Here is a 130502-nt window from a genome sequence, read left to right as displayed (position 1 = left end):
GGATATATGTACTTACACTGACTGTCACAATCACTCAGTTTCTTTTACAGGTTCTGTTCCCATGCTCTGCGCTGGATGATCGCTGCCCTATGACTGGCCTACGCTAATCCCATCTGGAGACGGGAATTCTCAGACTGGGGGGTGGGTGGGTGGGTGGGTGGGGGGTGGTGTAGCCTCTCCTGAAGCCAATCCGTAACCCACCCCCTCCCCCGTTGTAAAGGCGCACTTGTGCATCCAGGGTGAGACCAGGCTGCGATGCCCTCCCTAGTCGAATTGCCTGCTGGCACTCACACATGGAGAATGGCCCCTTGGGGTGAATGCTAGAAGGGAGGTATGAAGTCTATGGGAGAGGATACCAATGCGATTTCAAGCCTTCAGGAACGGAGGAGGAAGAAGAAAAAATTAAGGAAAAATATTTTTTTAAATGACTAGGAGTATAGTCTTTTTTTAATATTTCAAGATTTATAAGTCACAAGGAGGGAGGCAGCAACAAGTCTCCTGTCTCAAATTCCTGCCCTGAGATGCTGTCCCTACGCAGCAATAACCATGGCAGCTGGAGCAGGTCCAACTCCCAAGGGCATTGTGTAGGGCAGGGATTTGTGATACCAATTCACTTCCAAACCCCACCTGCCGAGTTCTTGGTCAAACCAGTGGGGGGTGGGGTAGGAAAGAGTGGTGCAGGAAAGGCGAGAAGGCCACTCAAAGTTGGTGGGGGAATCAAAGGATGGATTGCAAACATAGCAATAGGAACATAAGAAATAGGAGCAGGAGTAGGCCATTCGGCCCCTCGAGCCTGCTCCGCCATTCAATCAGATCATGACTGATCTTCGATCTCAACTCCACTTTCCCGCCCGATCCCTTGATTGCCCTAGAGTCCAAAAATCTATTGATCTCAGTCTTGAATATACTCAACGACTGAGCATCCACAGCCCTCTGGGGTAGAGAATTCCAAAGATTCACAGCCCTCTGAGTGAAGAAATTCCTCCTCATCTCAGTCTTAAATGGCCGACCCCTTATCTTGAGACTATGCCCCCCAGTTCTAGATTCTCCAGCCAGAGGAAACATCCTCTCTGCATCTATCCTGTCAAGCCCCCAGAGAATTTTATACTTCTCAATGAGATCATCTCTCATTCTTCTAGACTCCAGAGAATATAGGCCCATTCTACTCAATCCCCTTGAGCCTGTTCAATCAGATTATGGTTGCTGTCTATCTCAACTCCATTCCCCCGAGGCTTCAGTCTCCAGGCTCTGTGTCCATTGCCTAGGAGAGATTGCCTGTCACTCCAATTGGGCAGTGGTTCAAGGAGAACTTGAATGGGTTGGGGGGGGTGGGGGGGGGAGTGCTGCCCCTCTTTTTGAGGGCACCAATATGCTGAGAGATAGTTCTAGGGGGTCCGGCCCCTTGCCCGTGTGTAAGTCTGCTGTCAGTCAATGGCAGCAGGCTATTCTGATGTGGGGGGCATCACAGCCCAACCCCACTTATCCTCACCCGACCTCTGCACATGCACATTTTCTAGCAGGGGTCGTGATTGGCAGTGGGAGCCTTGGCTGATTTTCCAAGGGTCCTCCTAACTAGCAGGAGCGGGAGCCCTGGCTGATTTTTCCCCTTCTCTACCCAAGGGAACTGAGGGTTAATTGTAATCCCCGACCAGTGACTAGTACAAACTGTGGGCCCTCCTGGTCGGCATGGCTCAGTTCCACACACAGTGCATTTGCCAGCTGAGCTATTTGAAGTGGTTTTGAAGCAAGGTATGCTCGGGGCATGGTATGTTGACCAGTATGGGTTTGAAGTGTAAACGTACAGTTGTTTCCTTCTGCAGAGCAAGCATGGGTCCAGAGGTCTGGAGGGGAAGCAAGCCTGAGAACCGAATTAAGCCTGGAGAAGATACCGAGTCCACGGCTTCAATCACAGGGGGCTCAGGGCAAACGTACCCCCCCACCCCCCATTCATCATCAGCACAAACCCTGCAGTACAAGGACGGCACGTGCATCTGATAAACAGGATTTACTTCCATAAATCACAGTCCCTTTGCTCTGCAATCAGGGAGTGTGTTAGAGATTAGAATCTAATCGAGAGGGTTTGGATCATTTAGAAAGAAAAAAGAACTTGCATTTATATCGTGCCTTTCATGACCTCAGGACGTCCCAAAATGCTTGACAGCCAATGAAGTACTTTTGAAGTGCAGTCACTGTTGTAATGTAGGAAACGCAGCAGCCAATGTGCGCACAGCAAGATCCCACAAACAGCAACATGTTAATGACCAGATAATCTGTCGGTTGAGGGATGAATATTGGCCCAGGACCAATGGGGAGAACTCCCCTGCTCTTCTTCCACGTAGTGCCCTGGGATATTTTACATCCGCCTTTGAGAGCAGACTGGGCCTCGGATTCACGACTCATCGGAAAGACGGCACCTCCGACAGTGCAGCACTCCCTCAGTACTGGCAATGGGAGTGTCGGCCTGGATTTTTTTTTGCTCAAGTCTCTGGAGTGGGTCTTGAGCCCACGACCTTCTGACTCTGAGTCAAGAGAGTGCGACCCATTGTGCCGCTTTACAGATAGAATAACGGATACCTGGACTCAGTTACAGCCTGGAATCTAATCCAGATGGGACGTTTATATATAGAATATAATGGATATCTGGGAGCGAGTTACAGACTAGAATCTAATTAGGGGCTTGGGTGGTTTATATATAGAATGATGGATATCTGCAAAAGAGTTACAGTGGGGAATCAAATCAAGGAGTTCATATATATATATATGGGCCGATTCAGCCAATCCCGGCCAAATTGCCACTGGGATCACTGGAAGCCCACGGAGAGGGCAGTTCAAGTTTCCTGATTGGGCAAGGTGACCTGATTAATAGATTTTGAGCAGGCTCCCTGCACCAATTAGGACTTGTACAGGAAGCACCATTACTAATGTAGGTGGCCAATTTGCACACAGCAATGAGATAATGACCAGATCTGCTTTAGTGATGTTGGTTGAGGGATAACTATTGGCTAGGACCCCGGGGAGAACTCCCCTGCTCTTCAATAATAACTTGCATTTATATAGCGCCTTTAACGTCGTAAAACGCCCCAAGGCGCTTCACAGGAGCGATTATCAAACAAAATTTGACACCGAGTCACATAAGGAGATATTAGGACAGGTGACCAAAAGCTTGGTCAAAGAGGTAGGTTTTAAGGAGGAGAGAGAGGCGGAGAGGTTTAGGGAAAGGCTGCTGCATCAGATTAGTACTACTATTTACCTTTTAAGTTGCTGCATCCCTTTAAATGGTTGCAGTTCACATTTAAAGGGATGCAGCAACTTAAAAGGTAAATAGCAGCATCTGGGGGCAAATATGGTCTGAGGCTTTATAATATATAATTGATTATAATTATTTACCAGCTTTTTCAAAGGCTGTATGGGTGGGGGGGAGAGAGAGAGAATAACCAAGGGGCAAAAAACCAAGGAAGGGAAACCAGGCGTGGGCGACTGGCAAATCACTTCTGCCCCTAACTCCGGTTTAATGGCTGGTGAATTGGATTACTCTGGGCTGAATCAGATGAGCGGAGCACTACCCAGTTTGACACTCCACCCAGTTTGGATGTCTCCGTTCCACAGGGATACCAGTAAACATGCTTCCCTCTGCAAACAAGGCCCCGATCACTTGATTTGACTGAAACAGTGCTGACAAATGCTGACCGATTCAGCAAACATCAACTGAGGTTGCTTGGAAGGATCTGGTAGCATAGAAATTTAATGCTGTGATCACTTTCACCGCCACATGGCTGTGGTGGGAGTTGTCATTCCCGAGGACAGTGCAGAACTTGCTGATGACGTGTGGACAATGAAGACAGGTCTCTTCTGATCTACCTGTGTAGGTGTGCCTAGCTAGGTCGGAACTTGGGATGAGGGCAAGTGGGTGCCAAATGCCTTGGGTGCCTGTCTTATCTTCAGAGGAATCTCTCAGGTGGATGTAAAAGATCCCTCAGCACCATTTCAAAGAGAAGCAAGGGAGTTCTCGCCGTTCTTGCCAATATTCCTCCCTCAACCAACATCACTAAAAAAACAGATGATTCGTTCATTGTTACGTTGCTGTTTGTGGGAGCTTGCTGTGTGCAAATTGGCTACTGTGTTTCCTACATCACAGCAGTGACTGCACGTCAAAAAAAAAAGTACTTCATTGGCTGTAAAGCACTTTGGGACATCCTGAGGTCGTTAAAAAGTGTTTGGAATTCCTAAATTCCCATCCCGAGGAATTCGCTTGGTGCAAGTGAAATAGCAGCTGTCAGCGAGACTGTTGTGGGAAAAGGACTGGGGAAAAACAATCTTGCAATCCAAACAAAAAAAGTCGAACATCTGCAGCAACGACAATGCAGATAAAGACATCGAAGAAAAAACAAACTGCACCTCCAACAGTAAGCAGTCACGCACACCTTAGATAAACTCACGTGGAATGGTTGAAGCAGAGAGCATTGACGCATTTCAGGGGAGGCTTGATGCATACATGAGGGAGAAAGGGAATAGAGGGATATGCTAGCGGTATGGGACGAGGTAATCAGAATGGGAGGAGGCTCGTGTGGAGCATAAACACCGACATAGACCAGTTGGACCGAACGGCCTTTCTCTGTGCTGTCAATCCTACGAAGGAACATAGGAATGGGAGTAGGCCATTCAGCCCCTCGAGCCTGTTCCATCATTCAATTAGATCATGGCTGATCTGTACCTCAACTCCATTTACCCGCCATATCCCTCAATACCCTCGCTTGAAAATTTCAGTCGACCCCCAGTCTTTTGGGGGAAGAGTTCCAGATTTCCACTCCTCTTTCCATCTTTATGCAATTCAATTCCCAAAGGCCAGAGCACCAAATGCCTCAAGTGCCTGCTTTATATACATGAGCAATGCTAATGGCAAACATCTGAACAACTGAAAAACAAGGCTGACTTCATCATGGGACCAATTTGCATGAGACTGACTTCAATTAGTTACAGGCTGGAATGAGGTTATTGGACACTGATACAGAGGCCTCAAAAAAAACGTAGGAAATATTTAAACAGCTGAATTCACCACCCTCGCAAATCAGGCAATGCAGCCTGTTCACTTGATCGAGTAAAGTTGTACAGAGAATGCATGGATGAGCACTTACAAAACAAAACATAACCATTGAACCAGCCTTATAGAATAACGGATGCCCGGGAGTGAGTTACAGGCTGGAATCCAATCGAGGGGTTCGGGGGGTTTATATATAGAATAATGGATACCCGGGAGTGAGTTACAGGCCGGAGTCTAATTGAGGGGTACAGGTGGTTTATCTATAGAATAATAGATTCCTGGGAGTGAGTTGGAGGCTGGAGTCTAATCAGGGATTCGGGTGGTTTGTATATAGAATAACGGATACCCGGGAGTGAGTTACAGGCTGGAATCTAATTGAGGGGTTCGGGTGGTTTATATATAGAAATACAGATACCCGGGAGTGAGTTACAGGCTGGAATCTAATTGAGGGGTTCGGGTGGTTTATATATAGAAATACAGATACTGGGGCGTGAGTTACAGTCTGGAATCTAATTGAGGGGTTCAGGGGGTTTATATATAGAATAATGGATACCCGGGAGTGAATTACAGTCTGGAATCTAATTGAGGGGTTTATATGTAGGATAACAGATACCCGGGAGTGAATTACAGTCTGGAATCTAATCGAGGAGATCGGGTGGTTTATATATAGAACAATATCTGGATGTCCCAACCTCTTTTTGTGGGCAGCTTCTTTGAATATGATGGAACCCCATTGACTAGAAAGAAACAACTGCAGAGCAAAACACCAAACTGAAGGGATGTGTAATTGAAAGCAATGCTATGCTTGTCCTCAACTTAAAGATGTACCATTAAAGTAAAATTATAGTCTGTTCTTTTTCCTGTCCTGTCTGTCAACACGTTGAGCTGCACCACCATCACGGTGATGAGCAACACGCAATCTCCCACCAACGTGTCTACATTGGCTGCCATGTTGGAAATGGCAGCTCTTAAGGAAGCGCTGAGTTTCGTTCTCAGCTGTAGTTCGTGGTACTTCGATTTACCCCTTATATCGGTGAGAAATGCCTGTTCACATGTGCGTGCGCACCCAAAGTAACGAGCGTCAATTGGTGAGCATCAAATTTCTGGCCTCCAGAATAATGGGGATTTGTTGCAGTCTGGCCGACGATGCACGTGATCTCGAGAATGGAGTGGTTCTGAAGTGCAAACAGTGCTGGTGACAAGGCAGCGTTGAACCTGTCAGGATCAGCTGTCAAGAGGTGTAGGGAACGGGACGAGATGGAAAACCTGCATTCCGACATTGTCAAATCTTGCGGTGAACTTGTCAGCTATTGACTTTGCTTCCCCCTTTTGCAGGATGGCAAAACTCCGCATCCTCATTTAAGCCATCGAAATGGCACCAGCTTTGAGCAGCAAACTCGCACGTCAGCTGTGGCTCAGTGGGCAGCACTCTCACCTCTGCGTCAGACAGTCGTGGGTTCAAGTCCCACTTCAGAGACATGAGCACACAACCTAGGCTGACACTCCCAGTGCCAGTACTGAGGGAGTGCTGCACTGTCAGAGGTGCTGTTTTTTTTTAGATGAGACGTCTGCCATCTCAGGTGGACGTAAAAGATCCCAGGGCCACTATTTTCTAAGAAGAGCAGGGGAGTTCTCCCAGGTGTCCTGGCCAATATTTATCCCTCAACCAACATCTTTAAGAACAGATTATCTGGTGATTTATCGCATCACTGTTTGTGGGATCTTGCTGTGCGCAAATTGGCTGCCGCGTTTCCTACATCACAACAGTGACTAAACTTCAAAAAAGTATTTCATTGGCTGTGAAGCACTTTGGGACATCCTGGAGTCGTGAAAGGTGCTGGGGAAATGCAAGTCCTTTATTTAATAAATGTGGTCATGCCAGCACTGTTTACTGCTCCTGCCTTTCTTTCAGCTCCTGCTCAGGGCTGTATCACTGGTTAGGCCCAGTTAGCCTTTTCCAGCCCAGTCTCTTGTCATTTGCTGCATCTCTCATTTTATCGGCAATGGCAGCTCCTCGGGTGGTGAAATGACGAAAGCTTCTCTCCGGTAGCTCGTCAGGGATTATTTCCTCTAGCTGGGGAATCAGCGACGAGGGTTTCAGTAACGTGTCTGGCCGTGGCTCAGTGGGTCGCCCTCTCGGCTCAGTCAGAAGGTCGTGGGTTCGAGTCCCACTCCGGACACTTGAGCATGAAATCCAAGCTGACGCTCCCAGTGCAGTACTGAGGGAGTGCAGCACTGTCGGAGGTGCCGTTTTTCAGATGAGACATTAAACCAAGGCCCCATCTGCCCTCTCAGGTGGATGTAAAAGATCCCATGGCCACTATTTTCAAGAAGTACCTTCAGCTGCCGATGCCCGAAGCTCTGAAATTCCCTCTCTAAACCTCTCCGCCTCTCTCCTCCTTTAAGATGCTCCTTAAAATCTCTCTCTTTGACTAAGTTTTGGTCACCTGTCCTAATACCTCCTTACATGGCTCGGTGACAAATTTTGTTTGATAACGCTCCTATGAAGCACCTTGTGACATTTTACTACGTTAAAGGGGCTATATAAATGCAAGTTGTTGTTGAAGAGCGGGGGAGTTCTCCCCGGTGTCCTGGCTAATATTTATCTCTCAACCAACATCATTAAAACAGATTAGCTGGTCATTATCACATTGCTGTTTGTGGGATCTTGCTGTGCGCAAATTGGCTGCCACGTTTCCTACATTACAAGAGTGACTATACTTCAAAAGTACTTCATTGGCCGTAAAGCGCTTTGGGACGTCCTGAAGTCATGAAAGGCGCGATAGAAATGCAAGTTCAAACTTTTCGGTGACAAGGAGCCAATGTCCAAATCCATATTTTGTCTCTGTAATTCTCCAACTCTCAACCGGAACTAGGTGCCTAGAGGAGGAAAGGCATCATCACCTTGCATCCAGCTTCAGAGCAACATTGACTGAAGCCTGGAAGCAAGTCACCAGGTGAATTCCCTCAGCTAAACCACCACCAGCACCACAGACCTCGAGAACTATCGGGACTCAAGAGGGCGGGAGCCAAATCTCGTCAAGGGGACTCTGCTCATTTTTGAAATCATTTGTCTTGAAATTACGCTTTGCGATGGCAGGGCACCAACACGTGAAGGATTCGTATGAAATTCCTTTCTCCACAATCATAACGGAGACATTAACCTGTTAAAGTAAACAGGTTAGTTGGATCCTTAAATCAGACGTGTTAAGTTAATCCGGCACTGTTGTCATTTCTAGGTCACTGGTCTCCTTTAACAGAATTCCCCTCTGAACGAAAGTGATTGGGATATTTTTCCTTTCCAAGTATTTATCCAATTCCCTTCTGAAAGCCACAATTGAATCTGCTTCCACCGCCCTTTCAGGCAGCGCATTCCAGATCATCACAACTCGCTGCGTTAAAAAAAAATTCTCCTTGTCTCCCTCTGGTTCTTTTGCCAATTATCTTAAAACCAGTATGTATCCCTCAAAAAAAATCACTAAAAACAAATGATATGGTCACTTTCATTTGTGGGATCTTGCTGTGCGCAAATTGGCTACCAGGTTTCCTACATTACAACAGTGACTACACTTCAAAAGTACTTAATTGGCCGTAAAGCGCTTTGGGACGTCCAGAGGTCATGTAAGGCGCTGTATCTCTTTCGAGTGGACCCATTCCGTGATTACTGAGTGTTCAATTAAAAAAAAATACCACGAGCTCCCTCCCAGACCCCGCCACCCAGTTTTGGACTGGGAGAATTCCACCCCACTCCCACCAGAAACCGTGCCAGTATTGCGAATGGAAGTCCCATCTGACGTGGGATATCCCTCACTAAATACCTGCGATTATGAATGAAGCAGCACATAGCAGGTTATATTTAACAGACATTTCTGAGTGAGCTGTGTGTTTTGCTAAAATATTTCGTCGAGTTTCACAGTTTTGATTTTTTTTTAAAAAATTAAAACTCCCTGAATTAATGCAGTATTATTGCACCGGGAGATACAACTCTATTTTCTACCCTCCCCTCTAATATCATCATCGTTCTTGGTCGACTGTCGTCAGAAGTCCCTGCGACTATCTTCCACCCATTGGGTTTCGGACTGTCCACAGTCGCTCTGCCATTGAATCGTTCTGTAGTGCGGCTACTTCACTTGCAACAGCAAGTTGCATTTATATAGCGCCTTTAATGTAGCAAAACGTCCCAAGGCGCTTCACAGGAGCGTAATCAACCAAAATTTGTCACCGTGCCACACAAGGAGATATTAGGACAAGTGACCAAAAGCTTGGTCAAAGAGGTAGGTTTTAAGGAGCGATGTAAAAGGAGGAGAGGTTTAGGGAAGAAATTCCAGAGGTTAGGGTCTAGGCAGCCGAAGGCACGGCCGCCAATGACGGGGCGAAGAAAACGGGGAATGCGCAAGAGGCCAGAATTGAAGGAACACTGAGATCTCGGAGGGTTGTAGGGCTGGAGGAGGTCACAGAGATAGGGAGGGGCGAGGGCCATGGAGGGATTTGAAAACAAGGATGAGAATTTTAAAGTCGATGCGTTGCCGTAAGGTGCCAACTCTTGCTGCGATATGGTGCCAGAATACGAGCCAATCTTCAGTACCTCACCCTAGTGCCCATTCTTTACGCTTTAATAAGGCATCGCAGCCCAGGCCGATCTTGTTCTTACCCACGATCCACCGACATGCACTTTCGGGCAAGAGTGACTGGATGGTGATCAGAAGCCGGGGTCTTCAAAGCACAGGGGTGCTGAGGTCAACGGTCGGACCCCAATCAGTGTCCCAGCTGAGATCAGCACAAGCCAGAGTTGAACCTAGGGCCTTCTGACCCATGTGGTTTTAGTGCTCCACCTGGTGTCACCTTACCCACGTGGCTGGCAGGAAGCGATGTCATTTTTGATTGATCAAAAATCAGGTGACTGTCACGCCTCAGCAACTGAACCAGTATCTCGCCAGCACACTCAGTAATGTATCGGCTCTAACATCTGCCATCAGTTCTCCAACGCACGAAAAAGGTCAATATAGAACGGAATTTCAATCGGAGGTGTCAAACCTCAAGGACAGTCACAATCACAGGCAGTAGGAGTCACTGGGTAGCAAACAGGATCTGGCTTGAATGTGATGACTCACACAGTCAACTAGCCCGCTAACACCCAAGAATGGCCACTTGGAAAGGTTGGGCAGCACTCATGGATGTTACCCTCTTCATGATATACCACCTTCACGAGGGGAGGGGAGAACGTTAAGGGGGAAAAGAAACCCCCCCCCCCAAAGATTGGGAGAATCTATTGACCATTATTTGTAACTTTGGAGATTTGAAATGGTGCCACATTCTCAACTCATCACAAGAGGTTCACCAGATTAGTGACCTTCCAGGGACGTGAGATCTTTAACCTCTTTCCCTGGCCTAGATTCGAACCTTGCTTGGGTCTCACAGACTGAACTAATCTAGCCCACCTTGACCAGGTAGGCTCAGAGAGGTTTGGCATTTTTTTTTTTTAATATCACTCTTGGGATTTGGACTTTGCTGGCAAGGCCAGCATTTATTGCCCATTCCTAGTTGCCCTGAGAAGGTGGCGGTAACTGAGTGACTTGCTAGGCCACGTCAGAGGGGCAATTAAGAGTCAACCACACATTGGAGTGGGGCTGGAGTCACATATAGGCCCCGACCGGGTAAGGACGGCAGGTTTCCTTCCTTAAAAAAGGACATTAGTGAACCAATTGGGTTTTTACAACAATCAGACAGCTTCATGGTCACTTTTACTGATACCAAACTGAACTCAAATTCTCAAGTTGCCATGGTGGGATTTGAAAGTATGTTCTCTGGGTTATCAGTACAGTAACAAAGCCACATCACCACCATACCCCATATTCAATACAACCTAGGGCCTATTTACAGCCCATCTCCTTTCCACCCACACGCTGCATCACTCAAGGCCAGAACGGCTATGGGATATTGTCCACACCGAGAATCAACGCTGTTCCTTCTCCTTGATCTCCAACAGAACATAAGGGCCGGCCCAGCTCCCATTCTGCGACCCATATTAAAATAGGACTATTTAACAAAACTATTGGTCCAATTGTTATTTCCTTCTCTTCAAGCCCCCCCTCCACCCCACTTTGTAGTTTCCACTTGGGAACTGCCCATAGTTGCAGAATTGAACCAATGAAATTGACAGGCAGGAAAAGACTAGCTGGTCCATCAAGCTTGCCCCACACCATGATGGTCGGAGCATCGTGACTGGACCTACCCCTCCCCCACATGAATTATTAAGTGGGTAAAACGGCCAAGGTCCATCTAGTTCGCCTTCTACCATCCGCATGATAATGGGGTTGTTGACTAATCACAGGCATCAATGAGTCTACAACAGACCCAGACATGAGGCGAGGAAAACCCCCCAGTGGTGGAGAACTTTAGGAACCATAGGTCCAAAGTCACCTGTTCCTCCCGAGCATTGTTACACTCACCACAGGTCAGGTCTCAAGTTACTCATCTACTGAATCCCAAAATGTTGTTATTTTCTGAAAGAAATCTATCTAATTTGCATTTGAATAAATCACTACTAACTCCTTCCACCGTCTCCCCAGGGAGCCCGGTCCATAGATTAACCACTCACTCACTGAGAGATTGTTTCCACAGATTAGTTTTGAATTTACCCCCTTCAAGCGCAGGCCGTATCCTCGGGATCTACTGTTTCGGACAAGGTGAAACAGCTGATCAGGTCAATATTATCCAGTCCCTTTAGAATCCTAAAAACAGCAATCACATCACCTCTCGACCTTCTCCTTTCTAGTGAGAAAAGGCCCAATGCCCCAAAATCGGGAGCCCCGTGCGAAGAATTAAAAGTGTAGGCCCCGAGTCCTGTGTGTGTCACAGCGTTCCCGGGAGTGGCCCTCGGGCAAGACATTGGTTAGAATTGTTGCTCTTGACAAAACGTTAATGCGAACATACAAAAATGACAAGCAGCAAAAGACCAGCTGGTCCATCAAGCCTGTCCCACACGCATGGTGGTTGGAGCATCAAGTCTAGACACTTCCCCCGACCACCCACGCACCCCACCCGTAAACCCCACCTCAACCATGTAAACTCCTGGGTGAGGTTAAAAAACGTAGGACAAATAAGGGAATAAATACCCTGGAAAATTCCTCGCCGACCCCCTCAGGCAAACGGAACCAGCCCAGGAGATCGCATGGACCAAGTGTTATTTATAAAGCCTCTTGCCTTCTATATGATGCGATCTCTACCCCAGTCAGGAACCGGGTCCAGCTCCCTCGTGAAGGTAATACAGAGAGAGTCAGCACTCACCACACCAAGCGGCAATGCATTCCAGAGGCTCACTGGGAAAAGAACACTGGCCTAAACCACCTGTCCTTTCACAACTTCGACCTACTGGCTAATTCACATCTACAACACGTGCCGAGTACAGAAATAAATCTCCAAGCGTTCAGCATTCCAGAGGTTCAGAGTCCAAGGACCAACTTCATTTTATTTGTTTTTAAATACAGGCCAACAACAGAAACTATTTGGATTAATTCAGAACCCCTGTGCTAAAGAGACTTCCTTGTCTGTGGGTGTTCACCACTCGTGTACCTAATAGAGGTCTTTAAGATTATGGAGGCGTTTGATAGGATATAGTTAGAGAAGATGTTCCCATTTGTGGGGGAGACTAGGAGCCATAAATATAAAATAGTCACCAATAAATCCAATAGAGAATTCAGGAGAAACTGTTTTACCCAGAGAGTGGTGAGAATATGGAACTCGTTACCACAAGGAGTAGTTGAGGTCAATGGCGTAGTTGCATTTAAGGGGAAGTTAGATAAGCATGAGGAAGAAACAAATAGAAGGATATGTTGATGGGGTTAAATGAAGAGGGGTAGGAGGAGGCTCGTGTGGAGCATAAATGCCGGTATAGACCTGTTGGGCCGAATGGCCTGTTTCTGTGCTGTAAATTCTATGCAGCAAGTTTCTCAAAACTGGTCTATGACGTTACTTTTTAAACTGACCTCTAGTGGCATTAATGGAATAGTGCTACATTCCAGTTTGCTCCACACGTCCAACAGACTTAATTCTGCTATTTTTTTTCCCTTGGGCTTCCGACCACAAGACACTTCGTTAAGTCGTAATTCAGAGGCAGTTCTGTTATAAACCGCCGACTCTCTCTCTCTCTCTCTCTCTCTCTCTCAATTTGGTTCAATTTGCTCGAGAAAAAGAGCCAGCAACCAGAGAGAAACCAACATAAATCAGCCACTGGCTAGGATGGGGATGTGCCCTAAATGCTCCGTGAAGGGAAATGCAGTGCAGCAAAGTTCTACGCTCTGGATTTTTAAATAATTCAATTAAGATAGAATTGATCCCACTTCCATCCTTAACCAGTTGCCCACTGGTGGAGCAGAGGGATGGGGAGGGGGATTGGGGCAAAGCATTTAGACCCCGGGGGTGCACCTAGTTGAGGTTGGGGTAACTGGGTTGCGCAGTCGTCCCCAGTGACCACCATTCTGCCAGGCACAATTCACAGGTCAATACTTGGTTGCCCCCCCCACCATGGGTGAGGAGGCCTATTTGACTATCGCATGTGTCTACTCATCCTTCGTCGCCTGTGGTGGGGAGCTAAGGAAACGCGGCCAGCTAATGAGTTCCACCAGGCCAGCGACTTTTGCGAGAGAGAGAGAAGGTGGTCCTATGATTAGAACTTCTGACCGTCTGGCTAACAAGGGAGGGAGAGGGACGAGCGAGAGCAGGGAAGCAATCATTTAGTCATTTACCCGAGTCACTATGCTGTGGAAGCTACAAGATTGAGCAGATCACAAGAAGGTCCATCATGGTATATCGGAGCGGTGTACACTGCAGTGGCTGGTGGGGGAAATTAATGAACTACAAGTCTAAACTATTGCCCATTTAATTAAGCAATTTACTTAGTGTTCTTGATAGCTCCAGAATTAAACAGACAGTATCCCTTTCCTTTTTCAAACTCTGAAAGACACCTGATCTACATAGTGTCTCTTTAATACTACAGGGCCTAGTCTTGTGCCTCAGGTCTGGCCCCAAGACAACGGGAACAGACAAGGGCACGAACAAAATGATCACCCCCTGCTATGCACCATCGCCGGGGTATCGTGGCATGGAGCAGGGCAGGGGGGGGCGAGCATGCCTAGAGCAAAGTGTTTGCGACGACGTGGCCTTTCCATGAGTGTCGGCGGTGAACACGCCGCTTAAAACAAACCGGGGAAAAGATGGGAAATGACCAAGTGTGAGAACACAGGCTTCATTGGGGAACGGCCACCCTGAAGTGCAACAAACAAAATGTTAGAACATACTAACGGTGCAAAAATAAACGACGGCAGGTTTATTCATCAATGGACCGGGGTGGGGGTCCGATACACTTTGTAGCTCATCGGGTCCCTAAAAACACCTACAGTTCATGGAGTAGTTTGCACCTCCGTAATACACAGGATCAGAATCAGACCGGGAGAGAGGGGGGGGGGGGGGTTTTTTTTTTTTAAAAAGCCCTCGAGCAGCCGTAGAACGGGCGAGCTGCAAATTTATCCAAATTCAGCACACAGCACAAAAACCAAGAGTTACTGCTTGAAATGCTCAGGACTTTAGCATTGTCCCCCCCCTAATATCCAGGGTTAGATTCCTGTTTTACTCAAGAGGGGTAACGACTGATACACCATCTCAGCATACCACACAGTCCTGTTAATTCAGCAGGGCAAGGGTTATGGAACAGTGCGAAGGTCACGTTTAGTCAGCAAGGGTAGGTGTCAGTAGGAACAGAGCTGCCTTTTTTTCCCCCCCCCCTTCTCTACAGCCTTCTAAAAATCAGACTCAGGCAAATTTAAAAGAAAAACGGGGGTGGGGGGGTGGGGGGAGGGACACTGAAATCAGACTGGCGGGGGAAGGAGTCCATTTTTGGAAAACACGCTACACAGCATCAGCAAAGCCCACCCGGTCGTTTGCCCGGTCGAAGACGGTGTAATAACGGCCAATAAAGACGTCGCCCAAGATCCAGAGCGGTCCAGCGGGGGGAGGGATGTCCATGCCCAGGAATCCACTCAGGCACAAAGTATGACCAAACTTGCTGACCTGAAAAAGGGGGGGGGGGGGGGGGAAAAGGTTAGGGGGAAAAAAAAAAAGCAGGGATTAAAAATGACCTTGGAGAACACACACAAATATCGTCTGCAGCAAATCCAACCTCTGCCCAGGTAATGCCAGTGGGCAGAATTCAGATACCCGCCCCCCTCCCTCCCTCCCTCCCTCCCTCCCTCCCACACAGATCCGTTTCGAAGCCCTGCAGTGTACGCCAGATATAAATTTCCCTCCCAACGACTAACCTTCGATCTCTCCGTTACTGAGGCAGTAGGAGCCAGAAGAGAAAGGTGGACCAGTGAGTTCGATTCTGGGCACCGCACCTCAGGAAGGCTATATTGGCCTTGGAGGGGGCGCAGCACAGGTTCACCCGAATGGTACCGGGACTTAAAGGGTTAAATTATGAGGACCAGGTTGCATAGACCAGGCTTGTATTCCCTGGAGTATGGAAGATTAAGGGGTGATCTAATTGGCGTGTTTACGTTGATTGAAGGAGTTGATAGGATAGATAGAGAGAAACTATTTCCTCTTGGGGTCCAGAGCAAGGGGGCATAACCTTAAAATTAGAGCTAGGCCATTCAGGGGTGATGTCAGGAAGCGATTCTTCACACAAAAGGTAGTGGAAATCGGGAACTCTCTTCCCCCAAAAAAGCCGTTGAGGCTGGGGGGTCAATTGAAAATTTCAAAAGTGAGATTGATAGATTTTTGTTGGGTGAGGGTATTAAGGGTTACAGAACCAAGACAGGTAAATGGAGTTAAGCTACAGATCAGCCATGATCTAACTGAATGGCGGAACAGGCTCGAGGGGCTGAATGGCTTACTCCTGTTCCTGTGATCCAATCAGATGGCAGAACTTCGAGTTGCCATGGCAAGGGCATCGTGCCGTGAAACAAACGTACCACAGATTCACCACCTCCCATTTTACGCACCGTGACTCATCGCACGGTGTCGGCCATGCTGCCTTGGGAGGACATGGAGAGGGGACACGAGGAGCTTCTTCACCTGGAAAGAAGAATCGCGAACCGCCCCAGTCCAATCCCCTACCGCCTCAAAGCGCTTTAGTGGCGGGATAAAAAAAATGGTCGCCGAGCCAAAGGAAGTGAGATTAGGAGGGGGGAGCAAAAAGCTTGGCCAAAAGAGGAGGAGGAGGAGAGGAGGTGGGGTTTTGGGGAGGAATTCCAGAGCGTGAGGCCTAGGCATGCATTGAGAGCAGCCTTGGCTGGAGGCTCGAGACAGCGATCAGGAGCACGCACCCTGGCTAGGGAAAGGGGGGGGAAGATAAGGGTAGTTAGCCAGGGGAACAGTGTAATAGTCCTACTCTCACCCAGCGGAGATGAGATTAATCCGCACCGACCAGTACCACACCACGCAGACCAATTACCCAGAGACCTGGGGAGTGGCAGAAGCAAATCGATGTCAAGAAGTTAACTTCTTAGTTCCACGGATTTCAGCCTCGAATAACCTGGCCTGACAGTGACGTATGATATCTGCTGCCGAGGTAGATATCACACGATGTATTAAAGGGACTTAATAAATTCATTAGAAATATTAATGGCGACTAACACACAAGATATTATCAGTGGTACAGTGCGTTGGACACTGGCCATTCAACCTTTGCCTCCTGGGTTTGACTCCAGCCCAGCTCAATGGGATGGAAGTCTCTCTCTGTCCCTCTGCTGGCTGTCAGGGTCCTGGGTGAGATGAGTTGGGCAGTCCCAGCCCAGCTGCGAATGGGCACGATCCACGGGATAGCTTGTGCGGGAAACGGGAAAAGTTAGGACAAAGCAGAGGGACACGAGCTCTGCATCCAACTGTGTTTCTTCAATTTCTTTCACTGTGCGGTCTGCCGTGGCTCGGTAGGTAGCACTCTCGCCTCGGAGTCAGAAGGTCGTGGGTTCAAGCCCCACTCCAGAGGCTTGGGCACAAAATCCAGGCGGACACTTCACTGCAGTACCGAGGGAGTGCTGCACAGTCGGAGGTCCCGTCTCTCGGTTGAGACCTTAAACCAAAACCTCATCTGCCTGTTCAAGTTAAAAGACTCCCTGACACTACTGAAAGGAGGGAATTTCCTAATGTCCAGGCCAATATTCATCTCAAAAAAAGAAATGAACTGGTTGTTCATTTTATTGCTGTTTGTGGGATCTTGCTGTACACAAAATGGTTGTCGCACAGCATATCAAAAAGTAATTTGTTGGATGTGATGCACCTTGTTCTTTCTTTATCACTGATCTGGGAGAGTTTGCTGCCAAGGCATGGAATGTGTTCCATTTTCAGAGCTATAATCGCTCACCTTAATAAGCACAATTCACGCAAAAAAAAAATAATTTAAAATCGCAAAGCCCCGGACAATTAAGTCGACAGCCGGCTTCACCTGCATAACGTACTGCTCCCCCGTCAGCGAGTACTCCTTGTCTCCCAGCTTGAAGGTGATGAGGGGAAGAGTAGGTATCTTCGCACAGTCGATCATGTACTGTGGTGAGAGAACAACACAAACTAATCAGTTCAGAAGAACAAACTTTCAAATCAAGTACAGCAGTCGAAAGAAAAAGAACTTGCATTTAGATAGCACCTTTCACGACCTCAGGGCGTCCCAAATTGCTTTACAATCAATTAAGTACTTTTTTTTTTTGAAGTGTAGTCACCGTTGTAATGTAGGAAACGCAGCAGCCAATTTGCGCACAGCAAGATCCCACAAACAGCAATGTGATAATGACCAGATAATCGGTTTCCCCTTATTTATTCTATCAAAACCCTTCATGATTTTGAACACCTCGATCAAATCTCCTCTTAACCTTCTCCGCTCTAAGGAGAGCGACCCCAGCTTCTCCAGTCTCTCCACATAACTGAATCCCGTCATTCCTGATACCATTCTAGTAAATCGCCTCTGCACCCTCTCTAGGGCCTTGACATCTTTCCTAAAGTGCGGTACCCAGAATTACAACAGCTGAGGCCTAACCAGTGTTTTCTAAAGGTTTAGTAATAACTTCCCTGCTTTTGTACTCTTATGCCTCTATTAATAAAGCCCAGGATCCCAAATGCCTTTTCAACAGCCTTCCCAATTTGTCCTTCTGATGAAGAGGGGCAGGAGGAGGCTTGTGTGGAGCATAAACACCAGTATAGACCAGTTGGGCCGAATGGCCTGTTTCTGTGCTGTAAATTCTATGTAATGTGTGTGGTTTTTCCCATTCAGGTAATTTGCACAACAGGGCTGTAGTACCACCAGCTTCCTGCTGTTGGCGCTGTTGAGGGACCAACAGCGCCATCTGGAGGTCTATAGCGGTATCGCAGCAACCTGCAATGAACCCAATGGAGGCCTTGACATCATCACCATCAGTCGCCTCCCCTCTCTCCCTCCCCCAGACTTTCCTACAACCATCCCTCTCCCCTCAGAACTCTCCTTTCCTCTGACTCTGGCCTCTTGTAAACCTACCCCCCCCCCCCCACCGCCACCATTGGTGGCAGTGCCTTCAGCTGTCTCGGTCCCAAGTTCTGGAATTCTCTTCCTCCCCAACTCCCTCACCTCCTCTGATCCCACTGCTTTCCCTTCTGGAACTGGGCATAGTGCAGACTAACTGGGCTTCCCCCCCCTCCCCATAAAATGGAGGCTACATTTTGTTTAGTGCACAATTCAGGTATTAAGAGATAGTTGGAATCACTGACCTATTCCCTCCCACCCTCTGGCAGTGTGATTCCTTCATCCATACCTCTGCTGTCTGTATCCTATCTCGCACCAAATCCCTCCCACCCATCATCCCTGTCCTCACTGACCTACATTGGCCCCGGTCCCCCAAACTACCTCAACATTTAAAATTCTCATCCTCGGGCTAAAATCCCTTCATGGCCTCACTCCTCCCCATCTCTGCATCCCTCTCTCCCCAGAACTCTCCTTTTCTTTCCTCTGACTCTGGCCTCTTGTAAAAAAACCCCTCCCCACCATTGGTGGCAGTGCCTTCAGCTGGCTGGGTCCCAAATTCTGGAATTCTCTCCCTAAAACCCTCTGCCTCTCCAACTCCCTCGCCTTCTTTTAAGGCCCTCCTTAAAACCCACCTCTTTGACCAAGCTTTTGGTCACCCCTCCTAATCTCGCTTCCTTTGGCTCCGCATCCATTTTTTTGATCTCGCCTCTACAGCGCTAGGAGACATTCTTCTACATTAAAAGGCGCTATATAAATGCAAGTTGTTACTGTTGGCCAGAGAGAGAGAGAGAACAAAAAATGTAATAAAATGTAGCTCTGTACCTCTCCCTGAATGAGGGGCAATGCTCCAATGGCTCTCTGAAGGGCCCGAATCTCCTCCACAGGCCCAGCAATGAGTGATGTCCCTGTATCCACTATCACCTGGCAACCGCCTTTACACAGAGTCAGCTGATTTCCTACAGTCACCCTACACAGAGTAGAAATGAGAGAGAAAAAAGAGAGAGAGAGAAAAAAGAGAGAGAAAAAAGAGAGAGAGAGAAAAAAAGAGAAAGAGAGAGAGAAAAAGAGAGAGAGAGAGAAAAAAGAGAGAGAAAAAAGAGAGAGAGAGAGAAAAAAAGAAAAAAGAGAGAGAAAAAATAGAGAGAGAAAAAAGAGAGAAAAAAAGAAAAAAGAGAGAGAGAAAAGAGAGAGAGAGAAAAAAGAGAGAGAGAGAAAAAAGAGGAGAAAAAAGAGAGAGAGAGAGAAAAAGAGAGAAAAAAGGAGAGAGAGAAAAAGAGAGAGAAAAAAGGAGAGAGAGAAAAAAGGAGAGAAAAAAGGAGAGAGAGAAAAGAGGAGAGAGAGAAAAGAGGAGAGAGAGAAAAGAGGAGAGAGAGAAAAGAGAGAGAAAAGAGGAGAGAGAGAAAAGAGGAGAGAGAGAAAAGAGGAGAGAGAGAAAAGAGGAGAGAGAGAAAAGAGAGAGAGAAAAGAGAGAGAGAAAAAAGAGGAAAAAAAGAGAGAGAGAGAAAAGAGAGAGAGAGAGAGAGAAAAGAGAGAGAGAAAAAAGGAGAGAGAGAAAAAAAAAGAGAGAGAGAGAGAAAAAAGAGAGAAAGGGAGAAAAAAGAGAAAGAGAAAGGGAGAGAGAGAGAAAGAGAGAAAAAGGAGAGAAAGAAAGAAAGAAAGAGAGAGAGACAGAGAGAAACAAAAATATTACAACAGGGTCAGAGGCATAAAACACTTTCTCAGCACCAGGCGTACTCTGCTACAGAGCTGGTGTAAAGCAGCACAGGCTTCCAAACTCCTGGACCCCAGAGGCCTCGTGAGGTCATCAGTATTTTAGTACTTTTGCCAGTGTATTATTTCTGTTGTTGTACAGTAAAGTGCTGCAGCAACGTAACATCCTGTCCTTTAGGTAGCTGGCACCGTCTCTCAGAACGGGGGGCTCCCTGGTGAGTCCGTACATGCAGGAATATCTGGGGAAAGCGGCAACATCTAAAAAGTGGGGGGGGGGGGGGGTCCTTGGAAGTCAGGTGATATTTACAGGGGGTTCCCCAGGAGCAAGTCAATAATTGCAGGGTGGGGGGGAGGAGGCTCACAGTAAATTTCAAAACACTCTGCTGCCAACATCCCCCCGCCCCCCGCCCCCCGCCCACCACCCAAGGCACTGACTGTTGCTGGGGTCCGGGTTCCACAGGTGTGGCTATTTATTCAGTGCCTCACCTTAGCGACCACACCACGCCTGGAGAGCCCAGACATCAGGAGCCCCGATATTCCTGGAGCCCTGCACTTGGGCCGGGATTTCAGCCACCGCTTCCGACTATCCCCGACCTCCTCCCAAAAATCCCAGCGATGGGGGGGGGGGGGGGGGGGGGAGGGGGAGTCATTTGCTTTAAAGGGGCAGCACCCACACTATTTACAGCATTCCCCCGCCCCCCCCCCCCCCCCCCCCCCACTTCCCGTCACCCCAGGGAGCAACAGCTTACCAAAGGATTAGTAACGGAAACAGAGCCGCCATTTTAAGATGGTCGCGTTCCCCCACCCCACAAAACGCAGAGCAATCGGACACAGCCAGAGATCAGAGTTCTGGGTCCCCACTTCTGCCAAGGTGGCACACTGGCAACGCAAGCGAGGTCATTGCGCCACTTCTGTGACACCAGCACAGCGGGAGCAGGTACCAGAAGCTTCCCCTCATCCCTCTGTCCAATTGCCCATCAGTCCCAGAACTAGGTCCGGCCCCAAATTCCAGCCCCCACCCCACCCGCCCGGCTTCTTGCTTCAGATCCTGCCCGTCCCAGGAACCTCGGGCCCTCTGTATTTATTCGACCGTTTGAGAGGCATTTCCGATCAACTACAACGCCCTTGGGTGCCAGAGCATTGAAAAGTGCGTGCGTCCGGCGAGGTCAGCATTGGGCTCAGCGCGAAGCTCCCATAGTCGAGCAGCCAGCCCACGCTCCCCAAGTTCATGAGCTCACGGATGAATGGCAACTGGGGCGAGGTATCGGAAGGCTTGGACAGCACCTGGGAAACTGTACCCCAGCGAGACATGCTCGAGACACATGGCGGGGGGGAAATATTTACAAAAGACAAGAGGAGGCAAAGGGAAGAGTGAAATGCGGTCTGGACTTACTCATCAGCCTTTATCTGCCAGTAGGCCTGGCGAGTGACGTTTACATAGTGGAAGTCTCCTGTATAGTACTTGGGGTCTACACCTCCGAGCAGCAGCTCCCCTCCAGGCCGAGTGCTCACATTCCTGATCAAAACAGAAAGAAGCTAAAAAAAACAAAAGCCTTAGAAATGGCACAAATCAAATCAGCACAGACACTTCAATAGGACACAGGTTAAAAACAAGATGGGAAATCAAACGGTCTTCGAAAATAAGTTAGATCTCACACTACAGGCATCGGAAAACTAAAACACAAAAGGAATAGACAGGGCAGCACTCAGATTAAACAACAGTCATTTGAGAGGAGAGAGAGAGAGAGAGAGAAAAGGGGGAAGAGGAAAGAGAGATAGAAGGGAAGAGAAGCAAAGATGAGAGGGGAGAGATAGGAGAAAGAGGAGAGAGAAGAGATAGGAGAAAGAGATAAGTAGTGGGGAGAGATAAGAGAGAAACAAAGAGGGATAGAAGGAAAGAGTTGGGGGGGAAAGAGAGGGAGGGAAAGAAGGAAATAAAGAGACAGACTAACAGTAAAATACACACTCATAAAACCCACCTGTTCAGGTAGAAGGAGAAGATATTTTTCTCTACCAGTTTCTGTTTCATTATGTTATCAAAGACGGGGAGGACACCATCGACGGAGATCTTGGGATACCCCATGCCAAGGATCCCGTCAAACTTTGCAGCAATAAAGACAATCCCGGGCTGTTTAACGGCCTCCCCAAAGACCTGGTTCGGGGTCGCCATGTCACCGATCTATAAATTAAAGCACATGCTGAGATCCCAGCTCCGCGCCTGCACAAACCGGACCATTTCTTGACAACAGCTCTTTCCAGTAATTTCTGCCCTTTTTGTCTGTTGCCTGTCTGGCAACGTCTCGATTTCAAAATTCTCATCCTCATGTTCAAAATCCCTCGACGGCCTCTTTCACCACCCACCCCCCCCATTTACCCCCTCCCACCCTACAGAGTGGGGGGGTGTGGGGAGAAGGGGGGGGGAAAAAAAAAAAGAAGAGCCCGAGGCCTTCCCAAATTTGTCACTCAGCTACCCCTCTACCATGGAGCCACCCCCCTGGGGCCCAGTACCGTTCCCGCTCGACCGTCCCTCACCTGCGGCTGCGGTAAGCCTTGGCGAGCTGCTCGACTGGGGCAGGGTGCGGAAAAGTCGCAGGCCCAGCTCACGCTTGCTCTCGCCCGACGTTCAAACACTTTCCAGCAGGAGGCACTGGACAGCAAATCGGGAGCATGAGGCCCCGGTGGACCTTTCTCCCCCAAACTCTGGGGTGCAGAGGCCCAACTGTATCCTGCTCCCCAGCTCAGGGCAAGTTGTTTTAAAGACATGAGGAGTGTCAAGAATAAACCACAAGAGAACATGAACAGGATGAGCTAATTCACACTTACACACAGTCACAGACGCCACGCACACACACTTGCTGATTCAGGGAACTGTACCCTCAGTTAGCACCCGCCTTTTTTTTGGTGACCTTTGCTTAAAACGAGCGAGGTTGGTGTTGAGAAATGGGAGACTTTCCTATTTCAGCAACTCAGCGGCGTCAGCATCAAACACTCTCGGGGCAGGTACAGCACGGGTTAGATACAGAGTAAAGCTCCCTCTACACTGTCCCATCAAACACTCCCAGGGCAGGTACAGCACGGGTTAGATACAGAGTAAAGCTCCCTCTACACTGTCCCATCAAACACTCCCAGGGCAGGTACAGCACGGGTTAGATACGGAGTAAAGCTCCCTCTACACTGTCCCATCAAACACTCCCAGGGCAGGTACATCACGGGTCAAGCTCCCTCTAAAAAGATCCTACAGAACATAGAAACTAGGAGCAGGAGTAGGCCCTTCGAGCCTGCTCTGCCATTCAATATGGCCATAGCTGATCCTCCATCTCAATACCATATTCCTGCTCTCTCCCCATACCCCTTGATGCCTTTTGTGTCTAGAAATCTATCTATCTCCTTCTTAAAAATATTTAATGACTTGGCCTCCACAGCCTTCTGTGGTCGAGAATTCCACAGGTTCACCACCCTCTCAATGAAGACATTGCTCCTCATCTCAGTCCTAAATGTCCTAGTCCGTATCCTGAGACTGTGACCCCTCGTTCTTGACGCCCCCAGCCAGGGGAAACATCCTCCCTGCATCCAGTCTGTCTAGCCCTGTCAGAATTTTATATGTTTCAATGAGATCCCCTCTCATTCTTCTAAACTCCAGTGAATACAGGCCGAGTCGACCCAATCTCTCCTCATACGACAGTCCTGCCATCCCAGGAATCAGTCTGGTGAACCTTCGCTGCACTCCCTCTATGGCAAGTATATCCTTTCTTAGGTAAGGAGACCAAAACTGCACACAATACTCCAGGTGTGGTCTCACCAAGGCCCTGTATAACTGCAGTAAGACATCCTTGCTCCTGTACTCAAATCCTCTTGCAATGAAGGCCAACATACCATTCGCCTTCCTAACTGCTTGCTGCACCTGCATGTTTGCTTTCAGTGACTGGTGTACAAGGACACCCAGGTCCCTTCGTGCATCAACATTCCCCGATCTATCACCATCTAAATAATACTCTGCCTTTCTGTTTTTCCTTCCAAAGTGGATAACTTCACATTTATCCACATTATACTGCATCTGCCATGTATTTGCCCACTCACTCAACTTGTCTAAATTGCCTTGAAGCCTCTTTGCATCCTCCTCACAACTCACAATCTCATCTAGTTTTGTGTCTCCAGCAAACTTGGAAATATTACATTTGGTTCCCTCATCCAAATCATTGATATATATTGTGAATAGCTGGGGCCCAAGCACTGATCCCTGCGGTACCCCACTAGTCACTGCCTGCCACCCCAAAAAAGACCCATTTATTCCTACTCTCTGTTTCCTGTCTGTTAACCAATTTTCAGTCCATGCCAGTATATTCCCCCCAATCCCATGTGCTTTAATTTTGCACACTAACCTCTTATGTGGGACTTTATCAAAGGCCTTCTGAAAATCCAAATAAACCACATCCACTGGTTCTCCCTTATCTATTCTACCAGTTACATCCTCAAAAAACTCCAGTAGTTTGTCAAACATGATTTCCCTTTCATAAATCCATGTTGACTTTGTCTAATCCCGTTGATATTTTCTAAATGTCCTGTTATCACATCCTTTATAATAGACTCTAGCATTTTCCCTACTACTGATGTTAGGCTAACCAGTCTGTAGTTCCCGGTTTTCTCTCTCCCTCCTTTTTTAAATAGTGGGGTTACATTTGCCACCCTCCAATCAGCAGGAACTGTTCCATAATCTATAGAATTTTGGAAGATGACAACTAATGCATCTATTATTTCCATGGCCACCTCTTTAGTACTCTGGGATGCAGATTATCAGGCCCTGGGGATTTATCGGCTTTCAGTCCCATTAATTTCTCCAGCACTATTGTTTTGCTAATACTAATTTCCTTTAATTCCTCCTTCTCACTAGTCCCTTGGTTCCCTAGCCTTTCTGGGAAGTTATTTGTGTCCTCTTCCATGAAGACAGAACCAAAGTATTTGTTTAATTGCTCTGCCGTTTCCTTGTTCCCCATTATAAATTCTCCCATTTCTGACTGTAAGGGACCTACATTTGTCTTCACTAATCTACTGGAAGAACCATTGGAAGAGCAGGGCAGTTCCCCACCGGTGTCTTGGCCAATACTTATCCATCAACCGACATCACAAACGGATTATCTGGTCATTTATCACATTGCTGTTTGTGGGATCTTACTGTGCGCAACTTGGCTGCCATGTTCTGCACATTACAACAGTGACTACACTTCAAAAAGTACTTCATTGGGTGTAAAGTGCTTTGGGACGTCCTGAGGTCGTGGAAGGCGCTATATAAATGCAATTCTTTCTTTCTTTAAGGGGCCAGAACAAGAGAGAGACAAGAACGCTTGGCTGGGAAAGGCAAGTATATAAAAGAGAGCTCCGTTCAAGACCATATCAGCCTGTTGTGTCCCCAGTGTCTTTATTTTGTGGTAAAGTTAGTCTGAGGACGGCTGATCAGCGTTGCTCTCTGCAGCAGCACAAGAGGCAACTGGCTCAGGGTTATGAAGTGGTGATTTAGGACAGACAGCAGAGGGATTTCTTTACACAAGAGGGTCTTTAACAGCGACACTCATTTAAGGAAACACGTAATGGGAAGGTTGGTATTCCGAAAGGGAGAAATCAGATAAACAAAAGGGCCCTCTTCATCCAAACCGATCTTGTGTGTCACTAAATGGTCAATTCAGTGTCAGTTTCTGGGCACAGTTATGCCACGGGGCTCGTGCCCACTGCGACCTGGGTTGAGACTGTCCCACACTCGATTCACATCGGACCCTTCCAGACAAAAGACAAAGCCCACTGCCACCTCACCGGGCAAGGCTGGATTTGAACCCAGGCCCCCCACCCCTCCAATGGCATTAAAAACCAGTGCTATTACTTACAGTTACAGTATCCTGGCTGAGGAATCCCGAAAGGCTCCCAGTTCCATACCGTATGGCAAATGCCGTTCCATTTTTTACATAAGTACTGGATGCATCTGCTTTGTACTTATGGTGAATCCCTAAACAGGCAGAAAGAGGGGGTCCGGTTAAAGAAAGCTCAACATTGGACATCTTACCACCCCTCCGCCCCTCTGCCCCCCGTCCCCAACCCTCCGCCCCCGGGTAAACTTAAGGTTAGAGGTGAGCCATGTTCGGAAATTACACGTCCTTTTTTTTTTGCTCTGAGCATCAAACACTCCCAGGGCAGGTACAGCACGGGTTAGATACAGAGTAAAGCTCCCTCTACACTGTCCCATCAAACACTCCCAGGGCAGGTACAGCACGGGTTAGATACAGAGTAAAGCTCCCTCTACACTGTCCCATCAAACACTCCCAGGGCAGGTACAGCACGGGTTAGATACAGAGTAAAGCTCCCTCTACACTGTCCCATCAAACACTCCCAGGGCAGGTACAGCACGGGTTAGATACAGAGTAAAGCTCCCTCTACACTGTCCCATCAAACACTCCCAGGGCAGGTACAGCACGGGTTAGATACAGAGTAAAGCTCCCTCTACACTGTCCCATCAAACACTCCCAGGGCAGGTACAGCACGGGTTAGAGACAGAGTAAAGCTCCCTCTACACTGTCCCATCAAACACTCCCAGGGCAGGTACAGCATGGGTTAGATACAGAGTAAAGCTCCCTCTACACTGTCCCATCAAACACTCCCAGGGCAGGTACAGCACGGGTTAGATACAGAGTAAAGCTCCCTCTACACTGTCCCATCAAACACTCCCAGGGCAGGTACAGCACGGGTTAGAGACAGAGTAAAGCCCCCTCTACACTGTCCCATCAAACACTCCCAGGGCAGGTACAGCACGGGTTAGATACAGAGTAAAGCTCCCTCTACACTGTCCCATCAAACACTCCCAGGGCAGGTACAGCACGGGTTCGATACAGAGTAAAGCTCCCTCTACACTGTCCCATCAAACACTCCCAGGGCAGGTACAGCACGGGTTCGATACAGAGTAAAGCTCCCTCTACACTGTCCCATCAAACACTCCCAGGGCAGGTACAGCACGGGTTCGATACAGAGTAAAGCTCCCTCTACACTGTCCCATCAAACACTCCCAGGGCAGGTACAGCACGGGTTAGATACAGAGTAAAGCTCCCTCTACACTGTCCCATCAAACACTCCCAGGGCAGGTACAGCACGGGTTAGATACAGAGTAAAGCTCCCTCTACACTGTCCCATCAAACACTCCCAGGGCAGGTACAGCACGGGTTAGAGACAGAGTAAAGCCCCCTCTACACTGTCCCATCAAACACTCCCAGGGCAGGTACAGCACGGGTTAGATACAGAGTAAAGCTCCCTCTACACTGTCCCATCAAACACTCCCAGGGCAGGTACAGCACGGGTTAGATACAGAGTAAAGCTCCCTCTACACTGTCCCATCAAACACTCCCAGGGCAGGTACAGCACGGGTTAGATACAGAGTAAAGCTCCCTCTACACTGTCCCATCAAACACTCCCAGGGCAGGTACAGGGTTAGATACAGAGTAAAACTGTCCCAACAATGTGGCTGGACCACAATCAGACTCCGAGAAGGACTCCCCCAGTGTACCATGCACTTTAAAGAGAAGTGGAGTCCAAGGAGTTACAACTTCAACCCACTCCTACCAAGACTTGATATGGCAGCTGAAAAGTATGTACAGATTTGCATATCAACGAGCATCATCCCACACTGAGCCTGCAAAGATGACACTGGAATCCACAATCGCAACTGATATCATCTGTGTCGTTCTCTACTGTCCCCAAGGGAGTAGCTTTGGCTGGTGTATTTTCCACAGGTTCTGATAGACATCCAGTGGCAATTCTTCATGCACGAGTCTAGGCAGCGGGTGCCCACGGGCTAATCGAGCCTGGGAGTCGGCATCGATGAACCCAATCCGGCGCTCACCAAACATTCAAGCACTGTCCCGCAGGAGGTCACTGAACAGAGGCCGGGAGTCTCTCCCACACCTCCAAACCCAGGGTGGGGAACGGAGGCCAGGAGTCTCTCCCCCAGCCCCATCCCAAAACCCGGGGCGGAGGGGGGGAAAAAAAAACAGGAGTCTCTTCCCCCACCCATACCCCCAGGGGAAATAGAGGTCAATTGCAACATCCCAGCTGTTGCCCCGGTTGAGGCCAGTGCCAGCAGCCCAGAGAGAATTCTAAAGAAAAGCTGAATCTGGCAGCGTTTTCTCATTACTTACAGCACGCGATGTCCCAAATGGAGCAGTGAGACGAGGGGACCCAGAGGTTGGACGATCCGGTGTCGAAGATCACGGTGAACGGCTGCGGTGGTGTGCCAATGCCAATCTTGCCGTAGTACTGGGCCTGAAAGACAGGAGCGATGGTGAGCACCAACTGAAGCTGCACAGAACAAGCCGACTATCAACAGGTACATGTCTAAACTTCCTTACGGTGCTCCAGGCACTGGGCTGCCCTCCGGCACCTCACCCAAGCGGCCATTCCCCGCACACAAGCCCAGAGAGTGCTAGCAGGCTATTCGACTGTGGGCTGCATCGCAGTCAGTCCTCATTCAACTTCCGCACACGTGCGCATTCCTCCCCCCACCCCACGGGCCTCACTCGACTGCAATCAGGAGCCCCCCCCCCCAAACCAGGCACATAATCTAGCCCGACACTTCAGATCAGCATCGAGGGGATGCTGCCTTGTCAGGGGCCACGTCTTTGAGATGAGAACCGTTAAACCGGGGCTCTGTCTGCCTGCTCAGGTAGGCGTAAAAGATCTGGTGGCACATTTTTATTTATTTTTTTAGAAGCACAGCTGGGAGTTCATAAAATGATACAACACAGAAGGAGGCCATTCAGCCCACCCTGCCTATTCTGGCTCTTTGAAAGAGCTATCCAATTAGTCCCACTCCCCTTGCCAGCCCCTCCAAGTCACACACCATCCTGACTTGGAAATATATCGGCCGTTCCTTCATCGTCGCTGGGTCAAAATCCTGGAACTCCCTTCCTAACAGCGCTGTGGGAGAACCCTCACCACACGGACTGCAGCGGTTCAAGAAGGCGGCTCACCACCACCTTCTCAAGGGGCAATTAGGGATGGGCAATAAATGCCGGCCTCGCCAGCGACGCCCACATCCCGTGAACAAATTTTTTAAAAAGATAGTAAGAGGGCGCGAACGAGCGTTTGGTTCTCGTCCATACTCACGTCCAAGTAGTTTGTGAGTATTTCGGGAGTTTCTCCTTCCTTTCCCAGGAATTCTGTATACTTCTCATTCCTGTATTCACCAGCAGCAACCAGACTCTCGATGGAATCTGCAGCTTCAGTCAGCGACCTCCGCACTGACTGGAACTTTGTCAGCGGAATTCTGTCAAAACGTTGAAACAAATAAATATTTAAATTTTCTTTCCCCGTCATTATTTCCACCCTCCTTGGCCCAAGGCGCGGACTCTGGTTGGGTTGGGAGAACATTCTTCGAGCCCGAGCGTCCGTCGGCCAGCTACTCGGCCGTGAGTGCATCGCAGCACAGCCTTGACCCCGTCTGCCCCCGACGTCACTGGATAGTGATCAGGCTGCACCCCTGGCTTATTCCCTCTCCCTCTCCCGCCCCACCCCTCTCTGTCGGGCTATTCATGGGTGCACTGACGTCTGCACTGCAGGAACAGGAGGAGGCCGTTCAGCCCCTCGGGCCTGCTCCGCCATTCAATTAGATCGTGGCTGATCTGCACCTCAGCTCCATATCCCTAGGTACCTTCACCTTACAAAAATCTATCGGTCTCCGTCTTGAAAGCTCCAAATGTCCCTTCAGTCTTTTGGGGGGGGGGGGTGGAAAAGAGAATTCCAGCTTTCTACAACCCTTTTTGTGTGAAAAAGTTTTTCCTGATTTCGCTCCTGAACGGCCTGGCTCTAATTTTAAGGTCGTGCCCCCTTGTACCTGACTCCCCCCCGTCAGAAGAAATGGTTTCTCCGTATCTAGCCTATCGAATCCTTCTGACGACACCTTGATCAGATCGCCCCTCGACCTTCTACGCTTAAGTCCAACTCCTGTCCAGTGAGAGATGAATATCAGCACGTGGTGATATGCAGACTGGCCCAGGGTTTGTGGTCGTTTAATTGCGGAACGACTGAGCACAGGCGGTGATGTCTTCCTGTCAACAAACCTCCGAGCAGCAGAAGAGCGCACAGCGAAGGTCAGCACAGCAAGACATCGAGGTGAATCCCCCCCATAAACACCAACGCCACAGGAGTTCCCTGAAAATAATAAAAACATTCCCAGGGGATCCCCCTCCTATCCTGACTTTTGAGATTATAACAACAACTTGCTTTTATGTAGCACTTTTCATAGAACCAGACAGCACAGAAGGAGGCCATTCAGCCCATCATGGCTGTGCCGGCCCCTCCCCTCCCCTCCCATCCCAGCATTCCAAAGGGACTGCTCCCTCCGCGAATCCCTGGTCCACTCTTCCATCACCCTCAACACCCGCTCTCCTCCCCACGCGAACGCAGGTGATGCAACACCTGCCCCTTCACCATCTCCCTTCCCATCTTTCAGGGTCCCAAACACTCTTCCAGGTGAAACAGCGATTTACCTGTACTTCTTTCAATTTACTATACTGTATTCGCTGCTCACAATGCGGTCTCCTCTACATTGGGGAGACCAAACACAGATTGGACGATCGCTTTGCTGAACACCTCCGCTCTGACCGCAAGCGTGACCCTTGACCTGCCGGTCACTTGCCATTTTAATTCCCCGACCCACTCCCACTCTGAACTCTCTGTCCTCGGCCTCTTACACTGTTCCAATGAAGCTCAACAGAAGCTCGAGGAACAGCATCTCATCTTTCCAGTAGGCACTTTACAACCTTCTGGACTCAACACTGATTTCAATAACTTCAGAAGGATGTTGGAATAACCAAGGTGGCGGCTCACCACCACCTTCTCAAGGGCAATTAGGGATGGGCAATAAATGCTGGCCTTGCCAGTGATGCCCACATCCTATGAACGAATAATTTTAAAAAATCATAACCACTGCTCCCATTTTTTCGGACAGCAAGTGCTGGTTCTGATGTTGCCATTTACAGCTCCTCTAGACCCATCTTTTGTTTCTTTACTTGTCCCATTATCACCCTCCTTTTGCCTTGCACCATCATCCCTTTTGTCATTCCTGCCCTCCACCCTATCAGAGACCTTTCCCTTTCGTTCTTTCACTGCCCTTTCCCCTTTCCCCGGGCTCTGTATTTGCTTAAAAACTGTTTAATCTTCAACTTCTTCCAGTTCTGACGAAGGGTCATCGACCTGAAACGTTAACTCTGTTTCCTTCTCCACAGATGCCGCCAGACTTGCTGAGTATTTCCAGCATTTTCTGTTTTTATTTCAGATTTCCAGCATCTGCTGTATTTTGCATTTGATTTTTCTTTGAAAGATCCAATTAGTCCCACTTTTTCCCCCGTAGCTCCGCAAATTTTTCCTTTTCAAGTATTTATTCAATCTATGTATAAACCACCTAAACCCCTCAATTGGATTCCGGGCCCGTAACTCGCTCCCGGGTATCTGAGTTCTATTAATAAACCACCCACGCCCCTCGATTAGATTCCAACCTGTAACTCACACTCACATTAACCTCAATTTAATCCAGATCGAAGAATCAAGATTTTGGGACCAACAAATCCTGAAAAATCAATCTTTAAAACTGCAACCTGCATTAACATGGTGCCAACAGTTTGAGAAACAATCAATAAACAAAGCAAGTTTGTTTGCAATTGGGATTCATCATTTGTTCTGACTTCAAACAGACACCAGGTGCCAGAACATTCCAGAACTAGTCCATCATCACCAACCACTTTACAAGTCTGCTGACCATCTGAGACTGACCTTGAAACCCTCAGTTACCTGAATGTGATTCAAGCTGCTGTGTGAGCCACAATCAGCTAGCCTTATCTGTCTTGCAACAACACAACAGGCCAGAGAAAATTGCTTTCGTGCTTTACAGTACCAAGAGAACCTCCTAGAGCGGGCTCCAGCTTGCAACAACCTCTCCCTCCCAGCTGTTTCTCCACAAACCCTTTGCCACCACCCCCCCAACCCCACCCCCACCCTCACAGTGAGAATGGTGCAAAAAGTTGCAAAGCTGCTGCTTCCTTTTGTGAACAGTTAAGAGTAAATCAGCAGCAGCAGCAGCAGCCCCTTAACACAGACAGACAGACAAAATCCAGTATATCCCCCCTCTCTCTCTCTCTCTCTGCTCACCGAATAAGAGCATCAGCAGACACCCACAGGATGCAAAACAAATGCACTTGGACCCAGTTCATGACTGTTACACTTTCATCCAGTCCAGAAATGCAAAAACACAACACACTGTCAGACAGACAGTCCAAGCTTATTTCCTGTGTGCCTGGAGGCGGGCAAACTGCACCAGCCACACAGCTCATTGGCCGCAAGGAAGCATCCTGCAGGTCTGATTGGGCTGTGGCCATGTGCCAATCATATGAGGTCAGGGGCACAAGGCTCATGGAGCTTGGTCATATGACTTGCAGAATCACATGGTCGATCAGGAGACTGGAACTTGCTGTAACTGGGTCATAGGGATTCTTAGTGCTTAACTAAGGTTTCTTTAATATAAAAGTTTCACTGTTCATATTTTGTTTGAACCAATAACAAAAAAAAGGTAAGAAAATATATTGAATTTATATGGCACCTTTCGCAATCTCAGGATGTCCCAAAGCACTTTACAGACAATTAAGTATAGTTACTGTTGTAATGTAGGAAACACCAATTTGTGCACAGCATGATCCCACAAACAGCAGTGAGACAATGACCAAGTAATCTGTTTCAGTGGTGTTGGTTGAAGGATAAGTATTGGCCAGGACACTGGGGAGATCTCCTCTGCTCTTCTCCAAAATAGTACCATGGGATCTTTTACGTCCACCTAAGAGGGCAGACAGTTTAACATCTCATCCAAAAGGCAGCCTCTCTGACAATGTAGCACTCCCTCAGTACTGCACTGGGAAGTGTCAGTCTGGATTTTGAGCTAAAGTCTCAGGAGTGGGACTTGAACCCACAACCTTCTGACTCAGATGGAAGAGTGCCACCGCTGAGCCACAGCTGACATAAGAATTAGGAGCAGCGGTAGGCCATTCGGCCCCTCGAGCCTGCTCCGCCATTCAATCAGATCATGGCTGATCTTCGACCTCAACTGCACTTTCCCGCCCGATTCCCATATCCCTTGATTCCCCTAGAGTCCAAAAATATATCTATCTCAGCCTTGAATATACTCAACGACTCAGCATCTACAGCTCCCCTTGGGTAGAGAATTCCAAAGATTCACAACCTGAATGAAGAAATTCCTCCGTATCTCAGACTTACATGGCTGATCCCTTATCAGGAGACTATGCTCCCCTAGTTCTAGAGTCTCCAACCAGGAGAAACAACCTCTCGGCATCTGTCAAGCCCCCTCAGAATCCTATATTTTTCAATGAGATCATCTCTCATTCTTCTAAACTCCAGAGAAAATAGGCCCATTTTACTCAATCTGTCCTCATAGGACAACCCTCTCATCCCAGGAATTAATCTAGTGAACCTTTGTTGCACTGCCTCTAAGGCAAGTGTATCCTTCCTTAGATAAGGAGACCAAAACTGTGCACAGTACTCTAGGTATGGTCTCACCAAAGCCATTGTAGCAAGACTTCCTTACTCTTGTACTCCAACTCCCTTGCAATAAAGGCCAACATGCCATTTGCCTTCCTAATTGCTTGCTGTACCTGCATGCTAACTTTCTGTGTTTCGTGGACAAGGTAACCCAAGTCTCCCTGAACACCAACATTCAATAGTTTCTCACCATTTTAAAAAATATTCTGTTTTTCTATTCTTCCTACATTATACTCCATCTGCCACCTTCTTGCCCACTCGCTTAACCTGTCTATTTCCCTTTGCAGACTCTTTGTGTCCTCCTCACAGCTTACTTTCTCACCTAGCTTTGTATCATCAGCAAACTTGGATACATTACACTCGGTCCCTTCATCTAAGTCATTAATATAGATTGTAAATAGCTGAGGCCCAAGCACTGATCCTTGCGGCACCCCACTAGTTACAGCCTGACAACCTGAAAATTACCCGTTTATCCCTACTCTCTTTTCTGTCCAATAACCAATCCTCTATCCATGCTAATATATTACCCCTAACCCCATAAGCCCTTATCTTGCATAACAACCTTTTATGTGGCACCTTATTGAATGCCTTTTGAAAATCCAAATATACTACATCCACTGGTTCCCCCTTATCAACCCTGCTAGTTACATCCTCAAAGAACTCTAATAAATTTATCAAACACGATTTTCCTTTCATAAAACCATGTTGACTCTGCCTAATCATATTATGATTTTCTAAATGCCCTGTTACCACTTCCTTAATAATGGATTCCAGCATTTTCCCGACAACTGATGTCAGGCGAACTGGCCTCTAATTCCCTGTTTTCTCTCTCCCTCCTTTCTTGAATAGCGGGGTTACATTTGCTACCTTCCAATCCGCTGGGACGTTCCGTAATCGAGGGAATTTTGGAAGATCACAACCAATGCATCCACTATCTCTGCAGACACTTGGCCTTGAAGCTATTGGCCAGTGTTCCCTTGTTTTCTCGGTTAGCATGAGAAGAGCCCCAATATTATTTTTCAAATACAGTGAAAAAGAGGAAGTACTTTGAGTGAGTGATATTTTTAGTGGAGCTTTTTACTTGAAACCAACTTTGAAAAAAAGGAAGATCACAAGATGAACACAGATGAGGAAGGCCTATTTTAGTTCAGCCACTTAAAAGACCAACTGTCCTGCCACCACTACATCTATATTTAAGTTTCAGCCTTGGCTGTGTGGTAGCGCACTGTCTTTCGATCAGAAAGTTGCGGGTTCAAGCTCCATTTCCAGAGTCTTGTGCACATAATCCAGGCAGGACTTTTCAGTGCAATACTGAGGGAGTGCTGCACTGCCGGAGGTGCCGTCATTTAGATGAGACATTAAACCGTGGCCCCGTCTGCCCTCTCAGTTGGGCGTGAAAGATCCCAGGGCATTATTTCGAAGTTAAGCAGGGGAGTTCTCCTCGGTGACCTGGCCAATGTTTATCCCTCAACCAAAATGACTAAAAACAGATTATCTGGTCAGTATCAGATTGCTGTTTGCGGGATCTTGCTTTGTACAATCTGGCTGTCGCGTTTCCTACATTACAACGTTTCAAAAGTAATTGATTGGCTGTGAAACATCCTGATGATGTGAAATGTGCTTTCTGAATACAAGTTTTTTTTCTCTTATTTTCTTGCATATTCTTAAAAAAGAAGGACCTGCATTTATGCAGCATTTTTTCAAACTCTCAGAAATATCTCAAAGCATTTCATGCACAATTATTAACTGATGGTTATGCAGCTGAATGTGGCAGCCATTTTGTGCGCACAAACAAAAATTAGATGAATAATTGGTTAATTGGCTTAACTAGAGAGAAGGTTGACTGGCTGGGAAACCATTTGGAGGGTTTTCTGTGGGAGGGGGAATTATATATGTGTTAGACATAACAATTTAAATACATTTATTAAAAAGTATCATAGTCTCTCCCTTTTGACCCTCAGAACTGCTCTCAAACCTCCACCCAACCACTAAAAAGCCTGACTGATGATAAGAAAGATGATATCAAACTGGATGGATTGTCTTTTTCCCCCAATTTTCTGCTCAGATGACTGGGTATCATTCTGGTGGTGCTGCTGACCCTACATTACCTTACACAAGTGCTCATTCTTCATGTCCTGACTATCGTTGTCAGCTTGGCTCAATTTGAAGTACATCTCCTCTTTCCATCAGAAGATTGTATGTTCAAGCATAAGTACATTATCTAGGTTGAGGGCAGCACTGAAGCAGTGTTGCCTTTCAGATAGCAGAGAGGTGTCCTGACTAACATTCCTCCCTCAACCAAAACAGATAAAACTGATTGTTTATTCCGTTGCTGTTCGTGGGATCTTGCTCTGTGCGGAATGGCTGTTGCTTGCTTAGTAGTGACCGCACTTCAAAGTAACTCAGAATTTTCTATGAAGTGAGAAACATCTTACTACACTAGATAAATACAAGTTTTACTAATTACTAGTCGATCTCCTGCAACATTGCACAAATGTAGTCTTCAGATGAAAGTGGGGGATAATTGGACTAGGTCTTGCAGTTGTAATTCAGACTGCATTTTAAAGTTATATATTCTGTCCTTATCTTTCTACTTCCATTGTAAATTCCCATGTCCACAGTTTGAATGGAACATAGAAACATGAGGAGGCCATTCAGCCCCTCGAGCCTGTTCCGCCATTCAATTAGATCATGGCTGATCATCTACCTGACTTGGTTCCGTAACCCTTAATACCCTTGCCTAATAAAAATGGAAACAAGAATGGAACTGACTATGTGGCTGAGCCATGCTGTAACTACGCCCTCCTCTCAGTGGTGACAGTGCAGTGCCTCCATTAGGCAGAAACATGTAATTACAGCGTGACACCTTTACATAGGGAGTTTCCATTATAAATGTAGACATAGGAATTCATATTAAATAAAAGTTGACAGGAATTAAGGATCAACAAGGTCATCTATGTGCGGAACCACAAGAGATGGGTGAGATCCTAATGAATATTTCACATCGGTATTTACGGTTGAGAAAGGCATGGATGTTAGGGAACTTGGGGAAATAAATAGTGATGTCTTGAGGAGTGTACATATTACAGAGAGGGAGGTGCTGGAAGTCTTAACGCGCATCAAGGTAGATAAATCTCCGGGGCCTGATGAAACGTATCCCAGGAGGTTAGGGAGGAAATTGCGGGTCCCCTAGCAGAGATATTTGAATCATCGACAGCTACAGGTGAGGTGCCTGAAGATTGGAGGGTAGCAAATGTTGTGCCTTTGTTTAAGAAGGGTGGCAGGGAAAAGCCTGGGAACTACAGACCGGTGAGCCTGACATCTGTAGTGGGTAAGTTGTTAGAGGGTATTCTGAGAGACAGGATCTACAGGCATTTGGAGAGGCAGGGACTGATTAGGAACAGTCAGCATGGTTTTGTGAGAGGAAAATCATGTCTCACGAATTTGATTGAGTTTTTTGAAGGGGTAACCAAGAAGATAGATGAGGGCTGTGCAGTAGACGTGGTCTACATGGACTTTAGCAAAGCCTTTGACAAGGTACCGCATGGTAGGTTGTTACATAAGGTTAAATCTCACGGGATCCAAGGTGAGGTAGCCAATTGGATACAAAATTGGATTGACGACAGAAGACAGAGGGTGGTTGTAGAGGGTTGTTTTTCAAACTGGTGCTGGGTCCGCTGTTATTTGTTATTTATATTAATGATTTGGATGAGAATTTAGGAGGCATGGTTAGTAAGTTTGCAGATGACACCAAGATTGGTGGCATTGTGGACAGTGAAGAAGGTTATCTAGGATTGCAACGGGATCTTGATAAATTGGGCCAGTGGGCCGATGAATGGCAGATGGAGTTTAATTTAGATAAATGTGAGGTGATGCATTTTGGTAGATCGAATCGGGCCAGGACCTACTCCGTTAACGGTAGGGCGTTGGGGAGAATTATAGAACAAAGAGATCTAGGAGTACAGGTTCATAGCTCCTTGAAAGTGGAGTCACAGGTGGATAGGGTGGTGAAGAAGGCATTCAGCATGCTTGGTTTCATTGGTCAGAACATTGAATACAGGAGTTGGGATGTCTTGTTGAAGTTGTACAAGACATTAGTTAGGCCACACTTGGAATACTGTGTACAGTTCTGGTCACCCTATTATAGAAAAGATATTATTAAACTAGAAAGAGTGCAGAAAAGATTTACTAGGATGCTACCGGGACTTGATGGTTTGACTTATAGGGAGAGGTTGGATAGACTGAGACTTTTTTCCCTGGAGAGTAGGAGGTTAAGGGGTGATCTTATAGAAGTCTATAAAATAATGAGGGGCATAGATAAGGTAGATAGTCAAAATCTTTTCCCAAAGGTAGTGGAGTCTATAACGAGGGGTCATAGATTTAAGGTGAGAGGGGAGAGATACAAAAGGGTCCAGAGGGGCAATTTTTTCACTCAAAGGGTGGTGAGTGTCTGGAACGAGCTGCCAGAGGCAGTAGTAGAGGCAGGTACAATTTTGTCTTTTAAAAAGCATTTGGACAGTTACATGGGTAAGATGGGTATAGAGGGATATGGGCCAAGTGCAGGCAATTGGGACTAGCTTAGTGGTATAAACTGGGCGACATGGACATGTTGGGCCGAAGGGCCTGTTTCCATGTTGTAACTTCTATGTGAGGCAGCAGTTTCAGCATAAGTCAGCCGTGACTCAGTCAGTAGCACTCTCACTCCTGAGTCAGAAGGTTGTGGGCTTATAGTCCCATTTCAGGATCTTGAGCACACAATCTAGGCTGACACTTCAGTGCAGCACTGATGGAGTGCTGCACTGTCGGAGGTGCCGTCTTTCAAATGAGACTTTAACCGAGGCCCCATCTGCCCTCTCAGGTGGATGTAAAAGATCCCATGGCACTATTTCGAAGAAAAGCAGAGGAATTCTCCCCGGTGTCCTGGCCAATATTTATACCTCAACCAACATCACTAAAACAGATTATGTAGTCATTATCACATTGTTGTTTGTGGGACCTTGCTGTGCGCAGAATAGTTTCCACCTTTCCTACATTACAACAGTGACAATACTTCAAAAGTACGTTATTGGCTGTAAAGCGCTTTGGGACATCCTGAGGTCATGAAAGGTTCGATATAAATCTCTTTAGACACAGCGGACGAAACGCATGGAACTAATTCAGTGGTCTAGAGTTCACTGAAATAATGTGAAATCTCACCACATTGGTACTCAGCCCTATTACTGAGGGAAGGCAACTGGCAGACATGTGAAGCGAGTAGGATGGAGAATTTCCACCCCGAGTCTAAACTTAGTTCTGTTTGACTTAGACTCAGTTGAGAGCAGAGTGTAACTCCTTGCTGACCAAGGTTCAAGGTGACCATAGACTGACTCTTCATTGGCTCTAAAGCGCTTTGGGACGTCCTGAGGTCGTGAAAGGCGCTATATAAATGCAAGTTCTTTCTTTCTTCATACTGTACAGTTCACACTGCACACATAGACAAAAAACCTCCTCAGCCAGAAATGATGACATTTGCCTCGGCCTCTATCCCTCCAAGGACAGCATTGCAGAGGGCAGCTGGCAGCCTTGGGGATGAGTTATGTACGATTGGTCTTCCAGCAAGTTCACATTAAGTCTCATCCGGAATTCCTGTTACAGTCCAGATATTCACTAAGGTGGTCAATCAGCACAGAAAGTTTGAGTAAAGTTTTTTCACTTCTGGGATTGGGTACAATTTTCTTCTGGGAAGGCAGCAATTGATTTATTATCAGTTTTGCTGTTAACAAATCCAATTCAACTCACTTTCATTCCCCTCAGTGGTTGAAATAAGCATCTAAATATGTTATGAGATTTTGTTTGCTTTCCTTTACGTCTCCTCCTTTCCCAAAAAAAGATTTGCATTTGTCAGTCTGTCCAATGGGGGGGCTGGGTGGTGCATTATATCAGTCTATCCAATGTGGGGGCAGGATTATACAGTGTGTCATTCTCTGATCTCTCCTATGGGGGGTTACTGGATGCTGCGGTGCATCGGATTATGGCTCTTAAATGTCTATTAGCCCGGAATAAAATAGTGCCAAACTTATAAAGGCAAATGGATTTATCCCCGGTTTCAGTGAAATCTGTCTATTTGTGCTCCTCAGACTCCTGCTATGTGTCTGTAAAGTGGACCAATGATCCCAGCAATGAGTCCATCAAAGAGGTATTCTGGGATCAGGAAACTGATACACGTTACAAATCTGAACATCCGGCATCCTTCAGATACATTGGGACAATTAGGGAGTCTCTTTATATTTAGATGATATCTCAGTCAGAGGATGCAACTGCAGGATCTATATTTTCACAGGACTTCCACGGTCGAGAGACACACCAGTGACAACTGAGACAGTTATCTTAGCCTCAGAGAGGAAATGAGCAACAAATCCAGCTTGGCAGTTCAGTTTGTAGAGAATGCAGAGTCTGTTTCTTATCATCTTAGGCATTTCATTTAACTCGTGGAAGGCTTGGGGAGTAACTGAATAACAGGTTCATAGCTCCTTGAAAGTGGAGTCACAGGTGGATAGGATGGTGAAGAAGGCATTCGGCATGCTTGGTTTCATTGGTCAGAACATTGAATGCAGGAGTTGGGATGTCTTGGTGAAGTTGTACAAGACATTGGTAAGGCCACACTTGGAATACTGTGTACAGTTCTGGTCACCCTATTATAGAAAGGATATTATTAAACTAGAAAGAGTGCTGAAAAGATTTACTAGGATGCTACCGGGACTTGATGGTTTGACTTATAGGGAGAGGTTAGATAGACTGGGACTTTTTTCCCTGGAGAGTAGGAGGTTAAGGGGTGATCTTATAGAAGTCTATAAAATAATGAGGGGCATAGATAAGGTAGATAGTCAAAATCTTTTCCCAAAGGTAGAGGAGTCTATAACGAGGGGACATAGATTTAAGGTGAGAGAGGAGAGATACAAAAGGGTCCAGAGGGGCAATTTCTTTCACTCAAAGGGTGGTGAGTGTCTGGAACGAGCTGCCAGAGGCAGTAGTAGAGGCGGGTACAATTTTGTCTTTTAAACAGCATTTGGACAGTTACATGGGTAAGATGGGTATAGAGGGATATGGGCCAAGTGCAGGCAATTGGGACTAGCTTAGTGGTATAAACTGGGCGACATGGACATGTTGGGCCGAAGGGCCTGTTTCCATGTTGTAAACTTCTATGATTCTATGAATTGCCTACAGAGGTAAGATTTTTAATATATCATTACAGATCAATTAGATCAAGTGGCATAACTGATTTTGCTGCATAAAAACGAAGGAGTTGCTTTAATTGATTGCAAAGCCTGAGCCAATCCATGCTGTTTGCAAAAGTTTTAATAACTTTTGAAACTTCAATGATTCTATAAACTTTCTAAATATATATAGTTTTTGAAAACATTTGTCGCCGGACAGAATAGTTATACGCGATTAACTCTCTTTTTAATATTTTGTTCAAATATTTGCTTGAAAGAAGGTGCTGCCATTTTTTTCCTTCACTTCATTTGGGACAAACTTTCTGGGAAGAGCGAGCATCATTTCCAGCACTGCGCATGCGTGGGCGGTTGCCAGGGAGCGGCGGCGCGCGGTTGCCAGGCGACGCAGTGCGTTCTTTTTTTCCCGGCGTGCCTCGGGAAAGAGAAGGGGAGGAGGGAGAACATAGTTGAACAAGATGGCGGGCACCGTGCAGCTACTGTGCTTAGCAACCAGCAGTGGGGTCCCTCTGTACTGCAGGAGCAAGGGGGAGAGCAGGCAGGTAATTCACTCACTCGCCTTTATAATACAAGGTGATTATTTTTTTTTTAATTCTCTTGGCTGCAATTTGAATAAAATCAGAAGCTTATTAAGTATTGTTGTGTTGCAGGGACATTTAAAGAAGGAAAAAAAAAGGGGCAATGCAATTTCACACCAGCTGTGCAGAAGTTATTGTCATGGAGATTGGGGGGATGGGTGGAAGAAGTTTTACTTCTCTTTTTAATTAGAGACTAAGTGGGTGCAGAGGGCATGGTGTCCATTCATGCCTTGGTTGTGCCACCTTATGCAATTATACAGGGCCTTGGTGAGACCACACCTGGAGTATTGTGTACAGTTTTGGTCTCCTTATCTAAGAAAGGATATACTTGCCATAGAGGCGGTGCAACGAAGGTTCACCAGACTGATTCCTGGGATGGAGGGATTGAGTAGACTAAGCTTGTATTCTCTAGAGTTTAGAAGAATGAGGGGTGATCTCATTGAACCATACAAAATTCTTACAGGGTTCGACAGGGTAGATGCAGGGAGGATGTTTCCCCTGGCTGGGGAGTCTAGAACCAGGGGTCACAGTCTCAGGATACGGGGTCGGCCATTTAAGACTGAGATGAGGAGAAATTTCTTCACTCGGAGGGTGGTGAATCTTTGGAATTCTCTACCCCAGAGGGCTGTGCAGGCTCAGTCATTGAGTACATTCAAAACAGAGATCGATAGATTTCTAGATATTAAAGGCATGAAGGGATATGGGGATCGTGCAGGAAAATGTTCTTATGTCTGACCACCCATTTGACATTGGTGGTGACCAGCTGTGGTCATTTTAGTGGATTTAAAAAGAAATCGCTCTGCCTATGCAAGAGTAGGTCCAATGCCCTCCTCCCCATCACCTGTCTGGTTTTGGATGGGTAAAAGTTGGCAGCCCTGGATTTGGTGGGTGAAATGGAATTGGAGTTTGAGATCCATGGTTCCATACTGCTGATGGAAGTTTATTACAAACCTTAATAATTAATGTCTTCCTCATCGTGGGGCACAGAAGAAAAATGGGGTGGGGGGGGGGAATCATTTTTTTTGGTGGCCAATTTATGAATAATATAACATAGATTGGAATGTTAGATCTTCTGGAATTTTGCTACATTACCTCTGGGATCAGGAATGAACTTCAGGATTTCCCTTGGAAGTTTTGCCTGTGCTTCCTGCAGTAGGTGAGGGAGTGTCCATGCTGGTGCATGTTGTATATGGAGGGGGCGTAGGGGTTACCAACCTGTCTCCAAGAATGAAAGATTAATCTCTAGGCCACTGCTGCGAGCAAAATCCAGGGTGAAAAATCATTGGGACATTAAAAATATTGTGTTTTTAAAAACATTTCTTTGAACACTTTTGTTTACTAGTTGTAAAAATATTGGACATGGGATAAAAAGGCTCTTTGACTGACAGTCAAGAATCGGCCAATGAAGAGTCTGTTCGGTTTCCAATTGGCCACGAGAAGGCGGGGCACCGTGAGGATGGACATGTCGGATGACCAATGACAGGAGTGTGGGGGCGGGGCGGTTGGAGGCAGGAGGTGATGTGATGAAATCTCCACGAATGTGCCCAACCAGAGTTGGCAACCGTGGGGGTCGGTCGGAAGGAATAGGCTGAATGGTTCATGACTTTCTCAGTAAATCACTTTTTTTTTTGTAGCTTCCGTTCTCCGTGATCGGTTCTCTAAACGGAGTGCACATGTTTGGGAGTAACCAGGATGTTCTACTGACCAGCACCTGTACTGAGAACACCAGGGTCTTCTGGAGAGTCTTCCAGGACAGGTGAGGTTGAACGAAGGTCCAGGAATCCGTACTGGATCTGGCTCAGCATGACGTTAATTCAAGGTCACAGTTAAAATTAGCTTTATTATAAAAAAAACAATGATTTTCCTCGTATGTTTTCATACTGGGGAGGCCGCCTATTCTGTAGCCAGGTGTGACAGCACATCTCAAAAACCATTTTTGTATCGAAACACACCGGGGGTAGAATTTCACCTCATGGCCCCCGGATGTTTAGCATTCCTGGGTGGAGCAAAGAAAGGAAAATCTTTGCCGGTAATAAAATCTCCTGGCTTTAAAAGTCCAGCGCATTCAGTAAAGGGGTACGCCAGGTTTTTCTTTCTACCCCTTCGTTTCGTCACTGAAATATTGCAGTCAGAAATAACTACCAGCTGGTGTGGCTCTTCGCCCTCCCTGGATATGAAGGCAAATGTGCTCGTGAAGTGCATAGAATGATCCCAATTACTAATGTGGAGAAAGCCCCCCTAGTGGCTCGATGGGTAACAACAGCAACTTGCATTTATATGGCGCCTTTAACAGAGTAAAACGTCACAAGGTGCTTCACAGAGGCGTTCTCCCCAAGCCTCATAAGGAGATACTAGGACAGGTGACCGAAAGCTTGGTCAAAGAGGCAGGTTTTAAGGGGGAGAGAGAGGCAGAGGGGTTTAGGGAGGGATTTCCAGAGTGTGGGGCCTAGGCAGCTGAAGGCACCAGTTTTGCATAATATTTAGTGCCTGTGTTCCAGAGACACGTTAGCAGCCACTCAGTCTAGCTGCACAGGTGCCCAAAAATATGCCTGTAGATGTAATCCATACTGTGCTAACAGCTTGTTTCCATGGTTACGCAGCATCACACTCATCGTCATGACCTCTGAGGAAGATGCAAGTGACCTTTACCTCAGCCGCCTGTTAGACAACGTGTTCAGTGCCATGGTGAGTCTGCAGAATGACGTCTAATTCAGATCGGCAGATTTTTAAAAAACGTGCATGTACAGGTATCAGCTGTCACGAACTTACGAACAACGAAAGGCCCTCTGGTCCATCCAGCCTGTTGGGTGGCAGCTTCCCGCTGGCAGATTTGCATTAGCAGCACGGCAGCGTCGCTGAGGCCAAACGGAGGCCGGTGTGGGAAATGGGCGAGTCGCCGCACTGGGGCGGAGACCGGTGCACCTCCGAGTTTGGGATTTTTTTTATTATTCGTTCATGGGATGTGGGCGTCGCTGGCGAGGCCGGCATTTATTGCCCGTCCCTAATTGCCCTTGAGAGAAGGTGCTGGTGAGCCGCCTTCTAGAGGCGGTTTGTCAGGACTCACCTGTGAGTTCTTTGATGCTGGATGTAAAATGTGGTCCGTTCCGCTGCACTAACATCCCTCGCCCCAGTACGGACAACGTTTGCTCAGAAAAGGTCATATATAAACTCAAAATAATATTTGACGAGTGGGCTGCTCAGTACGAGATGTAGGTGGCTGCTGTGACTACCAGCATAATAATTGTATTTCTCCCTCTGATATTTAAAATTCTCATCCTCGTGTTCAAATCCCTCTATGACCTTGCCCCTCTCTATCTCTATAACCTCCTCCAGCCCTACAACCCTGCGAAATCTCTGCGTTCCTCCAATTCTGGCCTCTTGCACATCCCCCACTTCCCCTCGCTCCACCCTTGGCGGCCGTGCCTTCAGCTGCCTATGCCCTCAGCTCTGCAATTCCTTCTCTAAACCTCTCTCTCTCCTCCTTTAAGATGTCCCTTAAAACCTACCACTTTGACCAAGCTTTTGGTCACTTGTCCTAATAGCTCCTTATGTGGCTCGGTGTCAAATTTCGTTCGATAATCGCTCCGGTGAAGCACCTTGGGACGTTTTACTACATTAAAGGTGCTATATAAACGCACGGTGTTGTTGATACCTCACCCGAATGCGCGTTCTTCACGAACCTGGACAGCCAACGGCCATTTGATCATGGCAGCCATCAAAGCCAATGCCCAGTTGTGCCCTTACCTCGTGCAGCTCCAATAGGTATCGCTGGTCAGCAAGCAAGCCCAGGAGCCATGACCAATGTTTTCCCCTATACTTGCGCAGGGACGCTGAGACTAACTGTAGTGTCTCTCTGCGCCGCCCAGCTCAGATTCACAACCTCCCGCTTAGAAAGAAAGTCTCGCATTTATATAGCGCTTTATCACATCTCTCAAACGTGCAATTAATTACTTTGAAGTGCAATGACTGTTGTACGTAGGCAAACCCAGCAGCCATCTTGCACACCGCTCTTTGATCAAGCTTTTGGTCACCTGTCCCAATATCTCCTTATGTGGCTCGGTGTCAAATTTTGTCCGATAATCGCTCCTGTGAAGCGCCTTGGGACTTTTTACTACATTAAAGGCGCTATATAAATGCAAGTAGTTGTTGTTGTTGCACGATCGCACAGTTACTCTTTTTTTGGGTAGTGTCTGTTGAGGGAGGGATCTTGCCAAGGTACTAGGAGATCTCCCCGCTCTTTGAGCACCGTGGGATCTTTAATATCCACCTGGGTTACCAGATTTGGTATAGGGGATCTCAGTTTAATATCTCATCTGAAGGACAGCACCCCCTAGCAGTATTCTTGCCCCGAAGGGAGGTGTGGGGGGAGGGGTGGGTGGGCGGGTGGGGGCGCGATGGGGGGGCAGGGAAATTGAGTTGAGATCTAATTGGATGGCCTCCTCCTGTTCCTCATGTGCCTAAGTCCCACTCCAGGACTCGAGCACAAATCTAGTCTGACTCTTCAGTGCAACACTGAGGGATTATTGCACCACCTGACCTACAATTGCATAGAGAATCCCTGGCAGACTGAAGGGATTCTCACAAAGGCTCACTGGCTTTGATTCACCCTAACTTTGTGCTCCTGATCTCGGAAGGTGCTGGTCATTGGCTTGGACGATCTGGTGAACCTCAAGAACGTGGAGCGACTGAAGCGGGATCTCCGGGTGAGTCGGATTGTGGAACAAGACACGTTGTTAATGTCAGCCGTGGCTCAGTGGGTAGCACTCTCGCCTCTGCATCAGAAGGTCGTTGGTTCAAGACCCACTCCGGAGACTTCAGCACAGAATCCAGGCTGATGCTCCCAGTGCAGTACTGAGGGAGTGCTGCACTGCCGGAGGTGCCGATTTTCAGATGAGACATCAAGCCGAGGCCTCGTCTGCCTTCTCAAGTGGGCCTAAAAGATCCTATGGCACTATTTTGAAGATGAGGGGAGTTCTCCCCGGTGTCCTGAATATTTATCCCTCTACCAACACCACTAAAATAGATTGTCTGGTCATCTATCACGTTGCTGTTTGTGGGAGCTTGCTGTGGTTTAACCAGGGTTCCAGCTCCTGATCGCTATCCTTTGACTCCTGGACTGACACAATCTGGTGAGTCCCCATCGGTCACTTGCTTCCCACAGATCAGCAGAATCAGACACTGGTCCATGGGTACCACATGATTAATCAATCAGGTTGCCAGAAGGCAATGCAACTTGAACTTAATACTTCTAAATAGATTGCAACCATGCTATTATTAATATCTACATTAACAACCATGCTAAACTGGTGAACAGGCTTTGATGATTAGGTTTGCTTATTGTGCATCTGAGCTGAGAATTCTCTCGCTATTTTTCTAGGCCTGTTACAAGATGATTGACAGTTTCCTGGCTGCCCCGGATTGGATCGGAGACCTGACACAGTGCGTGGATTGTGTAGTGTCTCCAGACACCGACATATTGCAGGTCAGTGAGCACTGGGGTGTCAGTGGTGGCATGGGGTGTCTGGTGGAACCTGGTATAATGAAGGGCTGCTGCACCGAGAGTAACACAGCTGATGGTGAATCATCTCGGAGGCTCAGTTGGAAAAGATCAGCCGCAATTTAAATTACTAACAAACTCATTATGTGCAGAGGCACTTCTCAGAGCACTTTACAGGATGGGAGTAGTAAAAAGGGGGTGGGCAGAAGCACAGATGAAGAATACTGGGCTTATTGTCAGCACTAATCACTCCCAAGTCAGGTACATGCAGAGTAAAGCTCCCTCTACACTGTCCTATCAAACACTTCTGGCTCAGGTGCAAACTGGGCAAGATGCACAGTATAGCTCCTCTATACTGCCCCATCAAGCACTCCAAGATCAGGTAAGGCAGGTGTTAGATGAACAGTAAAAGTCTCCCTCTACAGTGGCCCCCCCCCAACCTTTTACTACAATTTGAGAAGAGCAGTCCTTAATGTGTCCGCCATTGTCTGGCCTCTCTTGAGTTGGATGGGCAGTTAATGCTTTATGGGAGCCAGGTTTATACTGAGGGTAAACCTGCTGGGAAACTGAGTTGAGACCCAAGCTCGTGTAGTTTCTTATGAGTGTTAGAGGAATTTCATCTGCTCATTCTGGACTGAATTCAAACCCACCAGGTCTCCACAATGAAAAATTATAAGGAAGAGCCCCTGCCCTCTCACCATGGCAGTATCTTTGTGCTCTGAGCTGTAACGTAGCCTCGGTTATTAGTCCTTTTTAAAGCGGCTTGTGTACTATTCTAAATGTAAAACCTTCTCTTGTCTCTGGTCTGCTTCAGGAGGCACTGGACATATTTGTTGCCGCTGCTGAGAGTAACTTTGGGTGCCTCATGGTCATGGGCAAAGTCGTCGTGGCAACAGAGAAGTGGTGGCGGCTGGCAGCCCAGGAGGTAATGCTGTTGGCATGGCTGGTAGGGTCCCTGGCGCCCAGCTCATCGCGTGACTATCCCATCTATCTGCCACATGGCAGCCCTACGGTGAGTTGCTGATACCATCTGTGCATTGGGTGCGTGCCTGCCGTCCACAAACCTAACTTCCCGTTGCCATGGTTTTTGGTCACGCTTTACTGTCAACATTTACCGTTAAGTTTTCCCGTGTCACCTGGGAGATTATAGGAATGTCGAAGTGTTGTCCCACAGATGTCACTCAACCGAATGCTCACACTTTGTTTCGACTGTAAGGAATGTTCTTTTTATATGTTGGGATAAAATTGAATGACCGCTAGCAACCCTCCAGTGTGAGAAAGTCGGGAAGCTATTCCTCCATGGAAGGTAATGGAGTACAGTGGTTATAGTAGTGGGTTGCCAACCCAACGGTCTTGAGTTCAGATCCCACCGTGGCAAGTTCTGGTGATTTGTGGACTGGCACCAGGACAAACTACCACCAAAGCTGCGGACTGTTTATATAAAAAAAAAATACCCAACTGGGTGACTACTGTCCATCAGGGAAGGAAAGCTGCCTCCCCCTACCCGGTCTGGCATCCACGTGACTCCAGTCCCCACGCCACACGGTTGGCTCTTAATGCACTTTGAAGTGGCCTAGCAAGCCAACTTGGTTCAGGGTGACGAGGGATGGGCAAAAAGTGTCACCCACATCCCAAGGACAAATTTTTAAAAAAATACATGTGCACTTTCCAGTGGGGAATCGCTTAATAGCAATGCAGAGCCTGGCTGAATTGTTTGTTGAGGCCTTCTGTTCCGTAATATTCATTTTATTCTATCGAGAAGCTTGCAGTTTGCATGAGGAGCGTTCATTACTCGTTCCATTTCACAGGCACTAATCGCTGTCAGCGTGACGGACAACTCTTCAGTAATGAATGACCATTTTTCATGCTGTTCCATTAGGTTTTTTGCAATGTGTCAAAAATACCACAACTCTGTTAAAGGGAGAACACATCTTGCAAGACAATTTGCCAGGTTCATAATCTGATAAGAGACCACAGGCATGATCGGGATTGATCATTCCCCCACTCCCTTTGGTTTTTCTGCCCTGCTGTGCTGAAAGCGTTGGCTTTGGTTTGGGTGTAGTTCCGTACGTACGAGGGACCCCGCCAGTACCTCATCCAAGTGGGCATTCTTCATATCCAAGCCTCGACAGTGAGTATTGGCCGGCTATTTGACTGTAGCGGCATCACCATTGATACCTAAATGTCTTTCCCCAACATCCAGCTGGCATCACAGGACAGGGATTAAGAGCTCATTCAACCCCCTCCCCCCACCCCTCCTAGCTCTAGGTGATCGGACCAATTGTAGAGCCTGTACCACCTGACTCCATGTCGGAGGTCACCTAACTCAGAACAGAGCTTCCTGATTTGAAATCAGCCTTTGTTTTAGTTTTAATAAAACTATATTGGTTGCTAAAACAAAAGCAAAATACTGCGGCTGCTGGAAATCTGAAATAAAATCAGAAAATGCTGGAAACGCTCAGCAGGTCAGGCAGCATCTGTGGAAAATCATCGACCTGAAATATTTAACCCTGTTTCTTTCTCTCTCTCTCTCTCTCTCCACACTTGCTGCCTGACCCGCTGAGTGTTTTCTATTTATATTAGTTGTTAGTTGGCTCCTCGCTCCTTTTTAAAAAAAATAATGCTATTTGCTCATTGGTAGGTTTCCCCATCTGTTCAGTTGTGATTTGGTGCTGTTTTTTTAATTCCAGTGAGACATGTCTCAATCAGTGTGAGACAGAAGTCTGCAAGTGTGACACGCTAGATGTAGCATTTATATTATACTGGCATTAAAAAATGGGCATCGATTGATAGTCTTCGACATTACTGAGCGGTCTGAGCTTGTGTTTCTCTTGAGGTTTGGGGAACAGATTCATGTGGTATCCTCTCTTATTCCAGGTACCCCATAGGCTGCTGTCCTTTCAGCTGGTCCCTGGTGTGGAAGTGTGCATGCTGTGTGGACCAACCCCCTCTTTACACGAAGTTCAGACAGAGGTGAGTTGGTTTTCCGCCCCTTGTTTGCCTCCGAGCTCCGACAGTAAGTGTAGAACTAGATGGGGCATGGCTGTGATGCTCTTTTCGAGGGTATCGCAGCTGAGCCCAATCCTGTTCTTGCCTGACACTCAAAGAATCTTACAACACAGAAGGAGGCCTCTCAGCCCATCGTTCCTGTGCCAGCGCTTTGGACAAGCTACTCAATTAGTCCCTTTCCCCATAGCCCTGCAAATTTTTCTCCTTTTAGTATTTATCCAATTCCCTTTTGAAAGTTATTATTGAATCTGCTTCCACCGCCCTTTCAGGCAGCGCATTCCAGATCATAACAACTCGCAGCGTTTTAAAAAAAAAAAAAAAATTTCCTCATGTCGCTTCTGGTTCTTTTGCCAATTACCTTAAAATACCAATCCAGTGCACTTTCTAACCAGGCGTTCCTGGACAGCGATCAGGAGCGGGAGCCCGTCTCGATTTTATTTCTCCCCGCCCCCCCCCACCAAGGCCAGTCGCAATGTCAAAGCTACTGGACTGGCTGATATCTAATTCAGCGTGTTCAAGTGACGAGGGGTCAAAGCTGCGGAATAAACTTTTGTGACCTTATTGATTATCACTTACAGTAATCAGATTTCAATGCATCAGCATCTATACTGTAATTTATTCTGTCGCTGTTTTTGCTAACCCTTCTGCAAATGTTTAAAGGCATTGTCAGCTATTCTGCTGGAATTCTATCCAGAGAGAGTGAATAGAAAGGGCCTTGGTCCCTTGGGGTTATACATTTGGAAGAGTTATATGCAAATTCCATGTTTTTTTTTAAAACAGAGCTTTGTTCGAACTAGATTTGGATTTGCCTTTTTTTTTCCCCCCTCAGTTAGTCGAAAGATTCTGGAGCCCACTACTGGAACCTTTAAAGACCTGTCTCGGGGTACACCAACGGTCCTTTCCAGCATGCACTCCTCTACACCACAGCATTATTGGGTAAGTTGTGTCATAAGGATGGAAATGGAATGAGAAAAGACCAAACCAGCCTATCAGGCCCCTTCACTCCACAGGCCGTGGGCGCCTGCGTGCTCTGCACAGGCCGTGGGCGCCTGCGTGCTCTGCACAGGCCGTGGGCGCCTGCGTGCTCTGCACAGGCCGTGGGCGCCTGCGTGCTCTGCACAGGCCGTGGGCGCCTGCGTGCTCTGCACAGGCCGTGGGCGCCTGCGTGCTCTGCACAGGCCGTGGGCGCCTGCGTGCTCTGCACAGGCCGTGTATGCTCCACTCTTTTATGGATTCCCTACTTCATTTTCTGCATTTCTTCAAGCCCAGCTAAAAGCTTCCATTTCTTAGCTTTTATGGCTGTACATCTAATCCTTCAGGCCATGTACACTCCACCCAATCCTAGTCCTTCACCTATTGACACTTTTATCTCACCTCATCTCAGATGGAATTCCCACTTCCTCTCCATTGCAAATGCAAGAAACTTGGATCCTTTTTCTATCAACAACTCACAACTCTTTTCAAAGCCTGACCTTCTCCCAAGTCTTGAATACTGCTCCCGAAGTTGAGGAAGGGTACAAGAAAAAGCACCTCATTTGAAAGGATCTTGATTGCTCTCTTTCTCTCTCTCGCTCTTAAATTTATCGATACTACGGTGATCAGTGCTTCTCTGAACTTTCCTCTCTCGTTCCTCCTAAGTTCCAAATATTCCATCGCACATTGTCGTCTCGCTCCTGAATCCTCAAGTGTTGTCATTACAACTCATCACATCGTGTCCAACTCAAACACATATTTTCTGGGATCTCCAAACTCTGGAACTTCTTGCTTCCCTAATCAGCAGATTTTTAAAACCCAAACTTGGCATTGTTGCCTTACCATTATTTCTTGAATTATCTTATCTTCTCTCTTTTTTCCTGTACTATGGACCTTGGCCCTTCATTAAGATATGTCAATAAAAAATGTAAAAGTTTCCAAAGACATTATATACTTAGATCAGACTCCCTACAAACTAGGCTAAAAGTAACCTGTTTATTATTCATTGTACTGTCGGCCATTCTGCCAATCATACAATTCAGTGTCAACACAAAATGCTGCATAAGCACATGTATTTTCCACAGAAATGATTAAATCCTGAGATAAGATGTCTGCAGACGTCAATTGCCAGTAGATTGACTGTAGTGAAGGTGGGTTAAAATCAGATAACTGAGGAACATGTGTCTGCATCTGTGCCATGAAAATAAATGGCATATGGTTCCGTCCATTGGGATTTTATACAGGGGGAGAGATGGAGGGGGCTCAGTCCATTGGGATTTTATACAGGGGGAGAGATGGAAGGGGCTCAGTCCATTGGGATTTTATACAGGAGGATGATGGAGGGGGCTCAGTCCATTGGGATTTTATACAGGGGGAGAGATGGAGTGTTTCATCCATTAGGAATTCTGTCCGGTGGGAATGAATGGGAAGAAATTTGGTCCGTTGGATTTCAGTATAGTGGGGGCAATGGAGAGGGCTGGATCCGGTGGGAATTCTAGCCAGTGGGAATAGGATTCACTCCCAATTTATAGATCCAAGCTGAGCGGCTGAATCTTGATCCAGGTATTAAATATCGCTAATTATCTAATGTTTCAGCCTCGTATAGATGCCACATTTAATCTGGTGGTGGCAGAATCTGTGTTGTTAGATTTATTTGCTGACTGTGATTTAAATAGTTTGGGGGCTGAGGTTTGCAAAGTGTTTACAGAAATACCAATCCAATCAATAACTAGCAATTCTCAGCAAACTCATTTATATTTATCACCATTCTGCTGTTTCGCAATGGTGGACGTTACTTTTTAATGTACGTTTGTGTTTTGTTTTTTCCAGTCTTCTGTTAATAAACAGGGAACAGAACAAGAATGTGTTCACCTTGCAGCCTCACGGGGTTGAAAACAGCCAACAGCAGGGTAAGTACATAGCTGAGGCTTATTACTGTCATTAGTAACATTGGCAATGTCCTATTGGTAGCAGTGCATGGCACTTCTCTGCTGATGCCTCGTTATCATTGTAAAGAAGGTGGACCCACCACATCTGATAGCGTCCAAGACTTGATTTTTGTAGCCCCCAGGAATAGGTAGAGCAAAAGGTTTGGCTTTCTCCTGTTCCCATGTTGTTCCCTGTCTCAAACCCGTGACCTCCACCACCCAGAAGGACAAGGGCAGCAGGTGCATGTGAACACCACCACCTCCAAGTTCCCCATCCTTCACAGGGTCAAAATCCTGGATCTTCCGTCCTAACAGCACTGTGGGAGCACTTTCACCACAGGGACTGCAGTGGTTTAAGAAGCCCCACCACCACCTTCTCAAGGCAACTAGGGATGGGCAATAAAATGCTGGCCTTTCCAGTGATGCCCAAATCCAGACAGTGAATGAAAAAATTAGATCACCTCCACGATCCTTCCTTTCAATGTTGAAAAGCTCACGGTTCCCCAGTCTCTCTCGGATCCCCAGAGTCCCAGCTACATTTCGTTTTGTGTCTTTGCTGACCAAGTTTTCCTTTCCTCGTGTTTCTTCCAAAGCCGCCTCCACTGGGCTGGATGGTGAGCAAAAAATGGAAGGCTGATATCTCACGATTTGCCAGGAAAGGTGTTAATTGTGATTTTTTTTTAAAATTAAACTTTTACAGGAGCAGGACTTCCTCCTGAAAGATGCAAATCAATTCTGCGACTGTTTTACACCCTGGCTGTCTCTGCATATTTTCCAGCAGATACAAGTGAAGACAAGCCTGGTAGGTGAAAATAATTTAACAGCATAACCAGTCACAAGATTAACTCTTTCCCCCCCACCCCCCCCCTCTGAAAGCATGGACTCTAGCCAGGATACAGTTGCAGAGACAGTGACGCTGTTTTCCTCCCCGGTATTATGCTCGAGTGACCTTTCTTCAAGTGCAAGTGCGAGTGTTGGTGGCTACTTGACCATGAAGGAAGTGAACCAGCTCCTGCCCACACAGGCAGACTTCCCCACAGGAGTCACTGGATAACGATCAGGAACTGGACACTTTGTCTAACAGCACGGACCGGGAATCGAACCTGGGTCCCTTCTGGTCTGTATACCGCCATTAAAACTTTAATTTTTTAAAAAATCATCTAGGGAATTGTTTTCTTCATTTCCCACCCTCCGTGTATGAAATGCTCACAGGCAGAGTGGTAAATATACAAAATTTTTAGATGCCCTTCCTCCTGATTGGGACCGGTCAGATGGGCCCCAATTATTTTTTTCTCTGGTCCTGTACATTGTTACGTTCATTTTCACTGTTTCACTGTTCGTTGAGAAATGGTGTCCGGTTTCCTCCCCTCCCCCTGGGAGGTTTTTCTACACTAAAGGCGCTATACAAGTGCAAGTTGCCACATTATCTGTGTTGCTTCTCTTCCCAGCAGCTCTCCATGAGGAGTTCCACACTGGCTTCACTCATTCCCCAACCGAGTGCTACGTTGCTGCCACCGACCACAAGTGCTACGGCATCCAGACCCAGCAGCACCAGCTCTTCTTGGTCTTCAAGCCAGACGCCCCGACCTTTGCCCTGCGGACCATCGCAACCAAAACGCTTAACCTGATGACGAAAGAAGTTCCTTTCTGAATGGCACGGGCCTGAGCTCCGTATTCCGAGTGATTGGGTGAAGCAAGTGATGACGTCTTCTCTCTCTCTCTCTCTCTCTCGACACCTTCCCCCGGAGGCATCGGCCAAACGGACTGTCCACCTGAAGATGCTGTCTCTCCTTGGAAGTGACGAGGGAGGGAGGCACGGAAGGCAGCCCAAATAGTCGACATTCCCAGTTCGCTGGGGGGGAAGGAAATTCACCGGGTGCGAAATAGGCGCTGTGTTTACTTGAGTAACAGTGACCGCACTTCAGAGTAATTCGTTATACGCGAAGCAGTTTGGAACGGCCCGACAGAGACGACCAGGAGCTCCGTAAATGGAATTACTTCCATTGTGTTGGGCGAGTCCCATCAAACGTCCCAGGGCAGGTACAGCACGGGTTAGATACAGAGTAAAGCTCCCTCGACACTGTCCCATCAAACACTCCCAGGGCAGGTACAACACGGGTTAGATACAGAGTAAAGCTCCCTCTACACTGTCCTATCAAACGTCCCAGGGCAGGTACAGCATGGGTTAGAGACAGAGTAAAGCTCCCTCGACACTGTCCCATCAAACACTCCCGGGGCAGGTACAGCACGGGTTAGATACAGAGGAAAGCTCCCTCTACACTGTCCCATCAAACACTCCCGGGGCAGGTACAGCACGGGTTAGATACAGAGGAAAGCTCCCTCTACACTGTCCCATCAAACACTCCCGGGGCAGGTACAGTACGGGTTAGATACAGAGTAAAGCTCCCTCTACACTGTCCCATCAAACACTCCCGGGGCAGGTACAGCACGGGTTAGCCACAGTGTAAAGATCCCACTGCACTGCCCTCACAGGAGCCACATGTTTTAGTGGAGCAGCCCATTTGTGCCACTTTCCCTCTGCGGCCATCCTTCTGGCCCATTGGCGAGGCCGGGATTGTTGGACTCTTGACTCATGACACCAGTTAACTGCTGAAAGTAACCTTTATTAGGATTTGGCACCAAAGTTTGGGAGTGTGGGACTGAGCACTCTGCCCTCCAATGCTATTTTGTGTCACTGCAGATTGCTGAGCAGCAGGGAAATAGCCACAACTGTTGGAATACAAAGACATAGAATAACTGATTAAAAGCAAGTACCTGCCAGTTTGTAATGGAAGGTTTATAATTACCTGAAGCCTTCCTTTAAGGTCATTGAATTAATCAATAAATTCACAAGACCGTAACAGTTTGTTTTATTTTACTTGTGCTGCAGCAGCAGTTTGTTATCTTGCCGTATTATGGGACACTGTCTAGAATCGTCCTTGTCTAAACTAAATTTAATAATCAGCCCTTGGAGCTGGGCCGTCGCTCTCACGTGAAAAACAGCCACTTTTTGTGAGGTAACAGAGAGTTGCTGATACCCACAGAACTTTACCCGAGCACTTTCAGGAGAGGAGATGGTGTCGGTGTCACTGCCTGCGTGTCTCTCCCTATGGAGAATCTTCTTTAGAGATCGGATATAAATGATGCAGCTTATCCATTTCTCTGGCACCTCTTTAAGTTCCCCACCTCAGGACTATGATCCAGAGGGGTGCAGCGATAATTATATAAAAGGATATCCGCTTCTTGGAGAATTTGTTGACAGGACAATGTGGTAACAGTTGCATAGAATTAACAGTAGAGAAACAGGCCATTTGGCCCAACTGGTCTTTGCCTGACTAAATGGATAGCTCTTTCAAAGAGCTGGCACAGGCACGATGGGCCAAATGGCAGCCTCCTGTGCTGTACCGACTATGATACTATGAATTAACAGCACTGAAACAGGTGAAGTAGGGACACGAGCCTCCTCCCACCCTACTTAATCTCACCCTATCAGCATATCCTTCTATTCCTTTCTCCCTCTTGTTTATCCAGCTTCCCCTTAAATGTATCTATGCTATTCGCCTCAACTACTCCTTGGAGCGAGTTCCACATTCTCACCACTCTCTGGGTAAAGAAGTTTCTCCTGAATTCCCTATAGGATTTATGAGTGACCATCTTTTATATTTATGGCCTCTAGTTTTGGAGAAGTGGAAACATCTTCTCTACGTCTACCCTATCGAACCCCTTCATAATTTTACCAACTGAGCCACAACTAACACTGTAAATCGACAGTCACACTTCGGGTTAGAGCAGTCCCCAGCCACAGGTTCTCAGACAAAGCTGTCTCCCAGGCCAGGATTCCCCTAAGCTGGGCCCCAGTGTAGGAGGGTACAAATCTCAGGAGGTTAAGTCCTTCCTTGAACTGGGAGGCAGGCACCAGAGACAAAATTCTTGAGCAGTAAATGTGGAGCAGGTGGCAGGCGATACTTTGTGACAACGAAAGTCGTAGCTTGTCAGATTCCTCAAAGTAGGATGCCTTGTCCCGTGTCTGTTCCCAGGTCCTGCAGGCACCATATAGGGTTCAGCTTGTCTACCACCTCCTGTACCAATATCTTATGGCGAAGGTGCCCTGGAGTGCAACATTCCTCCGACCCACCTCGTGCACCAGCACCTCTATTTAATGCCTCTGTCAAACAGGGGGGTTCAGAGCTCTGTTGTTCTACCACTTGTCCACATACTTATGCCTCTACATTTTTTTTTCTATTCCCTTTGGAAAGGCTGACATGTATTAAAACCATATTCAGCCCATCCAAACACAGGAAGAATTTTTGGCCCCGCAGTGTGGTCACTTACCTTTAACTGGCCACATTTCCCTTTAAATATCCTGTGGGATATACTGCCCCTCCCGTCACTACATTCCGTGCACCTGGGCCAATGTGTATAATAGTAATCATTTTAACGAATTCAGGTAAGGTCGTGTCACGACACCACTGGTGCTGGCAGTGATCCTACTGTCACTGACACTGAACTGCAGGATCCTGGTTGTCCCTCCTACAATCCATAGGCTCTTAAAACCCAAACTTGGATCTAACCAATATTTGATTTATCTCCTGCTCGTGACCTGCACCATGAGCCTTGGCTCTTCACCTAGATTTCCAAATTTATAAATATGTTCCCCCCCGCCCCCCATTTTAGAATTACAGGTGTAATATTCCTTTACATGTTCATGATCAAACATGTTTCCATGGAGATGGACCTGACAACCAATGACATCAGGGTATTCAGTGGAGTCTGGTCCAAAGAATAGAATTACTCCCTACTTTTTCTTTGTGGTTCCCTTGCTTAACCTTTTCCCATCCTCTCCTGAAGGTATTGACTCTGGCCTGGGCATAGACAGCCCTCCAGTACCTCACCCAAATGGCTGTCCTTCATGGTGTAAAGCCGGACTGAGCACTGGCGAGCTATTCGACTGTGGAGGCATTGCAATCAAGCCCAAAACCCCCTCCTTATCATTCGCGATGTGTACTGCGTCCGTTCCTAGTGTGCAAGTCACTAAAATGCAGCAAAATAAATCAGCACGGAGACAGGGATTGATCATAATGGTCAAAGTTTATCTAAATAGTGTCTCTTAAGTCCTTCATTGTACATTTGCTTCCGTTAAACAGTTTCTGTCATTTAACACTGACGGGAGATTCACATCTCGGGTGTATACACAGACGCACACGCACACAGAATATTCTAAGCCGCTCCTCTAATGAAACAGTGATTGCATAGTAACATCATAATCCTACTTCGGATTCAGCCATACTGGTACTCAGACGTTCACCAGATCAGACTAGATTCACTCAATTTTATTCCCCCCCCGCCCCCCCCCCCCCTTCAAAAGACTTGACTCCTGCTGAGGTACAGGCGCCAGTAACCTTCCAGTGTCTCCTCCCAAGTGACCATCCTTCACATGCAAGTCTGAACTGAGAGAGTTAGCATGATATTCAACCGTGGGGGACAAAAAAAACCACTCGATCCTGCCTTCATCCTGCATGTGCGTGCCTTCTGGCAGGAGTCCTGGCTGGTTCCCAACTCCCTTGCCCAGAGGTACTAAAGCCAATTGTAGGAGCCCCCTTCCCCCTCCTTGTTCCCCTCCCCCTATATCCTCTCACAGCAGCCCCTCAATTCTTGTTGTGCCCGACAGTGGTTGTGATGATGTGTCTTCCCTCCCAAATAAATTAGCAAATGCGCATTCTGTAGTGAGAAATGATGGGTCCTATTTCTGAGGGAGATTTCCTATTTTTAAATGTATTTTTAAAATGTTCCTTTTGCTAGGTGTCTTTGCACCTCTCATTATCCCAGGCCCCCATACATTAGCCCAGGCCCCTGCACCATTTCAAAACCTGTGTATCATCCCAGCCCCCTGTACCACCTCAGACCTCTACATCCCGTCCATTATCCCACACCTCTGCCGATGCCCCTTTGAGACCTGCTGCTAGCAGGTATGTGAACACAGCCTGGGGAAATCACTTCCCCCTCCCTATGGAAGCACCTCTGCCAACAGTGGAGTGGGAGAGATCAAAGACTCAGTATGTGGCGATGGTGGGGGAGGGTGGAGCGGGAGTTCAGCATTCTCTGCCAGGCCAGTGCAACAGTCATCCCTACCATAACGGTAGAAAATTGCCATGCCACCATAAGTACCCACCCTTTCACGTCCCCCAGCAATGAGGGTTAAAAGATGAAAGACAGGATCCTGGACAGTCAGAGCCTCGCTGCCATCATTGAGGCGCAGTTGATCCTACTGTCCAACCAACAGAGGCCACCGACTAATTTGCCCGCAACATCCATATTATCTCCGTAGGGTTTTCTTGCTCCCGGGGGAAAAGGCTCACTGTGAGAGAACAGAACAGAACTCATCGGCACGAACCGCAAATCAGGTAAGAGTGAGCCGAGCCCCAAATCCCTGGCTGTCTGGCCGTTTTGTAATGAGGTTAAAACGACCACACGACTGTTTGATTTCTGCAACAAAAGTACGACGCCAAAGAGAATTTCAGAATTCACCAGAGAAGTTGACACGGGAGCAGAAGCTAAACGGCTGCAGGGTCCAGAACACACACATCGCAACCCAAGGATAACCCTTGGCTTTTCTCCGTGAGACCAAAAAAAAAAGCATCTCGCAAGAAAAGGGACAAGTCTCGAGAATCCAGACCTCATATTAATGAGGTATTGAAGGATAGTAAGGGTTACGGGACCAAGGTGGGTAGCTAGGGTTAAGATACAGATCAGCCACGATCCAATTGAATGGCGGAACAGACTCAAGGGGCTGAATGGCCTCCTCCTGTTCCTACGTTCATCAACTCCAAAGCTGGATTCATGCCGCCTTTGACTTTTTTTATATAAATTTTCAAAAACTAATTTTCGCTTACCTCAAATAGATACACACAATCGGTAGACAGGATTTGCACTTCTGTTGCACTGCACCAGGTCTCTCAGAAATGTCCTAAACTGCTTTGCGTACAACAAATTACTTTCTGAAGTGCAGTCACTGTTGTGACGTCAGGGAGCACAGCAGCCATTTTACGCACAGCAAGATCCCACAAGCAGCAATGAGGTGAATGACCAGATGATCCTGTCTTTTGGTGTGTATCGGTCAAGGGAGGAATGTGGACCAGGACACCGGGAGAACTCCCCTTTGTTTTTCTTCAAATAGTGCCACGCGATCTTTACACACCCGCCTGAACCAGCGGGCCAGGTAGACAGGACCTCTGTTCTAATTCAAAATGAATTCGGCGAGAGGGTCGAGTCCAATTTGAACAGGATGCGGGGAGCTTATTCCGACAGTCACAGAAGTGAGTTTCGATATATGCTGTTTGAAAATTGGGTGGGTTATAGCCATTTGTGCACATGCGTCCCAGCACCCCTCATACCCCTTGGCGATTCATCTCAACACTTAGAATTCAAAGTTTTACTCACTCCTATCCAGGGAAGAATGCCTGGTATTGAGGGGCTTCTGTCCAAGTTAACAACCCATAACACGGGGTGCTGGAGGTGAGATTTAGCACTGCACCATCCCATCCGGTGAGCTTCAACTCCTGACCAGGGCTGTCCAGAGAGGGCTTCAATGGAGGAGGGGTGGGTACAGGGCAGGGTACGGGCAGCTGTGAGAGGATTATGAACCCCATCCATCACATTCTTCCCCCAAGAATCCGCCCTAGTAGTGAGTGAAAGCATCTCAGGGAACGGGTCTAAATCCCAAATTCCATACCATCACACACTGAGGGAGGCCAGAAAGGGCTCATGTAAAGGTTACAAGGAAGATGAATCAGACATTATACAGCACCCTTTAACACTTTTAGCTGTTGACCCTTACAATTCCTTTACGGTGTCCTGACCAAGTACCTCAGCTTCTGAACCGAATGTAAAAACCCACCTGTCCGATCGCTTTGAGGCATTAAATGCAAAATTACCAGTAGGGCTGGTTACACAGAGCAAAGGCTGGAGGCACACAGACAATATTTTGTATTATAGATCACACAATATCATACACTTTTTGCCTTGATTGAACTATGACTAAAGTGCTACAACATCACTAAGTTAATCGCTTTAATACGGATTGCATTTTAATAGAAACAACCTCATTCATGATTTGTAAACATGCTGCTTTTAAACAAGGCAGGCGAGCGGTTATTTTCACAAAATGGCTTGCCTGGTTCCCAGAATGTGCAGCAAGCTCCGTCCCCCTCAGTGACCTTTCGCTTCTCTCTGTTCCCAGAGCTGAGCGCAGCCTCCCCCTTATGCCAACTAACAAAAGTGCAAAAGGATTAAGTCAATATGTAAATAGTAACCCAAAATGTTCAGTTCCCAGCCGTCTAATTATTAGAAAATGTTCACACGGTGAAATAGAAAAAGGCCCAGACTGGATAGGAAGCCTGGATAGGTCCCGTGGGTCGAGAAGCCTTCTCTTTGACAGATAGGACTTACAATCCACTATTCCCCAACAGCCTAATTCAATCCCACTCAAACTGGCCATAGAAAACACTCATGTGATTTTCCATAGATGATTAGAATTAGCAAAAAGGGTTTTGTTCTGTAATTTTCTCCCCATCTGTCCTGAAGGTGTTGACGCTTCCTGGGGTATGGTTCCATGGGTGCCAGTTGCCCTTCAGTATCTCACCCAAGTGGTCTTCTAGTGAATGCCAGCAGGCTATTCCACTCTGGAGGGCATCGCGGCTAAGCCTGATCCTGCGCACTCCCAATGTTCACAACGTAGCAATCGGGAGAAGGGACCCTGACTGATTTTGTTCCTCCCTAGACCAAAGGGTAGTGCCCCTCCTGCTACCCAGGCTCACTCAGTGTGGACCAGTGATGGGACCTGGGCCCTTTCTTGCCTGTACGGCTCAGTTTCAAACTGGAACGTGCCTTTAAACAACCAACTTACAACCCCCAACGTGCAATGACCTAGAAAGTCACAGTTAAAAGTCAAAATAATTGGGTTGGAACAACTCCTTAGTCAGTGTATTTCTGGGAAGCTCGTTGGAAAGTCACAAGGTGAGACAGCGAGGTGAACTGATGGGGGGGAAGTTTTACCGATTGACGAAGACTGCAATTAGCCAAACTGTTTAAGTTTCACCTAATCCTGCACATGATATCCCTATTTATTTTGCATATGGTTCATTACTATCAAAATTATTGTATGAGCTCTTCCCCATACAGATCCTATAGTATCAAAGCTAGGGACTAAGAATTGAAAATCTATCTATAATACATTAAAAATCTTACATCTGCATGCACTTCCTGTTAAGAATTTATAATGTAAAAAGTTATGTCCACATTTAGAATGGAAACTGCCTATGTAAATTTGTCAAGCTGTAGCACCTGCACTGGCAGGAAGGAGTAATTACAGCGTGACAAGTTTACATAGGCATATAAACAATGACATTAGGAATTTATAATAGAAATATAAAAATAAAAGGACAGAATGTATGATTTTAAAATGGGGACTGAATTATATCCTCACACCCTAGTCCATTTATTCCCCATCTAACCCCACTTCATCGGAGGACTCCACTTGTTCCTGACTTCCCCCTATGCAACATCGTGGGAGATCGACTAGTTTATTTCTATAAAATGCTTCAAATAATTAAACCGATTTGAATGTGGATCTGTACAAGATCTGCCTCACAGGCCCAACGCATTGCAAGCGCTGCTACTATTCAGTAGAGACAGAACAGTCAAGAACGGAATCAGAGCTTCCGGCTTTGGAATAGAAGGCTGCGGCAGGATTTTGTGGGCTGCCCAGAAGGTATTTAAGATGATTAAAGGAGTTGATAGGGTAGAGAGAGAGAGAGAGAGAAACTATTTCCTCTGGTGGGGGGAGTCCAGAACAAGGGGGCATAACCTTAAAATTAAGAGCTGGACTGTTCAGGGGTGATGTCAGGAAGCACTTCTTCACACAAAAGGGAGTGGAAATCTGGAACTCTCTTCCCTCAAAAGGCTGTGGATGCTGGGGGGGTCAATTGGGAATTTCAAAACCGAGATTTTTGTTGGGCAAGGGTATTAAGTGACACGAAGCCAAGGTGGGTAGATGGAGTTAAGATGCAGATCGGCCGTGATCTGACTGAATGGCGGAACAGGGTCTGAATGGCCTCCTCCTGTTCTTATGTTCCCCGTCAGACGTTCTAACATGCTGCTGTAAAGAAGCAGAGTGAGAGATGCCTTTGGGCATCTCACGTATTGCAATCCAGCTCCTTCAAGGAGAATGGAGAAGATTCTGGGATTGTGAGGGGTGAGAGGCAAAGTAACCATTTTTTAAAAAAGACTAAAAGCATAAAAATAAAAGCTGCTGGAAACATGCAGCAGATTAATCAGTATTTGAAAAGAAAAAAAACAATTGGTGTTGAAATAAAAGATTCCATCTGAAGCATTAATCTGGTCTTTGTCATTCTGCTGTTGCCCAGTTTGCTGTGTAATTCCAGGGTTTCCAATTTCTAAATTAGATTTCCAGCATTTGTAGTTTTGTCCTCCTTTTATCATCACAGTGAAGATGTTATTTTGATGCCTGTGACCCATCCAGCAGCTTCTAAGGGGATGGATTGTTTAGTGTTTACGCTGGTCACTGCCTGCGCAGTCCATGGAAGGTGAATATGAAGAGAGTGCAAGCTAGATTACGCAAGTCAAGACCGAAAGAGGGACTCAAAATGGAGAAGTTGCTTCTAAGCTGCTCAGTAATTGCCAAAAAAAGCAGGGGGGGGGGGGGGGAGAAATTAGAAGGGGAGTTCCACATAAGGGTATCAAGGGATATAGAGAAAAGGCAGGTAAATGGAGTTGAGGTACAGATCGGCCGTGATCCAATTGAATGGCGGAGTAGGCTCGAGGGGCTGAATGGCCTCCTCATGTATTTAAATCCTTCTATGAAGCAGTTTCACTGAGCTCGGTGCTCATCTTCACGCTGCTCAGAAACAGCTTAGTCCGTGACTTTCATGTTATGGCGCTTTGGCACACAATAGCACGTCAAGTTACGAGGGACCTGACGAACAGACGATTCAGCCACTTGCTTAAAAGTAACCTCGGGCAGTGTTGCAGTAGTCCTCATTTCCTTCTCTCTCTCTCTCTCTCTCTCTCTCTTTCCCCCCACCCCACCGAACACAGTTCATTACAGCTTCTAGTGGCAGAAGAATACTGCACTTCCCCCGGGCATGGGAAGCCTTAATGTTTGCACGGTGACATCTTGTCAGTGAACTGGTCCCCAGCAAAGCATTTTCACCTTGTGCAAAGTTAGTCAATTAGGAACATTCCTCTAGAGTCTGGGGGAGGGTAGGAGGAAGTGTGATATCACACTACAATGGACAGGGGAGGGTGAATTTCCATTGGCCTCCCATAACTTCAATGGAAACCCCGCTTACTCACACAAATGGGGCTCCTGCCAAAGTTACAGTGACGCAGAGAGAGAAGTTCGGGGGAATTCTCGCTCCTTTGCCTGCTTTTAACTGTGCAAATCAAAACTCAACAGCAGGCAGAGCACATTGGGGACTGTAGTTGGGAAAGCTGCCTGATGTAATGTAGTGCATGTTATAGAGTAAAGACAAGGCAGGAACTTTATTCACATCCTTTGTTTCCTTGTATTTTTTTTTCCAGGTTACATTTTGACTCGAGTATTTCATTGAGGTCACAGCAACTCCATTAATTATTGGTCCAACTCACTGCTGACACTGAAAATTCAACATGGCTCCCTTCCCTCCCCCATTAGTTTACTGCTGCTGTCATTCAGCCACACTGAGCTGGTTAAATCAGCCTTTTAAAACTGGTTAAGCTTTCTCCATTTTATACAGCAGTGCAAAGAAGCCCCATTGCCAGGTTATCCAGTTGCTTGGTTAGTTCTATGTACAGACATTAGGCATATGGGATTCTCTTACATAAACAAGGGCAGGTTATAGCTAATCTGGGGCACACATAGCACACGTTTACTCACCATTTACAAGACAACTCCCAGTGCAGTAGCAACGTTATAGAAATGAGTGGCAGGGATTAACAAGCAAGCCAAGCCCTAAAGATACAAGACAAGTCCACAAGTGAAGGACATTGAGTGAAGCAGGGAGCAGGAGAGGGAATTCTGGGATAGAAAGGGAAAAATTGAGAAATCTAAACAGTGCTTTACTTCTGACCCGACAGTTTGAGCTGCACTTCTCCTATTTCCACTCCCCCCTCCCCCCGCCACTAAATCCGGCTCCTTTAATTCAGGCAGTTGAACTATAAATGCTTGAAGAACCGAGTCTGCATAGGATAAGGAAGCTTGGAAACGAACTCATGGACACGTAACTCCCAGATTCGGAACCAAAAGCGGTGCGGACGTGAAAGCAGCTTCAGAGGAAGGAACAATTTACCCCGTCGTCACATTTCGTTAACGTTAAACAAGGTGTTTCTGCACAACAGCACGTACCGTACACCTTGTGTTGGCTGCTAATGGCAGGAAGTAGGGGTGGGAGGGAGGGAGTAAGAGAGTCCGTTGAGTGGGGGCTGCACTGAGCAGTCTTTGTTTTTAACAAACCCAGGGAAGACGCATTGGTCCAAAGAGAGGATTGGAAGGGAAGTGTTCCAGTCTTTTTGCACTTAAAACAAAATGTTAAGCAAACAGTTAAATAAAAAAATTCGCCCACCCTCTTAGCTTTCAGTGGTGACATTTAAACAGCTAATTTAAATGACCAGAGTTACTCGGTCATACAGGTATTTCTATCCAGCCCTAAACAAGAGTTATATACAGATACATTTTACAATTACTTCATACATTTTTTTTAATATAAGGAATGACTATATCGATTAACAGTGAGGTGGGACTTCAAGTTGTTTGGTATTCGGGCATCACCTTGCTTTGAGGTCTGCAAAGGCAGTAGGAACCAAAAAAGAGTCAGCTGACGGCTACTGGAGAAATACAAATTCTGCTCAATATCCTCCAGTCACCCACCCGCCTCTCTGAAGGCGATGTCTTCTTGCTATAGGACAGTTCTTCAGGCAGTAGGCATCCTGCCCAGATGGACGTTCTCTGTGAAGTCAGTCTAGACAGCGAATGTCGGCCAGGCTATTGAACTGTGGAGGGCATCACTGTCTAGTCTGATCCCGTCCTCACTGGACATCCGCACAGACACACTCTCCGGCAGGTGTCGCTGTAACGTAACTAGGAGAGGCAGCAATAGCTGATTGTTCTCTCCTCAACCCAAGGCTACTGAAGGGAACTGCGGTGTTCCAACTGACTCTCTCCCTTCCCCCCCGCTCATACTGCACATTGAACCTCCCTGGTCTGTGCGTGGCTCAGCTTCACACACTGTAGTGCATCTACCAACTAAACCGGGGGGGGGGGGGGGGGGGAGTGGGCACGCACTGAGGTGGGGGGAGCCTTTCTGCTCTAAGATAACCTGAAAATACAGACGGTGAAATTTGTGGCCATCAAGTCTGACATACCCTCGTCACCAAGAGCTGCACAAACATTAAGTGCCGCTCGTTAACACGGTCGAGACCCACCGCGTACGGCAGTTAGGCCAGAGGCGTGTCGACTTCACCGCAATCTGGCGCCAGTGTCGCACGCAGTAGGATCTTGGCCGCCGCGTTTGATGTCCCGCGTACCAAAGCACCTTCTAAGCCCCTCCTCAATAGCAAAAAAAAAACCTCCACTGAACAATCACGTAAACGTATACTGTACTTAAAAGGACGTCACATGATACTTCTTGAAGATTTCACTGGACGTGGCATAGATATACGGACCTTCACGCACTCGTGCGCGCACACACATACACACACGCTCAGACTCAAACAAACACGCAGTATAGTGTAAGAGATCGATTACATGTAGGAGGCTTCAGAACTGCTGAGACAGTAATTCGCATAGTCGTTTCGACACGGTCTCCTTGCTTGTGCGTAGTGTGAGGCGATACATCTGAGGGGAGGGGGAATAGAAAGAGAAAGGAGAAACGTGAGCTTACAGAGCAAATCACTTCCAGCGGGCACTTCCTGACCAGACAAGAACAGGACAAAAGAGCACCCGCCCAGACCAAACGTGCTAAAAGCGATTGGCACTGGGTTTGTCCAGTCAAGGTGGAGAAAACACCCTTCGGCCTGTTGAAACCTACCCTTCCCAGTGCCCCAATACTCCCGCATCCTGTTATCAGCCAACATTCACATCCAGAAGCCTTCGAGAAGGGGGGCACTGGGCTGGTTCGGTTCCTCTTTCTTTCCTCCCCCACTCCCCTACCACCCCCCCAAGCTCAGCGGCACCGAGGCCAAACCGCAGACCTGCTACAATCACCCCCCCCGCCTGAGATCAAGCACAGACACTCAGATCGAACCTGCAGCCTGCTGGGCGGTATAGCTACCCACTGACCCCCATCGGGGTAATGGCTTGTGGCTATCGAGTGACACACTCAGTGATCTGCTGCTGCTGATCTGACCGACACAGCCTGCTGCACTGTCCCGCGCTGTGAAGTGGCACAAGATATCGGGCGATTAAATGTCACTAACCTGAGCCTGACCGTTGGGCTCCAGCCTCAACAAACACCCGACCTGGATGGATTTCGTGTGAATGACCCCCGCGCCAACAAAGTTGTCGGGATTGGGGTCGACGTCCTGCAGCAGAGCGGAGCCGAACCCTATCAACTGTGGGAAGAGAAAAGGAAAAATAAACTGAAGGAAGCGTCCCAGCAGAATCCCAGCTCCCCCAAGCAGTACCGTCCCACACAGAGAGAGAGAGAGGAAGCCTGCGACTGCACCAGTCCCACTCAGCAAGTTATATACGCCTTGCACTGCCTCACCAATGTCTTCCCTTCCACCTGCTTAAAGTGCAGACTGCGTCCACTGGGCTTTCGTTGTGTGCGAGGGAAAGTTCCACCAGCTAGCAGCTGCCCTCTTGGTACCTCGCCCCCCGCCCCCAAGTGACCATTCCTCATTCATTACACTCTAGAGCTAGAGCTGTTGGGCCATTCCCCACGAACAGAGTAGAGCTGGAAAACGGTGATGCCATTTTAGGCCAGTTACTAGAACGCGACCAACACTGTTCTTTATTCTGCACTTCGCGGTTTTACCATCGAGCGGGCGAATCGCACGCCCACTGTAAGCGCTGAGGACCGTGCTGGAGATTGGGCACTCGAGCTACAGAGAGGTCCCAAGGTAGTTGGGGAACGTTGTACGCTGCAGGAAAAAAAGTGGCTCAGGGGAGAACGAATGGAGGTGTTCTTGATTTTAAGGGGTACAGAACCCTAATAAACCACTTGACAAAGCCACAAACCAGTGGGCACAGACTCAGGGTCGCAGGAGGGAAGGTCAACAGCTGGTTTAAGTTTCAAAATACATCACACAGAGGGAGGCAGACAGTGTCTTCAAATTCAAGAGGAGCGGCACCATTTTTTGGCGAAGGAATCGACAGAGGGATATGAAAGACGTTTAGTTTGGGACGATGGTTTTGAATGTTGGGACTAATGATATAGACCAGTTGTTACCCCAGCTGAGACAGCACAGACTGACGATCGAACCCATCACCTTCCTGGTCTGTACGGTTCACGCCCATAGCCCAAGGTACATTTACCTACTGAGATGCATTAGTCCTGAAAGGACTATTGGAGGGGAGGGAGAATCTTACCTTAGCCTTGGTAACCTCGGTGTCCATGGGGTGATTAGCTTTAAAGATCTTCTGTGCTTCCTGCTGGGGACTGGCAAGAGGAGAACGTGTCGTAAATAACACAGGCAGTTCCTGGTAACGGTGAAAGCTTACTCAGAACATCAGAGCAGTTTGGCTGCAATTACATTACCAGACAGCTGTACCATCTGAAAATCTTCTCCCCACAATTAATTTGCTGAAGTTGAAGGGATCAAAACAGAACTTCAAAAGTGAAGATCTTAGAAGGAGAATACTATTACAATTGGGGAGTTCTCCCCAGTGTCCTGGGCCAATATTTTTTATCCTCAACCAACATCACAAACACATAATCTGGTCATTGTCACATTGCTGTTTGCGGGAGCTTGCTGTGCACAAATTGCCTGCTGCGTTGCCTACATTACAACAGTGACTACACTTCAAAAAGAGTACTTCATTGGCTGTAAAGTGCTCAAGGACATCCTGAGGACGTGAAAGGCGCTATATAAATGCAAGTTCTTTCCTTTCTTTTTACTACTAAATTCCCGTCCGTCAGCTCAGCAGCAAACAATAGGGCCAAATGAATTCACTCCATTGTTGTCGGTTCTGAACTAGTCCGGCCACATCAGTCATCTGTAACCCTTTCTGTGACAAGTCACTCTTGACATTGTCTATCCAGCCATTCCTTGGTCTTCTGCTTCTTGTTCCATGTATCTGTGAGTGCACACGGGGAATTGCACAGCACACTTCATGGAATATGGCATTGCAATGCTGGGACTCTACTTTGTACGGACATGGATACAAGGCCATGTGTGCTTTGCAATGACACCATCATCTGCATGCTGCCCCTTGTACTGCCGCAACCGTCACTGAACAGAGCTGCGTTCAAAATGCGATTGCATGCGTTCAGCTCCGGTTACAGCAGGAGATCCCTAATAAAGCAGAGCTGTACTTTGTAGACAGTTCCACTGCTGCGCCCCCACTGTTCTGCCATGGCTCGCTCTCCACACACTGTGTTAAATCCAACTTCCCCACTGCCTGCCGCACCTACCGCTGCCCATCACCTCCCACTGCTTTCCACCGTCCCGAGCTCATTCCATACCTGCTGAGCTGCTTCCAGCGCTGGAAAAAGTCTTCGGACGCCATCTCTGTTGGCTGGAAAAACTTGTTGACGGTTATGGGTAGTTTTAGGGTGATATTCTGCAGGGTTCCGCCATATCTACCAACAAAGCGAGAGAGATTATAACAATCGCAAATATTTTTTTTTAAAACAACAAAAAGTGAAAGATTTTTTTTTAAGGGAGGTGTTAGTTCAAATATCCTCTTTCACCTCTTGGACCTGGGCTCAAAGTCCCATCCAAAGGGATTTTTAAGGCCTGTTTTTGGAAGAAAGAATGGGTTACAGCTGCAAAGTATTAACCTACACAGTGTAGTTAACTAGCAGTGAGAACAACCAGCACTTGTTTTGCCAATCCAACGAACAGCCAGATGGGAACTTGATACATCCTGCATCAAAGCACAAAAGCCCATTACGGATCAGATAATTGGGGAATAAAAGGGAGCAAAATGGTGTGTAATCCCTCCCCCCAAAAACTAAGCTGTAATTTGCCCTCCCAAGAATGCTACATTTATGTGGGACGAGTAAATCCACGCACTGGTTTTATTCGTAGAGTCGCTCAAGTCAAAACCATGAAGCCAAAATCCATCATGACCGACAAACCCAGTCAGGCAAATCCCAGTTGGCTGGGGTATCCTGAACCGCGTGGAGCTCACTGGTATTTGGTTTCATTAGAATTTTCAGTCTTGTTCAGTTTCCCATTCCTCCAAACAATTGCTCCCGTTGTTCTCTGTCTGAGTGCTGCCTGCAGCCAGGCCGCTCCCAAATCGAAGCACCCACGAAAAAGAGAGAGAGCAAGAGATTTAAATGAAAGCAGGTTAGAGGGCAGAGGATCGAGGACCAGCACGAGGCAAACCCAGTACCTGAACTGAATGTTGAGCAGCGGGGCTTCGGTAAAATCTGACAAGCATTCGATGTTAATCACTTGCTGAACCTGTGCTCCACCTTCCACAATCGGCTCCACTGGCTTGGCCTGAAGATTCAGCTGTGAGACAGCGTTAAAGAATTTAGGGGAGTATCTATTGTACGACACTATCTTTGCCTCCTTCCCAATTCACTCTTCTCTCCTAAATGCACCGACACTCTCACTTGGGTACAGTTTCATCGTTAATACGCCACCAAAGTGCCTATTCCTCACGATCGACTGCAAATACTACATGTCGGCAGACTATTTGACTGGAGAGCATCAAGTTAGCCCAGTTGTGTTTGCACATGTACACTTGCACACATATAATGCACGCACACAAAGACACATATACACACAGAATGACTGGATAACAACCAGAAGCAGGGACACTTTGCCGATTTTCCCATCTCACCCAGCAACATTAACACCATTTGTCACATCCCTACCGTTAGCTGATTTCAATCTGATCTAACGCAAAATGGATTGAACCTAGTTGGCTTAGAAATAGAGGTGTCAGCCGTGGCTCAGTGAGTAGCACTCTCGCCCGAGTCAGAAGGCTGTGGGTTACTGCAAAATCTCAGCTTCCACACAAAGTTCACAAAGGCAGGCAATGTCTATCTACCCAAGGAAGATAGATCAGGAGTATTTTCTAAATGGTGAGAAGCTAGGAACCGTGAAGGAGCAGGGAGATTTAGGAGTCCGTGAACTGATGAATTAAGAGCATCGCACAATAGAAAAGTGCACGGGCTTAAAGCGATGCAGCACTGGTAGCAACAAGATAAATAAGCAGAGTGGCAGCTTGGCTCAGTTGGTAGCTCCCTCACCCGAGTCAGAAAGTTGTGGCTTCAGCCCCACTACAGGACTTGTAATCTAGGCTGGCACTTCAGTGCAGTACTGAGAATGTGCTGCATTTTTGTCGGTGCCATACTTCAGATGAGGTTCTGTTTGCCTATTCAGGTCATGGAATGACAGAATCTTACAGCACAGGAGGCCGCCATTCGGCCCATTGCGCCTGTGCTGGCTCATTGAAAGAGCTGTCCAATTAGCCCCACTCTTTCCCACAGCCCTGTAAATTTCTCCTTTTCAAGTATTTATCCAATTCCTCTTTGAAAGTTATTATTGAATCTGCTTCCACTACCCTTTCAGTGAATTCCAGATCATGACTCGTGTAAAAAAAATCTCATCTATCCTCTGGTTCTTTTGCCAATTATCTTAAATCTGTCCCCTCTGGTCACCGACCCTCCCGCCAATGGAAACAATTTATCCTTATTTACTCTATCAAAACCCCTCATAATATTGAGCACCTCTATTAAATCTCCTCTTAACCTTCTCTGCTCTGAGGAAGAATAATCCCAGCTTCTCTAAACTCTCCACGTAACACTATAAAGCTGGTTGTTAATGATTCCCTGGTACTATTTGAATAGAAGCAGGATTTCTCCCCATCTTTGATGATGCTTCTGAGAGACACGATAAGGCATTATACAATTCGTAATCTTTCTTTTTGATGCCTTCATTGCATCCCAAGTTATATTACATAGAATTTACAGCACAGAAACAGGCCTTTCGGCCCAACTGGTCTATGCCGGCCCCCTCCCATTCCCTCTCCATCTAACTATCAGCATATCCTCCTATTCCTTTCTCCCTCATGTGCTAAGTTAGCTTCCCTTTTAATGCATCTACGCTATTCGCCTCAACTACTCCTTGTGGTAGCAAGTTCCACATTCTCACCACTCTCTGAGTAAAGAAGTTTCTCCTGAATTCTCTATTGGATTTATTGGTGACTATCTTATATTTATGCTCCTACTTTTGGTCTCCCCCACAAGTGGAAATATCTCCTCTGCATCTACCATAGTGAACCCCTTTCATAATGTTGAAGACCTCTTTCAGGTCACCCCTCAACCTTCTCTTTTCTAGAGAAAAGAGCCCCAGTCTGTTCAGTTTTTCCTGCTAAGTATGTCCTTTCAGTTCTAGTATCATCCTTGTGAATCTTTTTTTGTACCTTCTCCAGTGCCTCTATATCCTTTTTATAATAGAGACCAGAACTATGCACAGTCCAAGCGCGGTCTAACCAAGGTTTGATACAAGTTGAACAGACACACTCCATTAAACTCCTTTCCATGCCCACTGAAAGTAAAAGGATATGATTCTGCAGCTCGCCGGGGCAGCTGACGTCCAGGGTGAAGTTGAGGAACTGAACAGATGTCTTATTCCCAAAAAACAAGTACATTCGACCTAGACGTGGAGAGACAAGAAAATAATCAGCACTCTTACTGACAGCAATGCTAAAGACCTTTGGTCAGGCCAGCCAAAACAGTCGGCCTCGAAATTAAGTTGCTTCTAGGAAACCTAATCTTCTAAATGGAAGCTACGTGCCAGCAATCCACAAAGACCAGGAAGGTGCCAGGTCCGGCTCCCAGTCTATGTCAAATTAGCTCTCAAATGGCATTACATAATTGGCCTTGGGTGTCCCAGGACGCAGTACCCTGGGGTGAGCAGTCAGTCTGGGTTCCTGCTCCCCGATCGATATCCAGCGTGTCCCGCTGGAAACCCCACACGTGTGTGGATGGCAGGTGAGGCCAGGATCCAGCTAGATTGCGATGCCTTCGCTGGCAAAGAGCCGGTCGACACTCACGACCTAGGCTCACACACGAAGGGCCACTGGTACTCGTGGAAGCATGCTGCAGAAATCCAGTGTCGGCGGGAAAGGAGGGGAGAAAATCTGTGGGAGTAGGGGAACACCCCACAAGCTTGAAACTAAAAAAGGTTTTCAAAACGGCGGCAACGGATTCTGCCAATAAGCGTGGGTCAGGAGCGACTGCGAGCACGGCTCCCTGAAATAGCAATTTTAGCCCAGCTAAGGCCAGTCAATCTAAAGTGAAGGACAGGAGTCACTCACCCAGATTCTGTCGATATTCCGACTTTATTCCAATCTGCAGAAGCTGGTTTTCAAACAGGACCCCGTTGTTTTTGCAGACAAACCTACATCGGAGGGAGAGGAGTGGACAGACAGAAAGCCAAAAGATCAGCCAACACTGGGAAACTGAGTTTATGTCTAAAAGCAGGACAATACTCCAGTATGTACACAATGGGAACAGTAGCTGGTGAAGGCTCATCCCAGACCAGTGCTGACACTCGCATTTTGGCACCAACATGCTATTAAAAAAAAAATCAGCGTTAATGCTGTGCAACACTTATTTATCCTCTCAAAGTGCTCCCACCACCAGTGGCAGATTTAACACCCACAGTACTCCACCTTCACAGCTCAAAATGCTCTCTTCAGATGCAACCCAAGCTGGGAAGGACAGAATCTATTATTGTCACAAAGTGTGAACAATTCAGGCATCAGGTCTTACTGAAATCCCAGTGACGACACTGTAGGCACACTCGCATCTGTACCCAGATTTTTTTTTGAAAATGGAACATAGAAATCCAAAAGAGATATTTGTATGGTGTCTGCACTGAGCGGCAAACATTAGCAGGAGGGACACGGGGCATCAGGCATAGACCAGGGTCACCTCGTGGTCTTGTGGCGCCAACAGCAGCTGCCTGCCACAATCAAAGTCCCTGCTCCAAAACCTCGGGATGTGCTGACATACACTGCCCTCCTTGTAGTACAATACCCACCTCTCAAAGCATGTTTGCACTGGTGAGCTTTGGCGAGAATCTGCAACCCTGCTAATATTTAACCAATTCCTCCACAATCCAACTAAGCCCAGGTTTCAGAGAATCAGAAACTTCAGCACAAGGGGGCAGCCATTCAGCCCCTTTGCAGCTATCGACTCTAACCCCATATCCCTGCCCTTTAATATTTCTCAAGTATTTATCCAACTCCCTCATAAATGCTACGTTGACTTCGCTTCAACTCCTACCCTATCAACTCCTTTAATCATCTTAAACACCTCAATTAGATCACCCCTTAATCTTCTATAATCAAGGGAATACAAGCCCAGTTTATGCAACCTGTCCTCGTAATTTAACCCTTTTAGCCCCGGTATCATTCTGGTGAATCTGCGCTGCACCCCCTCTCCAAGGTCAATATATCCTTCCTGAGATGCGGTGCCCAGAACTGAACGCACTACGCTGTGCCTTCTCCATGGCTCCAATACGCTCCTCTATCATGGGATGCCCAAAACAACTCAAACTGTAGGATTACAGGAGTTTTAAAAAGCTGGTGAAGCCATAGGTTTTAGAAACCAGACATCGTAAAAGATTCCAAATCAGTAATTAAAATGATTCTTGTCCAAACTGACTTTTTTTGTGCGACTTGTCGTCTTTTGTCAGATGAGGAACGCACTACCACCTCCAACCAGAAGGTGGTAGTGATGTGCCCTGCAATCCACTGAGTGAGCAGATGACCACAATAGTTTCAAACACACCACTGGTTTCCCACCTTCCCTTTTCGTTGGTGAGAAGTTTCATCGTGTTCCTCGCCAGTCAAACTAATCGAGAAACCGCAGGATGAGAACCGGCTACACCAACCGTCCTCACACCAAATGCTTCACTACCACTTTCATAGAATTTACACCACAGAAACAGGCTGATCTGTATCTTACCTCCATTTACCCGTCTTGGTTCTGTGACCCTTAATACCCTTACCCAACAAAAATCTATCAATCTCAGCAGTGAAATTTTCAATTAACCCCCTCATCCAGTTTTTTTTGGGGGGGGGGGGGGGGGGGGAAAGAGAAATAGTTCCAGATTTCCACTCCCCTTTGTGTGATGAAGTGCTTCCTGACATCACCCCTGAACAGCCTAGCTCTAATTTTAAGATTATGCCTCCTTGTTCTGGACTCCCCCCACCAGAGGGGATAGTTTCTCTCTATCTACCCTATCAAATCCTTTAATCCTGTTAAACACCTCAATTAGATCATCCCTTAATCTTCTATACTCGAGGGAACACAAGCCTTGTCCCTGCAACCTGTCTTCATAATTTAACCCTTTTAGCCCCGGTATCATTCTGGTGAATCTGCGTTGAACCTTCTCCAAGGTCGGTATATCCTTCCTGAGGTGTGGTGCCCAGAACTGAATGCAGTACTCTTAAGTGACTCTCCAAAAGAGCTAGCCCATTTAGTCCTGCTCCCCTGTGAAGGGGAATTTAGAAATCAGTCCTGCATTTCAGAAACAAGCCACTGGATTAAAACAAAATCAAAAAAAAAAATCTGACCGCCTGGTCCAAAAATCGGCTCTGGATGCAACAACCGAGCAGCGGCCACTTGTAACCAGAGTCCAGATGCTGAGCCCTACCATCTACAGTGGAGGGGCAGAATTGCTTGGAAGGCACCTCGACGTCCATTTAAAAACAAGCAACCTGAAGCGGACTGAAAGTGAAGTAATCTCCTTACTTGTTGAGGAGATCGTCAGCATCGGGCACGGGCAAAGCAGGGTCCTCAGAGCCAGCAGTAGGGGCAGTCGTGACAGCGCTGAGAGATGGATAGAGAGAGAGAGAGAGAGAGAGAAAATGAGGCACAGGGAGAAAGAGAAAGGATTAGAGGGGACAAGGAACGATTGCGGGGGGGGGGGGGCAGGAAAAAAAGGCACACAGCACAATTCTGTTATTAATGCCATTCAGAGAACAATAAAACAGAAAGCACCAAATGCCTTGTAAATACTTTGGTTAAAAAATAGGTTTTGAGAAAAAAATGTTTTAAAGGGTTAATTGAGAGACAGAACTGTTAAATTTTACAGGAAGGAGGTCGCATGCACATCAACCCCAAGTCAGGCAACAAAAAAAGAACGCATGCTGGATAATGTTTAATTACATCACTGACGCACATCTTTTACATACAGGTTTGAACACACACTCTCATGGCAGCTTCTCCACTCCTAATCTTCTCTTTTCCTAAAGGCATCGACTCTTTCTGGAGTATCGTTCCTCAAGCATTGGTGCCCTCTACTACCTCACCCAACAGGTCAGACAGTGAATGCCGAAAGGCAATTCGACCACCGGAGGCATCATGGCCAAGCCCAATGCTACACACACACACACTCTTTCCAGCACAAGTCACTGGGCAGTGATCAGGAGCAGGAATCCTGGCTGATTTGGTTTCTAGCCTAGGCAGTGAGAGCAGATGTGGAGCCCCAACTTGCTCCAATTTTATTCTTCGATCTTATCTCCTGAATAACTGGTGTTGAGATACGGCTCCAGAGATATCTCACCCAGCTTTTCATACACAAGCCTAGACAACAAGTCTTACCAGTCTATTTAATTCTGGAACCCAATGAGCCCAAGAGCTAAGTGGATAAAAGCTCTGCTCAGTGTTGCACTGATCCATACAGAACAGGTAGGTACTAGGTATCAGCCGTCGCTGTACTTCACAGCAAGAAAAGACAATCACAGCAAAATTACAAAGATCAAGTAAACGAGCACAGAGTGCCCAGGCCAGAGGAGACACAAACATTCACTGTAATTTAGAACAGATAAAGGAATGGGAAGATTGACTGCATTAATGGACAGGGCAAGTGATTTGGGTCCTTCCTGCAACAAATTCTGCTAATTTCTACACTTAATGTGTGCAGTGGGATTAGCGGCCCAAGAACTGGAGCTCTGCATTAGAAGTCCCAGATGCGATGAAAATGCCGGTTTCTAGGTTATAAATCACTCGTCCTAATCCAGAGGTTCATTTTTATTCAAAAATCGCAGCCAACATTCACTAAATTGAATGCAAAATAATAAAGCAGAAAAAACACAGACACACCAATCATTACATAGTGCACGCCCATTCCATTTCAAGTCGGCTCAGATTTTTTAAAAAGACCCACGCAGAGCGGCAGAGAACCTGGCTTTACTCGAGTCACCTCAAACCTCAGCCCAGATCGAAACTGAGCGATCGGGGCGTGGGACAAGGCATGCGAAGGGCATTCCCAAGCTGAGGCATACATACGCTCACGTCCTAAATACGAACAGGGACCACATCATCAATCCGGGCAATCCAACACAATCCTCGTTATTTTACATTAAATATATATACGGCATATTTAGAGACGAGTGGGTTGAAATCTCACTGCATGATATAAATAACAGATTATTTTTATTCATTCGCAGGATGGAAGCCAGCACTTATTGCCCATCTCTACTGATGCAACTGAGTGACGTGCTAGGCCACTTCAGAGGGCAGTTAAGAGTCAGTCACGTTGGTGTGGGGACTGGAGTCACATATAGGCCCAGGCCGGGTAAGGATGGCAGGTTTCCTTCCCTGAAGAACATTAGTGAACCAGTTGGGTTTTTATGACAATCCGACAGCTTCATGGTCATTTTTACTGATACCAGCTTTTTATTTCCAGATTTTTAAAAATTTTTTTAAAACTGAATTCAAATTCTCAAACTGCCAGGGTGGGATTTGAACTCATGTTCTCTGAATTATTAGTCCAGCCCTCTGGATTACTAGTCCTTAGTAAAGGTTAAGGGGTGATTTTGAAAGGAATTGATAGGGTAGATAGAGAGAAACTTTTTCCGCTGGTGGGAGAGTCTAGGATAAGGGGGCATAACCTTAAAATCAGAGCCAGGCCATTCAGGAGAGAAGTTAGGAAACACTTCTTCACACAAAGGGTGGTAGAAGTGTGGAACACTCTCCCACAAAAAGCTGTAGATGCCATCTCAATTAATTTTAAATCTGAAATTGATAAGATTTTTCTAGCCAAGGGTATTATTGGATATGGAGCCAAAGTGGGTGGATGGCATTGGATACAGATCAGCCATGATCTCATTGAATGGTGGAACAGGCTCAAGGGGCTGAATGGCCTCCATGTTCCTTTGAAATTGCTGTCTGCTATCTTAACAGAAGTGAAAACCCATTTTGAACTGATATTTAAACACAAAAAAATGGCAAAATGTTGACTTGACGATGCAGACAGCTGAATTGTTTTGTAATTAAAAGTGCTTATGAGGGATAGTTGCAAGATTCCTCTCAGTCACCTGCGTAGGCTCTTTCCAACAACTACAGCCAAACTGAAATGCAGGAGTACTTTATATGCTGTATATATTTGGGAGTAAAACAACATTGTTTTTTGAACCCTGGACTGTTTCGGAGCAGGGGGCAAGGGGGGTGTTTGGACAGTCCAGTTCTACTCAGTAGTACACGCCTTACTCTGAGCCCAGGGCTGCGTCCACCAGCAACGATGCAGAGCTCTCACCCGGCAGATCCAAGCTTCTGCACCATCCCAAATCAGAGGCAAGCGTGCATCGAGGAACAGAAAAAAGGAGAATCCAAATCACAATGCAGCCACTACACAAACTACTCAAAGATCAAGTCACAAGGTTTCTCCTTCAAACGGGGAACTATACAGATTTTAAATTAGCTTTGTTTCGGCAATTTGTGGGTTTCGAGGGGAGGCACGTTAGTGCTGGGGAATGCAACACTTGCTTGTTTCAAGCACTTAGCATGAGGCGTTCCCAGGTCAGGTACTGCACAGACTAGATGTGGAGTGAAGCTCCCTCTACATTATCCCACCAAGCAGTCCCAAGTCGCATACTGCACAGTTTAGAGGCAGAGTAAAGTTCCCACTGCACTAACCCAACTCAAACACAAGCTCAGAAAACACCCCTTACTGCAGCAGCGTGACATTTTTCCATTTTCAGTTATCAACGTGGCCTCTTCGAATAAGATTGCCAATCAGTGCCGAGTTAGAAGCTGTGGACCAACACTAACCTGGGCCGAGATTGGCCAAACCCATTTCTCTTACAGCTGACAGACAACACCAATCACATTTGGTCTAGGCCGGGAATGAACCCAGGTCTCAGAGGTGAAAGGAGTGCTAGAATTCCTTGCACACTCCGATTTAAAAGGGCTTTAATATTACAACACAGGTAGGTACTGCTATATACCTGGTGACGCGTTGGCCCTGGTTAGAAAATTAACCAGTGATGGGAGGGAGTCTGAACATTCTTTTTTGCCTTTACGACCAAAGTTTAAATCCACCCCAGATTGTTAGCATGAATCCCACTGTCCGACAGCTACAAAGGTCCAAAGTGGAATGAGTTTGGGGGAGCCTTGATCCCTAGGCGGCAAATGGCAGGCTATTTGACCACGGGCAGCATCAGCACCAAGCCTGGACACATCCTCAACCCAGTCCCTGTCCAGCAAGGTGTCACTGGACAGTAATTGGACACAGGAACCTTAGTTGGAGTTTCCAGGTGGGGGCAAGGATAATGATATTGCCCAACATCTGCCCCAGCTGAGGTCAGTTAACTCTCAGGACACACTAGGTGGGAGTGGGGGTGAGGCACAGTCAAACTTTCTCGTCTGTATGGCTGTGCTGTGCCAAGAGATGCCTTTACCCAGTCAGCCACTGGCACGCACGGATTTTCGGGGGCTGGGAACTTAACACAAACAGCTCAGAGACACATCCAGGGTCGGAAGGAACAAATCACAGTACGTGCACCTTTTGAGGCAGCAACACAGACTAGAGTCCTAATCAAGAGTCTTTGTCCCAACTGAGAATGAAACTATGTCCAAAGCAGCTTTCACTCCAGAATTTGTTGCAGCTTCAAATTCCTGCTGCTGCATTTAAAATTAAGTGCTATCTGTACAAGGGAATCTCTGCCTTGCACAGGACCTTTGATAACTCCGTAAGCGAGAGAGGATATGAAGAGGAAAACCTTGTTGCTTCACCTTTTAATTTGATATCAAGTGTTTTACGAACACAGATTAAGCGCCCGAAATAGCCAGGACCTGCCGAAAATGATCAGGAACATCCCAAAGCACTTCACATACAACGAATAACATTACTATAAACACGGCAGCCATTATGGCACACAGCAAGGGCCTACAAACAGCAGCGATGTGAATGACACTGCCACAGAGCCTTTAACGTCCACCAGAACGAGCAGGAGGGGGTTTAACATCTCATCCGACAGTGCAGCACTTCCGCAGTACTGCACTGGAGTCTCAGCTTTGATTATGTGCTCAAGTGCTGGAGCAGGGTTTGAACCCACAATCTTTTGACTCAAGAGGTGAGAGTGCTACCAACTGAGCCAAGCCTGACACTTGACTCTTGATAATGTGTAAAGGTTATTAGGCACCGAATGGTGACAGCGGCATTGTGTTGTGAACTTAGAAGCGGTTAGAGATTGAAACCGGAAATGCTTCACTTAAGACCTCGCACGGCAACAGGGAGAGGCACTTGCTCCTCTAATATGTGCTGGATTTGAGCACAAATCCCAGGGGTTGACAGGGTTTCTTTTTCCCTTCCTCGCCTGAAGGCATCGACTCCTTGCTCAGGAATTGTTCCGTGGCCACGGGGGAACAAACACAAATCCGTTGCAGACCCCCTCATCCAGTGACTGCTGGAAATCGCGCCTATATGGACACCTCAGCGGTAATACCCTCCGTGATCAAGGTGACAGACGACAGTCACTGTCCAGCCTTGCACGTATAGGACGGCCGTATGAGAGGCTTCAGAGCGGTACCAGCCAGAGTCAGTGCCTTGGGGAGAGATGGTGAGAAAACGAGCGAGAGACCAGAGGTGCCTCTCGCACAATATTTCCACCAGGAAACAACATTTCTCTGGCATTAAAAAAAAACCTGAAACTCGCCACATCAGAAACCCACACTTGGTGCCACCACCTCTGCGGTAAAGCAGGTCGTACCGACGTAGTAAAGGCAGCACCTGTGCACCTTCACTTGTCTACATGCAGGCAACAGATAGATGGAGGCTGGCTGGGTGCACACTTCTGCAGTTTTATGTCAAACTAAAAACAGTCGCAAATCAGAGGCACAGAATCAAAAAATAAATCACAAAAAGGACAAAACAAAATTCTCTCAGCCTCACTGTTATAACAAAACACACATTGTAAAATATTGGGGTTTTTAAAAACTGATTTTTGACTCAATTTTCAAGGTATTAATAATAAACACCTAGTGCCAGCAGTAAGAAACACAAGGAAATTCAATAGAATGCATCCCTTTCCTTTGTGAGCAGAGAGGAAAAGCTCGAATACTGGCTTTTGCGGCAAAGCTCTAAAATTCGCAAGGGGCACTGAGCAGGCCCTGCCTTGCACAAAACCCGACCCTTCTGGCTGCTAACCACCATTGACAGTAATTGGGGAGAGGACCAGGGGTCAGATCGGCCATTCGGGCGCAAGGAGTAGTGGAGGGCTTCAAGGGGACAGGGTCTAAATATTGCAGATTTTTTTTTTGGAAAGTGCAGCCCCACGTTATGTTTGAAGCCCATGGATCTCTTCTCTTCTCCCACCCATAGCATACCCTGCCAGCTATGCACTTTCCTTGGGTGAACAGCTCCAGGCCGACACTCAGACATTACCAGAGAGGCCCCAACAGTGAGGGGACAACCAAGTTGGCGACTCACAATGGAGTGATCGGATCAAGAATACTTTTAAAAACTGTCCCAGATGAATTTACCAAATAATAAAAAATAAAGTGTACTTTGAACAAAAATCATCCTGGGGGGTGCCCCGTTGAAGAAATAGCTTTGGTGCCCTCCGAGCATGACTTCTCCAAAAACACACCACAACCTGTTGCTGGTTGGATCGCGATTACTTCTTAAACCCCCCACCCACTGCCCCCCTCCACCATGCAACCCCACCCGCCCAAAGCAACAAGAGACTGGCGACTGCTGGCATGCCGCCCGCTTACCGGGAGAAGTTCTCTTCGGATCCAGGTGCCAGAGCACCGGTGGCAGGCACGGCATCAGAGAACACATCCACCAGTAGGCTACCACCGCTGGTAGGGGCGCTCTTCAGGCCCAGGAGGTCAGCGGAAGGGGAGGGCGTGGACTGGAAGAGACAGGAGACCACAGGGTAGAACGGACAAAATCACTTCGCCAACTTACAGCACAACATTTTTTTTAAAAACCGACGCAACGGCCATGATGGCCTGTTTCACCTCGTCCGGAACAGCAGAACTAGAGGGCACAGCCTGCCCTTGAACGGGGGGGAAATTTAAAACTAAGCTGCGGAAACAATATCTCAGTGAGCGAGCGGTCAATCTATGGAATAGACTCCCCGGGGAGACGGTGGAAGCAGTTAGTATTGATTCATTCAAATGCAAATTAGATAAATTTCTTTCAGAAAATAACATTTTGGGATACAGTATAGAAGTAATTTGAGACATGTCATGTGGTGAGTGTAACAGGCACGGGAGGAACAGGTGACTTTGGTCCAATGGTTCCCACAGCTCTCCATCACTGGGTTTTCTTCGTGTCATATCTGGTCTGTTGTCGACTAATCGATAGCGATTGATCGTCATGATTGGTCAACAACTCCATTACCGTTGTATCATGCGGATGATAGAAGGTGAACTGGATGGATCTTGGTCTTTTGTCATCTAGCAACTTCTATGTTCTCAAGGGCAACTGGTAAACAGTACCCCACGTGGGACTGAGCCATACAGACCAGAAGGTCCCAGATTTCATCCCCGACCGGTGCTGTGTTAACAAATCTCAGCCAGGGGGACTAGTTCAGACCTGTAAACAGCCTCAAAAAACCCTGGGCCAGGTAGGGAACATCAGCTCGTAATTTCCCCTCAATCACCAACCAGTATAAAGCATAAATTTGCGGGGTTCAGGCGAGGATAGGACTGAGCTCGGCTGTGAGCTCCTCTAAGTCTAGGCTCACGCGTGAATATTAGCCACTTGGTCAAGGTGCTGAAGTGACTCTTGGAATCTGCAGCCTGTCCATGTGTCCTGAGAAATTCCAACATTTTAAACAGGGTTCATCCACACTTTGTTCTTTCAAAAAAAATATTTAGATGCACTTGGAATAAGAACAAAAAATAGTGGGAACACTCAGCAGGTCTGACAACATCTATGGGGAGACCAGACAAGTTAATGTTTCATGTAAGAACCCAATTCTGATGAAGGGCCCATACTCATTAACTTGCCTATTCTGTTTTTGTTTCAGGTTTTAAAGCAGCTGCAGCATTTTTATTTTTGTACATAAGAGCACCTGGGTAAAGTTCCTTTTTCTGTATTATTTCAATTCTTGCCTTCACACCTGGTCCCTTGTATGCAGCAGATGCAGGTGCTGCTTCCAGAACACTGAATTTCCTTTATTTTAAAGACGGCACCTCAGACAGTACAGCGCACTCAATACTGCTGCAGAGTGTCAGCCTAGATTTTGTGCTCAAGTCTCTGGAGTGGGACTTGAACCCACGACCATCTGACTCAGAGACAAGAGTACTACCCACTGAGCTAAGGCCGACATTTGGTGCTTGATCCATCAATCAGCAGCATCCAGTACAGGCTTTCCACCATTACCCTACTCACCACCGTGCTGGCATTCACAGCAGGCTCGACCCCACCATTGACCTCCGTTTGTTCCTTCTTCCCTTCTTCTATGTCCGTCATGGTGCTTGGTCCCTTCTTCTTCTTGAGCTTGGCGAGGATGGAGGATTCCCGCTCGGGGAACGGGGGCATCTCTTCCAGGACGGTGGCCTGTGGAGAAGGGGGGGAAGAGAGATCAGTTACCTGAGCTGAGAATGAACTCTGATAGTTGACCACATCCCTGCCCCCCCCCCCCCCCCCCCTCCTTGCTGAGATACAGTTCCATAGGTACTTACTTGGCAACCCTTGGGTATCTCACCAATTTTCATTTGTGAGCCTAGAGTGTTGGCAGACTGTTTTACCATGGGAAGTATCACAAGCAGACCCTGATCTTTCCATCAGAAGTCACCAAATAGCAATCAGAAGAGGCAACCTTGATTCAGGCAAACTGAAGCTGCCTTACCATGGCTCCAGCTGGGAACAGCATAGATCAGGAATCGAATCTGCGATCTTCTAGTTTGTATGGCTCAGTTGTACACACACTTTACCAACTAAGCAATTGAGGGAGTAAACACACCCCCACATAAATCTTTAATTAGAAACTTCAGTCATAGCTTCATGTTAGGTGAGGAAGGCTTATGATAGTTTCTCCTTAATTACTCCGTTTCCAGTGACAGGAGGGTTGGTAACCAGAAGGCACAGATTTAATGTAATTGGCAAAAGAACCAGAGGAGACATGAGGAAAAAAAATGTTATGCAGCGAGTTGTTATGATCTGGAATGCGCTGCCTGAAAGGGCGGTGGAAGGAGATTCAATAATAACTTTCAAAAGGGAACTGGATAAATACTTGAAAGGGGAAAATTTACAGGGCTATGAGGAAAGAGCAGGGGAGTGGGACTAATTGGATAGCCCTTCCAAAGAGCCGGCACAAGTACAATGGGGCCGAATGGCCTCCTTCTGTGCTGTATCATTCTATGATTCTAGTGTGCAGCGTAAGCACTACTTAAAATATGACAACACAGTCAAGGATTCTTTTCGTTGCAAAGTCAACACTAGTTGGTTCAACAGCATCAGAGCGACAGGGTGCAGTCAGGATGCCTCGATGATTTAAGTGTCACCAAGGAGTAGACCATAGCTTCTCATCGAGTTCATAACCTTCAGTATTAGGTCAAGATCTTTACGCTATTAGGCAGGGAAGCCAAGTGGTGGGCTAGTCCTTGTCCACACAGAAAGAAGTTTTCTTTTAAAAATGGATGCGCCACCCCAGGGCCATCTCTTACAGATCACCTGCCCATTCTTGGGGGTGAGAAATTAACCCAGGGACTACGAGGGAACCTATTAGCCATGGCTCAGTGGTAGCACTTTCCTCCCGAGTCAGAAGGTTGTGGGTTCAAGTCCCACTCCAGAGACTTGAGCACATAATCTAGGCTAACTCTCCAATGCAGTGCTGAGGGAGTGCAGCACTGTCGGAGGTGCTGTCTTTTGGATCAGACATTAAACCGAGGCCCCGTCTGCCCCCTCAGGTGGACGTAAAAGATCCCACTGCACTGTTTCGAAGAACGGCGGGGCATTCTCCCCGGTGTCCTGGCCAATATTTATCACTCAACCAACATCACTAAAACAGATCATCTAGTCATTATCACATTGCTGTTTGTGGGACCTTGCTGTGCGCAAATTGGCTGCCGCGTTTAACATCGCATCCGAAAGAGGGCACCTCCGACAGTGCAGCGCTCCCTCAGTACTGCCACTGGGTGTGTCAGCCTAGATTATGTGCTCAAGTCACTGGAGCGGGGCTTGAACCCACAAGTCCCACTCCAGAAATAGTTTCTCCGTTTTCTACCCTGTAAGCAGCATTTCGCAGCAGAAAGTCTCAGATTCCGGCCTTTTACGTACCAGAACGTCGGTGCTGGCAATCGAGCTGAGCTTGAGGTACTCAACAGCCCGCTGCTGTAGCTCCACATCAGAGTTTCGGAGCTGGCTGTCGCTGCGCAGTACATCCTGGATGGTGGGCTTGGTCTCGGGGAAGAGATTGACGAATTTGATGTAAGAGGAGAGCAGCAGAGCACGGGTCGGGACGCTGCACAAGTGGAACTTGGAATGTAGCAGGTTGAACTGAACTAAGGGGCTGAAAGGACAGATAGAGGGGGGGAAAGGAAAAAAAAAAAAGCACATTAGAAATAGTTACATACGAGCATATGAAAAATGATGGGACAGGAAAAGACCAGCTGGTCCATTGAGCCTGCCCCACACAGTTGCGATGCTTTAAGTGCCACGATTGACAACAACTGCGCCCCCCCCACCTGTCAGCAGCCATCTCCCAAACCCACGACCTCCACCACCTAGAAGGACAAGGGCAGCAGGTCCATGGGAACACCACCACCTGCACGTTCCCCTCCACCCAACTTATCCCGATGGGAGATAAATTGCCATTCCTTCATCGTTGCTGGGTCAAAATCCTGGAACTCCCGACCTAACAGCACCGTGGGAGAACCTTCACCACACGGACTGCAGCGGTTCAAGAAGGCGGCTCGCCGCCGCCACCACCTTCTCAAGGGCAGCTAGGGATGGGCAATAAACACAGGCCTTACCCGAGTCGCCCGCATCCCCTTATACTTCTTGTATGATTCTCAATTCATCACCAATAGGCTATAGGAAAAACCCCACTTAATACAATGAACATTAATGTTGTGTCAATACACTTTTTGTGCAAAATAAAAACAGAACGATGCGGGAAACACACAGCAGGTGAGTCAGCATCCAGGGAGAGACATTTTGGTGTGTGTCCTTCATCACAGCAAAGAGGAAGAGACATAAAATGATTAACATGCAAAAAATGGGACAATATTTTTCGATAGGTAGCAAGTGTAGAGGAACAGGACATGGACCATGCTCCAAGTTTATACAAGGCAAGGGCAGGAGGTGCATGGAAACACCATCACCTCCAAGGTCCCCTCCAAGTCTCACACACCATCCTGACATATATCGGCCGTTCCTTCATCGCCGCTGGGTCAAAATCCTGGAACTCCCTGCCTAACAGCGCTGTGGGAGCACCTTCGTCACACGGACTGCAGCGGTTCAAGAAGAAGGCCCATCACCACCTTCAAGGGACAACTAAGGATGGACAATAAATGCCAGCCTTGCCAGCAATGCCCATATTCCGAAAATGATTTTAAAAAAAACACACAAAAGGACCATGGGGAGGATGTTGTCAGGAAGATGCGGAGTAAAAGCTCAGGGAAAGCTTAATCTCCCCAAGCCATTCCTGCACAATACACTGCAATTAGGTAAAGAGCAGAGTGGGTAAAGGAACAGAAAACACTTCACTCAGGCTTTCTTCCCCCACTTGATGAAAGCATTTTGTGAGATGGTTGATAACGAGAGCCAGACAGACAGTCAGATCCTCTGCCAGTACTCCAGTCACCTAACACCAAAAGATGGCAGCAGAGTGTTCAAGTGCCAAGTGACTAAAGTCTTGACTCTGTCCGGACAGAGTTGGGACAGTCGTTAATCACCAACAATCCCATCATAAGCAAAGCTACGACCGAGGGGGCCGGGTGGTGCAATGGGCGAGACGCTGGAGTTTCACCTTTGAGATCAAATCCAGCTCAGACTGACGTGTTGAAAGCAGTCTCTTTCTATAAGCATACCTACATTAAAAAACGTTTGGGCCAGCCTCGACCCAGTTGAAAAAGAGTGAGTAAAATTGCCCAAAATTCTGCACCAAAGTGACACTCAGACTGCAGGACAGTTGGTGTGAGAAAATGGAAAAATTTGCACCGATGGAGTAAGGGGTGTTCTTCCAAAGTTTGGAGAAAGTAGAAGGAACTCTACTCTATATCAAACCTGCACTATGTCTTGGTGCTCAATGCTGACACAGTCTGCACAAAATGAGAATAAATGCAATTCATAGTGATGAGGAAAGATAGTCAAATAAAACCCAGGCTGGACCACACAACTGAAACAATGAGCTTCTGACACATTCCAAGTACACCATTACTTAACGCTGGCATTGTGCCCTCTGTTTACATTGAAAAATAGGCTTCTCCTAATATGCTGCGGAGGAGCAACATGACACTAGAGACCCCTGGCTGTTCAGGCTCCTGCCCAACTTCAAACACTCTGTACAAATGAGCACTTTTCCCCAACTCAATCCAGGTAAAATACCAGGCTGAAAGCTTACGGACCATCTGTTTTACCTTCTTCAGCTCACCTGGATCGTGGATCACCTGCAATGAGATTCCCAAATTCTCCCAGAATGTATCCGCCCACCTTCACCATGTTCTCGTGACAGGCTGGGGCCTGGAGTGCCTGAAGATCAAATCAAAAATAGTTTAACGTACAGACATTTTGAGTACAGGTGGGGGCCATTTAGCCCAACTAGCTCTTGCACTGAATTTAGGTCCCTCTCGTGGGCTAATTTTACACCATCCCATTTTCCTGCTTTTTCCCTCACATCCCTGTTATAAGTAATTATTCAGTACCTTCTTGAATGCTGTAATCAATTTAGCATCAATCACCACTTGTGATAAAGTGTTCCCCATTCTGCTAACTCTTAAAAATGTTTCTTTTAATCTCTCTATTTACATATTGAATGCTTATCTCGAGACTGTGACCTTGTGTCTTCGATTTGTCTACCAATGGAAACTATGTCTAGTCCTTTTATCATTTTTAAATAGCAAAACATTTTTGAGATTGCAAAGCAATTGTAAGAATGACAGCAGGCAACAGACTGACTGGTTCCTAGTCAAACATGATCCAGGAATCCATTGAAAGTGGCTCCTCTGGTAGGGAGTCCAGAACAAGGGGGCATAACTTAAAATTAGGCCGTTCGGGGATGACGTCAGGAAGCACTTCTTCACACAAAGGGTAGTGGAAATCTGGAACTATCTTCCCCCCAAAACGCTGTTGAGGCTGGGGGTCAATTGAAAATTTCAAAACTGAGATTGATAGATTTTTGTTATGAACGGGTATTAAGGATTCTGGAACCAAGGCGTGGTAAATGGAGTTAAGATACAGATCAGCCAAGAACGAATTGAATGGCGGAACAGACTCGAGGGACTGAATGGCCCACTCCTATTCTACGTTCCTAGGTGTCAGTTGGATACCGGCTGGTTTATATTTTCAGTACTGCTTAAAGAATCAGGTGTGAAAGCTCCCCCAATGGTCTACCCAGTGGGTAAGTGCACTGCCCGACGTGGTACAGAGCGCCAGTCAGTGAATAAATGCATTGTCAATTGAGATACAGAGCCCTACTCAGTGGGTGAACACCTCGTCTAATGAGGTACATGACCTTTGGGTTGCTAGTCCAGAACCATAACTACTAGGTTATCATACCCAGTCTTTCAGAATGTGGGCAACCAAAATACCTTGATCCGTTTGTCACCCCAATGTTCCTTCATCAGGTTAGAAGCAGCAAGAAACTTTCATCCAATAAAGCAAAATACTCAGTCAACAACTTGTATTCATTAATACAACTCCTTTAACATAGCCTACTGTGAGTGTCTTGGAAAGTTTTGCCATCAGATTCCAACAGGAGTAGGAGCGGAATTAAGCGAGAGGGCCTAAGACACAGGTTTTAAAGGAGGCTTTTGAAAGTGAGGAGAGATATAGGAAGGGGAGGAAGGATATCAGAGAGTTGGGCAACATGGCTAAAGTCTCTGCCACCAATGGTAGAGCAGATGGAATGGGGGGGGGGGGGGGGCGGGGGGAAGAGGAGGAGAAAAACACAAGGTGACAAAGGCACGATTAAAAGGTAGCAGTGGCAGTAAGGGTGAAATAGAGACGGAGACTGGCAATATTTCAGAGGCAGAACTTGGTTTTCTTGGTAATGGGCTGGATGTGGGATCCCAAGCTCAGCTTGAATTCAAATATATCTTCATTATTTTCAGTTCAGGCCTTTACCTCAAACACAGTCTTCGCTGCATAACCCTGGACGTCGTCACGGTTAATAACGATCTGAATCACTCTGTACCACACCTCCTCACTGACGTAGTCCCCTGCAATGCGGATGAGGTTCAGGATTGTGTCCACGTACCATGTGTAATCCACAGCATACTTCTCCGCTAGAATTGCCACTTTCAGAACCTAACATGGATTTAAAACAAAGGCAAAAGAATAGTGAGTGGACGTCCTTTCTAAGATGGTGCAATCAGCCCATATTGATGACATGCTGGGTTAAACAGACGGTACTCAGCCACACAGACCAGGAACCAGTGATCTCCCTGGTCGGTGCGGTTCAGTACCACACTGGACAATGCATTTACCAACCGAGTCATCAGTCGCTTGATCAGCGCCTCGCCATACAATCATAGAAAATTTACGGCACAGAAGGAGGCCATTCGGCCCATCATGTCCGCGCCGGCTGATAAACAAGCCACCCAGCTTAATCCCACTTTCCTGCATTTGGTCCGTAGCCCTGCAGGTCACGGCTCTTCAGGTGCACATCCAGGTACTTTTTTTTTTAAAATGAGTTGAGGGTTTCTGCCTCTACCACCCTCTCAGGCAGTGAGTTCCAGACCCCCACCACACTCTGGGTGAAAAACTTTTCCTCATTTCCGCTCTAATCCTTCTACCAATCACTTTAAATCTATGCCCCCTGGTTATTGACCCTTCCGCTAAGGGAAATAGGTCCTTCCTATCCACTCTATCTAGGCCCCTCAGAATTTTGTACACCTCAATCAAATCACCCCTCAGCCTCCTCTGTTCCGAGGAAAACAACCCCAGCCTATCCAATCTGTCATCATAGCTAGAATTCTCCAGTCCTGGCAACATCCTCGTAAATCTCCTCTGCACCCTCTCTAGTGCAATTACGTCTTTCCTGTAATGTGGTGACCAGAACTGTGCGCAGTACTCAAGCTGTGGCCTAACCAGTGTTTTATACAGTTCCAGCATAACATCCCTGCTTTTATATTCTATGCCTCGGCTAATAAAGGAAAGCATTCCATATGCCTTCTTAACCACCTTATCTACCTGTCCTGCTACCTTCAGGGATCTGTGGACATGCACTCCAATTTAACTCAATGTCCACTTCCTTCCACCGCCGGGAGACTATGTCTGCAGTATACACGGGATGTACTGTAGCACCTCACCAGGCTTATTTCAACAGCACCACTACCAGTCCTTCAACTTTACCCAGCTGTTTTCCTCTTCCTTCCTCTGTACATGCCAGCTTGCTCTGAATAGGGGTCTCCAGTAAAAGCCCAACAGTGAGAATTACTGTAAACTTGCACAGCCTGGCTATGCAACGCAGCAACAAATAGAAATAAAAAGTGAAAATCACTCCTCTGAATATGCTTGGGATAGGAAGGAAGGGAGGATAGGTTTGCATTGATACATCCTTCAGAAATGTCTCGAAACACTTCACACACAGTGAATTACTTTGGAGTGTAGCGATATGTAGGCAGCTGGATATCCAACACAAAGAGGAAAAGCCTCGTACTGCAAAGGATTCAGAGATGGGAGAGTGGTCTCTCTTTGCAAGGCTGAGCAACACCTTTTCTAATTCAGGTGTCAACAACTTGCATTTATAAAGTGCCTTTAATGTAGGCAAACGTCCAAGGCGCTTCGCAGGAGCATTATCAGGCAACAAAATTTGACACCGAGTCAAAGGAAGGAGACATCAGGACAGGTGACCAAGAGCTTGGTCAAAGAGGTAGGTTTTAAGGTATCAGCTTGTTTAACTCTTCCCCCCCCCCCCCACCCCCACCAAGTGGTTGATAGGAGGAAGGTGAGAATGACTAAATACTAGTTATTGAACGAATATATATATATTTTTAAAATCCACAAAATGAAAGAATGGGAAACTCACTATCTCTTCACGAATAGAATAGTCGGCCGTCTCCAGGTAACTTAACATTTCGGCCACAATCTGTGGTGCATTGGTTCGATCACACATGGCGTACAGGAGGTCCGCAGCTCGCTGGCGCACACTCACATCCCTCTCGGTCTATTCAGGGAGAAAAACAGGATAAGCAAACAAATGCATCCCAACGACATACCTTCCAGAGTTCAAACCCACCCAAGAAGGTGGAGCTTAAACTCGTATGAGAAACACGCAAAAGGTAGGGAGTTACGATGCAATACAACCAACCATTGCTGAAGCATAAGAGAATTCATTCAATCGTGTGCATGCGTGAGCATTGGTACCAAGGGGGAAGAGATCACAAGAAGTGCTTCTTTTGGTGGGGTTACAGCTCCATGGGGCCTGGCAGCTTTCCAATGCCTTGTCCAAGAATATGCTTCTTCACTTGTGAGCCTAGATAGCCAGCTATTCACCCATGTGAGGCACTACGGCTAAATCCAATCCCATTTCAACCAGTCAACCATCCACGTTCACATTTCAGAAAGAGATCGCAGAATGGCGATTACAAGCAGGTACCTTGGCTGACTGTTCCCTTTCTCTAGTCCAGGAGCATCAAAGCCAATTGTAATTCCCAACTGTTGTCCTGGAACAGGGATCTTTCTGGTCTGTATGCCTTTCTACTACTTTGGGCACTACCTTTACCAGTGAGACCTCTGGGAAGCGGAGAGGGACATTATATTACAGCAGTCACACATTGAAAAAAAAAATCAAGGGACTGGATAGTGTAGTGGGTTGCGCACAGGCCTTTCACCTCCAGCCAAGCAATGGGATGCAAGTCTCTTCAGTCCTTTGGCTACCAAAGGTCTTGTGAAATGAGATTTTTTCAGTTGCAATCCAATTCACACAGAACAAAACGACACCTAATTTCACAGTCTAGGCTCAGAGTGATGAGTTGGTTGAGGCACTGGAGGGGGATCAGCAGTTATGGAACTGTAGCACCATGTCTCAGGAGAGGAGGGTTTGCAGGACTCTTAAATGAGAAACCCAGGTGAAGGACCAAAATCCACAGTGCAGGACGCTACCAAGGCTGAAAAGAGTAGGAAAGGTGATGAGATCGATCAGATGTAAGTGACGCCAAGCGTGAATTTTAAAAGCCTAGAAGATGTACGAGGACGGGAAGACTGAAGGAGGCAAGGACAGATTTGAGCTGTTGGGAAAGAATCCATTAGAACAGGAGACAGGGCGATGAGTATGATTTGAACACAGCGAGAGGGCAGGGAAGAGGAAGAAAAGTGCGTAAGGCAAAGTGTTTGAAGCTTAGGAGAAATGAGAGATTTTCAGAGGATCAATGTCCTTAGTGTCAATAAACAAAGACACAATGGAACCAGTGACAGGGAGAAGGGTTTGGAGACTAGAAGTGTGAAAAGGAAAACGTTAAAAAATAAAATCACACCGAGACAACAACAACTACTTGCATTTAAATAGCGCCTTTAACGTAGCAAAACGTCCCAAGGTGCTTCGTAGGAACGATCAAACAAAATTTGACACTGAGCCACATAAGGAGATATTAGGATAGGTGACCAAAAGCTTGGTCAAGGAGGTAGGTTTTAAGGAAGAGTGGTAGAGAGCTGGAGGGGTTCAGGGAGGGAATTCCAGAACTTAGGGCCTGGGCAGCTGAAGGCATGGCTGCCAATGATGGAGCAATAAAGATCAGGGATGCGCAAGAGGCTGGAATTGGAGGAGCGCAGAGACAGGAGGGTGTTCTTCTCATGTTGGTGCCGATGAACTACTATTGGGGTATAATAAACGGAGGTCAATCCTGCATCTAACTGTGCTACACCTGGCTTCGGGAGTGCTCAATGCCGACACTAGGTGTGCGGAACGGAAAACAATTGTTTCATTCTCCAGCAACCGACATTCCTCACCTTGATGGACATATTTTAAAAGACAATTTTTAAAAAAATCAGCTTACCTTCAGAGCGTTGATGACCGTTTCGATGTGGGTTTTGACTGCCTCGTGAGAGAATTCTGAGCCAGCCAGTAGGCACATGCTTTCCAGCGCCAGGTATCGCAGGTTAGTCTCTCGGTGCTGCAGGAATTGACCGAGTTGGTTACACGCACGCACCAAAAGGTTCGGCTCGCTGTTGGAAAATAAAAATATTTTAAAAACCAAGCCTTTCATTATCCTATATACTAACTCGCCACCCAGGGCGGTGATGCTGGCTCCCGACGCTCAGGTCTCGCAACAAAGAAAACTTGCCAGTGAATCAGGAGCACCAGCCCAGCATCCCGGGCAATATAGAAGCAACTTGTAGGTCGCATGCCAACTGCAGTCAAACAAGCGAGCAAAGGAATCTACTCTTGGCCCTCTAGATGTTAGAAGGTGCACAGAAGCAACTCCATATCGACTCTCCATGCTTGCCTCTGCTCAGTGCTCCACATCGACACAGCTGGAATCAAGAGACTCAATGGTGCAGGGAAGATTGTAGGCTTAAATCCACGTCTTCTTACTCTAGCTGCATACTGGTGTCGGACCGCCTTGGGCCTGTAGATCATATACCACACCCCCCCCACCACCACCATTTCCTGAATCTGTCTCTTCACTCTCTTTGGGGTACAGCTCCAAGATTGCCAGCTGCCCCTGGGATACCTCACCCAACTGGCCCTGTGCAAGCCCAGAGAGAGAGAGAGAGAGAGAGCACGCGAGCGAATGCTGGTCGGTTATTTGACTGCAGAGGGCATCAAAGCCAAATCTCCATAGCCACTGAATGAGCGGCATTATTTACATTGCAACGTACCTACCCCCACGAACGCCATGCCACATACCTGTCGTAATGTATAATGAGGCTGATTGCTTCAAAAAGAATTGCATTCTTAGCGTTGGAGTGTTGTACCTTCTTGGATTTAGGTGGCTCCTGAGCCTTATTCAGGATCGTTTCCATACATTCGATCAGGCGACCCTTCACAGCAGTGTCCTCTGCAGAGGATAAAACAGAATGAGTGTGAAAAACAACTGCCCTCACGAGCCCATGGTGCCAAGGCCAATTAGAAGACCCTTAGTGACACCCTGGTTAAGATCAGCTAACAGTACTGAGCAAGCGATTGAACCATCTCTCTTCTAGTTTGTGCAGCTTAGTTCTACGCCTACTAGATCAGGCAACCTGGACATAATTCCCATCAATCTATGTATATTAATTACACATCTTTAATAGGTGGGCAATTCTTATCTACAAACCTTACTTTCTGCAGTCACAATTTTTGGCCATGCTTGTGTGTCAATATTTACCACTGTAAATTGCTGTATCAACATTTCCCATTTTTAAAAAAAAAAATTCATTCACTGGATGTAGGCGTCGCTGGTAAAGCCATCATTTATTGCCCATCCCTAATTGCCCTTGAGAAGGTGGTGGTGAGCTGCCGTCTTGAACTGCTGTAGTCGGTATGGTGAAGGTTCTCCCACAGTGCTGTTAGGAAGGGAGTTCCAGGATTTTGACCCAGCGATGAAGAAGGAACGGTGATATATTTCCAAGTCGGGATGGTTTGTGACTTGAAGGGGAATGTGCAGGTGGTGTTGTTCCCATGTGCCTGCTGCCCTTGTCCATCTAGGTGGTAGAGGTTGCAGGTTTGGGAAGTGCTGCCGAAGAAGCCTTGGCGAGTTGCTGCAGTGCATCCTGTGGATGGTACACACTGCAGCCATGGTGCACTGGTGGTGGAGGGAGTGAATGCTTAGGGTGGCGGATGGGGTGCCAATCAAGCGGCCTGCTTTGTCCTGGATGGTGTCGAGCTTCGAGTGTTGTTGGAGCTGCACTCGTCCGGGCAAGTGGAGAGTATTCCATCACACTCCGGACTTGTGCCTTGTAGATGATGGAAAGGCTTTGGGAAGTCAGTAGGTGAGTCACTCACCGCAGAATACCCAGCCTCTGACCTGCTCTTGTAGCCACAGTATTCACACCCTGTTTAGTTTCTGGTCAATGGTGACTCCCAGGATGTTGATGGTGGGGGACTCGGTGATGGTAATGCCGTTGAATGTCAAGGGAAGGTGGTTAGACACACTCATCAGCCCAAGCCTGGATGTTGTCCAGGTCTTGCTGCATGCGGACACAGACTGCTTCATTATCTAAGGGGTTGCGAATGGAACTGAACACTATGCAATCATCAGCGAACATCCCCATTTCTGACCTTATGATGGAGGGAAGGTCATTAATGAAGCAGCTGAATATAGTTGAGCCTAGGGCACTGCCCCGAGGAACTCCTGCAGCGATGTCCTGGGGCTGAGATGATTGGCCTCCAACAACCACTACCATCTTCCTTTGTGCTAAGTATGACTCCAGCCACTAGAAAGTTTTCCCCCCCGATTCCCATTGACTTCAATTTTACTAGGGCTCCTTGATGCCACACTCTGTCAAATGCTGCCTTGATGTCAAGGGCAGTCACTCTCACCTCACCTCTGGAATTCAGCTCTTTTGTCCATGTTTGGACCAAGGCTGTAATGAGATCTGGAGCCGACACCTTCCATCACTTTGCTGATAATTGAGAGTAGACTGATGGGCCGGTAATTGGCCGGATTGGATTTATCCTGCTTCTTGTGGACAGGACATACCTGGGCAATTTTCCACTTTGTCAAATAAATGCCAGTGTTGTAGCTGTACTGGAACAGTTTGGCTAGAGGCTTGGCTAGTTCTGGGACACAAGTCTTCAGCATCGCAGCTGGGATGTTGTCAAGGCCCATAGCCGTTGCTGTATCCAGTGCACTCAGCCGTTTCTTGATATCACGTGGAGTGAATCGAATTGGCTGAAGACTGACTTCTGTGATGGTGGGGATCTCGGGAGGAGGCTGAGTTGGATTATCCATACGGCACTTCTGGCTGAAGATGGTTGCGAACGCTTCAGCCTTGTCTTTTGCACTCACGTGCTGGGCTCTGCGATCATTGAGGATGGGAGATGTTCACGGAGCCTCCTCCTCCCGTTAGTTGTTTAATTGTCCACCACCATTCCCAACGGGATGTGACAGGACTGCAGAGCTTTGATCTGATTTGTTGGTTGTGGGATCGCTTAGCTTTGTCTATAGCATGCTGCTTCCGCTGTTTAGCATGCTTGTAGCTTCACCAGGTTGGCACCTCATTTTTAGGTACGCCTGGTGGTGCTCCTGGCATGCTCTTCTACGCTCCTCAGTCAACGTTATGTCAACTGTCATTATGTAATTGCAGGCTCTAGCCTTTAGGTGGCTCTGTGGAGAGTGTTTCTGAAGTCTCTTGCGACTCCAATGCCACAAAAACACACACACTTACCAGGTGGAGGATAGCACTGCAGGAGTCGTAGCAGCTTGACAGAAAGCCAGGGTGCTGGAACGAAGTAATATGTGTAATCCTGCAGGTCAGTGGAGGCTGATGACACAATCTGCAACAGCCAAGAAATAAGAACCATTCAAACTATTGGTCAATTGTGAAGTAAGAGACACATCTGAGTGAGGCCGGAAAAGGCTTGCTGCAACACCTACATTCATCTGCACGTCTAGATTTTGATGTGAATTTTGATTCCTTCTGAGCAGGAAACATGCGAACCCACAGCAAAAAGACCGTTTAACAGCAATCGATTGAGTACACAAAATGGAGGACAAGTTTCAGCGCTAGAAACTGAGGGTCCGCAAGACTACCTACCCGACTAAGTCTGGAAACGGCCAACGAGACACACGTCTTGAATTCGTCGGGGTTCTTCTTGCTAAGACAAGTGATGAGACTGGTAGCAGCTGTCACCACGCCCTGCGATGAACCAGAAGAAGTGAAACATAATTACTGCATGCAGATGCTCCAAGACCATGCATATTTGCACCAAGTTACTTTAGGGGACCAAATCATATTTGAACGAATATGTTTTGGTGTTGTGCAGTACAGTTCTCATGTAACACTCAATTCATCAGCTCACATTGCTCCCACCACCAGTGACAGGCCTGTAATCAGTAGCACTTCACCCCAGCGACACACGTCCTTTGGATGAGACGTTAAACCCTGTATGCCTATTCCAGTAGTTCAGATGGACACTGAAGATCCCATGGCACTATTTGAAGATCGGAGTTGTGATGTTCTGACCAACATTCTTCCCTCAACTAACATCACAAAAAAAAAAATTAACTGGCCATTTGAGTCATTGCTGCTTGTGAGACCTTGATGTTTGCAAAATGGCCATCACGTTTGCCTACAGAATAACAATGGCTGCATTTTATTGCATGTGAAACACACTGGGATGTTCGCGAGAGATGGTAAGGCATTACATAAATACAAATTCATCCTTTCCATCTATCAGTATTCTCTCATCCAAGCTCAGAATAACAAGGCCTTTCATTGTACTGCTAGGTATTTTTCAAAGCTCAATAGGATGGCAGTTCCACCATCATGCTTTGCTGAAGTCCTGGTGACAACCCTGCTTCTGGTACCTTGCCCAAGTGGCCACTTTTCACTTGTGGGTCTAGATAGCGAGTGTTGGCAAATATTCCTTACGGCCATCGCAATCCATCCAAATTCGATCAGCAACCAATTCCAACATCCCACACATTCCAGCGCTGATCATAGGGATTGAGACCCATGGCCAATTTTATTCCTCCCTTCCATTGCCTAGAGTATTGAAGCCAACCGTAGCTTCTGAGTGAGATCAGCTAACTGACGAGGGAATGTATTTGGGACATTTCTGTTCGGTATGGACCTGTTCTATACTGGATAGAGAATTTACCAAATGAGCTAGAATTTATTTTTTCTTTTAAATTAAAAAAGACGATATATTTGTTTACCAGATGCTGGTCGTTGAGTAGATGCACCACCCGGGATGTCCACTCGCCCATGGGCACCAGATCTGGGGAAGTCTTGTAGAGACGCAGCAAACACAAGGCAGCACTCTGTTTCACACTGTCCATGGTATCGCTATCAACAAAACAACATCACCAACAAGTTCAATTGCAGAACTAAATCCTGGGGTTGGAGGTGCTGATTAACCGATAGCACTGAGGGAGAAAAGGAGGAAAATAACAATGCTGATTTTTTTTTTGAATGTAGGGTTTGGGTTCATCAAGTTGAAGGATCTTTACACTTGGAACAGAACACTTTCCATTTGGGGACTCATTGTCAGGGCAGGTACAGCACGGGTTAGACGGAGAGTAAAGCTCCCTCTACACTGTTCCATCAAACACTCCCAGGGCAGGTACAGCACGGGTTAGATACAGAGTAAAGCTCCCTCTACACTGTTCCATCAAACACTCCCAGGGCAGGTACAGCACGGGTTAGATACAGAGTAAAGCTCCCTCTACACTGTCCCATCAAACACTCCCAGGGCAGGTACAGCACGAGTTAGACGGAGAGTAAAGCTCCCTCTACACTGTTCCATCAAACACTCCCAGGGCAGGTAAAGCACTGGTTTAACAGAGTAAAGCTTCACCCATTTTTCCCCAACATTGTGTCTTAGCCCCGAGCTCAGAGGAACCCCCTGCTGCATTAATGTGCCACTTTCCCATTTCTCACACCCTCTTGTCTGTCTTGAGCAAGAATGCCAATTATAAAATTGAAGTGGGGGGGGGGGGGGGGGAATTGTTTTTCTGCTGCTCATTCCCAGTAGGAAATTAGACTGCCCTACCTCATGTTCTATAGAACCTCAACAGTCTGTTGACACAAAATACTATCATAAAAAGTGGCAATCACAGACAGCAGTTGGATGAAGACGCACATACCCAGCCACCAGGATTTTGGGAATCTCCGAAGCAAAGGCCTCTGCCATTTCCCTGCTGCCGACGTTTGCAATGCAGTGCAGAGCGAGACACATGAAGATGGGGTTGCGGCTGGCCAGGTCGTTCTTGATGGCGTTGTTAATCAGACGGATCAGCTCACTGTTCGAGTTCACCAGCACCGAGATGAAAAGATAACCCTGAGAATGTAGAACACACGTCTGAACCTGAACTTCCGAAGGATGTTGCGGGTACAAAGAGACAGTCTTAGTAGACTTGATACTCAACACGTCCAACCAATGCAGAGCAGCAAAATGTTTAACTATACAACCCTAACAGTAGAATACAAGTCAGAGGAAGTCATGATTAACCTGCTCAGAGCTCAAGTTAGACCACACCTCGAGTACAGTGTCCAGTTCTGGTCACCGAGACCCAAAAGGAGATATTCAACTGCTGGAGGCAGCAGAGAAAAGTGCCACGAGGCTGATCCCCGGTGTCACTGGTCTGAGTTACGAGGGGAAAAAAGTGGACACTTGAGTTTTTCAGATTGGAAAGGAGGTGTTGAGACAGTTGATCTTAGAGGTCACTAAGACAGTAAACGCTATGGAAAAGGTAAATCTGGAATATTACTTTATATTAAATTGTGAGAGTGGGACAACTGGAGACAGGATCAAAGAGTGAAAGATAAACGTACAAACAATGGCGGACAGGAAAAGACCCTCTGATCCATCCAGTCTTTCCCACACAACAGACTCCGCACCCCACCTGAAGCCATGTAGGACTGATATCAGGCAGTTATCCGTCACACAAAGTGATCAACACTGGGAATGGACTCAATAGAGTAGGAGAGATGAAAACCCTGGAATCATTTAAGAAAAGTGGCTCTCCCCACTGTCCTGGCCAATATTTAGCTCTCAACCAAGATCACTAAAACGGATCATCTGGTTATTATCTCATTTCTGTTTGTGGGATCTTGCTGTGCACAATTTGGCTGCCACTTTTCCCTGCATTACAATAATGACTACACTTCAAAAGTACTTCATTGGCTGTAAAGTGCTTTGGGAAGTTCTGAGGTTGTGAAAGACACCGTAGAAATGCAATTTCTTTCGAAAGTCTACGTACGCAGCTTTCGGAGAAGAACAGGATCAGGCTCGACTGTGATGCCCCTTTGGCCCTCGCTGTCTTAAGCTGTCATTAAGGAATGGTTGCTTTGGTGAGGCAACCATCCAAAATCTGCAGCCAGATTTGTGAGACAATTGCTAATCATAAATCTTGCTCAATGCAGTCTCAAGCTTCCTGCCCATCACAGTGTGCACACCCAACCTGAAGATAATTGGTTTACAAGAGGAACCGATTTGATCTTAACAGGGAGTCAGCACCACGCAGTTCTTTAGCAGGCCATTAGTTTTCTAAAGTTCCGCCCATTCCCTCAGCAACACGTGCACCACAACCGCCTCCCAGTTCTGATCCGGAGCATAAATACTCACAATCTGCTTCTCAGTGTACTTATTGGAACTCAGCAGGTTGACCGCCTCCATGTGGCCAAAGTCAATGTCATGGCCAAGCAGGAAGATGAAGAGCAGCTTGCAGACATACTTCTTCTTACTGTAACCATCCAGCGCCTTGTCTCCTGCAGCAGGGAGAATTTCATAGAATTACACAGAAACAGGCCATTCGGCCCAACTGGTCTGTGCTGGTGTTTATGCTCCACCCGAGCATCCTCTCACCCCTCTTCATCTAATCCTATCAGCATATCCTTCTATTCCTTTCTCTCTCATGTACTTATCCAGCTTCCCCTTAAATGCATCTATGCTATTGGCCTCAACCACTCCTTGTGATACCAAGCTCCACATTCTAAGCACTCTTTACCCAAAGAAGTTTCTCCTGAATTCCTTATTGGATTTATTAGTGACTATCTTATATTTATGGCTCCTAGTTCTGGACTCATAAATTCCAACCTCATTCTAAGACACTGCGCAGGGTAACACTGAGCAGGGTAACACTGAGCAGGGTAACACTGAGCAGGGTAACACTGAGCAGGGTAACACTGAGCAGGGTAACACTGAGCAGGGTAACACTGAGCAGGGTAACACTGAGCAGGGTAACACTGAGCAGGGTAACACTGAGCAGGGTAACACTGAGCAGGGTAACACTGAGCAGGGTAACACTGAGCAGGGTAACACTGAGCAGGGTAACACTGAGCAGGGTAACACTGAGCAGGGTAACACTGAGCAGGGTAACACTGAGCCACACAACACAACAACTTGAATTTATACAGCACCTTTAATGTAGTAAAAGGTCCCAAGGCGCTTCACAGGAGCATAAACAGACAAAATTTGACACCAAGCCAATGGAAATCGTAGATGCGCAAGAGGCCAGAATGGGAGGAATGCAGAGATCGCGGAGGGTTGTAGGGCTGGAGGAGATTACAAAGATAGGGAGGGGCAAGGGCCATGGAGGAATCTGAACACAAGGATGAGAATTTTAAATTCGAGGCGTTGCCGGACTGGGAGCCAACGTAGGTCAGCGATCACAGGGGGTGATGGGTGAACGGGACTTGGTTCTGAAGCTCGACTCCCAGTCTGTGTTGACTGAGGTAGGGGTTCCATAATTGGCCATAGTGTTCCTGGAATTGGGGGGGGGGGGGGGGGGGAAAGAAAGAGTAAAATCAGCCAGTTCCTGATCTCTATTCGGTAACCTCCGCTGAAAAATGTGTATGTGTGGGCATCAGGTGAGAATAAGATCAAGCTCGTTTATGATTCTTTCCACAGTCGAACAATCTGCCAACATCTGCTGCCTAGGTTCACAAATGAAGAATGGTCATTTAGACAGGCACCAGGAGGGCCTCCAGCACCTATGGAGGTGGCATCTACAGCAGGGAGGGGAGGGAAGGAAATGGGACCAATGCTTATCCCGGTTATTTCTAAACTATCCCCTTCACACCCTCCCCACCCCAGTACTGAGATGAGGCTCCAGACATAGTGCTGCCTTGTGTGTATTTCTCTCTCTTGGGAGAGAAGAAAAAAAACAGCTGATTCATGGCTGCAACAGGAAGCCAGGATGTGCCAAGGGAAATAGCTGCTTTCTCTCAGTCCCGTGTGCTGACTGTATTTTGACCTTAGGAGGCAGGGGGGGAAAAACACACACACACACTTTAGGATCAAGAGGAAAATAAAAATTGTGCTGACCCAATGTGTTTGGAGGAGAGTGGCAGTCTCACACTGATGAGGAAACTGCAACAGTTATGCACAAATACCACTGCAGCAACCAGGCAAAAAGAACCCAGTTCCTTTTTTTCAATGTTTTAAACACTTGGTGCAATTATATTTCCCAATTTGGGGTTCCTGCTAATCCTTTGCCCCAACACTTGCATGATACTGAAATCTCTTCTCTCCCCTCAAACAGCAATAGGTAGGAAGTGCAGAAAAAAACTCAAGCTGCCTCTACTATTTTTTTATTTAAAAAAGCAATGTTCAAAATGTATTTCAGATTTTCTACTTTTCTCAGGTTACCGCTCCACCCTTGAAGACAGTGATTCGTGCCACAGTACACCTCTGCAGGTGCAAGCAGCCCCCTTCAAACTCGGTCATTCTCCACTGGCAGACTATTCTACCGTGGAGTTCTATACTCAATGCCCATGCAATTGCATTTTCCAGTAGGATCAGGTGATAGAACCCGGACAATTTATCCCCCATCAGGGACACCGAGACCAACTGTATCACCCCAACTGTTAACCTGCCAGAGATCAGTTGAGTCAGTACAGAGTAGGGAACAGAAAACGCTGGAAATACTCAGCAAGTCAGGCAGCATCCATGGCGAAAGAAACAGAATTACCGTTTCAGGTCGATGACCCTTCGCCTGTTCTGATGAATGCAATGTAGACACTATCTTTGAAGCAAACAGGTTTAGACACGATATCTGGCGAGGCTGTGGAGGGAACAAGGGTGTAATTGCACACACACCAACGCAAGAAATTCAAGCTTCACACACCCAACTCAGTGCACTCATTTTGGTTATAAAAAAACCCAGTTCCTTTTTTTTTAATGTTTTAAACACTCGGTGCAATTATATTTCCCAATTTGGGGTTCCTGCTAATCCTTTGCCCCAACACATGCATGAGACTGAAATCTCTTCTCTCTCCTCAAACAGCAATAGGTCGGAAGTGCAGAAAAAAACACTCAAGCTGCCTCTGCTATTTTGATGCGTTTCACAGAATTACATAGAATGTACAGCACAGAAACAGGCCATTCGACCCAACTGGTCTATATCAGAGCTCATGCTCCACAAAAGTCTCCTCGCACCCCTCTTCACCTAACCTTATCAGCATAACCTCCTATTCCTTTCTTCCTCGTGTTTAACTAGCTTCCCCTTAAATGGATCTATGCTATTCGCCTCAACCACTTCTTGCGGTAGCGAATTCCACTCCAGGAAATAAACTCAGCCCCGCGTTTTTTTTTAAAACGAGTTTGCGCCTCTCTTTTTTTTTGAACATGGTGCTCATTCCTTACATTCCCCAGGCATCGCTAAGCTCTGTAAAGGCCTCCTCACACCACACGGTGTTTCCCAAACAAGAGTTCAACCCGAGTGCCTATCAGCTCTAATCACAAGGTAATGGGAGATGCACAAATGCGAACAGGGTGTCTCACCAAGTCCTCTGTGTTTGGAGGAAGGGGCAGGGGGGATGTAGGGAGAGAAAAGTAGCGAATAGCCTCCATCTACTAGCTCCCCAGATAGCATGATCGCAAACACTGCGCGGGGAAAGACTGCAAGGTACATTGTCCACAGACTGCTCATTGTGGCCGGTGTCTTTTGCATTATTTTATCATTCTCCCCAGTTTTATGCCCTTCATTGTCCATCAGGCCCGCATCCCCTGTACAGGCCAGGGACCCACCACACACACGTTTTGTCAATGCTGCTTCTGTGGGTAGCTAGGTGGGTGGTGCTTGCCAGGCCTGCAGTCCGTCATCAAAATCCACCCCCCCTCCCAACCCCCCAGCACCAGCTCTGTCAGCAAACGGATACACGTACCTTTGAACTTTGATCGGATGTTTGCCAGCTCTTTGTTTATTCGTTTAATTTCTGCTTCTTTGCTTTTGCCTGAAAAAAGAAAAAAAAAAGAGGGATTTCAGCAATATGGAGGGATTAGAGAAGCTGGGATCGTTCTCCGAAGGGCAGAGCGGGTTACGGGGAGGTTTAGAGGAGGTGTTCAAAGTTCTATGGGATTTTGATAGAGTAAATAAGGAGAACTGTTTCCACCGGCAGTAACCAGAGGACACGGAATTAAGGTAATTGGTAAAAGAACCAGGGGAAGATGAGGAGAAATATTTTTTACACAGCAAGTTGTTATGATCTGGAATATACTGCCCAAGACGTAGAAAGAATGATTTCGACACTGCAAATACTTCCAAGCTCCAGAATCCTGATGCGGACATTGTTTGGGCCGTCTCGAGCCGGTGCCCAATGGGGAGCAGGTGTACACCATATGCTGCCCCGAATCAAAATCAAACATTAATAGGCAACTACACTTAGAGCATGGCTTGTGTGGGGAAAGGAAAAATACTACACTGGTGCAGTTGGGTGTTACCATCTGAGGCCACAGATGAGGCACATCAAGTGGCGGGGGGGGCTGCGGGGAAAGGGAACTTTAAAAGGCGCGCTAAACCCGACCCAAAAATGCTCGGTGTTGACGCTGGCTGATAGATTAGGAAAAAAATGTTCCATTCCCCTCACTGTCACGAATCAATAATTTGCAACAAAATAAATTAAACTGTGCTTATTCCATCCATCTCAATGTGACATTCACTCAAATCCTGAAAGTGGATTTGAATACAGGGCAAAAAAAATGTGTTTTTTTTAAATTACGGAGAAAAGTAGATGAAGAGCCAGGGCCCTCGGTGCAAAACACCAAGGCTAGAAAAAACAAGAGGAGAAAAGATTAGGTAAATCAGGAAATTGTGATTAAGTAACACCAAGTTTTCAAACAGAAACTGTAGGTATACTTGAAAAGGAGAAATTTGCAGGGTTATGGGCAAAAAGCAGGGGGAGTTGGACTAATTGGATAGCTCTTTCAAAGAGCTGGCACAGGCACGATGGACCGAATGGCCTCTTTCTGTGCTATTATGAAGTTCGGATTTTAAAACCCAACCCTAGACTACGTGCTCCAATCAACTCTATGACATGAGCACATAATCTAGACTGACACTTCACTGCAGAAATAAAGGAATGCTGCATTGTCAGAGGTGCCGTCTTTCGGATGAGATGTTAAACTAAGGCCCCGTCTGCCTGTTCAGGAGGATGTAAAAGATCCCACAGCACTACTGGGAGCGCAGGAAGTTTTCCTGACATCCTGACCAACATTCTTCCCTTCAGCAACACCACCAAAAACACATGAACTGGTTATTCATCTTATTTGCTGTTTGTGGGACCACATGTGTGCAAACTGACATGCTGCATGAACCTGCAAAACAACAGTAACTGCATTTCGGAGCAGTGGCTATAAAACACTTGGGCTGTTCGTTCTTTTTACTTAAAAGCCTATAGATTGTAGGAGGAAGGAAAAACAAAGGGAGATAAGGGATTTCACAGTTTTGAAGTTCTAAGTATGCAAGCATTACCACAGGATTTTGGCACAATGAGTCACGATTTCAACACAGTGAGGGTACAGGGAGAAGGAAGTCTGCGCAGAATGGCATTTTTTACAGCTTTGGACGAATGAGGGGAAAACTCAGAGTTAGTGGCTAATGGCAAAAGAACCAGAGGCGACATGAGGAAAAACATTTTTACGCAGCAAGCTGTTAGGATCTGGAATGCGCTGCCTGAAAGGGCGGTGGAAGCAGATTCAATAATAACTTTTAAAAGGAATTGGATAAATACTTGAAGGGGAAAAATTCGCAGAGCTTTGAGGAAAGAGAGGGGAATGGGGCTAATTGGATAGCTCTTTCAAAGAGCCAGCACGGGCGCAGTGGGCCGAATGGTCTCCTTCTGTGCTGTATCCGTCCATGATTCTATGATTCTAGTCGTTCTGCTTGAATACACAACAGCTCTTCCGCAGAAAGTTAAAACAATCTGCACAAAACAGATGCTAACAGGCAATCTGAGCAGAGGGGCTTTTAGAAGGAAGGAAATTCCAGTGTCCTAGATAACAGAACCGTTTGACACTGACTTTCCAGAAGGAATGACTTGCAATTATTTAGCATCTTATCACACCTTGCAGAAATTTCTCAAAAGTGTTTCATATACAATGAATTACTTTGTAGTAATTCACTTATGTAGGCAAGAGCTTCAAGCATTTCCATACAGCAAGATCTCACAATGAGATAAATGGCCAGTTCATCACTGGTCAGGACACAGGGTAATCCCCCTGCTCTTCTCCAAATAGTGCTGCTGGATCTTCAATGTCTACATGGACCAATGGAACAGGTAGACAGGTCTTCAGTTTGACACTGCATCCAAAGAGTGACGCCATGTAGCACTCCTTCAATGCTTCACTGGAGTCTCAGCCTTGATTACGAGCTCAAACTTCTGGCTTAACATACACTAAAGACAAAGTGATATTTTAATATACTTTGTGTATTCAAATGAAATTGAGAGATTTATTATGCATTGAAAATAGTGTGTTAGCTTCCCCAATGACCAGCTGGGCAAAGGCATTGCACAGTGTGGCAAAGACCAGAGGGTCCCAGGTTTGATCCCTGATCTGAGCTAGTGTGATAACAAACAAATAGCTCAAAATATTGAAGCTTAACAAAATGATGCCCTCCACGATGCCTTAGGATAATAAACTGAACCTTTCCCATCAGAAGGCCCAGGTTCAGTCCCCAGTGCTGAATTAGATCTCAGCTAGGGTGGTGACAGAGGTGTTAGAAGTGGCCTCAGTGCTCCCTGGACTAGGGAGGTGAAAGTCAGCCATGGTCCTCAGTGCTCTCCAACTGGAAAGTGCACGTGTGGATGTTAGTTGGTGACGGGCTCTCACATTTGAAAGTCTGCCAACACTGCTGACCTGTGCTCAACCATGAAATGGGGCTCCAGAGAGCTGCTGTAGAACTATATCCCAGCATGAGTCAGCACCTTCAGGAAAGGAAGGGAGAAAAATGGAGAGAGGGGAATTCACACAAGTTAGAAGTTATTAACCTTATTTTCTAAAGCATGTATTTTTTTTCTCCTGATCTGGCAGCCATCCCATCAAGCACCGAACCCCCGACCTCAACAACCTTTCATTCCCCCACCCCCACCAAGCTTTCATATCAAGTCAGTTTAATCTCAACATCCTCCTCCACCCACACAGCTGTAGGAACAGGGGTAGGCCATTCAGCCCCTCGGGCCTGTTCTGTCAAGGTTGTATGTCATGCCCATCCCCAGAATAGCAGTCACACTCCGCACTCTGGAAATACTTAAGATAGTAAGCCCGCGACACGTCCAAACGCCATCCCCTGTGTCTTTGAACCCCAGGAGCAGCGAAGCTTTCAATTCCATCAACAGCAGCAGCATCCAAACCAAACTCCTCCTCACCTCGTGTAAACATCTGTAACATTCAAAATCTTACGTCTACACACACTTCCTGTCTACAAAACCTTACTTCCTGTTGTCACATTTTTGTGTCAGCTTATTCCATTATAAATTCCTGCATCCACATTTATAGTGAAAACTGCCTATGTAAACTTGTCACACTGTAGTTACACCCTCCTGCCAGTGGTGACACTGTGGCACCTCAGCTTTGTATCACCATCTGCAGTGAAATGCCTCTGCTCCAACTAACTACTTCTCTGCTTTCCAAATTACTCTTAAATTTTCCAATGTAACTACAATTAATAATATAAATCCATATAAAATCAAGGACAGAATGGATCACTTTAAGATAGGAATGAATTCCGTCTACACACCATGGTCCAATTATCTCCCACCCTCTAACCCCACTAAACCTGAAAACTGTGCAACACTACTGGTGAACACATACAAAGAGTGTCTCTTGCTACTCCCTGAATATTCAATTTTAATCTAGATCTGTCACACTGGCTACTATTCCAACTTGTTCTTTCTTAGGGATCTCAAACCATGTAAGTCCTTACTCCCCTCAGTCTCTTCCTCCTTAAATTTTCAGGCTTTTAAAATCCAAGCTTGGTATCAACTAAAGGCTACTCGTATTCTCTCACATTTTTCGAGCTTAAAATCGGCTTTTGCCCATTACTGGGGTTGTCCAATAAGGTAAAAATTAAAGCTTCTCCATCTCATCAACACCCAAGCCATTCTCCTCCTCAGTTCCTCCCTTCCCTTCCAGGCTGAAGTGTCAACCGTGGCTCAGTGGTAGCACCCTCGCCTCTGAGTCAGAAGGTTGTGGGTTCAAGTCCTACTCCAGAGACTAGAGCACAAGATCTAGGCTAACACTTCAGTGCAGTACTGAGGGAGTGCTGCACTGTGGGAGGTGCCGTCTTTCGGATGAGACATTGAACCGAGGCCCCGTCTGCCCTCTCAGGTGGGCATAAAAATCCCATGGCACCATTTCTAAGAGCAGGGGGATTCTGGCCAATATTTATCCCTCAACCAACAACATGAAAGAAACAGATTTTCTGGTCATTAATCACCTTGCTGTTTTTGGGATCTTGCTGTGCACAACTTGGATGCCCACGTTTCCTACATTAAAACAGTGACTACACTTCAAAAGTACTTAATTGACTGTAAAGCACTTTGGGACATCCTGAGGTCGTAAAAGACACTGTAGAAATTAAAGTCTTTCTTTCTTCTTTACATGCCATTTTCCAAAGTAGTAATGTTTAGAGCTAATGCGGCCATTCTGCCTGTTCTCACAACTGTACAAAATGAGCTCCACCAGCTTAATAACAGGACCCAAAATAACTGGTCCGGCCTGATGTGACGTTGAGGTTTCAACAATGGATTCAGCCTGCGATCTGCAGTCTTTAATTACTGTTTTGATCAAAGATTTGGTTTTCTCCCCGGGAGCTCATTTTTCATCAATGCAAACTCTTGCAGCTGGGATTGTAATTATCAGTGGCTGGCCTACAAACACGCTGCACCGAATTCATAGGATATATGCTGTAATTGCCCAGTGAGTTTCAGGCTGCAGGTGGACCATCTGGAAGGGGAGGGAGGTGAAGAGGCTTAGAACTGCACACCACAGAAGGAGGCCATTTGGCCCATCTCACCTGCACTAGCTCTCTCAAACAGCTATCCATTTAAACCCAATCACTTCCCTTTTCCCATACCCTTCTATATTTTTCTTCTTTAAATATTTATCCACTTCACCTTTAAAAACTATTATGGACTGTTTCTGATGCCCTGAAGAGGTCAGCACTTCTATAGGACAGAGAGGGGAGGGAGCTAAATTGTATGTTTCAGCTCCCGTAATGGCCTAGCAGGTATAGGCACTACTCAACATGGCAATGAGCCATGCAGACCAGAACATCTCACATTCAACTCCCATTCTGTGGCAAGGTAGCTGAGCTCAGACAGGACACAGCTCAGAGACTACAACTGACCTTTGTGCTCCTAGTGTCCTTGTACACCAGTCGCTGAAAGCAAGCATTCAGGTGCAGCAAGCAGTTAGGAAGGCGAATGGTATGTTGGCCTTCATTGCAAGAGGATTTGAGTACAGGAGCAGGGATGTCTTACTGCAGTTATACAGGGCCTTGGTGAGACCACATCTGGAGTATTGTGTGCAGTTTTGGTCTCCTTATCTGGGGAAGGATGTCCTTGCCATGGAGGGAGTGCAACGAAGGTTTACCAGACTGATTCCTGGGATGGCAGGACTGACGTATGAGGAGAGGTTGGGTCGACTAGGCCTATATTCACTGGAGTTTAGAAGAATGAGAGGTGATCTCGTCGAAACATATAAAATTCTAACAGGACTAGACAGACGAGATGCAGGGAGGATGTTCCCGATGGCTGGGGAGTCCAGAACCAGGGGTCACAGTCTCAGGATACGGGGTATGCCATTTAGAACAGAGATGAAGAGAAATTTCTTCACTCAGAGGGTGGTGAATCTGGGGAATTCTCTACTACAGAAGGCAGTGGAGGCCAAGTCATTAGAGGTATTCAAGAAGGAGATGGATATATTTCTTAATGCTAAAGGGATCAAGGGATATGGGGAAAAAGCAGGAACAGGGTAATGAGTTAGACAATCAGCCATGATCATTTTGAATGGCGGAGCAGGCCCGAAGGGCCGAATGGCCTACTCTTGCTCCTGTTTTCTATGTTTCCTAATCCAGGAAGGGAGAGTTGTAATGCCACAATCGATCTGTGGGCTTGTGGTGGTGGTGATGGTGGGGGCAGTAAGGGCAGTCACAATGGAAGACAGGAAGGGAAAAGAGAGAAACTATCTGCTAGGTTTCGAGTCTCAATCACTCTCCAGTGACCCCCCACAATGGAAAGCGTACATGTGTGGCCATCAGATGAGATCATCTGGCTCAAATGCAATGCCCTCTACAGTTGAATAGTCCCTACACTCACTGTCTACATTTTCATATCCAGAATATTCACTCAATGAGATACCAGGGACTGGTGAAATGTAGACAAACAGTAGATCGGCACAGACTTACAGCTAAGAAAACAGCAAAAATTGAAGCCTTTCAAACCTAATGACCATTTAAAAAAACACATGGCAGGTCTGAGCAAACAAATCCCAAATGGCCTCTATTTAGCAATTTTGCTGAATGATAACATTAAAGCAGATAGTGGGATGTGCAAGTATCACTCCTGTCCAACATGGGCTGCTCTGCTGAGATTGGGATTGAGCTATAATGCTCGCCAGGGTGTGGAGAGAATTTCACGTTCACCTCTGCCCCGAGCTTTTTTTGTTAACCTGAACGCATTAAAAAAAAGGGCGAATTGTTTAATGATGATACATTGGGCAGGCCAACAAGTGTTGCTAGTCCTTTGTAATCCACTCCATTGCAAAATTAGTCTAGTACAGGTCTGAAACTGGGATCAGCAGAGATTAGCACAGAACTGGTGAAGTGTGCAGTCATTAACATTTGCCAGTGGTCTCGTAGCAGAGCTGTACTTGTGACCCTGCTGTTGGTGGTCAAGGTTCAACACCAATCAAGAGTATTGAGAAACTAGGAAATAGCGCAACCGGGAGCCTCTACAACAGATTGCAGGGGTTTGTAGTGCAGTAACCAGAGATTTCATGATGAATGAACTCTAGAACCACACAACCCCCTCACCAATTTTGTCTTACTGTAGTGCCAATCACCACACTGCATTAACCTGAATAATCAACCCCACCCAAGAGGACTAAATCCTATGCATTTACCCATCCGACAGACATTCCCCCTACATCAATCCACCTTTATGACACCTTCTTATTCCCCAATATATTCTGTCTACTGCGTTAACAGCAAACTCATTTTAAGCATAGGCAATCATTGCTGCATGTAATGCATTTGTCCGCCCCCCTCCCAGTCCTAGTTAATATTCTGGAGCTGTTGCAGTTTTGGGCAAGAGATACAAGGTACAAACACAGGATTAGATTATGCTGTTCCCAGTCGTAAGATGATCGTAGGAGAGGCAACGGGATTCGCTCCATCGCTTCCACCCCACCTCAGTGATTGCCCCGTTCGTTTTAAAATGGAAGTGCTCTGCCCACACACACACACAGCATTCCCACTCAGCCACCCACCCACCCCGCCTCGAGCAGAACCAGCAACCCCCTCACCACCTCAGGCCAGCGGGGCACAAACCACTGGGCAAAGCGTGGGGGTACCAACCCCACGCCCAAAATGGAGGCTGCCCCACCGTTACCCCGACGCGGCCGGCTCGACGCCCCCACACCCCCTCCTCCTCCTCCGCCATAAGGTCGTTGGGGCCGAAAGAAGCTTCCAGAACCGCGGCGACCGCGTCCGGGGGAGGGGGTCGACCGCGCTCCGTGCCGTTACCGTGGAACCCATGCCCCCCGCCCCTGAATTTAACTGCTTTTGACACAAAAATGGTGCATGCATTAAATTAATCAATTAATTAATTAATTAAAAGGCAAGGGCCTGATCAATATTAAAAGGGGCCAATGAATTATAAATGGGCTGAAGGGCTTTTTTTTTCCCCTCCCTCCCAAATCTGCAGCCACTTACAGTTCCTAATGTCTGAGATAAACACCGCCAGCCCCCTCATCCCGTCCCCTTTCGACACCGCCGGCATCTTCTCGGTTAGCAAGTGTCGCCTCGACCAAGAGAAACGGACGAAGGAAAGCGGGCAAGCGGGAGGATCTCTTTACAATGAAAAAAAATTCAACACCAGGCCTCGACTGTCAACTGTGCGCCTGGATCAGCAGGCCGGAACTGGGCGGGATCTACGTGCCGCCCGCCCCCCCCACTCCTCCAGTCTTATTGGGCGCCGCGCGTGTCAATCACAGCTCCCTGCCGCGTGATTGCTCGGCAGGGATGTCAATTATGCAAACGCGCCAATTCCATTGGTCGACGGCGTGTCAATCAACGATGGGCAGGAAATTCACACCGCTCCGCATAGCGTGCCCACCCTAACCCTGCAGACCCATTGGTCGGAATACACGTCAATCAAAACTCGCTTCCATTTTACTGGTCAAGAGCGGCGTCAGTCACAGGCAGCTGCTGAATCTTATTGGCCGAAGGGGCGTCAGGTCCCGGTCGGTGGGCAGGACCCACTCGTACTTCGCAGAGTGATTGGTTCAAACCCTTGTCAGTCAAGGCGTTGGGTCCTCTGATTGGCTGGAATGATAACCGTCGGCTGGGCGGTTGCCGTGATCGCGGGAATGAGGCGGGAGGAAGCGGCCTCGCCGCCCAGTCACCGACCGAATTGCCAATTTGAGCAGAAAAAGTTAAACGTCGTTGTCAGTTTACAGAGGCGGCGGCAAGTAATGATCCCCGTCGCTATTAGTACCAAATCGAACTACTCGATTGGTTGACCAGTCGCTTGGCAGCGGATGTACCGCCTCCGCCCACCGATGATTCGTCCGCAAGCCTGCCAATAACCGGCGGTGATTGGTTGGAACGGCTGTCAATCAGGCGGCGGGGCTGCCAATCCCCGCCCCGGATTGCTCAGTGCCAATGGGAAGGCTGTAATTGGGCAGTAGGCAGGTTCTCGACACTGATTGGATGAAGAGGCTGCCCATTGATAAAGTGATCACTATTATTCCAAAGTGTCTTTGGGACGTCCTGAGGTGGTGAAAGGCGCTATATAAATGCAAATTCTTTCTCTCTATTTAACTGTGGAACGCACCACAGCCAAACAGACCCTGTTCTCACCTGACACACACTTTCCAACACTGGATGAGTAGAATGGGCCCATACTCTGTGGAGTTTGGAAGAATGAGAGGGGATCTCATTGAAACATATCAGATTCTGAGGGGGCTTCACAGGGTAGAGGCTGAGAGGCTGTTTCCCCCTGGCTGGAGAGTCTAGAACTCGGGGGCATAGTCTCAGGATAAGGGGTCGGCCATTCAAGACTGAGATGAGGAGGAATTTCTTCACTCGGGGTCGTGAATCTTTGGAATTCTCTACCCCAGAGGGCTGTGGATGCTCAGTCGTTGAGTACATTCAAGACTGAGATCGATAGATTTTTGGACCCTAAGGGAATCAAGGGATACGGGGATCGGGCGGGAAAGTGGAGTTGAGGTCGAAGATCAGCCATGATCTGATTGAATGGCGGTGCGGGCTCGAGGGGCCGAATGGCCGACTCCTGCTCCTATTTCTTATGTTAGGTCACTGGGTAGTGATGAAGAGCAGGAAGCCTGGGTGCCAAAGGTGTGATAACCCACTCTGCCTTCCAGGCCACCTGGCCAGCAGCTTCTTCACGCACTCGAGAGTCAGCGCAGAAACGATGCCAGTATTTTGGATTCCGAGCGTGGACCCCGGCCCGTCCCTTGTGCCCCTGTTGCAGTCTATTGACTTGCACTGGGAAACCTCTCATTGTCAATTCAATAATCAACCACCAGAGGTCACCATGCAGCACAAAGTAACCACAGCCGCAACATTGGCGGTCACCGTGCACGAATAATGACCACTGGCTCATTCACACACTTTGAGGTGAGCCATTACACAAATAACCCTTGCAACCACCTTTTTTGCCTTTGTAGTTAGTCACTGGACAGTCAGACTCTGGCACAGGGAGTTAACTCTTTCGCACAACCCCTTTCTAGTCCCGTTCACCCATCACCCCATGTGCTTGCTGATCTAAATTGGCACCCAGCAATGCCAAGATTTTTAAAATTCTCATCCTTGTGTTCAAATCCCTCCATGGCCTCACCCCCCTCCCCCCTATCTCTGTAACTTTCTCCAACCCTACAATCATCCTCTGAGTTCCTCCAATTCTGGCCTCTTGCTCATCCCCCATTTCCTTCGCTCCACCGTGCTTTCAGCTGCCTTGCCCTTAAGCTCTGGAATTCCCTCCCTAAACCTCTCCACCTCTCTCTCCTCCTTTAAGATGCTCCTTAAAATCTACCTCTTTGGTCACCTAACCTAATATCTCTTTACATGGCTTGGTGCCAAATGTTTCTCTGATAATGCTCCTGTGATATTTTACTATGTTAAAGGCGCAATATAAATGCAAGGTGGTCACGATGTGACAGCAGACAGCTTGTTCCCAAATGCTTAGCACAACATAGGTCAGTTACTGCCCGTAGCTTACGATTGACCAGTGGCACTGGCCCTTGCTCCGGATAGAACTCTGCGTTCCTCTAACCCTGGCCTCTCATGCATCCCCCACTCCCTTCGCCCTTTCACATCCGCCCGAGAGGGCAGACGGGAGCCTCAGTTTAACGTCTCATCCGTAAGATGGCACCTCCAACTCCCTCAGTACTGCACTGGGAGCGTCAGCCCGGATTCTGTACTCAAGTCTCTGGAGTGGGGCTTAGAACCCACGACCTCCTGACTCACAGGCAAGAGTCCTACCCACTGAGCCACAGCTGGCACTTAACAGACAAATTCTACTTCTGGGGAAATCACAGGGCTGTGTCACACAGAGGAGATGGTTAACAGTTAATACACCAGCATTACTGGTCAATAAACCTCACATTTTCTATTTTTGGTGTGGCAGAGGGAGGGGTGTCGTCGCTGGGGAAGTGAACACCTTTTCCAAACACATCCGATTGCATGATGTTTCCTGCAATTCATAGATAATTAAAAGAATGACATTGGTCCAGTACTTGGGTGGTACTATCCCTGTGCTTTTGTCCCCCTAAAATTGTCTGTTCGTGGCCTGACCCTGGGAACCTTCACATTTCCTTAATGGAATCTTTCACGGCAAGTTTAAAGCAGTCTCCCAGTCCAGCCCATCCACTGTCAGTATTAAGCCCTCCACCCCAGGTTAGAATGGCTAGATTCGGACTTATTCTCCCTTTTATTCTATCTCAACAATGCACCTCAGCTACAACCTCAAAAGAGTGTTACCTACTGCACCAGTGTGACCTTTGCCCTTAGTCTCTGAATGACACCGCCAATGTTGTATGTAAACCAATTTCATGTAAGAACTTGCATTTACACAGCGCCTTTCACGACCTCTGGATGTCCCAAAGCGCTTTACAGCTAATGAAGTACTTTTTAAAAGTGTAGTCACTGTTGTAATGTAGGAAACGCGGCAGCCAATTTGCGCACAGCAAGATCCCACAAACAGCAATTTGATAATGACCAGATAATCTGTTTTCAGGTGTTGGTTGAGGGATAAATATTAGCCAGGACACTGGGTAGAAATCCCCTTCTTTTCTTTGAATAGTGCTGTGGGATCTTTTACGTCCACCTGAGATGGCAGACGGGGCTTAAGTTTAATGTCTCATCCAAAAGATGGCACCTCCGACAATGCAGCGCTCGGTGCTGCACTGAAGTGTCAGCCTGGATTATGAGCTCAAGTCTCTGGAGTGGGACTTGAACCCACGACCTTCTGACTCAGAGGTGAGAGTGCGACCCACTGAGGCAGTGCTGCACTGTCGGAGGTGCCGTCTGCCCTCTTAGGTGGACATAAAAGATACTGGGAGCGTCAGGCTAGATTTTTGTGCATGTAGGGAGCTTTACAGCCAGCAGATAGAGAGGAACTTTCATCCCATCATTGGGCTGGAAATGAACCCAGGACCCAGAGATGGATAATTTTTAAAAAATGATTATTCTTTGTTCCTGGGATGAAGTACTTTTGAAATCGTAATGCAAAGAACGCAGAGCCGAGTATCGATAGCAACACGAGCTAAGCGTTCCTCCAATCACTACTCGTCATGACATTATAAACGCGTTTGTGAAGGTTTCTTCTGCTCTTGGTAGAAATTGTAAACGTGTTCGAGGTGAGAGGCTTGGTGAAAAGTGACACAGAGCTGCAGTCTCGGGGGGGGGCGGGCTGCCTTGCTCGAACACCGAAACTTGTTCAGCAACCAGGAAGCTTTTATTACATTGTTCAGAACGTTTACATGTTACAAGCCCTTTCGCTGAACCATACGCCGAAAGAGAAATATTCACACAGGCTGGAAATCTCGCACAAAGACACATGGAATTAGAACGGAAAAGAGAGTCTTTTTTTTTGTCAACAGAATCCATCACCGCCCCTGCCCCCCTGGTGTTTAGTTTGATTTAAGAAAAACAGTTCTGAGAATTCTTGTCCAGCAGTGATTTTCAGCTCAAGCTGGAATCCCGAACTATAAAGTATTCTCTCTGGGTGTAAGAGAGATTTTTATTAGCAACATACAGAATTGAACGATCGCTCACCTTTCAGCCCCTTTCCAACGATTAGCTACACAAGCTGTGCGCGTTCTTGGCCAGCGTCACCGTTGAAGAACATTCCAGCAGCCCTCCCGATGACTCAACAGGTAAATGTGCCACCAGGTGAGATATTGAGACAGTCTGGGCCAAGATCCCCCCACACTGAATCCCCAGTCTGATATCAGCCAAGGGGTGCTATAATTGGCCTCAGTGCCCCAGGTGGTGAGAGGTCGGGAGGGGGGGGGGGGTGGGGGGGGAGATATTAGCCAGGGTTTCCGCTCCTAATTCGGGGATCCCCCTGCCTCAAAGCGCAGGTCCATGGACTACAGGCTATCACCTGTTATGCCTGCCACAGACGAACAGCTGGCCGACTTTGTCCGGGCTCGCACGTGATGAACGAGTGGCTCCGCGTCGCAGGACGGAGAGCGCGGGGAGTGTTTCAGAATACGGCCAATTCCCCCACCCCCACCGAGCGCTGCTCGAACCGGGGAGGCGGGAGTCGGCTGACGCAGAGGGAGGGAGGGAGAGGGGGGCGTTCAGTGATGGAACGCGACAACTACCCTTTACAAAGTTACAACAATTCTGCAGGTACATTATAAACAGTTATCTGCAAAAAGATCAGGAACGACACTGGCCCCTAGTAACCAGACTTAATCCTGGGCTGAGTGGGATAGATTATCAGCTTGCTGCCTGAACGCAAGACTGGAGACGTGGATCGAGCGGTTGCTGTAACGGGCAGCTGGTCCACGGCAACAACAACTTGCGTTTATATAGCGCCTTCGACATAGTAAATCGTCCCAAGGCGCTTCACAGGACCGATTACCAAACAAAATTTGACACCGAGCCACATAAGGAGATATTAGGACAGGCGACCAAAAGCTTGGTCAAAGAGGCAGGTTTTAAGCCGCGTCTTAAAGGAGGAGAGATTTGAGGGGAAGGAATTCCAGGGTTTAGGGCCTAGAGCAGCATGTTGAAAATTTACCCCAGGGAGTGTGGACATCACACAAAGACTCAGTCACAACACTGACCTGACCAGTTATACCAGCTCCTTCTCCACAAACCACTTGACAAATGCGCTGCTCGATGAGGTACTGAGCCTCACAGATCGGGAAGGGGCTAGATTCCACCCTTGCCGAGTTAGACGACAGCCAATGGGCTCGGAGCCTGAATGGGCAAAAATGGGCCAGGGTTCCCGCTCCTGAGTATTACCCGGTCATCCCGGTTGGATGGTGGGCTGTGGGCTGTGCCGGCGTGAGGCCCAGTGCAGGGCTGGGCTTGGCTGTGACGCTTAACCTCCGACCCCTCCCACCCCCCATCGCCCCTGGGGCCTTCCCCCAAAAATGAATGAGGGAACGAGGGGAGAAAAAGGAAAGTTACTGCTCGGGTGGCCGGGCCCCACGGTCTTGCTGTTCCCAACCAATCAGGGGTCCTGAATCCTGAAGCCCAAGGACACTCTAATCGAGCCAATTGTCACCCAAACCCACTCCCCTCCCAAGAAAAGTCTGGTTTCCATGGCAACTCTTCCTAGAGCTGAAATCCAGCTCCAGGGAACATTTTTTTAAACATACAACATACATCATAAAAAAAACCTTCTCGTTATAATTCAAAAGATACATTAAAGGGGTGATACTGGGGTCCCATGCTCCCACTAAGGGTTGCCAACCCTCCAGGATTGGTCTGGAGTCTCCAGGAATTAAAGGCTAATCTCCAGGGCACTGCTGCAAGCAATGACCCAGGAGATAAATCATAGGGGTGTTAAAAAAAAAAATTGTGTTTTTAAAGAACATTTTCTTTGAATGCTTTTGTTTACTAGTTAGAAAAATATAGGCCGGACCGGGGGCGGGGGGATAAAAAAGGCCATTTGACTGACAGTCAAGAATCATCCAATCGGGTAACGAAGAGTCCAATTCGCTGTCTATTGGTTTTTGGGAAGGCGGGGCAAGACAAGGATGGACATGTCGGGCGACCGATGGTGGGAGTGTGTGGGGGGGCGGGGCCATTTGGAGGCGGGATGAAACCTCCAGAAATACATCCAACCAGAGTTGGCAACCCTAGCTCCCAGAGAGTGCAGGTTGGAGAGCCTGGATGGCAGCCTTGCAGCCCCATCTCCGACACGTGCTCCCTGCTAGCCTGACTCCCCACTGGGAGCTCGGGATCGCAAAACCGTTAAAAAAAATACTAACAGAAAACTTACGTCTAAAAGTTTATTACATGCTACGGTGTTGAAAGCATTTTCTTGCTGACTCCCTATACCTCACAGGTGGACATGGGAAGTCTGGAGAAGCTGCTTTCAGCACGGAGGGTCACTGAACCACGCGCACGATGTCACTAGGAAGCAGTTATAGTATCGGAGCTTCTAGTACGACACTCGCGGGTCGAATAACAAAATGGCGGTTGCGTTCCCCCCGACCCCCGCAACTGCAGGGGAAAATCCTGCGTTCAAATGATAATTTCTTTTAAATGCTGCAGAATGTGTTATATAACACCCTGCGAAGGAAACCCATTCTGTTACCTAATGAAAGACGGCCCATGTGCCAAACACTAGTTACTAAGAAACGGAGAACCGAATGCCAGAATTCTCAGGGGCGGGGGGTCGGGGCAGGCACAGTAGAATTTGTTCAGCTGTATTGCTTCTCTGCTTTGACAAGTTGACAGTACATCACCAAGGACGAGATGAGACCTAGTATCTGGTGGGAGGGGAAAAAAACATTCACCAATTAGATAAGAGGAACTGCACTGGGCACAATACCATAAATCTGACCTTTCACCTCACGGACTGCAGTATTTTCAGGTTCAAAAGAGGTTGGGGGGGTGGGGGGGGTGGGGAGCAGATGAGGTAAATCAGGAGGCAAGGGTCAAATGGCACCAAGGTTGTGGTTTTAAAAGCCTGTAGGTTGTCGGAGGACGGGAGGTTACGTGTCTGTTTATTTATTTTTTTTGAGGTCCTGGGAAATAACGAGTTGGAGCAGGAGATCTTTGACGGAAGGAAAGAACTTGCATTTATATCGCGCCTTTCACAGCCTCAAGACGACCCAAAGCGCCTTAAGCCAATGAAGTACTTTTGAAGCGTAGACACCGCTGGAATGTAGGAAACGCGGCAGCCAATTTGCGCACAGCAAGATCCCACAAACAGCAATGAGATAACGACCGGATAATCTATTTTTCTTGTGATTTTGGTTGAGGGATAAATATTGGCCCAGGACACGGGGGGGGGGGGATCTCCCCTGCTCTTCTTCAAATAGCTCCATGCGATCTTTTACGTCTGCCCCGAGAGGGCAGATGGGACCTCGGTTTGACGTCTCATTGGAAAGACCGCACCTCCGACAGTGCAGCACTCGGAGTGTCAGCCAGGATTATGTGCTCAAGTCACTGGTGTGTGTCTTGAGCCCATCAACTTGTGACACAGAGGAGAGTGCGCAATACCCACTGAGCCACGGCTGGCACCTTAAAGAGGAAGAGTGTGTAGGACTGTATACTCGAAGCTTAGGAGGGAGAGCAGAGGAAAGGTCAGAGGAACAATAAATGAGTCAGACAGAGAGAGACACAGAGAGATACAGAGAGGCTAGGGCTTAGGGCAGAGTTATCTGTTAGACAGGAAGCTTATTATTGCACCCTGGTGCTAGGAGACCACAGACTACGTACAACCACATGCATTTATGTATCACATTTAACATAAAAAACATCCCAAGGCACTTTACAGAGAGAGGAGAAAAGAATAATGAGGAAGAGAGAAGGAAATGGACGCCATGCCATGGAGGGAGACTGGGGGCGGGAACTGGAAGCTTGGTCGGATAAACATTTTGAGAATGTTTTTAAAGGAGGAGAGCAATGTGGAGAGGCAGAGGGGTTTAGGGAGGGAATTCCAGAAAGTAGGACCGAGGCAATAGTGGAGCTAAAGGAGTGGGAGGATACACAAAAGTCCAGAGCCGGGGGACATGGGGGGAGGCTACAACGCTGGATGAGGTTGTAGGCGTAGGGTGGGGGAGACCGCGGAGGGATTTGAAAACAAGGATGAGGATTTTAAATTCAATGTGATGGGGGACTGGGAACCGATGTACTACACCAAAGACAACATCTTGCATTTATACAGCGCCTTTAACGTAGTAAAACGTCCCAAGGCGCTTCCCAGGAGCGATTATCAAACAAAATTTGACACCGAGCCACATAAGGAGATATTAGGACAGGTGACCAAAAGCTTGGTCAAAGAGGTAGGTTTTAAGGAGCATCTTAAAGGAGGAGAGAGAGGCGGAGAGGTTTAGGGAGGGAATTCCAGAGCTTAGGGCCCAGGCAGCTGAAGGCACGGCCGCCAATGGTGGGGCGATAAAAATCGGAGATGCGCAAGAGGCCAGAATTGAAGGAGCGCAGAGATCTCGGAGGGCAGTAGGGCCGGAGGAGGTTACAGAGATAGAGAGGGGAGAGGCCATGGACATCAAAGGATGGGTGAGGAGGACATGAGGGCAATTGAGACTAGGGGTGACAAAAGGGATTTCAACGGCAGAGGGGCAGAAATGGGCAATAATGTGGAGCTGGAAATATACAGTCCTGGTGATGGAAGGGGTGTGGGGTTTGAACTCGGCCTCGGGTTAAACAGGACATGGAGGTTTTACACGGTGTTGTTCTGCCTGAGCAAATGGCTGTGGGGAGAGAGATGGAGCCAACCGCAAAGAAAGTGGACTTGGTGACTGAAAACAAAGGCTTCGGTATTCCCAACCTTCTGTTGGAGGAAGCTGTGACTCTCTGTGTCAGAGAGGCAAGTGTGACGGCGTGGAGGTGTCCATGGGGTCGAGAAAGGTCATGACGAGGTAGAGCTGGGAGCCATCAGCATACATATGGGAGTTGATTCACTGCCTGTGGATGATGTTGCTGAGAGGCACGGAATGTGAGGAATAGGAAGGAGCCACGGACGCAAGAGGTGACGGGGAGAGAAACCATTGCCAGAGACGCGTTGGCTGAATTCGGACAGGTAGGAGTAAGGGCCGTCCCATTGAGCTGGACAACAGAGGAGAAGTGTTGGACGAGGATACGGCCAACTGTGTCAAACATCGCAGGGAGGATGGGTACGGCCGACACTTTCACGGTCGTACACGATTTTGGCCAGGGCGCGGTCTCGGTACTGCGAGAAGGGCAGAAACCGGACCCGAGTGAGTTTTGGGGCAGATGGACGGAGGCGAAACACACATTTGAGGACCTTAGATGGGAAAAGGGAGGTTAGAGGTGGGGCAGAATGGATCGGACAAGGGTGGGATTTCTGAGGCGGTGGGCGAAGGCGGCAGTTTTGAAAGGGAGATGGACGGTGCTTCAGAGAGGGAGTCACCAACAACGCTAGCTCTGGTTGCGGATTGGAGAACCGTTCCCAAGGCAGGCTCCCGTCTGTAGTTGAGGTAACGTTCACTGCTCATTCTATGATAGAACGTACCTGTAGCACTGGGATGCAAAGCCCAAAGATGCAGACAGCCACAATGTTTTCCTTCAGCCACGCGATGACCTTGTCATAGCACGGCTGCCGACACAAGGAAACAAGTTAAGCTTTTGGGATAACCAAGTATCACATATAGCTTTAAGACTTAAAGGGACAGTCCATGATGCTGAGCTAAGCTCCAACCCTGGAGTTTCCCTGTATTACAATATTGCTCTATTCTTACTTTCAATTATGAGTTGCTGATTTTTTTTGTTTTCTTCACTCCTGAAGGTTTTGCCTGGGGTTCTTGTTCCACCAACAGAACAATCTTCCCATGTGAGCCAACATGTTATTTAATATTCACTCCTGGGCATCGCTGGCAAGGCCGGCGCGTATTGCCCGTCTCTAGTTGCCCTCAAAGTGGTGGTTTTGGGCCTTCTTTTTGAACTGCTGCCGGCCTCCTGTTTGCCTGCAACCCCCCCTCCCCCCATGCTGCCCAATTGGCGCCCGCAACTTGGGCGCGATTATTACCGTGGGGCCCGAGGAACAATTTCTCGAGATCATCAGGCCTCCACCTTCACAAGCAGGATTATTCCCTACGCCCGATACTGGCATTAATCAAATTCTAGTCCACTGATTTATAATGGAAAAAGAAAGAACTTGCATTTATATAGTGCCTTCCACAACCTCAGGATGTCCCAAAGTGCTTTAGAGCCAATGAAGTACTTTTTTTTGAGGTGTAATCATTGTTGTAATGTAGGAAATGTGGCAGCCAAATGGCGCACAGCAAGATCCCACAAACAGCAACGTGACAATGGCCAGATAATCTATTTGTTAGCGATGTTGGTTGAGGGATGAATATTGGCCCAGGACACCGGGGAGAACTCCCCTGCTCTTCTTTGAAATCGTGGCCGTGGGATCTTTTACGTCCACCTGAGGGGGCAGACGGGCCCTCGGTTTAACGTCTGATCCAAAAGACAGCACCTCCGACAGTGCAGCACCCCCTCAGTACTGCACTGGGAGTGTCAGCCTGGATTATGTGCTCAAGACTTTGGAATGGGACTTGAACTCACGACCTTCTGACTCTGAGGAGAAGATGCTACCAACTGATGGAGGTTACAATCAAAACTCAGACGTAAGGACCACTTGTCGTATAAAGGAAATAAATGTTGGGACATCAACAATTTCCATTTAACGTAACAAAACATCCCACGGCCGCCAATGGGGCAGTGATGAAAATTTGGGCTGCACAAGCGGCCGGAATTGGAGGAGTGCAGAGACCTCGGGGGGTTGGAGGAGGTTACAGAGTCGGGACCGTCCTTCCTGGATACAGACAACTAACTTATGACTTACATCTGTCCACCAGGTATCGGGCATGCTCGAGCAGTTGCTGACCAACTTGAAGCAGCAGGAATTGGGCACCTTCGTTCCATTTAAGACGTTAAACCAGTCATTGTAATTGATGACACCACAGCAGCGGAACTGGACAGGGAAAGAAACACACACACACACAGTCAGTTTCACTTCCGACCAAATTCCTAACCAGTAACAGCTGACGGGAATTGCCTGTCGATGATGTGACCTTACATCTGTCTGCACAATGTCCCAGCCGTTGGTCAGCCCGATGTTTCCAGATGTGTTGTAGAATTGAAGCCCGTTCTTCAGCTCTTCCTTTGCGTATGAGTTTATCTAGGATTAATGGACGATACAATCAGGACATCAGTTTGTGCAGGTAATCAATTGGCTCCAATGTCCATTGCTGGCTGATCGATTGGATCTGATATCACACACTGGTCGACCAATGAGTTCTAATAAAAGGAGACAACTGATCGATCGGAGCCAATACCAGATACCAGACACCAGATGATCAATCGGAGCCAACATTGTTTTGGGGTTTCAGTGCACATTACGCTGGGCCAGAGATAGACTGCGAGTCGAGGACTGTTTGGACAGAAGCACGAAATGGGAAAATTGCCCAGAATCCACACTTACTGCATCCTGGCAACACAGGAACAAGATCCCAACAATCATTTCGAGGAGGAAGATGACCAGAAGCACCACGAAAAACTGTGGGAAAGAAGAAGGTTTCGTGAGAGGACAGAATCAGAACCAATTGAAATCAGGGCTGGCGGAATCAGAGACAGGCGGGTACCAGCCCACCGTGAGCAGACTGCGGTGGGCCAGAACGTTCAGATCCTCCGATCAGTGGCCCAAACTCACAAAGCGCACAGCAAGCTCCCACAAACAGCAATGATATAATGACCTGATAATCTGTTAAGAAATAGGAGCAGGAGTCGGCCATACGGCCCCTCGAGCCTGCTCCGCCATTCAATCAGATCACGGCTGATCTTCGACCTCAACTCGACTTTCCCGCCCGATCCCCATATCTCTTGATTCCCCGAGAGTCCAAAAATCTGTCTATCTCAGCCTTGAATATACTCAACGACTGAGCATCCACAGGGGTAGAGAATTCCAAAGATTCACAACCCTCTGAGTGAAGAAATTCCTCCTCATCTCAGTGTTAAATGGCCGACCCCTTATCCTGAGTCTATGCCCCCTAGTGGTATTGGTTGAGGGATAAATATCGGCCAGGACACCGGGGAGAACTCCCCTGCTCTTCTGCGAAATAATACCATGGGATCAACCCGAGAGGGTAGACGGGGCCTCGGTTTAACGTCTCATCCAAAAGACGGCACCTCCGACAGTGCAGCACTCCCTCAGTACCGGCACCGGGTGTGAGCCTGGATTATGTGCTTAAGTGTCTGGAGTGGGACTCGAACCCACGACCTTCTGCCCCAGAGGCGAGAGTGCGACCCACCGAGCCACTGCGAATGAGCCGACACCATCATACCAGCCTGCGCTAATCAAAAACGCTCCGATTTAGACCTGATGGGCCGAATGGCTCGATGTAATTCAATGTAATTGGGGTACTCACGCTAAGCAGGAGGCAGCGGTTTTCAATCACCGCGCCAAGGCAGCCCAGGAATCCCACGATCATGATCACCGAGCCCGCAGCAATGAAGAAGTTGGCCACGGTGAGAGACGGGAAGGACGAGGAGAGCGTGACGAAATTCCCCTGCGTTACCACCAGCCACACTCCGACTCCCAGAATCCCACATCCTCCGAGCTGTAACGGGATACAACAACTTGCATTTAAATATTGCATCTTTCACCTGGTAAAAAAACGTCCCAAGGCGCTTCGTTCTCAAAACAAAATCCGACATCGAGCCGCATAAGGAGATATCAGGACAGGTGACCAAGAGCTTGGTCAAAGAGTTAGGTTTTCAGGAGCGTCTTAAAAGGAGGAGAGAGAGAGGAGGAGAGGTTTAGGGAGGGAATTCCAGAGCTCAGGGCCCAGGCAGCTGAAGGCACGGCCGCCAATGGTGGAGCGATTAAAATCGGGGATGCGCGAGAGGCCAGAATTGGAGGAGCGCAGAGATCTCGGAGGGTTGTAGGAGGTTACAGAGATAGGGAGGGGGCGAGGGCCATGGAAGGATTTGAAAACAAGGGTGAGAATTTTAAAATCGTGCCGAGGTCGTGAAAGGCCCTGTATAACTGCAGTGTCCTTTCTTTTTCTTTCACCAACTGACCCACTGGGCGAATGATAAGAGGTTCCACAGCTGCTTGGGTCAATCTTGTACTTTGAGTAGCGCTATAGAAGAAAGCAGGCTTTTGGAAGAGCTGGTTTCACAGTACAACGATTTGGATTTAGTTGCTGCTGGTAGGTTACATTCTGGGCTCTGCTCCCAGCTTCCCTTGGCAGCATCCAACACACAAAGCCTGAAGCCAGGGTCTAATATACTTGGTTCAGGGTCTCTCCACCTTGCGATGAAGCCAAGGAATATGAACAATGAGTCCCGCAGGAGTTGGACCCGATGCTTACAGACGAATGGAAGAGGGCCTGAATTTTCTTTCCCTGTCTTAAACCAAGTACGATGAACTAATCCTCCATCTTATTAAAGGGAAAGGGAAGTGGGGAGAGGGGAGATAATTTTTGTTCAAAGTAAAACTCCCTCCTCCCTCATTTTATATCTGAGAAAAAAGGAAATCCAATCTCAGAGGCTCCTGATTAAAGTTGATATTTTATGAATAACAAATACATTTTAAAATCTGCTGTTTTTCCAATATTAAAAGTATTTGGACTTTCCTTCTGCTTCACAGGAGTTCCAAGAATCCAATTAGATATTATTTCTTCACAGCACTTGTAATCGGGACTCACTGATGTCGTGCTATTCAGGTCACAAAGGCACAGAGGAACGTGACAAGGAGATTCAGGCAGTGACACTTCAGGGATATACAGGTGGTATAACCCCCGTGTACACTCACTGAAACAGACCTGTCTAGAACTGGGCTGCAGCATGGACTGTCCCAGATCCCACTGTGACTGCGACTGTGACAGGCTGTGACTGTCTCACTGCTGGCTGCGACTGTGACAGGCTGTGACTGTCTCACTGCTGGCTGCGACTGTGACAGGCTGTGACTGTCTCACTGCTGGCTGCGACTGTGACAGGCTGTGACTGTCTCACTGCTGGCTGCGACTGTGACAGGCTGTGACTGTCTCACTGCTGGCTGCGACTGTGACAGGCTGTGACTGTCTCACTGCTGGCTGCGACTGTGACAGGCTGTGACTGTCTCACTGCTGGCTGCGACTGTGACAGGACAGGCTGTGACTGTCTCACTGCTGGCTGTGACTGTGACAGGCTGTGACTGTCTCACTGCTGGCTGCGACTGTGACAGGCTGTGACTGTCTCACTGCTGGCAGTGACAGAGAGATCCCTCTGTGAGTAGGGGTCCTACTTGACGTGAGGTTGTGCAGTCTCAATCCACAGGGCATGAGTCCACAGTGCATCACCGACTGGCAGTCCCCCTCGGGGACTAGTGCAGTCGGGTTTCAGCAGTTTAAAGGGAGCTTTTCTCTGCATCTATCCTGACCTCGCAGTGCCAAAGAGCTCCATTCCCCCCACCTGGACAAACACAAAATTCACCAAAATAAAAAAAGACAGACAAGAGTTTACTCACCCAAAAGATGAGGTTGAAGATGAACAGTAAATATTTCATACACTGCAGGCAGTTTTGCCCCATACTGAGCTCCTTCAACTCTAGGAGGAACAGAAAAGACAGTTTGAGATGAAACACCACTTTATTCTCCCTCACCTCTGAACAGCCACCTTTGGTAAACCTGGTCTCTCGGTCTGTGTGATTCCCATATGAAGAATCTAAGGTAGATTCTTATTTTTCTTTGGTCTCCGGATGTGGGCGACAATGGCAAGGTCGCCTTTATTGCCCATCCTTACTTGCCTCGAGTGCATTAAACGCCAACCATGTAGAGTGCGACTGGAGTCACGTGTAGGCCCAGACCGGGTAAGGACGGCAGGTTCCCTTCCCTGAAGGACATCAGTGAGCCATAGCTCCCATGGTCATTTTATCTGGTGCCAGCCCACAAATGGTCAGATTTGCTGAATTCAATTTTCCCAACTTGGTTAGATTTGATCTCACAACCTCTGGATTGCAGATCCGGTACCACAACTACTCGGCTAGCGTAGCCATAATGGCTGCTTTACTATCTTTTGCAATAACTGAGGCCCCTGTATGTTGTGTGGGGGGTTTGGGGAACTTTAACACCAAGCCTGGGCTCTCGGTTGGACACGGGTTGCGTTTTCCAGTACTGATTTGTTGAATTGTTAATGGAAGTGGTGGTTCAGGGCACGTGGGCCAGAACTTGGGTTAGTAACATATATAGAAACTGCGCTTACCATGGGCTAGGCCGCTAATCTTATCTCAGACAGCATCTGCTTATACTCTGTGCTACGTGTCAGAGTTTCAGGACTATTTCCGTAACAGATTGGTACAAATTGAGTCCATGGTCTTCACTTGGATACCCAGGGCACAGTGTGTTCATCCTCACAAGGGGACTTTCCCAGGGCCCCCAAAACATGCAGAGATTAAGACCGACGTCAGCAGACTAAAAGAAAGACGGGAGAGAGAACTTGCATTTGTATAGCGCCTAGCACGTCCTCAGGACGTCCCAAAACGCTTCACGGCCAATGAAGTACAGTTGAAGTGCAGTAACTGTTGTTACGTAGGCAAACGCAGCAGCCAATTTGCGCACAGGGTCCCACAAACAGTAAATGAGATAAATGACCAGAGAATCTGTCCATGGTGGTGTTGGTTGAGGGATAAATGTTGGCCAGGACACCCCTGCTCTTCTTCGAATAGTGCCATGGGATCTTTCACTTCCACCTGAGGGGGCAGACCGGGTCTTGGTTTAACATCGCCTCCGAAAGATGTCACCTCCGACAGTGCAGCACTCCCTCAGTACTGCACTAAAGTTTCAACCCAGACAGTAACTCACAAATAAATTTCAAATACTAGCTCAATCACTAAATTTAAATCTGAGATAGATAGCTTTTTGGCAACCAAAGGTATTAAGGGATATGGGCCAAAGGCAGGTAAATGGAGTTAGATCACAGATCAGCCATGATCTTATCAAATGGCGGAGCAGGCACGAGGGGCTGAATGGCCTCCTCCTGTTCCTATTTTCTTATGTTCCTATAACCAACGCTGGAAAGTTTTCGATATTTATGGTGGTCAGTATTTAGCTAACTCAATGAGGACATGTCCCTTCAATGAGAAACATAGGAACAGGGGGAGGCCATTCAGCCCCTCGAGCCTGTTCCACCATTCAATTAGATCATGGCTGATCTGTATCTTCTTAACTCCATTTACCTGCCTTTGACCCATATCCCTTAATACCCTTACCCAACGAAAATCTATCAATCTCAGTCTTGAAAATTTCAACTGGCCCCCAGCCTCAACAGCCTTTTCGAGGACCGAGTTCCAGATTTGCACTACCCCTTGTGTGAAAATGAGATTAGGCTAGTTAAATAAAGAACAGAGGAGATAGTTGCGTTTTTAAACTTGTCAGAAGTCAAACCCATGGCACAGATTCAGGCCCTCCCACCAGGGTTAGAGGTCGGTGTTTATCAAGAAAAGTCATCGTTGACGTCCATCATATGCCTGAGAAGCAGCTGACATGCATTAACCCTGGCGTCATTCTTTGATCTTCGAACGTGGGCTAGCGCCCGTGAGGACATGGGCAATTTATAGAGAAAAGTTAAACTGATAAAGAAAAATTACGTTCAAGGAGATGTGAAAGAATTCAACGTATTAACTCAGAATTAAACTATCTCCACTCTCAGTCTGCTGTGTCCTTAACAGGTTCTGCCTTCCTTGCAGTGACGAGCTCCATCGATCTCGGGCGGGGGTTGTGCGTAGAAAAGGTTTTAAACGGATGTCTCTTTAACCATGGCTCTGCAATAGATCCACTTTGGAGGAAGGCCTTGCTGGTGCATTTGTCGTCTGCCCGTATTTGTCATTCATTCACACTTTCTCTCCCTCTCTCATCACCGTCATTATGACTTAAGGCTCGATCAACGTCCACCGCCAATCACGGCTGCTACCCGAGCTAGTGCCAGTACTGAGGGAGTGCTGCACTGTCAGAGGTACCGTCTTTCGGATGAGACGTTAAACCGAGCTCCCGGCTGCCCTCTCAGGTGGATGTGAACGATCCCATGGCACTATTTTGAAGAAGAGCAGGGGGAGTTCTCCCCGGTGTCCTGGGCCAATATTTATCCCTCAAGCAACATCACTAAAAAAACAGATGTTCTGGTCATTTATCACATTGCTGTTTGTGGGATCTTGCTGTGCACAAATCGGCTGCTGCGTTTCCTACATTACAACAGTGACTACACTTCAAAAGCATTTAATTGGCTGTAAAGCGCTTTGGGATGTCCTGAGGTCGTGAAAGGTGCTATATAAATGCAAGTTCTTTCTTATTTTCTTTAACCAGTCAGGACCTTGCTCTGCCTCAGCCATTGGCATTAGGGCTGAGCCTTCTGGGGTAATGCTTTGCTCGAGCTCACAGCCTGTGCACAGCTCATCAAATCCGTGGCACAACGCAGGCACCTCAGGAGAACATTCCCTCAACGCCCCCTCCCACTCCCCCGGCCGGTGGGCCAAAGCACCGGGCTGGAATGGAACTGAGCCACTCAGCACGAAAGGGGCCTGGTTTCGATTGCCACCGTACGCAGAGTTAACCGATCTCAGCACCGAGGGTGGGTTGC

The 130502-nt window shown here is 47.4% G+C and overlaps 4 protein-coding genes across 11 annotated transcripts; 1 reads left to right on the top strand and 3 right to left on the bottom strand.

The window, feature by feature from the left end:
• Positions 1–12470: 12470 nt before the first annotated feature.
• On the bottom strand, positions 12471–32542 carry LOC137305515 (cathepsin D-like). Its single transcript, XM_067974374.1, has 9 exons — positions 32406–32542; positions 29367–29526; positions 28400–28523; positions 26105–26223; positions 22211–22410; positions 21625–21747; positions 19344–19488; positions 17478–17576; positions 12471–15103 (listed from the first exon to the last, which is right to left on the bottom strand). The coding sequence occupies exons 1-9, from the start codon at positions 32465–32467 to the stop codon at positions 14942–14944; spliced, it is 1194 nt and encodes a 397-aa protein (XP_067830475.1). The 5' UTR covers positions 32468–32542; the 3' UTR covers positions 12471–14941.
• Positions 32543–32802: 260 nt separating this feature from the next.
• Positions 32803–55859, top strand: fuz (fuzzy planar cell polarity protein). Of its 5 annotated transcripts, none has more exons than XM_067974373.1 (11): positions 32803–32823; positions 43227–43348; positions 44193–44277; positions 46227–46295; positions 46970–47074; positions 47904–48101; positions 49967–50062; positions 50928–51034; positions 52901–52980; positions 53699–53800; positions 54447–55859. In XM_067974373.1, the coding sequence occupies exons 2-11, from the start codon at positions 43266–43268 to the stop codon at positions 54647–54649; spliced, it is 1128 nt and encodes a 375-aa protein (XP_067830474.1). In that variant the 5' UTR covers positions 32803–32823; positions 43227–43265; the 3' UTR covers positions 54650–55859. The 5 variants fall into 5 exon arrangements, with proteins under 5 accessions (XP_067830474.1, XP_067830471.1, XP_067830470.1 ...); XM_067974370.1 differs by lacking the exon at positions 32803–32823 and adding an exon at positions 41450–41556 and having other exon boundaries at positions 54450–55859; XM_067974369.1 differs by lacking the exon at positions 32803–32823 and adding an exon at positions 41450–41556.
• A 2208-nt stretch (positions 55860–58067) lies between these two features.
• On the bottom strand, positions 58068–112631 carry LOC137305512 (AP-2 complex subunit alpha-2-like). Of its 4 annotated transcripts, XM_067974365.1 has the most exons (24): positions 112401–112631; positions 104353–104421; positions 100811–100953; positions 99330–99523; positions 98400–98529; positions 97276–97377; positions 96907–97015; positions 94445–94595; positions 93591–93759; positions 91625–91762; positions 89719–89901; positions 88028–88125; positions 85711–85942; positions 83821–83988; positions 82191–82330; positions 78684–78746; positions 75942–76019; positions 73496–73578; positions 72743–72831; positions 70556–70680; positions 69678–69794; positions 68582–68651; positions 67468–67602; positions 58068–66886 (listed from the first exon to the last, which is right to left on the bottom strand). In XM_067974365.1, exons 1-24 carry the CDS (start codon positions 112465–112467, stop codon positions 66809–66811), a joined length of 2931 nt encoding a protein of 976 aa, XP_067830466.1. In that variant the 5' UTR covers positions 112468–112631; the 3' UTR covers positions 58068–66808. The 4 variants fall into 4 exon arrangements, with proteins under 4 accessions (XP_067830466.1, XP_067830468.1, XP_067830467.1 ...); XM_067974367.1 differs by lacking the exon at positions 75942–76019; XM_067974366.1 differs by lacking the exon at positions 78684–78746.
• Positions 112632–116645: 4014 nt separating this feature from the next.
• On the bottom strand, positions 116646–127504 carry LOC137305511 (tetraspanin-4-like). The gene is made up of 7 exons (XM_067974364.1): positions 127399–127504; positions 125315–125506; positions 124372–124446; positions 123967–124068; positions 123733–123861; positions 122398–122481; positions 116646–119668 (listed from the first exon to the last, which is right to left on the bottom strand). The coding sequence occupies exons 1-7, from the start codon at positions 127459–127461 to the stop codon at positions 119600–119602; spliced, it is 714 nt and encodes a 237-aa protein (XP_067830465.1). The 5' UTR covers positions 127462–127504; the 3' UTR covers positions 116646–119599.
• Between the last annotated feature and the right edge of the window lie 2998 nt (positions 127505–130502).

This window comes from Heptranchias perlo, chromosome 40, assembly GCF_035084215.1.
Source record: "Heptranchias perlo isolate sHepPer1 chromosome 40, sHepPer1.hap1, whole genome shotgun sequence".
NCBI classification, from domain to species: Eukaryota; Metazoa; Chordata; class Chondrichthyes; order Hexanchiformes; family Hexanchidae; genus Heptranchias; species Heptranchias perlo.
This window is presented reverse-complemented; position numbering and strand designations above follow the sequence as displayed.

What these genes read in the sequence shown, in the direction of transcription:
- LOC137305515 (XM_067974374.1), bottom strand. Translation starts at nt 32,467, where the DNA reads ATGAACTGGGTCCAAGTGCATTTGTTTTGCATCCTGTGGGTGTCTGCT. An exon ending in CATTTGGGACATCGCGTGCT is followed by an intron (nt 26,224 to 28,399) that starts GTAAGTAATGAG and finishes CTGCCTGTTTAG; the next exon opens with GGATTCACCATAAGTACAAA. An exon ending in TGCCCCTCATTCAGGGAGAG is followed by an intron (nt 17,577 to 19,343) that starts GTACAGAGCTAC and finishes CTCTCACCACAG; the next exon opens with TACATGATCGACTGTGCGAA.
- fuz (XM_067974369.1), top strand. Translation starts at nt 41,473, where the DNA reads ATGGCGGGCACCGTGCAGCTACTGTGCTTAGCAACCAGCAGTGGGGTC. An exon ending in ACAACGTGTTCAGTGCCATG is followed by an intron (nt 44,278 to 46,226) that starts GTGAGTCTGCAG and finishes TGATCTCGGAAG; the next exon opens with GTGCTGGTCATTGGCTTGGA. An exon ending in GACTGAAGCGGGATCTCCGG is followed by an intron (nt 46,296 to 46,969) that starts GTGAGTCGGATT and finishes CTATTTTTCTAG; the next exon opens with GCCTGTTACAAGATGATTGA.
- LOC137305512 (XM_067974365.1), bottom strand. Translation starts at nt 112,467, where the DNA reads ATGCCGGCGGTGTCGAAAGGGGACGGGATGAGGGGGCTGGCGGTGTTT. An exon ending in AGTACACTGAGAAGCAGATT is followed by an intron (nt 99,524 to 100,810) that starts GTGAGTATTTAT and finishes CTACATTCTCAG; the next exon opens with GGTTATCTTTTCATCTCGGT. An exon ending in CTGCTCAACATTCAGTTCAG is followed by an intron (nt 69,795 to 70,555) that starts GTACTGGGTTTG and finishes CTTTGTTGGTAG; the next exon opens with ATATGGCGGAACCCTGCAGA.
- LOC137305511 (XM_067974364.1), bottom strand. Translation starts at nt 127,461, where the DNA reads ATGGGGCAAAACTGCCTGCAGTGTATGAAATATTTACTGTTCATCTTC. An exon ending in GGGACATTGTGCAGACAGAT is followed by an intron (nt 123,862 to 123,966) that starts GTAAGGTCACAT and finishes TTCCCTGTCCAG; the next exon opens with TTCCGCTGCTGTGGTGTCAT. An exon ending in CCGATACCTGGTGGACAGAT is followed by an intron (nt 122,482 to 123,732) that starts GTAAGTCATAAG and finishes TTGTGTCGGCAG; the next exon opens with CCGTGCTATGACAAGGTCAT.